Source organism: Watersipora subatra, chromosome 4 (assembly GCF_963576615.1).
Source record: "Watersipora subatra chromosome 4, tzWatSuba1.1, whole genome shotgun sequence".
NCBI classification, from domain to species: domain Eukaryota; kingdom Metazoa; phylum Bryozoa; class Gymnolaemata; order Cheilostomatida; family Watersiporidae; genus Watersipora; species Watersipora subatra.
Window position 1 is genome coordinate 23,008,601 of NC_088711.1, and position 108,240 is coordinate 23,116,840.

General features: G+C 36.5%; 3 protein-coding genes, 1 non-coding gene and 1 pseudogene across 5 annotated transcripts; 2 read left to right on the top strand and 3 right to left on the bottom strand.

Moving 5' to 3' along the window:
• Positions 1-2,020: 2,020 nt before the first annotated feature.
• Positions 2,021-2,101, bottom strand: Trnal-aag (transfer RNA leucine (anticodon AAG)). The gene has a single exon. It is a non-coding gene; the product is annotated as a tRNA-Leu (tRNA).
• A 19,367-nt stretch (positions 2,102-21,468) lies between these two features.
• LOC137394056 (E3 ubiquitin-protein ligase MIB1-like) lies at positions 21,469-41,072 on the bottom strand. The gene is made up of 15 exons (XM_068080774.1): positions 40,421-41,072; positions 40,160-40,287; positions 38,732-38,886; positions 38,457-38,632; positions 38,047-38,289; positions 37,707-37,879; positions 36,953-37,139; positions 36,454-36,651; positions 36,174-36,292; positions 30,001-30,110; positions 29,526-29,655; positions 27,206-27,384; positions 25,957-26,212; positions 22,435-22,626; positions 21,469-22,226 (listed from the first exon to the last, which is right to left on the bottom strand). The coding sequence occupies exons 1-15, from the start codon at positions 41,070-41,072 to the stop codon at positions 22,011-22,013; spliced, it is 3,114 nt and encodes a 1,037-aa protein (XP_067936875.1). The 3' UTR covers positions 21,469-22,010.
• LOC137392949 (uncharacterized) lies at positions 30,428-31,534 on the top strand (annotated as a pseudogene).
• Positions 41,073-47,503: 6,431 nt separating the features above from the next.
• LOC137393208 (vitamin K-dependent gamma-carboxylase-like) lies at positions 47,504-70,500 on the top strand. 2 transcript variants are annotated; one of them, XM_068079658.1, is made up of 15 exons: positions 47,504-47,736; positions 48,361-48,519; positions 50,173-50,338; positions 50,738-50,816; positions 56,120-56,226; positions 56,640-56,803; positions 57,053-57,203; positions 57,321-57,405; positions 59,918-60,049; positions 61,777-61,931; positions 65,215-65,408; positions 65,688-65,839; positions 66,725-66,848; positions 69,823-69,973; positions 70,140-70,500. In XM_068079658.1, exons 1-15 carry the CDS (start codon positions 47,517-47,519, stop codon positions 70,240-70,242), a joined length of 2,142 nt encoding a protein of 713 aa, XP_067935759.1. In that variant the 5' UTR covers positions 47,504-47,516; the 3' UTR covers positions 70,243-70,500. The 2 variants fall into 2 exon arrangements, with proteins under 2 accessions (XP_067935759.1, XP_067935757.1); XM_068079656.1 differs by having other exon boundaries at positions 57,053-57,189; positions 57,316-57,405.
• Positions 70,501-75,979: 5,479 nt separating this feature from the next.
• LOC137393040 (dihydropyrimidine dehydrogenase [NADP(+)]-like) lies at positions 75,980-102,992 on the bottom strand. The gene is made up of 23 exons (XM_068079426.1): positions 102,866-102,992; positions 102,211-102,286; positions 96,677-96,787; positions 95,654-95,736; positions 93,600-93,687; positions 93,250-93,411; positions 92,025-92,218; positions 91,760-91,841; positions 90,437-90,632; positions 88,262-88,434; positions 87,394-87,604; positions 85,923-86,107; positions 85,546-85,761; positions 85,017-85,181; positions 84,523-84,675; positions 83,592-83,712; positions 78,674-78,838; positions 78,357-78,454; positions 78,098-78,271; positions 77,536-77,676; positions 77,365-77,448; positions 76,891-77,002; positions 75,980-76,344 (listed from the first exon to the last, which is right to left on the bottom strand). The coding sequence occupies exons 2-23, from the start codon at positions 102,250-102,252 to the stop codon at positions 76,241-76,243; spliced, it is 3,060 nt and encodes a 1,019-aa protein (XP_067935527.1). The 5' UTR covers positions 102,253-102,286; positions 102,866-102,992; the 3' UTR covers positions 75,980-76,240.
• Positions 102,993-108,240: the final 5,248 nt, after the last annotated feature.

The window sequence follows — 108,240 nt, forward strand, 5'->3', positions numbered from 1 at the left end:
TCAGACGCGGTTGTACTAAAATGAAAAGCTTTGCCGCATGTGCTGAAATGTCAGAAATTGGCTTGCTGTGTTAATCATGTAATTTAGTGTTAAGTGTAACTGAGAAGATAACTCATAGCATGTCTGCAATTAGAAGTCAATTCATTTCTTTTATTCAATGTGCCTAATTGTGGTTTGCATATTATGAAGTATTTTTCTAGTAAACATACATGTAGTTTGCATCGTTTTATTTTGTTTGTATATGGTTGTGCTTGAGCTAATATTTTCCATGTTATGTTGTATGTTAAGTTGCTGTCTTTCAACTTCCAAATGTGCTTGCTCAATTCTGTGCGGTGTTGTTGTTTGTTTTTGTGGTTAAATGAAGCTTTATGGTTGCTGTATATAGTTTTAAATTTGGTTGAGCAAAGTCTTATGTAGGTCGCTACGTGTTTGTTTGTATGGTTGTTCACTGTTGCTTGATATATCACATTTTTGGCTCCGTATTTTCCTTCCAAAGGGCAGTTGTTCTTTTGTCTGCAGTTGCAACTTTTTTCGTTGTTTTCTCTTTGTGGTGTAATGGTTTTAGTAAGAGTTTTGTTGCTCGCATCAATGATTGTTTTCATGTTTGGCATTACTGAGTAGCTCAGTTTTAAGGTTTGTCTATTAAATATTGCTTGGAGTGGGTGTTTCTTTGGAAAGCATGTCGTAACTATGCTGAAGAATTTTTGTCCAATATTGGTTGCAACCTTGGCGCTGAATGGGGGGTTGTACCATGTGATTTTTCTTTGTCTGTTACGTCTTTTTGATTTTTTCATGTTAGTGTCATATTGTAGTTTGCTGTTGTATCCACTCTTGTGGAGTGCTTCTTGTTATGGTTGCACTGTGCTGTTAAATTGTTGTTCATTTGATGAAAGTGCGTTTAATCGTTTGTTTATGTTGTCTGGTAAGTTTTTCAATATGGAAGTTGGATGGTTGCTTTGTTTGTGCACATATAGTATAATTGTGTTACTTGGTTTTTGGAAAGGCTTGAAGCTGCCATCTTGTAAATTTAAAGTTACGTCAAGAAAGTTTACTGATCGTTTGTTTGCCTCAATAGTAATTTTCAAGTTGTTTTTATTAAATATGTCGCATATTAGTTTCTTTGTTCTCTCTATAGCTTGTGGGATACCCTTGCAAACCGCAAGTCCATTGTCTCTGTATAGTCCAATACTGCAAGTCAATTCTTTGGGTATTTGAGTCAGTAAGTCCCTACTAATTCACAAGTCTCCGCTCCGTCATAGCTACCCATAGTCACGTCAAACAATTTATTTATGACGGAGCGGAGACTTGTGAATTAGTAGGGAATTAGTATGCTACCCTTGGTTATGTCTGAAAAAGATGGATGCCGTAGTGGTGAAATTTCGAATGGCTCGGTAATTGAACATTTTCGTCAGATAAGAGTACAGCCTCATCAACCATTAATGCTTTTGCTGCGAGCTTTTTTGGATCCCGAAGTGCTATGCTACTCGTATATTTGATCAATGCTAATTTAACAGAGTCAGCATTACGCCGCCGATTAAAGAAGGCATGGCCTAAGCGTTATCCTTATCTAATTATCATGGCAAGGACTATCCCATCGAGATGGTGATGAAAAGAGTCAAAACATTCCGGCATTCGGTTAGTAAGAAGTTATCATTTACGATAATTGCTCTGCTGCGTATTATCTCTTGTCCTTTCTATAGTCAGCCATCTCAGGTGGTCTAGTGGTTAGGATCCAGCGCTCTCATTGATGTGGTCGTGGTTCGATTCCCCGTCTGGGAACTCTTAATTTTTGCTGTACAAAGTTTTATTGGATGATAACATTATTTCTGCAAGTTTCGAGTCAAATAAATTATAGTAATAGTTAAGCGCGATGAAAATTTTTTAATGCGTGGCAAAACGGGATGCGCGCAAGGAGTATTTCGGCGTCATCTTCATTTTTCATTCATCGTCTTGTCTAACTTTCTATCTCTCGCAATTTTTTTCGCTAAAAACTTTTTTAACATCGGGGAGTAAAAATAATTGGCAGCAGTGGGATTCGAACCCACACCCCAAAGATTCTGGTGCCTTAGACCAGCGCCTTAAACCGCTCGACCACACTACCTTATGCCATTACTTGATGCGGGCGTTCAGGCGTGAGTAGATGCGTGATATTAGTTTTAGCCTGCTCAGCACCCTGACAATTGATGCTTAGTTTTTGCGAAGTCTTTTCAGTATAATGGTAATCGCGAGGTCGCATCAGCTCTCCGTCCTCAACGATTCGCGTAATTGCCTTGCTGTGTTCGTACATTAACGCAGCGGTTGCAACGATATTTTTGTCCATGTTTCAATCAAATGGCATTCAACACCAGTACCTCAAGACGTACGTTCTCGCTATATTTCTAATCTTTATCGAGCGTCAGTGAACAGTGCCACTAAAAAGCGGATTCGGAAACAGCCTTTTGAGGCTGTAGGATGCGCTGCAAACGGTCAAGCTTCTACTTTCATAGCGTTTTGAAACCACATATTTTCCAATTATCGGTATACGACGGCGACCAAGATGCAAAACTTTCTCCAGCCCGCTTTTCATGTAACGGATTGGTTGAGCCGTTACGGAAACAGCGAGAAAAAATTCGGGTGTCCTGGTGACGAGCATGATCGCTATGGTACGCGTATGTAAGCATGGAACACGAATGCGCAACATTAAGTTTTCAAACAGGCAAGCTTTACATCAGAATATGGCTTCCACGGAGCTATGCCTTATGCGCTGGGCAGGTTGTCATCAGTTTTATCACCAGTGTCTATCCCAGGGGGTCTAGTGGCTAGGATCCTGTGTTTTCACTGCCGTGGCTGGTGTTCAATTCTCCGTCTGGAAATATGTGTTTGCTCAGGTGTCCTTTTCATTATCCATGCTATAGCGGTTTCCCACTAGCTTCAGTAGAATGCGAGTAGGATGGTTTTGATGCACGGACTTGAAATTAAGTTTATTAGCCATCAAACCAAACCGTAAAATCTACAAAGTATCAAAGGCAACAATAGCTTAAAATTAAAAAGAAATACACTAATTCACAAATACACATAATAATAATACACAAATTCCCAGAATGCATAAGAAATTATTGTAATAACAATGTATTAAAAAGGCAAGGAAATAATATTAACAAAAACATACCTTTTGCCATCTGCAAACTCGCAGTACTATTGCTCTTAGAAAAATGTGATAAAATGATTGCAATTCAGAGTTTACTAACGTTGCTCGCTGTAAAGTCAGACAGTCTTTTGCATTCTCCGCGCAATACCCACTACGCATTACCCGCTACAGGCTGTACAAGTTTTAAAAATATTCGCTTTGGCGAAACAACAAATTCACAGTTGGTGTAAAACTTCATGACGAGAGTCCGAAAAGGCAGTCATTTTTTAGCGAACTAAACTACACTAGGAAGCGCGACTTGGCACGCGCCAATGCTCGCTTTGTTGCTCCTCACGCTTAAGGTCTGTGGAACGATTCCGAAACTGCTTTGTTTGTGATTTCATCAACGAGTGTTCTTCGTAGTTTCGCGTCAAAAACTTCATTGCAATCTTCCGCGAGATGTCCTATTGTCAGATATCAGTTGTGGAAGAAAACCAGGAGAACCTATTTTGCCAAGGAAACCAGCAACTACTATGACCCATGAAGACAACAATACACGCAAAAAGGAAATTTAATTACCTATTCATCTTAGCACAACAAACAGACCACCCCAGGATGTCAGATGCTAGCTGGCCGGGAAAACCCCAAATTACTTTATCTCACCATAACATATACATTTATTTATATGCTTATTCAGATTCAACACAGCTCATCAAAATATTGCATAAACATCGGAAAGAGAGACGTGAGAGCTGAGCAGCCATCCAGTCCTATAGAGAGCCAGTACAAAGTAGAAGAGAGCCTCCATGCGTACATCCCCGAGCTACAACAAATGATTGAGTATCTTACATAAACAATAACTGCATGGCTTGAGCTTACACTTTAATCTTTGTATTTTATGCTTTGTTTTTTTTTAAACTTCATGTTTTATGCTAGTTTTTGTTTTATTATACACTAGCAATGTCAAAGCAGTCCTCAGAAACTATCAAACTCATGAAAAACAGTCCTTTCAACTATATCTCCATGGGATTCCATTTAATCATGGAATTTCCCAAGGAGCTGGCTTCTAGCAACAAGCAGAGCTTCTAAAAAAATAAGGTTTAAGAATTTTCACAGCTAAAATAAATTTTATAAAAATATGACATTTATAGTAATGGAAAGAATGGAGCGAAATACATACTCCAGAATTTTTCTAGATTTTTAAAGCTAAAAACAAAAGAGATAGAGACCTTTTTATAAATTCCACACTCAGAAAATTGGCTAAGTTTTTTAAACATCATGGGCTTCCCAGAAAGATGAGCTCACCCGCTCCACCACCGCTGATCTGTTGCGATATGCACAGTCAGCGATTGCACAAAGTTTGCAAAATGCTGACTAGAAGCCAATTAAAAGTTATTATTCTCAGACGGCTTGTATATAAAGAGCCTCTGAAAGTGATTAAGAGAGGACAGAGGCGAGACAGACATAAGACAGGCCAGAGAGAGGCCACGCCGGACAGGCCAGAGAGAGCGGGCCAGGGAGGCCAAGTGGGTAAAATTGTATACCCCTTTTACCACTATTTTACCTCGAGGAGATAAAGCCATTTGGCCGAATACTACGATAATATTTGTACGTTTCTGAGGACACATTTCTATCGCTCATTTTGACGAGATATACACTTATTATACTGCGAGTTATTTGAACGATTTTCTTTATTCGTTTTATGCCCAAGTGAGGCTTGTTATTGATAAATATACTTTATATCGAAGCCTGAGATAGGCCAATCTATTATTGATACGACAACGATATTTGAGTTTGCAACCAGCACTTGAAATTGATGCCCTAGAGAGGCTATATACTGATAAAACAACACTCATTCTACAGAGGAACATACATTGGTGCCCAAGCGAGGCAAGACAACTATTGAGCTGGCAGATAAGTATAAAATATTCAGGAGAAGACAACTTGTGTCAGAATTGCAAATACGGTAACAGATCATACACAAAATTCGCAGGATTGATTTGACAGTTGATTGATATAGAGAACATTTCTTTACCTGGCAGGAAGAGCCACTTTGCCAGTTCAAAAAATTTATTTGTTACGTGAGAAAATCAGTCAGGAGTGCTACCTTACACAACATTATATAGAACCACACAAAAACACAATTGCATTTATAAGTTGTATTTTATTAAATTTCGAAACTTTCATTTAGTTTAAATAATTATATACATATTTATACAATATTATTAAATTTTCTCCAGTGACAAAGCTGTAGCTTTGCATCACACTACGAATAATTTGGAAATACATTATATCAACAACAAAAATATATTTATACAAACAAAAAAATATTTATATAATTTAGATATATTATATTATTATTACATATTATTTATTTTATTATTTTAATTTTTCTCACGTGACACTATCGCCAGTCGCATTGCAGATTATCGCGAGTTTTAAATACGCACTTCTCGCAAAATTTTGCCCGCGTAGTTTGAGGCAAGAACTGACACCAAAAACGAGCGAGAACACTCTTCATTTCACCATAAACCATTTGGCAGCAGTGGGATTCGAACCCACGCCCTTCCGGACTGGTGCCTAAAACCAGCGCCTTAGACCATTCGCCCATGGTTGTAGGAAAAAGATGGGTGCCGTAGTGGTGAAATTTCGAATGGCTTGGTAATTGAGCATTTTAGTGAGATAAGAGTATAGCCTCATCAACCATTAATGCTTTTGCTGCGAGCTTTTTTGGACCCCGAAGAGCTATGCTATTCATATATTTGATCATTGCCAGTTTTACAGAGGCAGCAATACGCAGGCAGCCGCTGAAAGAAGATATTGCCTAAGCGTTATCTCCATCTAATTATCATGGCAAGGACTATCCCATCGAGATGGTGCGAAGAGTCAAAATATTCCGGCATTCGGTTAGTAAGAAGTTATCATTTACGATAATTGCTCTGTTGCGTATCATTTCTCGTCATTTCTATAGTCAGCCATCCTAGGTGGTCTAGTGGTTAGGATCCGGTGCTCTTATGACCATGGTCGGGGTTCGATTCCCCGTCTGGGAACTCTTAGTTTTTGCTGTACAAAGTTTTATCGGGTGATAGCGCTTTTTCTGCAAGTTTTGAGTCAAATAAAGTATAGTTATAGTTGAGCGTGATGAAAATGTTTTAATCCGTGGCAAAACGGGATGCACGCAAAGAGTATTTCAGCGTCATCTTTGTCTTTCATTCCTCGTCGTGTCTAATTTTATATCTCTCGCATATTTTCGCTAAAACTTTTTGTAACATCAGCGAGTAAAAATAATTGGCAGCGGTGTAATTCAAACCCACGCCCCCGAAGGGACTGGTGCCTTATACCAGCACCATAGACCGCTCGGTTACACTACCTCATCCCATCAGCTGATGAGATTGTTCCTGCTTGAGCAGATGCGTAATATTAGTTTTAGCCTGCTCAGCACCCTGACAATTGATGCTTATTTTTTGCAAAGTCTTTTCAGTATATTGGTAATCGCCAAATCGCTTCAGCTCTCCGTCCTTAACGATTCGCGTAATGGTCTTGCCGCGTTCGTACTATAACACATTGGCTGCAATGATATTTTCGTCCACGTTTCAATCGAATGGCATTCAACACCAGTACCTCAAGACGTACGTTCTCGCTATATTTCTAATCTTTATCGAGCGTCGGTGAACAGTGCCACTGAAAAGCGGATTCGGAAACAGCCTTTTGAGGCTGTAGAATACGCTGCAAACGGTCAAGCTTCTACTTTCATAGCGATTTGAAACTACATATTTTCCAATTATCGGTATATGACGGCGACCAAGATGCAAAACTTCCTCCAGCCCGAGTGCGAATGCGTGACATTAAGTTTTCAAACAGGTGAGCTTCACATCAAAACATGGCGGCTTCCACGGAGCTATGCCATATGCTCTGGGCGGGTCATCATCAGTTTTATCACCAGTGTCCATCCCAGGTGGTCTAGTGGCTAGAATCCTGTGTTTTCACTCTGTGGCCGGGGTTCGATTCTCTGTCTGGAAAGATGTGTTTGCTCAGGTGTCTTGTCTATTATTCGCCCAATACATTTAACCGCCACAGGCCTTATGAGTTTTAAAATATTTCGCTTCGGCGAAACAACAAATTTACAGTTGGTGTAACTTCATGATGAGAATCCGAAAAAGCAATCATTTTTTAGCAAACTAAACTACACTAGGAAGTGCAACTGGGCACACGCCAACGCTCGCTTTGTTGCTCCTCTAGCTTAAGGTCTATAGAACGATTTCGTTACTGCATTAACTGCACATACTCAAAAACTTCATTGCAACCTTCTGCGAGATCTCTTATCACCAGTCGCATTGCAGATTATCGCGAGTTTTAAATACGCTCTTCTCGCAACACTTCGCGCGCGTAGTTTGTGGGAAGAACTGATGCCAAAAACGAGCGAGAGTACTCCTCATTTCGCGATAAAACATTTGGCAGCAGCGGGATTCAAACCCACACCCTTTCGGACTGGTGCCTAAAGTCAGCACCATAGACCACTCGACCACACCATCTCATGTCATTACTTGATGCGAGCGTTCAGGCGTGAGCAGATGCGTAATATTAGCTTTAGCCTGCTCAGCACCCTGACAATTAATGCTTAATTTTTGCAGTCTTTTCAGTATAATGGTAATCGCCAAGTCGCATCAGCTCTCTGTCCTTAACGATTCGTGTAATGGCCTTGCCGTTTTCGTACTGCGACGCAGTGACCGCAACGATATCTTTGTCCACGGTTCAATCGAATGGCATTCAACACCAGTACCTCAAGACGTACGTTCTCGCTATATTTCTAATCTTTATCGAGCGTCGGTGAACAGTGCCACTGAAAAGCGGATTCGGAAACAGCCTTTTGAGGCTGTAGGATGCGCTGCAAACAGTCAAGCTTCTACTTTCATAGCGTTTTGAAACTACATATTTTCTAATTATCCGTATAGTACGACGGCAACCAAGATGCAAAACTTTCTCCAGCCCTCTTTTTATGTAACGGATCGGTTGAGCCATTACGGAAACAGCGAGAGAAAACTCGGGTGTCCTAGTGACGAGCATGATCGCTATGGTATGCGTATGTAAGCATGGAATGCAAATGCGTGACATTAAGTTTTCAACCAGGCGAGCTTCACATCAAAATATGCCCTATGCACTGGGCGAATCGTCATCAGTTTTATTACTGGCACCCATCCCAGGTGGTCTAGTGGCTAGGATCATGCGTTTTCACCGCCGTGGCTGGGGTTCGATTCCCCGTCTTGGAAGATGTGTTTGCTCAGGTGTCTTTTTCATTATCCGTGCTGTAAGAGAACCCTAGTAACATTTCCTGTCTATTACTAACTCACCAATTTTATTGTCCTTTGTTTATCAAAACATTGTTGTGTTCGGGTCAAAGGCGCCACAAGAGTTGTTTCGTTGTGTTGTGTCTTCGGCCAACTGTGCTGGTGGTTTGGCAGTGGAATCGAACTGTCGTCGGTGGCCGGCCCTGTGTCTCGAATCGTTTTTACTTCCCGTAATTATCCTCCATCCAAGCTTTGCATTATGATTTTTGAATTTCAACGAGTAGCACGCAACTGATGATTTAATAGTCGATTTTTCTGTTCAGAACATTTTGACATTTATTGGTAATTGGTTTCGTTGAACTACTTGGTTTAGCTCTGTGAGTGTTTTTAAAGACAGCAAAAGGTTTGTGTCGATAATTTTCTATCTTTTATAAGATTGTTGTTGTTTGTATTGCCGTGGAATAACTTGTAAACATGTTGTTCAATCGTAGATTTCACGGTTTCAGTGTTGATTCAATATAACAGCAAAGAGTTATCTCCAAATCTGTGATTCAATTCCAGCATTATACACTCACAAGCTACAAACTTAGCGTAAACCCCTATAATATAGTTTTATGTACTGTTTCTGTTTTAATTTAATGCATGACTACATGAAGCATGCAGTATATCATTAAGCTGTTGAACTATAGAACACATTAAATAAAACACAATGTAATCTTATGTTTACTCCAACATATAACAGTTCTGACATAAAAATAAAATTTCAGATTAGCTAATTTTTTTCTCCAAGAAAACATTGTGTAGCAATGAAAAAGTTACATGACAAAGGTTTTTGAAAATTCCTAATGTCAAAAGACATCTAGCCAAAACCTGGGGCCAATAGTTCTGTCTCAAGTCTCAAGTAAAGAATTTGGGCAACATCCATGTAGATCTATGCCAACGGAAGACAAAACTTTGACTCTTAAAATAGGGTCTAACCTGCCAAAGAGCTGAGCAAATTTATAGATGATGGTTATAGTTTTGCTTACATCATAAATTTAGTTAGTGAAATACACAGCTGTGAGAGTATATAATTATTCACTAGTCCAATAAAAGGAGCTTTATATACTAGACCTGCACAGAGGAAGCCATAGCAGACTTGGCAGTTAATTCTACAGATCTCTTGAGAGAGGCCATGAGAGTTGCCAACAACTGAAAGTTGATTGTAAAATCTGAAACACCGATACAGTCCATCTCTCAACTTTAAAATATTATTTTTTATTCCTGTCATAGGGTACACGACTCCTGTCATAGAGTACGTGATTCCTGTCATAGGGTACACGACTCCTGTCATAGGGTACATGACTCCTGTCATAGGGTACACGACTCCTGTCATAGGGTACACGACTCCTTTCATAGGGTACACGACTCCTGTCATAGGGTACACGACTCCTGTCATAGGGTACATGACTCCTGTCATAGGGTACACGACTCCTTTCATAGGGTACACGACTCCTGTCATAGGGTACACGATTCCTGTCATAGGGTACACGACTCCTGTCATAGGGTACGCGACTCCTGTCATAAGGTACATGACTCCTGTCATAGGGTACACGACTCCTGTCATAGGGTACACGACTCCTGTCATAGGGTACATGATTCCTGTCATAGGGTACATGATTCCTGTCATAGGGTACACGACTCCTGTCATAGGGTATACGACTCCTGTCATAGGGTACATGATTCCTGTCATAGGGTACATGATTCCTGTCATAGGGTACACGACTTTTGTCATAGGGTACACGACTCCTGTCATAGGGTACACGACTCCTGTCATAGAGTACGTGATTCCTGTCATAGGGTACACGACTCCTGTCATAGGGTACACGACTCCTTTCATAGGGTACACGACTCCTGTCATAGGGTACACGACTCCTGTCATAGGGTACATGACTCCTGTCATAGGGTACACGACTCCTTTCATAGGGTACACGACTCCTTTCATAGGGTACACGATTCCTGTCATAGGGTACACGACTCCTGTCATAGGGTACGCGACTCCTGTCATAAGGTACATGACTCCTGTCATAGGGTACACGACTCCTGTCATAGGGTACACGACTCCTGTCATAGGGTACATGATTCCTGTCATAGGGTACATGATTCCTGTCATAGGGTACACGACTCCTGTCATAGGGTATACGACTCCTGTCATAGGGTACATGATTCCTGTCATAGGGTACATGATTCCTGTCATAGGGTACACGACTTTTGTCATAGGGTACACGACTCCTGTCATAGGGTACACGACTCCTGTCATAGGGTACACGACTCCTGTCATAGGGTACACGACTCCTGTCATAGAGTACACGACTCCTGTCATAGGGTACACGGCTCCTGTCATAGGGTACACGACACCTGTCATAGGGTACATGATTCCTGTCATAGGGTACACGACTCCTGTCATAGGGTACACGATTCCTGTCACGGGGTACATGATTCCTGTCATAGGGTACATGATTCCTGTCATAGGGTACACGATTCCTGTCATAGGGTACACGACACCTGTCATAGGGTACATGACTCCTGTCATAGGGTACATGACTCCTGTCATAGGGTACACGACTCCTGTCATAGGGTACATGATTCCTGCCATAGGTTCATCAGTAATTATGCTCATTATTTGTTGATTCTGCCTTACGAATTATAGTTTTTTAAAACAACATTTGTAAGTTACAAACTTCCAATGCCAGCCTATTTGATAATCATATTTCTTCTACAATTTACGCCTACACTCCATATTTAACACTAATTTTTAAAAAAAACACCGTCATACTTATTCCATACTTCAAAAGTGTTGTAATTTTATGCTAATGTTTTGGCTAGACTTCTATGTCAATAAGGAATTTTAGTTTTTCTATATGAGAACAATGGACAAGCAAGGTGATCAAGGTTGACAACTCCAAAGTGACAAACAGGTTCTCGCAGTGAGTTCACATTGAAGGTTAATCTGATGAAAGGTTTTGTGCCAAGAAATCTTGACCAGAGTGATAATACTTTTTATAGTATAACTGTAGAGCTCCCAGGTTGACTCACTCAAATTCAAAGTTATATTCATTCGGTATCTTCTATCTGTAATGAACGAAAAATTAATTATCTCACACGGCGTCATCATATAGAGTATTTAAATTGTAAGTGCCCAAGTGCTGCCACCACCAGCTGCACCACCAATTCTATCATCCTTGACCTCTCACATCTGGTTACGTGAGCCTCTCAAGGATGCTTGTAGCAGCAGTAGGAGACACAAGCTATTATATAATTTTATATCGTGAATATTTTATGGCTAGCTTTACAAGACTTCTATAAGGAAATAGAGAAGCAATGAAGAAATGTAATGTAAAATTTTAAATGCATTGCACAGATTGTAATGATTTAAAACGTTAGAATTGCATATTTGCCTCACTTATAAAATATGACTTAAATTAGAAAATTTTCTAAAAAATGCATTCTCATTTATATAGCTAAAAGTGTATATAAACAGTCTATATATAAACAGGGTCCATAAACAGCGTAGCTAAATTGCATTATCTGATGTCATAATGAAATACTTCAAGCATGAAGGCTCTCACAATATACCTGACATATTTGAGAAACATGGTTATTTGTGTATTTATGTAAAATACAATTACTATCCCGATACTCCTTAAAATAATCAAATTTTTAAAGTTTCGACTATTATGCCTCACCTATGACTCACTATGAATGTCGAGCTCCTTAATAATCTATTTTATATGTACAGTAAGTAACAGTCACGCTATAGCTAGGGGAGGGACTTGGTCCTGTAATAATTGGTTATGAATGTTTGAGTGAAATTGCCGAGGCTCGTATAACGTATAACGTCTATTACGAAGCATCTGGCAGCAGATGGTCACAGCTGGCATTAAGAGGCCATCATTTTATATAAAACGTTGCGTCTTGCCTGAAAGGTACCAAAGTACCGGCTGCAGTATAAACATCAGTCTTGAGGAAGTAGCAGTCATGAGTAGGCAGCTGCTAATTTATCTTATCCTGATTTGTCTTGTTATGTTGGATCCTGCAATTGGGACAAAGAAGCAGAGGAAGAAAAAGCGCTGCACAGTTTGTCTTCTTGAAAAAGAGATAATGAGATTAAACAAGACGATTACAGAGAACTGTGGAAAGTCATATGTTGACACGCTTGCTGAGAAGATTGTTGATATGCACATGAAAGCGGAGGATTTCAAGGACAGAAATATGACTGTGACACTGCTACAGAACTCCAATGACACATCGTAAGCTATAAAGGTCATTGAGTATAGAGGTCATTGAGTATAGCTGCCAGCAATACATTGCTCTAATCACTAGAAAAATCTGCCTTATATATGATTTAAATCTGTATAACAGTTAGCTAGCTGTATATGTGTGTTTGGCTCCGCTAGCAGTCATAAATTTATTATCTGCTATTATTTTGAATCCATTTAACAATCTAATATCTTATATAGCACATTTCAATTAAAGGGTGGAATCAGGGGAAAAGTTTTTGGAGTTGACAGACATTATGGAGAAAGTGAAAGAAAAGAAAGGCAAGCTAACGTGAGTAACACCAAATTAATACTAAAAATACTATTACAAAATACAGAACAGATTGGAAAAAACAAACATCTGCTGTTCTATTTAGATGACTTGTTGAAAAAGTAATTACTATAATTTATTCCTTATAAATACAAAACATTTTGCTTTGCCTTCAACAGATCAATATCAACTGTTCTCTTACCGCAGTTACCAAGGCTATGACTGGTATAAATATCAACTGTTCTCTTACCGCAGTTACCAAGGCCATGATTGGTATAAATATCAACTGTTCTCTTACCGCAGTTACCAAGGCTATGACTGGTATAAATATCAACTGTTCTCTTACCGCAGTTACCAAGGCCATGATTGGTATAAATATCGACTGTTCTCTTACAGCAGTTACCAAGGCTATGATTGGTATAAATATCAACTGTTCTCTTACAGCAGTTACCAAGGCTATGATTGGTGTAAATATCAACTGTTCTCTTACCGCCGTTACCAAGGCTATGATTGGTGTAAATATCAACTGTTCTCTTACCGCCATTACCAAGGCTATGATTGTTGTAAATATCAACTGTTCTCTTACCGCCATTACCAAGGCTATGATTGTTGTAAATATCAACTGTTCTCTTACCGCAGTTACCAAGGCTATGACTGGTATAAATATCGACTGTTCTCTTACAGCAGTTACCAAGGCTATGATTGGTATAAATATCAACTGTTCTCTTACAGCAGTTACCAAGGCTATGATTGGTATAAATATCAACTGTTCTCTTACCGCAGTTACCAAGGCTATGATTGGTGTAAATATCAACTGTTCTCTTACCGCCATTACCAAGGCTATGATTGGTGTAAATATCAACTGTTCTCTTACCGCCATTACCAAGGCTATGATTGTTGTAAATATCAACTGTTCTCTTACCGCAGTTACCAAGGCTATGATTGGTGTAAATATCAACTGTTCTCTTACCGCCGTTACCAAGGCTATGATTGGTGTAAATATCAACTGTTCTCTTATCGCAGTTACCAAGGCTATGATTGGGGTAAATATCAACTGTTCTCTTACCGCAGTTGCCAAGGCTATGATCGGTGTAAATATTGAATGTTCTCTTACCGCAGTTACCAAGGCTATGATTGTTGTAAATATTAACTGTTCTCTTACCGCAGTTACCAAGGCTATGATCGGTGTAAATATGGAATGTTCTCTTACCGCAGTTACCAAGGCTATGATTGTTGTAAATATTAACTGTTCTCTTACCGCAGTTACTAAGGCTACGATTGGTATAAATATAAACTGTTCGCTTACTTCTCTTACCGCAGTTACTAAGGCTATGATTGGTAAACTGGTTTTAGAAGGAAACAAAAAGCAAGAGCAAAGGCAAAAATGGAGACCATGATGAAGAAAATAAAAAGTTTCCTGACCATGTATAAGAGTAAGTTGCTCATATATACATGTACCAGTACAATTAGTAAATAGCTGCTGCCTATTGCTGGCATTTGTAATGATCGGTACAGAAGGCTAGTCATTCTTCAAGGCTTATTTGGGATCAACAAGCTATTTAACTCTAATAATATTACTGCTTATCTTCAACATGGCCGCCGCAGTCATTGTAGTCGGAGACTCTAGAATGCAGCTTTCCCAGGTCATTGTCCAGAGGGAGCAGTTAGACTGCAAAATATAAAAATTAACATTTAGTCATTCTCTACACATGCCCTAGTTTAGCCATTTGGGTTTACATAAACTTGGAGTTATCTTCTATATGCCGACTTCAGCAATAGAATAAGTACAATATGGATGATCTGAGAACAAATGCGATAAAATATTTTTAGGGTGAGCCTAGCAGTTTATTATAAGTCAAGAATTTAGTTATCATGTAGATTGAAAACATTGAAGTATTTATGAAGAACTTGCACTGTGGCTTTTACTGATGCATGACCATGTATCCAATGATACGCTGTCAAGAAACCTTATGTAACTCAGCTATCCTGTACTGTTGTGTACGCCAATCAAAGCAAAAACTACCATAATTCGCAAAAGATTGTAAGGCCCACACGGAGTATACATTGCTACATTTTTAGGTGTATCCAGTCATGTACCCCCTATGTGTAGGGAATTTGAAGACACCTCAAGTGTCAGTGTTGCACACATACATCTTTCTACAGCCTTTCATTTTCATTGTCTGCTATCTCTAGAGCTAAAAAATCTAATAATTCCCATAGAATATTTTAATATTTTCTCATGCTTCTGGTATTTGGCTAATGGATCCGTAGATTCGGTTCGTTATGATACTACTATAGCCTGACAAACTGTCGTTTTTGTGGAGTTGTCCCTCGGCAAGCGCGGCGAGCAAAGCAACCGTTGTTTGCGAGTTGTTTTGCGTCGCCCGCTCAACGGGGACAACTCCGCAAAAACAACAGTTTGTCAAGACAGGCTAGATACTACCATTAATCACTCAGTTCAGTACATTAGTCTACTGCTGTAGCAACACCCTTCTTCTATTATAGTAGACATGCCAGCTGCTGAGTAGCCACACCCTTTTCCTATAGTAGACATGCCAGCTGCTGAGTAGCCACACCCTTTTCCTATAGTAGACATGCCAGCTGCTGAGTAGCGACACCCTTTTCCTATAGTAGACATGCCAGCACTTTTATTATTCTGCATGACACATATTTCGACTAAAGCTCTTTTTCTCATCCTTTTCTTTTGAATAATGGCTTTAACCAGATCAGGTTAAGTTCAAATTGAAGTTCTACAACTCCCATTTCCAAGTCTACTCAATTAGTATAGTAACTATGAAATCCAGTATTTTAGATAATTTCTACATTTCTAAAAATTGAAACCGATGATGAAATAATCAATTATTGAGGAAGTAGCACAATGTTGCACAATAATCGTCTGAGCTTTATATGAAAGCATTTTTTTTATAGAATGTATAAGAAATTTTTTTTTTTAATTTTACGGTTACTGCACATTTATGCATCTACAAAAAGCAAACAGCTATAATTTCCTTGCTCATAAGAGACTACAGTACTATCATAGAAAATACATATAGGTGACTACTATCATTGTAAATACATGTAGGTGACTACTATCATGGTAAATACATGTATAGGTGACTACTGTCATGGTAAATACATGTAGGTGACTACTATCATGGTAAATACATGTAGGTGACTACTATCATAGTAAATACATGTAGGTAACTACTATCATGGTAAATACATGTAGGTGACTACTATCATGGTAAATACATGTAGGTGACTACTATCATAGTAAATACATATAGGTGACTACTATAATGGTAAATACATGTAGGTGACTACTATCATGGTAAATACATGTAGGTGACTACTGTCATGGTAAATACATGTAGGTGACTACTATCATGGTAAATACATGTAGGTGACTACTAATATGGTAAATACATGTAGGTGACTACTATCATAGTAAATACATGAAGGTGACTACTATCATAGTAAATACATGTAGGTAACTACTATCATGGTAAATACATGTAGGTGACTACTATCATGGTAAATACATGTAGGTGACTACTATCATGGTAAATACATGTAGGTGACTACTATCATGGTAAATACATGTAGGTGACTACTATCATGGTAAATACATGTAGGTGACTACTATCATAGTAAATACATGTAGGTTACTACTATCATGGTAAATACATGTAGGTGACTACTATCATGGTAAATACATGTAGGAGACTACTGTCATGGTAAATACATGTAGGTGACTACTATCATGGTAAATACATGTAGGTGACTACTATCATGGTAAATACATGTAGGTGACTACTATCATGGTAAATACATGTCGGTGACTACTATCATGGTAAATACATGTAGGTGACTACTATCATGGTAAATACATGTAGGTGACTACTATCATAGTAAATACATGTAGGTGACTACTATCATAGTAAATACATGTAGGGGAACAAACTCTAATCAACATTTCTAATTGTATTAGCTTTCATTCTTATATTGTTGCAATATTTAACATCAGCTACATGTATTAACTACATGTATTTGTTCCATTTAAAAGCAAGGCTATACTAATAGTTACAAGTTTTTAAAAATAACCGCATGGAAATAATGTTTCTTTGCTCAGAGATACTGGACAATTGTTATAATGTAGAGTTTCCACCAGGTTATTTATTGTACGAATGTATTGATGGATACAACAAGGTAAGGCGACTGCCTAGCTCGGCTGTTTACTCCGTACTGATATCATAAAAACAACGCCTGGACTATCCATAACTTTGCCTCAAGGTCACACATACTTGGAGCACAAATATTAACAATATATTTAATACATTATTGAAATCAGAATTTTAAACAGTCAGGAGGCACAATTAATAATCATCTTCTCTAGTTCAATCATAGTTTGTCAAATAGTTTTTGTAGTTATTTTATATTTTATTTTATATATTATATTTGTATCACACGATTATTGATTAATTCCAATTATCTGCATTTAATCATATTTTTTTATTATTCACAAAATATGAAAGCAGCAAATCCGGCTCACTATTTATTGACATGCTCAGACATTGCACAAAGGTTTTCACGCAGTTGACAACAAAAATTGCAAACCAGTAATTTTTATACTGTGATGCAATAGGTAACTTAGTTATCAATGAAGAAAAACATTTATTTCAGGACAAAACTGCGTTTAAACCATTAGCATTAAAGAAATAAAATATAAATGCACACAGAAAGTATTTTGAAAAATTTCAAAAATACATATTTGATTTTTTTACTATAAAAAACCTTTTAAAATCACTTTAAAAATGTATTTACGCAAACTTTTAATAGCTTTTATATCCTAAAGATTTAAAGATGAACTTGCATAAATTTTACTAGATTTTACCAGAAAGTATCAGTACTTTTCTATTATTTGTGATTATTTTTTATGTTTGAAGTGGTCTGACTGCCAGGATGTTTCCAGATTAAATTCAATCAAACTTGATCGTGTTTAAAATGTAAAACATCAAAATACATGCAGAATGATGTCACTAGTTGTTATTGTAGTGATAGTTGATATCTCGGCTATTGCATTCAAGTTGCATTGTTACGCGTCTCTATTTGGTCGGTCTTTTTACAACTATAAAAGACATCATAATCCCACTTTTGCCTGATCTGAGCATTTTAACCGCCATCAAGTTTTGTCGACTTCAATCTTGAAACATCTTAGTCGTCAGACCACCACAAACATAAAAACAATAGCAAATGAAAGAAAAATGCCAGTATTTTTTAATAAAATCAACTAAGATTTTGTGTGTAAGTTTGCTTTAAGTGACAAGTAAAACTATCTAGCTTTTATTTGAACCTTAAATCAAATCTTGCTGAACAGGCATTTCTGTAAAATACAGAAATGCCTGTTCAGCAAGTGATTTTCAGCTCTGAAAATCAGAGAAATACATGGAAACCATGTTTAATTTAACCTTTATAGTCATTCAAGTGCACTGTATCTGCATCATAATGTTGCAAAAACGTTACATAAAATCTTTGTAGCAGTCTGAGGACGTATCACTAGCATTTTATGCTTGCATATTGTCTCCATATCGAAGTGCCAGCTAACAATAACTATTATTTGTGTAGATTGTACTATGACAACGACTGCTCCAGAGACTACAACAACAGCCTGATTTATATGCAAAAGGATGTGACCTTAAGGAGCTTTGACAGCAACTCAAGGAGTCTATTCATAAGAAACCAGAACGATATCGTGTTACAATAGATATAACTATTTCATGATAATATATCTATGTATTAAATATGATGATGTTATTACTCTTTATTGATTGAGCCTAAGTACCAATTAGCTATTATAATGAAATATAAAAGTTTTCCCCCAATTTCACATCTTATGTTGTAGTAACTCAAAAATACTGGATTTTGATAACAATGCCTGTTAGACGCAACGCTACAAGTTTGTTGTAAATTATTGGGTGGTGTTAACCACAACTCCTTAGTTTTTGTTACCTGTGTTTATCACCGAAAACAGAATGCCAGTTTCTTTTTGTTCAACCTGTTCATGCACGGCAAGAGTGTCTCAAAGGTTTGTAAAACTCCAGCCTTGATATTTGTAGATATATGTAACCAACCGAGTAGAAAATATTGTCAGCTTGCATAAGTGAAGTAGGACTATTGAAATCCTGTTTGGAGATGAAGGAAACCTTCAATTACTCTTTCAGTATTGCATCAGTCTAGTCTTAAAAACATCCAATAAGGCATTTAGTGTATGTTATTCCATAATACATGTATCTGCGCCATCCTGTAACCTATCTTTTCTCAGCCTATCTTCAGCTTTTTCATTTTAATCTTATGAAAAACTATTAAATAACCTAAATGTTGATCATGAATATCTGGATCATATACACAGTATGAATGTTGTAACGCATTTAATCCGATACATACAAGCTTTAACACAAACCTTTGTACATACCCGGTTATGAAGTGTGAACCCATGAAGCTATCCCCTAGTAAGAATACCAGATTTAGCCTTCAGCGTGCAACACATAATAGCCTGCACATTGTTACAGAGTATTTCACATCAGATGGAAAATATAGTATGTAGTAAGACTTCATGCTATAAGGCATGCATTCTGTTATTAGTACAACCGTCAGAAAGTGTGTTGACACTACCAACCCTTGCTGCTTGCATCAAAGGAAAAACAAATATTCACACTGTCCAACCTGCACTTGCAGTAGCCATCCCTACAGCTCATACCAACACAATACGAGTGGTTGCTACTCCCGTAGGTAATGTATTACCTGAGGATCTTCAACCATGAGGACTGTCTAATGACTAAACTACATGTATGCAAAATATTAGTAAAAAACTTACTGTTTTAAGCCATTTTGGGTACTTGGTAATTTGTATATAAATCCCCAAACTGAACACTGAGTGTCCTAACTTAGAATTTTTATTAAATATCAGAGTTTCGGGTTCCAATAGCAAATGTGCAGCTAGTTGTAATAATAAATTATCAAGTTAAATTATAGATAGTAGAATATCAAGCGTATAGAAAATAACTACTTATAAAAACTGTTCATTTACTAGCGACATCATTGCATTTATTCAAATTATCTTTCATGTCAAAAGGTCTTCCATGTTATTTTCCCACACCCATACACCGTATATGCCTTGTATACTTCACCTTGCTTACACTCTGTGAGTTCCTAATGTCATAGAAAATGATTCTGACACCGAGACATGCAGCACTGACTCTTGTGAAGCTGATAAGGCATTTGTTGATGAGAAGTCTAAACATAGTTCCTGGTGTACATATCTGTGCTATTTGGTGTCCTTTCTCCTATGTCTCAGTAAGTGTTACTAGTGTTTATAGATTCCTCAGTCTTAACTTATCACGATAACATTAAGCGATTATTACCAATCCCTAAAAATGTTGTCTCAACCAACCACAAACAATTGCCTAAATAAGGTTTCATTATATTTCCATCAAAAAAGTTATTATTGAACAAATGATAGAGTATTTTATAATCATAATAATAGATCATTTATAGCAATGATGCCAACTGTCATACAAACCTAACATGGTAAACTGCTTATGAAGTGGGGGTGGGTACAGCACTGAGTTGATAAACTAATTGTCATCATGGGTTAATTAATAGTATGTCTGAAATTTCACATGGCAAGTGCACCTTGCTGTTACTTTGCATTGTTTAGGCTGAATATGTTGAAGGATTCCTATCCTCACCATGAGAACTCAAGATAACATGATAGTTTGTGGACTTGGTAGCAACCCTGATCAGTAGAGCAGTACTATGTTGTAGCTGGGCTTTAATAAATAAACCTGAGTTACCTACCTATAGCCTAATTATCAGCTTTCCTCATGGAATAACTATTACATAGTGCGTTGCTCCCCTTTACCATAGACCAGACCTAATACTTTTAACATTACCTTTACATAAGTGAAGTGAACACCTCAAGGGAATTTCCTTCTCATAACAAAAGAAGACAGACTACCTTAGAGGGCTTAAGAAAATTATTCTTGTCATATTTATTATAGTCAGTATTGGATTCTACCATGGCTACCACATCCTTGCAAAGGGCCTCTATGTGACACGATCAGAGAATATAGGCTCTCATAGATGGAACTACTGACTGACCGCACTAACCAACTGTGATGCCATAGAATCAAGTTGCTATGACAAATGACAACATCTAGTAGCCATCAAATAAAGAGATGAATGTGCAACAATGCTACAATACCCAAAAAGAACTCCATAAAAAGTTACAAAGTTATAAACAGTCTTCGCCATAATGAAAGTTTAGATATTTCTTGTCAGGGATATTTTCTCGTCAGATATTTCTATCAACACCGCTGGTGGAAGAAGAACCTTAGAAACACATCTGTGTTCTATAATTATGTCTAACACTAAATTTCTCTAGTTAATTGGAGAAAATAGAGCACATTAATTTTTCCAATTAATCAATAACTTTATGACTTTGGATGGACAAATAATTATATTTAAACAACATAAAAATAAATAGAGAAATACAGACTGCACGCCAATAATCAACTAACTTTTGAAGATGCATATATTTGGCTTATATATTAATATCAGCAAGCAAAATAATGAGCTTATACAAAATGACATAAGCATAATCTTTGGACTCATGGAACTAGGGATACAAAAGAAATCTAAAGCATTACCTTATCCTACTTATCGTAACAAGAGCGGCGTGAAAACCACGCAGATAAAACATTTTACATGTAAAAGAAAATAGTTGATATAGTATTAGCGACTTCGATTTGAACAGAGCAACTAAGCTGGCGAATGCAACTGGCAAAAGAATGAATATAATCTGTAAAAAGAGTATATGTACCACGTATGCTATGCTGGGCAACATGACTTGATGGCTATTCACTGGCCGTTCAAGGAATCGGTTGTAATGAGACAAATCAAACCGATAATAAGTCTTGGAAGATGATGAGCACCTAACTGCTACTCAGAGCATGGCTCATTTTCCACAGCACCCTAGCATATCTGTATATCTAGTAGAGTAAAACTCGCTTTTCCACACTCTTTCTACAGATCGGGCACTCAGTCATTCTGTCTCCGCACAGCTGGCAAGTAGCATGGCCACACAGAAATACCATGTTCTTGAGGCGATCCATGCACACTGGACAACTCGTGTGCTCCTTAATGTCATTGAGCTGCTGCGTGAGTTTGACTATGTCATGAGTGACTGCCACCTCATTGTTGGTCATCTACATGCAGAAGGCACACGACATGTTACACTCAATGAGAATTACAACTTACCCAAAGAAACAGCAAGCGTGCATTGATAGGCAGAGTATACTTAAAGAAATATTGCATAAGAGAGTACCTAATGGTCTGGCCTTCTCTGAGTGGGTAAAACATCTGTTTCTCACTCACACACAATATTAAACTTTCATTTCCATAGAGTTACCTTACCTTGTTAGTATCCTTCAGTCCGTTATTCATAACTCTAGACTCAGAGGTAGCATTGTTGATCTGTGCGGGGGTCTGTGGAGAGCCTCCGCAACAAATGGTGAAAGGTACAGTCTCTGTGATAGCCTCTCGACATTGTACACATTTCTTCATCAAACCAGCGCAGCCTTCGCAAGCACACATGTGACCGCATGGCTAAAATGTACCAATGAATGTGTAACGATGAAAGGACTGCCTTTGAAGTTCTGCATGTTATGATATGTGAGTAGAAGTATGGAAGCGATTATGTGCAAATAGAGCGATAAAGTTCATAGCCTGATGACATGACAGTGCAACCTGCGATTCCCATACGATACAAAATGTGAGCCGTGTATGTCAATGGAGTTTAATCTCAATAGAAATGACTGAAATCGTATTAACATGTTCCACATTAGAAACACCTTTATCACTATGAATTATGAAAATTAAATAATAATTGAATAACTCTAATTGAATAAATTGAATAATAAATACATATATATAATTATTAATTCACCAAAAGGGGTGAAAATGTATAAACATGTATATATAAAACGTGTATAAAAGACAAATATATACATGTATCTATCTATATGTATATTTCTCAAAGTATGACATCTGTTTTCGGTGCGTCCAGCTACAGCTATTCAAATTTTGGGATTAAAATTCCACATTGTGCTGGACTTGAACTCACAAAGATTGCGAATGCACTCTGATAATCCAGCGTTATAACCACGGAAGCTCTTACAATGGCTCACTTTTACTACATAACGTATACACCCTTTTCCGTTTTCACACCAAAATGACGTATTAGTTTAAACTCTATGAACTCTTTTAGCTCTATGAAACGCGATGCTTTTTCGTCCTCATTGTATTACGGCCAATTTGTTTTCGACAAAATGATATCAACATTAGATTCTCTCGAAATTAAAATTTGGCAATTAAATTCTATTAACTCTATGAAACACGATGCTTTTTTGCGTTTTCGTAAACTTCTATTTCTGGCTTTTCGTAAGGTGCAATTGCTAAATCGCGGTGAAGGTCAATACTTTTCACGCGGACAATTGTATTATCTCGAATAGGAATGGCCTCTACATTCTCTCACCATTCGGTCAGACGGCATAATTTCTAATTATAAGTAATCCTTTCTCACTGGCTAGACTTGAGAAAGTATTCATTCATTATTAGAGACGATGATTGGATTAGTATATTTCACATGGTTTTTATATTTCATCAGTAAAGAGATCATTATATCACTTGATAAAAGCAATTGAAAATGAAACTCACTAATTCATTGTTGTGCTAGGATTTCATGTAGTTTCAACTTGAGCTCTGCCATCACTTTACTACTAAGTTCTAAATGAACTTCCACAGCTGATGATTACATAGAATTGCATTTCTACCACACAGGAACCACTAGGAGCTTAAAATATTATGTTTTCACAAAAAAATAATGAAAAGAACCGGTTTTTTCGGCTGGTTTAAAGCGGGTTTAAACCGCTCGGTTTAAACCGAGCAACCCTGACAATTACCCACATGTTTCCTCTGTTATAATATTTTGTTTCAAGTGTTTTTGTTTGTGTTTTTCAGAGTATGGAAACCAATCAATATATATTTAATTGTTCTATATATAAATAAATTGCACCAACATGCGAGTAAATTGACATACGAGCTCAGTCCCAGAACACATTAAGCTCGTAAGTTGAAGTATGACTGTATATCTATATATATATATATATATATATATATATATATATATATATATATATATATATATATATATATATATATATATATATATATATATATCCATGTATGTATATAGTGAAATTGTTGTGTGCATTCTCTACTGAAAAGTGCTCAATGCTAGGCAGAGCCTATGTAAAATGTATTAAACCGTAGAACTAAAAAGTTGGCAACATTTTACTACTATTTAGTTTCGTACAGTTAAAACGACTGCACTCATCGGATAAAATTTTCCTAATAGAATATACTCTATGATACCTACATGATACATAATCAGATGGTTAAAATGATTCAAAGGGATTACTAGGAACTACAGATGTAACTTGTGAAAATTTTTGTCAAGCACAATCTAAATCGAGTTATTAAGAGTTACAGATGTAGCTTGTAAGATCATGATGTTGAAGCTATATAATTAGGAAATGTTGTTAAGTGACACAATAGCTTAATAAAAACTTTGTGGCATGCCTACACTTAGAAAGCATTGTAGTTCTTTTGTTAAAAGTTGATTTGCAACAAAATTTACATTACAGTTACTGGTATCAAAAGATTCACATTGTCTTACTCTGCTGTGTGGTAAGTGCAAAGTATGTGAAAATTTGATTACAAGCTCTTAAGCGCTCAAAAACGAACAGTTAATCGCCGCCATCACGAGACCGCCATAGATTAGAATCTCTTTCCAAAACGGCTCAAATGGGATGTAGTTGTTACAAGATGGCTTCTGTTTACACTTTCACGCAACCTCATTCGTCGAAATATTTTCACAAATATACTTCACGCGCTCAATAAAACCATGTCTATTGTTCTTACGCGTCTATTTCATCATCATTGTAATGCTGTCATTTTGAGCACTGATATCTCAGAACCCATTGTAAAAATTCATTTAATTTTTTAACTTTAGCTCGAAGGAGTGCATATCATCCTCTGATTAACATGACGAGCCTGTTGATCACTGGGATGGTCGAAAAATGTCGCAGAAATTGTTCGCGACTGTTTGGCAGGAAGTATGGGTCACATGATCACATTACGACTAGATTATTAGACCAAGCCGAAACAAAACTGTAAAGTAGCGAACATCTATATTTGGAAAGGGCTCTTCGGTAAAACCCGAAGTGTTTGTCATAAACTAGTGGTACGAGAAGTTTTATATTGAGTCTGTTATTGGCCTTTCAATTTACGTGAGAACATCACGTGACAAAACAATAATCAAATGTAATGACTACGTCAGAGAAATAAACTGATTTCAATCTACGGCGGTTTCATGATGGCGGGGATTAACTGTTCGTTTTTGAGCTTTTAAGAGCTTGTAATCACATTTCCACATATTTTGCACCAACAACACAGCAGAATAAGACATGGTGAATCTTTTAATACCAAATAACTGTAATGTAAATTTTGTTGCAAGTCAACCTTTAAGAGATGCTAAATGTAGCATGTAAACTATAAAAAAACTTTTCCCAAAGGCAAAGCTCACACCTCCCGGGAAATGTTGTCCTAACAGTTTTATATAGTAAAATGTCTAATAAGCAAAAACTATTTTATGAAACCACTGTAACCACCCATACGCTTCAATTAAACTTCGTAAATTAAAAGGTTACGACAATGCTGCTTCTCTATAGGGCAAAAGTCTTGCCTCTCCCACTACAAAGGAGTTAACGCTAAGCATAGGTGAGTCATAATTGTGAAGAAAATAATAGTCATAAAAGTTCAAAATGATGAAAGAAGAGGAATAGTATAAAAATGCTGAGCCAGACTGTCACCTACCTTGAAGAGGCAGTTGGCAGACTTCTCTGAGCAGACGATACACTCTTCTATAGGAGTGCGTGACTCGACAGTCTGCTTGCATAGGAGGCAGCGTTTCACACGTGACGAGCACTGACTACAAGTTGTCACGTGACCGCATGGAGAGAAGAGTATATCTCTCTTAGCATCTGAGCAGACCATGCACTCGTCGAGGGACTCGCTATCTGATGAGGTAGAGGAGAAGTTGGCGAGGGTGTTGGAGACGGTCATGGCAGGACTGTAATAGGATGGAGTTCGAAGTTCTAACTTACACATACATACGTATATAATGGAGAGATAATTATCATTAAGGTTGCAGTGCCAATCAAATAGTAGATGAAAAAGCAAATTGACCTGACTTCAAAAACTTCAGACTAAGGTGGCATGCGTTAACCCTTTTGCTGCCAAGGACGAATTTTTATGCGTTTTCTGGGGTTGAGTGCCACAGACGCATAATTGCGACTTTCCCAACAATTGCGTAGTAACTTCATTTTATTATTCGTCGACAACATAACCCATGGTCTTTAGGACTTTCAAGATATTGACAACGTTGTCCGAAAATATCTTTATAAAATTAGCCTAAAATAACGAAGCAATTTTAAACTTTTGTTTGAGAACTACTAACTTAAAAACGACCAATTTTTGTGTGAGTTCATTAACTACCGCGCGCGAGTCAGAAAACAGGTAATTACTTATGTTGATGACGTTATAGTCAATTCAGATTTAGATTTTCATGGTTATACAAATAATTGAAGTAGCAGCAGTGACTGATAGTGGTGAAAGTAAGTTTTCTAAGAGTAAGGAACAATGTGGAGGATCGTCTTAGCTTTGTAGCGATCGCTTCACATAGCTTTATCATCGCACAAAGTATAGATACATTGAATTTTTTGCATAGCAATATGTTAGCAAAATAAAATATGTTACAAAAATGTTCTAGATAGAGTTTGAAATTGAAAAAATATTGTAGCTATATATATCATGAAGCAATATCGGCAATTTTTGGTAAAATGGCTGGCACTAGGCCGATAGCTAATTTCGTACATGGTAGGCAGCGAAAAAGTTAAGACATCATAAAGGGTTCATAAGGGTAAACTAGAAGGGGTAATGTAACAGCTCACATTATAGGTATGCAAGTATACACGCTATCAGCATAACAACATTATAATTTATATAACAGGCATTGCATTGCCAGCGAATATATATGCACTCCCAAAGAAGCAGATAAACATACCTCTTCTTGTCTGAAAAACTTTTTGCAAGAGCTTTGCAGAGGTTAGGGTCGGGACAAAGGTCAAGAGGCGTTTGCCCTTTCTTGTTTTTGAGATTTAGATCTGCCCCATTGGCAGCCAGAAAGCAGGCTATAGAAGCGCTTGATGACTTCTTTTCAGATCCTTGTAAACTCAGCCCGAGCTGCAAACAATAAGGCTTTTCAATTATATAAGATTAAATGTTGTTGATTAAACCATAACTGCCACGAATAACTTTTATCGTATTTACTAGGTAAATCAGACACGCTGATTCCGATTTTGTAATCAAAATAAAGATTAGGCCACTAACTTTCAGAGTAATGAAGGATTTTTTATAGCGTTTTAATATCGGTCTCGAAAACAACACGATCGTCATAACAAGCTCCGCCCATAAATACTTGACGTAACCTAGCTTTTTAGGAACAGAAGTTACGTAGGGATGTTTAGACCGATTTAGAATAATAGAGATGGGCGTTTTAAAATCCATTAATATCTAAATTCAGCCTTAAAAATAATATCAGTCTTTTCTGAAAGGTAGATGAGCTATTTAGCATTGCATATTTAAAAAGCGCGATAACAACGCTAGCTCGTGATAAAACCGCGCTTTTTGAGCTAATTTTTCTCGGCGTCCAGCCCATTTAAACGTCATGTAACAAGCTGTGAGCAATTTTAAATAGTTTATATCTCTTTCATAAAAAAACTGAAACTATTTTACAGGCTGGATTTAGATAATAATGGGTTTTAAGACACCAATCTCTATTATTCTAAATCGGACTAAACATTCCTAACTTCCGTTTCTGAAAAAGCTAGGTTTCGTCACATATTTATGGGCGGAGCTTGCAATGCCGATTGTGTTGTTTTCGAAACGGATATTGAAACGCTTTAAAAAAGCCTAAATGACTTTGAAGGTTAGTGGACTAATCTTTATTTTGAGTACAAAATCGGAATCAGCGTGTCTGATTTACCTAGTAAATACGATAAAAGTTGTTCGTGACAGTTATGGTTTAAAGTTGACATCCGCACTGCAAAAGTTCGGTGCAGCCAAGTTCAGAATCTAAAGATGTGGTTGCATCAAAAAGGTCGATTTAATGAAATTACAACCAATAGAAGGCTAAAACATCAGCTATAATTTGATGTCATTTTTGCCTTTGCAGACCAATCCTGTCCAGAGATATATGCATTTGAATGAGGCCATCTTTTAAAAAGCTCAGATTCCAGCGGGTGCTTAATTCGTGACGTAACTGGTGATACATCTGAAAAGAGTCCACAAGTGATAAATATAAGATCACTTTATTAGCCAATCATGGAACTATGTGAGTGGCCACGACTTGGATGGATATTTTTAATAAAAGCTTTATGCCAAGATGAAAATTTTTTGGCTTGTAAAAATTATATAATAAAATAATATTGTTGAAGATAATGCAAAACATGATTTCCAAAACATTAAATACATCATAGCCCCGTTGACACCTGTGCTGAAATTTTGTCTGATAGATGGATTTATGAAGTGTAATCAGAGCTGTATGGACAGGTACTTTTGCATAGCTCGACCATTTGTTTAGTACTTGAATCAACTAATCAAATGTCACCAGTGAATTTTTTTCTACAAATTGATACCAATAATGACTCAACAACATTGAAAGTTGACTATACAATGTACATGACTTTTAGGGATGTAGTTGGTTTCGCCACATATTCTTTTCATAGACGCAGCTTGCTTATTTTACTTAGTAAGAAACTAGTTTTCGGTGTGGGTAGCGACAGAACTGTGTCGATGCAAAGACCTTATTCTACAGTTTGCTTGACATAATTACCGTAGACTGGTAGAAATGGTAGTCGGTACAAAGATGCTTACACAGCATTTAGAGGAAGCTAATATGACAAGATTTTAATTTCCCTTGTTTGAGGCGTTTGAGACATTGATAATAATGTATCTGCAGCTAGATTTAAAATTTTATTCTAGCCAACATGAGCAAATACAAGATAAAATATATGCCAATAGAGCCACGTAGGACTAGACTTTTACCGCAATAGCCGATGCGAATACAAGAGATAGAGACAGGTTGTATCACGTGTTACATCATTTTGGGCAAGTCGGCAAGTTTTTTTGGCCTGAGCGGCGATCAATATTTTTTGATTTTAATCTTCAAATATTTTGACAATGAGATCGCCTAATACAACACACAACATATCAACTGATAGACAAAGAAAAATACTTTCTTTTAAAATCAACTCAAATTTGATGCAACCACATCTTTAACGCCACTTTGAAAAGATGGTGTAGAAGGGCGGTGGCAAACCTACCCGTCCGATATCTTGCAGGTCCTGGAGTTGACGAAGCTGAGAAAGTGTGTGGTTTCGCAATGCTTCATGCAGTGGCGTGTCACCATCCTTGTCTACTATGTTTAGGCTCGCTTTCTTCTTCACCAGTAGTCTTCAATAGAATCACTGATAAGATAAACCAAACAAATAGAAAAAAAATTTGGAGAAGGGCAGCAGCCTTAAAGCTACTATATAAATGCAATTATGTCTAACATCAATTTACATGCAATCCGGGAGAACATGACACCAATAGTAAGATTAGTCATACACATCTGAGAGAACATAAACTCTACGGTAATATTAACGACACCAGCTCTAAATACTCTGCAGCAAAACCCAAAATATAGGCAACAGGTTAATGAGAAAATGTAAACTAGAGAGAACTACCCTTAAAAAACAGAAAAAGGAGATTGCGACATGAAGAGAAAAAAGAATTTCCATGAATATATACTATTACCTGACTATCTGTGTGTGCTGGCGCTCTACAGCAAGGTGCAGTGGAGTCTGCAGATTTATGTTCTGTACATTTACATTCGCACTCCCGACCTTAACCAATAAATCCGCAACCTATTAAAGATGTAGCTGAATATTAATCATATCTCTCTTAACTCTCTTCCTACGCTAGTATGTGATAAGCTATAAAATTAACTTTTCAACTTCTGATTTGTACATAATGCTTTAAAAATAACTACAAATCTAAAATACTCAAAAAATCAAGGTAAGATATAGTCAAACATCGACATAGGAAATGAATTCATTTCAAAAATTGCCTCTAATGCTGAAATGTTTACATAAGAATACACGGGATGTCATTTGATTTGGTCCATAACTCAAGATCTATAACGATGAATAATTTAAGTAAAATATAAGCATTACATTAAACTATGCAAGAACTACATGTAATTATATGTGAATTATGAATAATGTATAAAAAACAATTTATAAAGTCATGGCCAATAAAAAAATATAATTTTACTTTACGTCTGAGGCATGTGAACAGAAGTATAGACCTGGCCATGCTTAGACTTAATAGCAGAGGTAGTAATATAAATACTCGGTGTAACTTAAAAACTAAAAACAGATCGTACTAGGAGATATCATTATTGAAATTATAAAATCTACTCAGGTGAGTAGATTGTATAATAACATTTTAGCGCATTCCAACTATCTCCATACTGTCACTATTCCTACTAGCATAAAAGCCTGTCTTGACCACATTATCATAAACTTTGACAATTTTTCCATACAGAGTAGTGCCATTCATACTGACATAAGCGACCATTTGCCAACTTTTATTGCTCTGCACCCCCACCAACTTCAGACCACATTTCTCAGACAGTCATTTGTGTCGTCGCTCTTTCAAAACCTATGACAAACAAGCTTTTACTTCTGATCCTTTTAACACCAACTGGCACTCAATATATGAAACAAACTCTACTGAAACAAAGTATAACACTTTCTTAGACATCTTTGAAACAACTTGCAACAAGCATTTTATCAATACCCCTTCATCACCCAATCACGCAACCAACCGAAAACCTTGGATTTCAGCTCGTATATATAAGTCTATTTTAAAGCGAGACTACCTCTACTCTCAAACACTCAACTCTCCACTTAACTCAAAGTTGAAAATTCGATATAAAAAACTAAGGAATCAAATAACCATGAAGCTCCGCAATGCCAAATCAACCTACTTTGAATCCCTAATAAAAGGTGCTTCAGGGCCTAAACACCTCTGGCAAATCTTAAATAATGGGATTGGCAAAACTAATTTATCATCATCAGCCCCAAAATCTATAATACACAATGAATAAGGACTGACTACAGAGATTGATATAACCAACACCTTTAACAGCTATTTTACTTCTATTGGTCCATCCCTGGCACAAAATTTGAAAAAGTTTAATCATAATTCAGTAGAGCTAACACAAAGGATATCAACTAAAAGATATCAACTTTCAAATTATCGCAAGTCGGCGTCAATGATGTAACCAAGCTTCTAAAAAAGGTTAACCCAGCCAAAGCAACCGGATTTGACAACATTCCATCAAAATTAGTTAATGATGCGGCAGAAGCTATTGCTCCTGTAATAAATGACATTTTGAACTCCAGCTTAACAACTTCTCAAATACCAAGTAAAATGAAAATAGCTAAAGTAAAACCCTTGTTTAAAAAAGGCTCAAATAAAATTTGCTTTAATTACAGACCCATTAGTTTGCTACCAGTGCTAAGATAATTGAAAAAGCTGTAAATAAACAGATTATGGAATACTGTTTATTTACTGGAATAATTTACTGCTTAACGATGGGCAATATGGTTTTAGGAGAAAGCGCAGCACCAAGGATGCACTAATTAAATTGACTAAAAATGTTTTAAAATCCTTAAACGATGGTAAATGTGTTCTTGGCATCTTTCTAGATTTTAGTAAAGCCTTTGACCACATAGATTATAACATATTGTACTCAAAACTCCACAATCTTAATTTTGACATCACCAAAATTAACTGGATCAAAAGCTATCCAACCAAACGTAAACAACACAATATTATTGGTAACACTTTATCTTCCGTACTAGATTTAACATGTGGTGTACCTCAAGGTTCCATCCTTGGTCCAACTCATTTTTTAATTTACATAAATGATTTAACACATGTCACCAACCTTTTCACACCTTTGCTCTATGCAGATGACACTAATCTCTTTTTCGAATCCTCTAACATCAACGATCACATAGATTGTTTAAATAATGGGTGTCCTACCACACAAAGCTGTCGTCAGAATAGTCACTTTTAAAATCACTGTCGTCACTTTTAAAATCACTGTCGTCACTTTTAAAATCACTGTCACCTTTTTCAAATTGGTAACCAAAACAACCTCTTTCTTCGCATTCGTTATTTTAATACAAATATCTATACTGGTGGCACTGGGTTGCGTTAAAAAATCTGAAACTCGCTAGGTTTGAACTTCTGCTAACCAAAAGCATGGCTCAACCAGCGACCTTCACAAACATATTAGTGATGTTTGGGAGCGTTGCTGATTACTTCGCGAAGAGTGACAGCCGTCTTAGGTTTTTAGAGCTATATTTCTTGTACGGAAAATAGACCGAGATTGCCTTTAATAATCAATGTCAGTCACAGACTTGGAAACGGATTTGCTGTCAATGTCGTGACATTTCATTGCTTTAATTATTTGGCAGTCTATAAATGCTGGGCCAGCTGCTCCAAACCAAAACTAGTGAAGTTTCGGTTGACCGTGGTGATTTATGAACAAATAATAAGTTAGTAACGCTACGGCAACACGTAACAAAATTTCCGTTGGTTCTAACCAAAATCACGAAATGATTGAAACACACAGAATTATTCTGCGCTGCTAGAATCGTGCTAACGAGCACGATCTCAGCAGCTTTTGGAATTAGTATAGTCAAAGAGACGTATAATGACACACAATAGTAAAAGTATAAGTGCAAATCAACATAGTATACACGATGCAATTGCTTAAATTGCGTTATTGAATGTATTTATTGTTTGGACGCTATAGCTACAATTTGTTTATTTTTTAATTATATTTCCTTTCTAGCAGCAAAAGTTTTGTGGTAGAGAATGTCGACATCTCTAGCGCAAACAAGTCAGTTGCATCGTATTTACTATCATAACTTTCTGTGATAATTTTCTTGTGTGTCGCATATGTTTTCGGACTACGTATATCTTAAAATTTGCTTATGTCGTGTTTGTTAACTAATAATAGCGCGACTTAGACAGTTACATCGTGTGTTCTATGTTGAAATGCTTCCGTATTTTTATTGTGTGTCACGGTACATGTCTTGGACTATACTAATTGCTAAAGCTGCTAGAATCGTGCTCGCTAATAATTTGTTTAATCTGTTAAAAGCGTTTCGTCGACGAACTCGGTGGGCAAGCACAGCTCAAATAATTCTGTGAATTTTGACCGATTAATGCTGCGTTTTTCGTGATTTCGGCCAGAACTCCGAACCAACGAAAAATTCGTTACGTGCAGCCGTACCTTTAGTAATCCTATTTACGCAATCCTCGTCACCTACATTGGTAAATGGTCGTCTCGTCTGTCACTTTTTAAATATCCCTGTCGTCGGGTCGTCAGAATCGTCACAAAACATGGGAGGACCCCCAATAATGAACTTCTTGCTATTCAAAACTGGTGCACTTCTAACAAACTCACCTTAAATGTTGATAATTTCATGTTACTAAAAAACCCCTAAAATAAATTTCATCTAGCTAACACTCATCCCTTTTTCATTGTCAACAAACCAATTTGTCAGACAGATCACAATAAAATTCTTAGGTATTTTCATTGATTCTAATCTCACTTGGAAAAATCACATCAAATATTTACTAAAACAACTGAGACCCTTATTAGGCTTACTCTAGCGCACATCAGAATATTTACCCCACAAACCTCTGCTTTTATTATACAATTCCATGGTTAATTCAAAACTTTCATATTGCATTGAGGCATGGGGCAATACGCCTCCCACCCATCTTACAAATTTAATAACACTTCAAAAGCGCATGATAAGGACCATTCACACAAAAACCTGCCTCACCCACATCAAACCTCTTTTCGAATCATCATCCATACTACCTATCAGTTCACTATATTCATATCACATTATACTTTTAGCCTATCAAGAATTTGATTGTAATTACATCCCTCGCACAATATATCAAACTCGATTCTCAAATTTCTGTCTAAATCTCCCACAATCTTCTTCCTGTGCAGGCCATCACGGGATGGATTACCAACAGGCTATTTTTTGGAACCAACTCTCTAATACTATTAAAGGCCTAGAGATGGTGGCAAGTTTCAAGAAAAAAACTTAAGTTACTTCTTTTAACAAGTGAATAAAACCTAATTACCCATAAAAATTGACGTTGATTATACGATGACGATAAGCCCAAAGCCGCGACTAGCTATGCTATTGCGTATTATGAACTTCATCACTCTTCCAGCTTTTTTAGCTGAAAAGCTATTCTAACATCATCCATTTTATAAGACTTCCTAAATATGGTCTTCTTGAAACAACCAAAGTATGTAAACAAATGAGTTTCATGTTTGAAACATCAGTTTTCTTTTAATATGATTGTAAATGAGCTCATCGTTCCTCGGTTTATTAAGAACGAAAAACTGTTTGCATGATATATTTTTCCATAGAATGACCGTCTGAAAATTTCATTGAGTTTTATTTATGTTAAAGTCATTAGAGAAAGTTCAATTTTACTAGAAGGAGTTTAAAAAAGATGTGACACCTGCTAAGCCAATACCCTTGTTGCAATAATTCCTTTATTTAAATCAGAACTAACTTCCAAGTTAAAATATTTATAATCATCTGTCATGCTCGTGTGCAAGCAGGGTAGTGCAGGTCTATAAGAAGCGCAAAGTACTGTCATGTAGCCGATCTATTCAGCTAACTAAAATAAATGCTGCGTGTAATGATATGATAATAAATGCTGCGTGTAATGATATGATAATAAATGCGTAAAGGTGAAAACACACTAGGCGATATTTAGAGCGATATCGCGCTGCGTGGCGCTAATCTGCGCTAGAACTAGCTCAGCGAGCTCATGCAGAGCGCTAACGCTAGACTTTCTCTGCACACTTTATCGCTAGCGAGATGCATTTCAATTGGTTTGTTTTTACCAGAATGCAACTTTATGGCGGGTAATTATTTCTTATCGATGTTCACTAATGTACAGCAGCGACAATTCTGTACCTATTTTGTTACGATTAAAACATTTTCAGAACGAACACGGAATTGTTCATAAATTTAATAAAAGCTCTCCCAGTTCTGTACACCATAACTGAGTTGATAATAATAAAAGCCATAATAAAAATCTGAGTTAAAAACCAACATTTGGAGTCAATCGTTGCACAGGTTGACCATCTTAAGAATAGTAAATATTTAATATTTTAAATATAAAAACTCCTACAAAATAAATATATATATAAATCGTAAAATATTACAGTTACAAATACAATAATCATTTTTTCTTGTAGTGTAAGCAGTGTACAATCCGTAAAAGTGAGATAGGTTTAATAACAAAAGCGGAAGTTGTTTAAGTTGTTGCCGAGACGGCGCCATATTGACTTACCTAAACTTATTAACAACTCCGAAGAAACTAATGATACAGATATTTATTGGCAGTTTGTGAACATGCCCATTATATCGTTTGTAAGTGAATCGCTCAAGTGTGTTTATTCACACGCCAGTAATATCTCCGCCCTTCTTATGACACTCACAATAAAATCGCCTAGCGTGTTTGGGCCTTAAAACTTATTACAAAATCACATTTTACGACCGATATAATAATTAGTGTGTGGTCATCGCATCTAATTTACAAGGTAATTCTACTAAAGATAATTTTATATATGTTAAGACGCTTCAAGGTAGATTTTAAGTGGCTGACTGACATTAATTTGTTTGCTATTGACCTTGACACTGTGCTCTTAGAGTAATAAGGACTAAAATCCCTGTGATGCGTAGCAAAACTTCTGATTTATCCTCGGCTAGCTAAAGTTAAAAAGGTAACAGAGAGCAACTATCATGCAAATGAATATTCACGCGCTCAACCATTTTCTTTCGCAACGTGTGGCCTACCTCCACGTGGTTGTTGAGGGAAGCGAGGTGGAGGGCAGTGTAGCCATCATCTTTCTTCTCATCTACCACCCAATTCTTTGAACTTTTATTCAATATGATCTTCATAGCCGATGGGTTTCCTGTATCAGTGAGGCAAACAAATGCGACACAAACAAATCACAGGATACTCCAATGTTGCACCCAGTGAGTCATGAAATAGTGTGATGGTTACACATGCAGCGCACAGCTTGTGCTGCCTGTCAGGCTCCAACGTTTGCTCGCATAAAAATAATACACCTACCTCGAAGTGCAGCATGATGTATGGCATTGAAGCCATTATTGTTCGAGATGGTAACATCAGCATTGTAATCTAACAGGAGAGACAGCATGTCATCCCTCTTCTTACTGATTGTATCATGCAGGGGTGTGTCACCCTCACCATCCTGCAGGCTGGCATGGCAGCCCAATTCGAGAAGAGTTTTTACAACTGTGATATGACCTGTTGAACAAACACAGAATTTCCCGTGATTATGAATACAGTGTTGGCAAAGCAGGCATCTCTACCATGAAAAGCCATAGTCCGCATCAAAACAACAAACACATGACAGAGCGTAGCAGTATTGTCAGGCGAGTATAATAAATGTTTTATGGCAACAACATTGCTGGACAAAGTTGATAAAGTTGTGCTCTTGAAATCAAATTAATGTGTATCAATACTAGCAACACTTAAAAAATTATTAGACAACTAGTAACTACGATAAGCTTATAGCCGATGGTATTACACCCGCACCAAAACTCACCCTTGTTCACACCAATATGTAAAGGAGTTTGTCGCCTTTTATTGCGAGCATTTAGATCAGCTCCGCCGGCATGCAACTGCTCTATCACGCTTGACTCATCACCAAAGGCTGCGTGGTGTATCGCCCTATCACCATCTTTATCCTCTATCTCCAGGTCGCAGCCATTGCGCACCAGCACCCTCACCACCTGCAGCGCCATCATCACTCTACTTCAGCAATTGCAAGCTCAATTTGGTTGACCTTTTTTTGGCAAACCTTTTTAACATCATCGTGCAATCTACGACTCAACAAAGCTTAATATAAATGAATTTCGATAAAACTTATTCTGAAATTATTGTTACTGAAAAATCCGGAAAAACTTAATATAGTTAATAATGTATGTAATAATATATGTTAATAACTTAACAAAATAGATCAAATATAATATCTAACACAACTTTCTTCTGACTTGTACATTTCTTTTGTTACCTAACATTGTACCTCAAAAATACAGGCTTTTTGTAATTCTGAGATGCATTCCACAACAATAACATATTTGACAGCAGAATAGTTTTTACTTCTGATAGGTGATCGAGGGCTAGAAGATGAAATGTGTCCCGGCAGCTCTTAGTAAAGAAATGAATTAGTGCAAACAATAGGCGTGGTACGCTGGGATATTCCAAACCAGACGCGCCTGGTAGCTAAAGGGTTAAAGATGCAGTCTCGCAATGTGTTACGCCAGTTCTTGGTAATGAAGACCACAAGTGTAACTTACATCTGCATGACCGTTCTGGGCTGCCGCCTGCAATGCAGTATGTCCGACAAAAACTCCATTCGGGTCAGCGTCTTGAGTTTGTATAAGCTCCTCTACTTTACTGATGTCTCCATTAGCTGCTGCTTTCACAAGTTCCTCATTGATATCCCCTGCCGCATTGACAACACCAATACCTATGGCATGTCAGGGGTAAACATAGCGAGCAGGCCTATGTCTGCATGGTGATATACACTGATAGTAGGCACACGAAATGGTGGGCCATGGCACCATTACGTGTATATATTTATGCTAACAGATCTACCTTCTAACATGAAGCAAATAAAAAATAAAATATCTTCACCTGATACGTTGGTCTCAAAAAGCTTCTTTAGTAGTGCATTCAGCTTTTCTCCATCACTGGGGGCGGTGGAGGCAGCTGAGAAGGCTCCTTCATTAACTGAAGGCATTTTGAGAACAGCCTGAGGATTATATGTCCATGAGGTACCGCAAACATCTATTTTCAAGTCATTATCATGGTAGATCTGCTTGATGCATCCGACTTTGCCAAGAGTGGGTGACATAGCTTCAGCCCATTCTCCATGCCCTACGCGCAGATACATTAATAGAAAACCAAGAGTTGTAGATGAAAACTGTTTTGTTCCCTTACTGTTACTTAAAATATGACAGCGAGTCTGTCTGCCACAAGCGTTAACCATACACTACAATCTACTGCTAGAGCTGTGATAGTCAAGAAGTTTAGAAAAAACTTACCTCTTTGCAACACTTTCACTCTCTCAACATCATTGAGAATCTGTACAAGGTCACCAACCGCAAAACTAGTGGAGTTATCCGCCCCATACGATGAGCCTGAAGAAGCGCCACTGATACTATGGTGGGTAGAGTTGGCACCATGCACCTTAGTTAATACTCCTGGGTTAAACGTCCACCTAGCATTACAAAGAACAGAAAATTTACCTTCTGTGACTTACACAAGACCCGCTTCACAAAATGGACTATAATCTAATAACAATGCATAAGTGACTTACCTGTTACCACTTGGATAAGAGACTACAATATCATGATCTTCATCTATTCCAACCACCGAGCCATTTGTACTCATGCACTCATACATGCCATCTGCCCAGCCTCCATGACCATGCTGTAAGGACTGCACTATCTCCAGATCTAGGTCTATGCACACCTTTAATAAACAGCCCAATTCACAGAAACTCAATTTACCATAAAACCTGTATTTGAAAGCCACATTTAATTGCATACTGCTTCTATTTGACATTCTTGATTTTTACGACCCCATAATAGCAGGTGATCAGTAGAAAAGTGTACACAAAACCGTACTAATGACTCGATTACACCGATAACAATTAATTCGTTCATTATTTCAGCTCGTATCGAAGTCTATTTTCCAACTCCAAATCTTTACAATTTCTTCGTTAAGCCTTTGAATGCAACACCATAGAAATAATTATTAACTGTATTAAGCTAATAGTAGTTTCTTGTTTAACGTGGTCTTGATACTTGGATGTATGTAAAAAAAGTTTTCCCACTTACGATCGAGTCTGTGCCACTACATTTTTTGAGACTATTTAGATGACGCGCGGTTTCTTTTTATTTGCGCGAGAAGTGTATATTTCAAGTATCACTTTGCGAAAAATTGTTGGATGCTAATATCAATTAGCTCAGATGTACAGAAGAGGAGTGAGATCAGAAGACACTGTGGAAAGTATCCAACAGCCAGAAAAATGTGAAATGGTTCTAAAGGAAAGCAGCAATCCAAACGCAATTGGCCGAGCAAACTATGCTAGTATTTTTGTTTTGAAAATGTCAACTTTTGTTTCTAAATGTATTATAAATACAGCTTGTTATAAATGTCACTTGTTCTTGATTACATATTGGTAGCATTTGATAGATTGTTATTATATAACTTATAAATTTGCAGATTTATAGCATATGATTTATTTCATTTATTTATTATTTATGTATTATTAATCTGAACTCAGCTTACAATGGATCCATGCTCGTAACTCCTGTTCTATTGCACATAAAAATCCAGTTTTGGCTGCCAGTATCAGCTTCCCATGCATATTTATTTAGAGATCTATGACAAGTTGGAAGCAAGTTGGTAAATTTCTTGCATCCAAAAGGGTTAATGTCGCTCTGCCCAAAGAAAAGTGCAAAATATAGGCGACGGTCGATTCGCCCATGAAAGAGTTAAATTATTTTCTCAATATTTTGATGAGGTGTTTGAAAAATACAATGCCACCCTTTATTTGACAGTTACCTTTAAAAAGGCATCACTCTAAAGGAAGGGTTGAAGAATAGAGCATCATAGCGTTCAAAGAAAGGTTTTATGATAAATACAAAATCAACAAAAAAATGCTAAAAATATTAAAAGAGGATCTTTCAGGGATTTACTTTGACAGGCTTCAAGTTAATGAACGCACGACTAGGCCTACCTGGTCAGAAACTTGATAGCCAATATTTCCTGCCTTCAACTCAGGATTATTCAACCCAAGCAATGGAAGATGATCTCTATAGACATAACCTCCTTTTGCATCGGTGGCAACTTTCAAATCCATCATACCTAATATACCACATAACATATACATAACATATACAACGTAACAACACAAATAACCTTGATAAACAATACATTTTTTGAAATTTACCAAAACAGTAAAGGTAACAAACCACATGTATATAGGAAGTTGAATTACCATCAAATCCAATTCGATAGAGATTCTTGGCTCCATTATCCCAGAGTACATAAGCCGCACTTTTAAGACTTGCAGCACTCCAGTCTTGCACCTCTGTCACTTTTCCACGCCTACCATTTCCACCGTCTTGATCATCCCATTGCCAGTCGACGCCTCGTACAACTCTTGCACCCGGAAAGATCCCACGCAAGGATATCTTTTTTGTTTTTCTTCTTGAATCTAGGAGAATTTTTTCCTGCCCTGGCGCACTTAATCTAAAAAACCTATGCCTTAAGTTGTGTTTGTCTGAGTGATAGCACGTAGAGCAAAGGTCATAGTTTGAGCACTCAGCACATTTCCATCGAATTCCGAATATTGGCTGGGCTCGACATGTATCACACAGGGTTCCATCATGTTTGAGACCAGTTGATGATGTATCAACAATTCGTAAATCATACTGATCTGAGCAACGATAATTTGCTGCAGTGCCATTATCCCATACTACAACAACTTCTTCTGGTGACTCAAAATTCCTTATGGTCCCAATGTGACCTTCGCCTCCATCTTGTTTGCCCCATTTCCAATCTGGTCCACGGATAACACGGCTGCCGATACCTTCAATAATGTTAACTCTCGCAACTCTATTTTGAGAATTTAGGTTGCTGTCCGCCATAACTGGAATAAAAAAATGTAAACGTAAGGCAATCTCTAGAAATTAATCAATGCCTACAAATTATCACGTCGTAAGAATACAGCAAAGTTAAAAACATATTTACAAAAAAGGACTGTTAAGAACTTAATGACAGTTTTTGAGTGTAAACAAAAACACAGCCAAAATTTAAAAATAGTTTTAGCTGACAGAACAACTAGCAGTCTATGTATTGGAAGAGTATACAAATATTAACGGTATAACAAGTCGAAAATTACGATGTGTCTTGTAAGTCTATGCATAATAAGAACGACTGTGCAACAAAAAGCTTATGCATTGTTGTGTAAAAGACTTACTTTTAAAATATTATATTGTTAGGGTTTCGTGCTGCACGGCTCCGGATATTCATTAGCTTGGAGATTTTATTTAGGCAATTCCAAACTACATCCTGTTATTTTACGCAAGCGCGGACAAAAAATAGCTATTCAGCTAGTGGCCTTTTTCAAAACACGATTCGTGCTGTGCTGTCCAATAGTTCGCATTAACCGCCTTCTAGACACGCCTTCGCGTTAATCTGTTGCATTTATTTATACCTATTTACTCGTGTACAATCGAATATCTAGTACATACTTAAATCAGCAGTAGTTTAACACTTTGTAAAGTAAGAACAACGTCACATCACAATGTTTTTAAACTAACTTCGCAATTTTTTTTTAGCTGATCGTTTAGTAAACATGAACATCTTCTTAATATTTTCATGGTAATCAATTTTAGCTGCGTCATTACATTCATTTAATCATATATGTTTGACAAAGACGAATGTTCCTTGTGCCGACTGTTGAAACGTAAACTTTGTTACAAATAACCAGTGTGATCAATCATCACTTTTATTTTGTGAGGTGAGGACAATACCAAGATTAGAAAAATCATAATTTTTCTGAAAAAGCAATCGACAAAACCTTATTTTTTGATATCAATAGACTTTTATTATTTTTTAATATGTTCGTTTTATTGGTTTATTTCACTTCTTTTTGCTAATAATTGTCCGGTTATTGCATTACACATCAGAAATCTAGGGCGCCCATTTTTCAATGTTAGTGACTTACACGCCTTAGTTTGAGAACTTCTTATATTTCTTGCATTCAGCAGCCATTTAAAATCATAATTTGCACACTACAATCAGCTTAGCAGAGTAGATCTACTCGCAGTTTCGCATACAAAATGATATTGTTTACAGGCCTGCCAACCCAAGAGTGGGGCAATGCGTGAGATTTGGTTTTGGGGCAATTGATGTATCAATGATAGTATATATAAAATTGTGGAAATTGGGGCAAAAATCTCACGCATTTTCATTTTTTCTTTGGGGTGATTGCGTGAGTCTCACGCCCGATGCGTGAGAGTTGGCAGGTATGATTGTTTACGTTCGATGTATGAAATATTAAAATTAATTGAGTTGCAAAAGAGTGAAATAGTCAGACATCAGTATATTACTTACCGTAACCCAAGTAATACGCTTTTAAGCACGAATGAGCACAAAATGATAAGGGTATCAAACGATAACCATGGAACGAAGTTATGGATACACCAAAATAATAATTCGCAAGAAACCTGAGGTGAACCCACATATTATTTGAATAAAATTAGTGTTGTAAGGATAAATCAAGTCCTGAACATCTTCTTTAAAAATGAAACAATTATGTGTATATTAATAATTGAACTGTTGCAAGTTGACTAGTTTTCGACATAAGCCTACTACATGTATGTCCCATTGTTTGCACTGATCTATCTTCTCATGTCATAGTCATTGTACTTCACTGGCATACAGGTGTTGCGCTTTTATCTGTGACCTGGAGTGTTGGCGGTACCAGCTACAGATGTGGTTGCCTCAGTAGTTGGGATACTGGTATGATGAAAAGTCCTTGGTGTTGTAGCTTCATCTGTTGTCTCATAAACTACAACAGGAACTGTGATTTTTGCGCATCTGGTCTGGGGGCTCGACATCATGTTGTTTAATGTTCAGAGGCTCATCGAGGAGTTTTGAAGCTTTTCTGATGTGTACTTGGTTTCGTCAGCAAATTTTGCCACTGTCTTCATTGAGCAGTGCATATAATCTGTCAGACACAAACATTGCTTTCACCAACTTCTTGTTACACCACTCATCTTTAATACTCTGGAGGCTCCCCATTGTATCAGTTTTTTGTTGTTGTGTTAGTAACTTTTTTGTGCTTTTTTGGAGTATTTCCTCCTTGTTCTGGGTATCTAGGGAGATGCTAGCAGGAAGTGTTGAACTAGTGAATCTACCAATCATCATTTTGATTGGAGATGTGGACATGCCTGCAGTGGATGTGTTCCTGTATTCCAGTAGTGCCAGGAATGTTCTTCTGCTCGTTTTTAAATACTTTGGATACCTTTACTGTTACTTCATTTTTTGCGTTTGAGCTGGTTTCTCTGTTGAACTCGATGTATCTTCGAATCCTTAACTGTCACTGAGGTTTGTGAAGTTTGGTCCATAATCAGATTAAACAATCTTAGTAATGCTGTAGCTGGTAAACATTTTCTTGCACGCTTTTATGATTGTATTTGTCCTAATATTTTGGAAAGAATCATTCTAAAAAAATCTGCCTGTTGCCATGCACAACCGGTATACGCATGGCCTGGCTCTCCTGAGAGCAGCGGGTGCACCCTGATGGCTAGTGTGCAGTTTCTGCAGACTTTTAAGTCTATGATTTCGTGATTAGTATTTGAAGCCTTTTGTAGATTATTCCGTCTAAAACAACTAGCTGGTTCCTAAGGTGAAAGTAGTGTTTACCAGTTGCAGAAATCTGATCTTGCTTGTGCCATCCACCAATTATTAGTTATGCAACTTCTTTGAGATCTGGATCTGTTTATAAGTTTTGACGCTGACCGGTATGTTTTGCTGTTGATTAGCTATATCTAGATCGGAAAGGAGAGTCTGTGTTTAGAAAATTTGTCCAGCTAACATATTATTAGTGGTTAGGGTATCTGTTGGACATCTGGATAGCTTGTCAGAATTAATCCGGTGGCTACCACAGCGGTTTATCAGCTTAGCATTGCTCATCTTTGCATTGCTAATACTATGGCTTGTAATCTCTTAGGAGCTTTGAGATTTGTTCCAGTTAGGTATGAATGGTTCATGATCAGCGTATATGTGAATATCTGGGTTGTCAAAGACATATTGCTTAAAGGGCTGCATTGCAAACACTATCGCCAGTAACATCAACTCAAATAAGCATAGTTTTTCTCACTCTCTGTCAGACTGTGGAATGCATATGTTGTCAGTTTGTTGTACTGAATTGGCACAAGTAGCTCCGAATACTTGAGTACTAGCATCACACTGTACGGTCACCGGATGATTTACTTATAAGTACTAGAGGGTGGTATACGTAATAGCAAGCTGTCTTAGGGTACGGAATGCTTTCTTTCAATTTTCTTTGGAGAGCTTTGATCTTTAAGTTGCCTTCTCAGAATTTAGTTTTGACTGAACAGTTGGGTATTTTGAGAGATAGCTTGTGTCTTGATATTCGCCAAACGACATCACTACTATTGGGTGTCTCCATATTATGTATTGCTCTTGTTTTGTTTGGATCTTTGCTGACACTATCTTTGGAAATTATACAGCCGATGTATGTGAGCTGAATGAGATGTACTTGGCATTTGTTTTTGTTCAATTTGAGGTTAACCTTTTTGTCTTTTCTTGTAATTGGGTTAGATTGTGATTGGCAGTAGTATCTTTAGTAGCATTTCTTTCCCCATATGTTAGAATGTTATCAGCTACAGCCATAACACCCTTAAGGCCAACCAGGGCATCCATGAATGCGTAGGAACTTTTCAGCACTGGATGACCGGAAAACTGTATGAGTTCTACGTGCTACCTCACAATGCATTCTGCTTCGTGGTTTACTAAATAATCTCACAGGTCCTAACTTGAAAATTTTTTTGTAGTTCTGTACTACACATGCAATCAATTTTTCCATCACACTTGCTACTCATGACTGAGGAATATTTACAAATTTGTTTTACGCACATCAAAACAAGATTGTTGGTCAAGAAACACTGCTTTTTGCAAAATTACTAAAAAGTCATCAAAATCACTGACTTTTTTCACACACAAAATCACGATTTACATCAATCATTTAAATTAGAAAGTTAATTCATTTAAACCTATGATTTAATTTATTGCATTTATTCGTGCCAACTCTTGACAAAACAATTAACAGTTTTATTAAACAGTTTTACTATCGGCCTCATTGTGGTGTACTGAATTGTATTGTTATATGCAACTGTCTTGTTTTTAGGCGGGTTTTTCTGGTTGTGCTAAACTTTCTTTATTTCTGTAAAATATTATGTAAAATTACGTAACCATAAGATTACTACTTCATAATGATTAGTAGGTATCTACTTATTCACCACTCTGATAATCACGTCACATCTGGTCTTGCAGAATCTAGGCGCAGCTTCGCAACAGACACTCAGTATTTGGTCAACTAAAAACGCATAATAATATAATACTAATCATAATAATTTATGATGATGATTACCAAAGGGCTGCATAGGCTTTGTTGCGTATCAGCCAAAATTAGAATTAACTGCAACACGCAGCTGTTGGGTTTCTTATAAAGTAGCTTTTTATGCAAACGAAGATCAACTTCAGCTCTGCTACTACTTTGGTGTAGCTAGAGCTGGAATGATCACTTGTTTGGATAGTTGTACAGTGCAGGTAGGATTGGACTGAGAAGGCATGGTTTTAAAAGGGAAGCTCTCATGCTCTCATTCTCCCATTTATGGTGTGATAGTTGGATAGTTGTAACATAGTAGACTGCAACAGCCATCAGACAGTTTTACGGCTACTGTTGTGGAACAAAAGAAAATACCCTAAAAATATTTTATCTGGAGTGACATAGGATGTTTGAACTGTAGTGTTCCTCAATACTTGAAGCAGAAAACGCGGCCTATTGGAAATTTTTCAACTAATACCTTGTGCTGTCATTTGCATTCTAGTTGATTTTAATGGGTGCAGTTTTGCGCCATTAAAATCATCGCATTTCGTTCAACTAATGGCATCCTGCAGAATCATATTGTTACAGCCAGTTTGAATGCAAACCTCTATAGCTCGTATACATGTATAGTTATATACAGTCATAGTTATAGCGCAGACTTCCAAATAACACAGAACTGAATAATTTTGTATGCAGAGTTATTGTTATACTGAATTCAGGAGACTTATTGGGTCGCAGAGCTTTAAAAATGGAGTTAATAATTAATAGCTAAATCACAAGTTAGGGTTTATTGTGTGAGTTGAAAAAAAACATCTTTTTCGGTTTAATATTTTAAAATCTGCTAATGTGTCACGGAATCTTATCCCTTCTTAAGGTGGAACTGAATGTTGCTAGTTTTTTTTCATTCACTCAAAGATACCTTAATTTTGTAAAACAAGCATTTCACTCATAGATGTGTAGGACAATAGATTGGCTTTACCGCTCTGTTATGTGGCTGCACTAACTGTAGATGAAGTTGTAAATCTTCCCAATAACGTCTAATTTTAACAGCAGTGACTATCATAATCGAGCCTAAAAATTTATAAAAAATATCTGAATGGTTATGTTGGAAGCATTGCGCTTGACTTATATTAGCTGTTAGCAGTTTGCATACCTCGCCTGGAATAGTAAATATTTGGTATGAATATGTTACCAAAATAGTGACTACCTTTAACGTTAGCTTTTATTTTGCCACTGCCTGTGCCGAAGAAAGTTCTTTACACATAAGCAATGATGTCATGTATGGCTTGTGAAAAATGAGGTTTTGCTTTGTTATTCAGGAGAACGGCTCTGAAATTTGGCTGATATGAACTAGGCTATTTATCATGCTTTCAAATTGATGATTAGTATAACAGTAGATACGGAGTTCAAATATAAAGAGCTCATAGTTTGTGGATTGTAGATTCAAATAAATGCTAGCGTTGTTGCTCTGTTGTTACTTTTATACTCTAAATTACTCATCAGTAACTTCCATAGCAGACCTTTACTGGTGGAATTTAAGCTAAATTTGTGAGCCCCTTCAAAAGTTTAAACCATATAAGTTTAACTTACGCTTGGGAAGCTAAGAAAATTAGAATCGTTATTGCAATTGTATACATCGCTATTTTTTCATCATGTTCCTAATACGGTTGCAGGCATTAAAACTTCTAATTCTCAAGGCTTGGTTTCCATTTTTTTAATTGTTACAGTTGTGTTTGTTTTTTGTATAGTATTGTAAAAAATCTAAGGGAATAACAATTTTTACTCCATTTATTTTGTTTTCAACTATATAAAAAGTGAATTTTTTACTGAACCTTACAAAGCCATAGTTCATGTAGAGACTATGTGTTGCCAAAGATGTAAACACATTTCCCTTTCGTAATGGCACTTTGAGATAGCAGTGCATATAATTTTAGTGGAAAAGGCTGTCAGCATGCCAGTCAGGCAGAGAAAACCAGCTGATAGTTCATCCAGTAACTCAAAGAGAAAAGCTGAGACCATCCAGGACAAAAAGCTGAACACTCCGCATGACAGCTCTATGAAACGTCTCATTGGGTTTGAACTGGCAGACCTCCGATCATATAATAGATTTGTTCGCCTTTGTAGCGCACCTGCTGATCCCTCATCATTGGCCATCTTTCGTATTGTATTTGGTAAGCAGCAAAATATGATTGTTTGTTAGTATCCTATAAAGTGTTTGTGATGTAGAACTCTGTCAGCATCATATCTTGTATAATAAATCCCTGTTTGTTATCGTGTGTGCTTGTCTGTTAGTCATCATAAACGCGATGCGTTTCCACATTTTCGAACCGATTTCATCCAAACTTTACACGTATATGCCTGTGTCTTTCGAAAGATCGCTAAAATATTAGCTTTAAAACCTCCGTCTGGCTTCAGAGAACCAGCCTCTTAAGCACCCAAATGCCGGCTATCTGAGTGATAATAGAAGCAATGCTTGACATTGTCAAGGTTGCCGCTAGTCCTGTAAATGTCAGAGAGTTTCATCTTTTTGCCAAGTCGGATTTGTCTCCTTATGTCAGAGTAAAATTTTATGACTGTGGAAACTTCCTGAAATTCCTGCAATTGTTAAATAGATTTGAATACATATTATAGTAAATTGTCATTCATCATAGCAGAAAGTTCATAGCTTAGTAATCTTGACCTAAGGTTTCTCGTAAAAAACATGGGTTAATGCTAACACACAATTTTCCTGGTTGAGTATTTTCAGCTTTATGGTTTCGATTATCCAGATAATATAACATATGTCTGTTTTTTAGGTTTGCTCATGGTGTTTGACTGTTTGCATGAGAGAAGAGTTGGAGTGGTCGTGTCCAGGTGGAGTGATGCGTATCAGGTCTGCCGATTTCCTCTTATCAACTCTCTGCATCCCCTACCTGTTGCATGGATGACCATACTGTACCTCTGCATGATTATCGGTAATGCAGAACATATTTTTTGATTTAACAACTATTTAAAAGTCGCCATTAGTTAATCGAGTGTGCATATTCTTGGGCTACACAGGTAGCTTGCCATCTTCACAGCTTAACAGTGATTTGTAGTACAGTCATACTCTACATACGAGTGCCCCAACATGTGAGAAACTCAAGATACGAGCTGACTTTGTAGCTAGTCTTTTCCTTGAAATACGTGTAATCTTTGAGATTCGAGTCTACCAGCCGGTTCCTAATGGCCACTATATGGTCAAGTATGCCGCGTTCGAGAATGGCATCGCTCAGTCTTTAGCATCGATTCGGTTTGAAAAAAGTTGTTAACAGGCTGGCTAAAAGCCATCATGAACACGAGCCAAAAAATGATGACTGGAAACAGATACTAAAAAAATATGACAAAATTAAAGTAAGTTTAGTATAAGATTAAAACTTAGCTTCAAGTGTGTGTTTAGTAGGCTAAATTCATTTAAGTTAAATTCAAAGGTTTTGTTACATAGGGTCACGAAAGTTTAGAGCGCCGAACGGGTTACTGTCAAGTCTCTCAAATCGCCGTTATTCACAATGTTTCTCTTGAAGGTACAAATTCCATACAGTAGTATACATACGTAGTGATTTTACATTTTATTGCAGATCATAACAGTTAAATGGGTATTTGTTACTTGTTTAGTGTAGGAACTGAATTATAACAATTAAAAACACTTTTTCCACCGTAATATCTTCTTTAGGTGGTTTTTCATAATATGGTAACGGATTATTTTGTTATTAGTTATTTTATATAAAAAATAGTGCCTTGAGACATGAGTAAATTGACATACAAGCTCAATCCTAGAACGCATTAAGCTCGTATGTCGAGGTATGACTTTAGTTAGTATAAAAGGCGTTTTAGCAAGATATCGATGTCTGGGGACTTCTTTATGAAGTCATATTTTAATAAGCTCTTTTCAACTTTGCACAAATCTAACCAAATCATAAAACACAACAATCGTCTGTTTAAGGAAGCCATTGCACCTTCTTTGATAAGTAGTAAAGTGCTGCCATTCGTCTCTTGTCGCTCAATAGAAAATACTCTCACTTTGAATATGAATATGACTTCCCTTCCCGTACATCTCACGTTTTTTGGTACAGTTGTTCTCTATACTGTTATATGTATTTAGGTATATCGAGTTTTACCATTTCACCTGCTTTTGCAATTTTGTTTTAGTATTTATGGACAAACAGATCTCTAGTCCAGCATCTGCACAAATTCTTTGTTTAAATTCCCCAAATATATTCCAACATGAGCTATATATAGCTATATACACTCCCCTGAGCTGTGCTACATCCCTCTGTTATATAATATTTTGCTGAAGCTCATTGTTGGCTTCTCTCAAACTATTTCAGACAGAAAAAATATTGGAAAGGTTAAACAGCTCTTATCTATTTGTCTTTGCAGTGACCTGATTGTACTAGCTTTCAGAGCTTCTTTTCCTGTTACTCGCCTCAGTGATGGAAGTCTCATGACTGTCGGACAAACACATTGTCTTTATTTTCTGACGGCCTCTTATTGAAAATGCAGTTTGCTTGCATCTATTACTGAGACAGACACTTATTTAGCCTTATTAGAAACTATATCTAAAAAGTATTTGCTACTGCTGTTGACAGGTGCTGTCGGTATCGCCATAGGCCTCTTCTTCAGACTCTCCTGTCTCATGTATGTTCTGCCATACTGGTATATATTCCTTCTGGATAAAACCGTCTGGAACAACCATTCCTATCTATTCGGTCTCATAGCCAGCCTGCTTGTGCTCTCCGATGCCAACAGACAGTGGTTAGTGGCCAGCTGCTCCTTATTCTTAGTCTGTGCTTCAGGTTGAACAAAGTGTTAATGGCCCATTGAGTATATAGACAATGCCGTAACCTTTTATAGTTTGATTGGCCTGAAACCCAAGCTAAAGCAGTGAATGACCTATGTACTGTTTTCCTACTGTCAGCTATGTGATGTCATCTGACGTAGTGTACAGATGGCTGATGTTTACACATCATCTTAGAGTGCGCCCGTTAGACGCCATATCAAGTTTTAATTGATTCAATATGTTATATCCCTTGTTTCTGTTTGTGGGGCTCTAGCATCTTGCATTAATAACATGCAGCCTAAGCAGAATTGATTTACACGTATATTTCTAATCTCTAATTGTAGATCACTCATTTACTGGCTTTGTTTATCCAGGTCTCTCGATGCATGGAGACGGGCTGGCAAAGCTAATGCCCATATTCCTGTTTGGCAATATGGTCTCTTCAGATTCCAGGTACAAAGTCTAGCAGCTGTTAGTTTCCTATTGCATATTCTGTTCCGCTTGAGGGATCAGAGCTGGCTTATTAGGTTACCCGAGTCATGAAGTCAGCTCAATTGTATTCAGCGGTTTCAACAACTTTAAATCTTTATATTATAGAAAATGTTTATGTTTTGACCAGGAAAGTGCATGATGGTAAAAACAGTCTAATAAACAACAGTAAAAATAATATGTAGTCTGTTGAGAGTAAGGAAGTTTCGACAGGTAAACTGTTATTTGTATATATAGGCCTACATATGAGCCATTAACAATATTCACTAAGTTTCTATGATGAGGTTAATCCGCGAGATGGAAACGGCAAAAACTCGCAAATCAAGTGAGTTTTATTACTCGCCAATTTTTACCGATAATCTCATGCTTGTGAGAGATGGAATTCGTATTTGCGATTTATTCGCAAATACGATTTTACACAAGCTATTCTATTTGAAACATTTTTCACAGTTCAGTCTTTCCTTCGATTTGAAAAGTTTCAAGTACTTAGAAGCATAGAGGCATACATAGAGGCATACATAGAGGCATACATAGAGGCATAAAAATCTTTATCTATTTTAACAAAGCGCCAACAAATCCGCAACACGTGAATGTCTGTGGAAACACTTTTCGCATGGTAACTCAATGTGTGCACAACTCCAAATCTGCATCATCCACGCATCGGAAACATAGTAATTTGTTATTTGTGATTTATTTTCATATTAAAAGGAAACTGATGTATCAAACATGAAACTGATTTGTTTACATACTTTGGTTGTTTCAAGAAGAGCATATTTAGGAGGTCTTATAAAATGGATAATGTTGGAATAGCTCTTCAACAGCTTTTTCAATCGCGCCTCAACTTACAACATATGAGGCAGTCGCGCCTCAACTTACAACATCTGAGGTAAAATTTGGCTAAATGTTTAAAGTTGTACCCGAAGTATTCTAACAGAGCGGTCAATTCTTCTGAAGACATCAAAGTTTTACGAACGGGTGAAAATTCAAAATGAAATGTAATAAAGAAATTATACATATAAAATAGGTTAATTTAAATTTAAGAGTAAATTTTTTGTGTGATTTTTTTCATCAACAAAATTAGGTAAACAGAAGAAAAAAGCAGGAACAGTGATGAAGTTCATAATACGCAATGGCATAGCTAGTCGTGGCGTTGGGCTTATCGTCATTGTGTAATTAACGTCAATCTTTATGGGTAATTAGGTTTTATTCACATGTTAAAAGATACAACTTAAGTTCTCTCTTGAAACTGGCCACCTTCTCTATGCTTTTAATAGTCTAAGTGAGATTAGAATCAATAAAAATACCTAAGAATTTAGTGTGATCTGTCTGACAAATTTGTTTGTTGAAAATAAAAAAGGGATGAGTGTTAGCTAGATGAAATTTATTTTGGGGGTTTTTTAGTAAAATGAAATTAGTCTTATCAATATTTAGGATGAGTTTATTAGAAGTGCACCAGTTTTGAATAGCAAGAAGTTCGTTATTTAAACAATCTATTTGCTCGTTGATGTTAGAGGATTCGAAAAAGAGATTAGTGTCATCTGCATAGAGCAAAGGTGTGAAAAGGTTGTTCATAAGTGTTAAATCGTTTATGTAAATTAAAAAGAGTTGGACCAAGGATGGAACCTTGCAGTACACCACATGTTAAATCTAGTATGGAAGATAAAGTGTTACCAATAATAGTGTGTTGTTTACGTTTGGTTGGATAGCTTTTGATCCAGTTAATTTTGGTGATGTCAAAATTAAGATTGTGGAGTTTTGAGTACAATATGTTATAATCTATTGTGTCAAAGGCTTTACTAAAATCTAGAAAGATGCCAAGAACACATTTACCATCATTTAAGGATTTTAAAACATTTTTAGTCAATTTAATTAGTGCATCCTTGGTGCTGCGCTTTCTCCTAAAACTGTATTGCCCATCGTTAAGCAATAAATTACTCTCAAGCAGGGTTGGTTTGACATACATGTATATCGCTTGATATATATCATCAATATATATCGATGATAGATATAATATTTTTGGGTCAAAAAACTCGATATTTGTGCAAAATATCCATTTTATCATTTCGTCTTCACCTTACAACTATTGCTAACAGTCTAAAAATGCTAACTAACACCTAAAATCATCAAATACTTGCATAGGGGCCTATTAGGCTTATCCAACACAGACAAACAAAGACAGCCATACCAAGGAGGTGACCAATTAATTAGTGTTTGAGTTGAGAAGAGGTTTTTAGATCTAAATTTTATTCCTCCATCCCAGTACTATCTCCCTAACCTGCTTATCTCAACTCATGTTAAATTTTTATATTTTATTGCCTTATTGGAAGACCAGCCTACCTTACCTTACCAGAGACAGAATTGTAAGCACATTACACTGACTTACTGAGATGACAGAGTAACTCATCTCATCATTTTCTGTAAAAATCTTGTAATGAATAGCTTCAGAGGATTCTGGCTCCGTATGAAATCTATAAATATGATGATATAACTTTGACTGCTAGTGTTGAAATTGTGTTTTCATCATGTGGACTCATAGATATAGTAAACACTACTTCAGTATATCTTTATCTATCTATGTACTTTACTATATCTATGGGTTTACCTACTTAACTATACCTATGTGTGGACTGGTTCACAGCAAGTTGAGAAATCGTCTCGGTGTGGTGAAGGCTGGCAAGCTGGTGTTTGTTTACAAATACCTAAACTAGACAAGAGTAGGACATTAGAACATGTTTGTACTATCATGTGTATTTACCATTTGCACTATTTTGTTTGCACTTTGCATTCATGTCATGATTTCCAATCCAATGTTTGACGAACATTTTCATATTTATCGGTATTATTATTATACTAGCCCTGCAATAAATCAAGTGTTTGGTATTAAACATTGCTGACTGGTCCCATACGACCTATAAAATACATCAATCACATTGTAAACACCATGCAAGTTCAACCTAGCTTCAAAGTTTTTTTCAAAAATGTCATTTGTTTCAAAAATATCATAAATATCAATAAATACCATGATATATATCAGTGATATGATATTTTTGCCAACCCTTCTCTCAAGGTATTCCATAATCTGTTTATTTACAGCTTTTTCAATTATCTTAAACCATAACTGTCACGAACAACTTTTATCGTTGTTCCTAAGTAAATCAGACACGCTAATTCCGATTTTGTACTCAAAATAAAGATTAGTCCACTAACCTTCAAAGTCATTTAGGCTTTTTTAAAGCGTTTCAATATCCATTTCGAAAACAACACAATCTGCATTACAAGCTCCGCCCATAAATATGTGACGAAACCTAGCTTTTTCAGGAACAGAAGTTAGGAATGTTTAGTCTGATTTAGAATAATAGAGATGGGTGTCTTAAAACCCATTATTATCTAAATCCAGCCTGTAAAATAATTTCAGATTTTTATGAAAGGTATATAAACTATTTAAAATTGCTCGTAGCTTGTTACATGACGTTTAAATGGGCTGGATGCCAAGGAAAATGAGCTCAAAAAGCGCGGTTTTATCACAAGCTAGCGTTGTTATCGCGCTTTTTTAAATATGCAATGTTAAATAGCTCATCTACCTTTCAGAAAAGACGGATATTATTTTTAAGGCTGAATTTAGATATTAATGGATTCTAAAACACCCATATCTATTATTCTAAATCGGTCTAAACATCCCTACGTAACTTCTGTTACTAAAAAAGCTAGGTTACGTCACGTATTTATGGGCGGAGCTTGTTATGCCGATCGTGTTGTTTTCAAGACCGATATTAAAACGCTGTAAAAAAGCCTTCATTACTCTGAAAGTTAGTGGACTAATCTTTATTTTGAGTACAAAATCGGAATCAGCATGTCTGATTCACCTAGTAAATACGATAAAAGTTGTTCGTGACAGTTATGGTTTAATCAGCACTGGTAGCAAACTAATGGGTCTGTAATTAGAGCAAATTTTAGTAACATAGTAACATACGAAGTTAATACGTCATGAGATCTACTTCTTGTTATAGAGCCGATCTATAGATTTTCAACGTTTGTGTGTATGTGTGCATACATGTCAAGCTATAGCTATTAAATTCTTAGAATGAAGAATCCATATCGCGGAAGATTTGATCTCGGACCCTTTTGTTCACCAGTCCGATACCTTACTAATTTTGCCACACAAGCTTGATAGCTTCCTAGGCAACATAGAAAATAGGCAACGGCTTTTCATTACCACACAGGGTGATGGCATGACATCACGAGAAGCTGGTAGCTCTTATTAGTATGCCTACTCAAATTATCCATTGGCAATGCGCCAGGCTAATAGCAAGTGGCAGGCAACTCATTACCTCTCATTGTTTATAAGCTGACTTTCAATATCCGAGTAATGCCGGGTAGCACAGCTAGTATTACTATAAGAATAGACTGTAGCTTGTTCCACAGCCCGAAAACCTTTACAAATAACAAAATTAATGAAATAATAATCAATAAAAAGAGGTCGTACTTGTTCAGAAACTCGAGAGACACGCGAATAAAATTTTAGGATTAGTTAAACTCATATTTGGGATTAGTGGTGATAGAAGTTATGTGGCGCATCTTTGACAATGTGAAACTCATACAAACTCGACTTACGTATCTTTTTACTTTTATATTTTTAGTTCCATTACTAATTTTTTCTAGCCTCTTCCCTCCTCGTTTACAAACTGCTTTGTGTTGAGAAATTTGGAATGTCGTACATTAAAAATTGTTTCGGTTAAAGAAATCACATATTTTTTCAAGTTCTATATTGCATATCGAAAATTTTGTAGGTAAAGGTTTAACTATAATTTTGTGATTGGTTAACTTTCTCTTATAAATCTTTTAATTGATCAATTTTTATTTGGAAGTTATGGGCACTTAATGTTGATAGCCAATGCAAGGCAAATTAAGCAAGAGGTGCCTAACTTCTTCAAAAGGACAGGGTAATGCTCATAACAAACAATCAGTGTTACTGTTGCTTACTTTGTGGAGCACTAAATTTGTCTGTTGATATTTCATTGCAGAATTTATCTCCTCCATGGAGGAGTATTATAATAGGGGCAGGTGAGCTTATACGGCCTGTCTATACAGCCATCCATGCGTTATCTGTGTGTTTACTAGGAAACGTCTGCTAGTTTTGTGTGCATCTTTCTCCCAACTTTGCTCTCTTTCGAGTGCTGTCATAGCTTTTCATGTACAATTAGATGAAAATATTGAAATTGACATCTAACTCATTAACTTTCTGTTTGACTAATTTTTTTGCTTTGAAGGTAATTATTGTGTACTTCATTGCCGGCCTTAAAAAGCTCGACGGTGACTGGGTACAAGGTTACTCCATGTCGTCTCTTTCACATGCTCCCATATTCGATCCCTTCAGGTTGGTAACTACTCCAGTACTAACTAGGGTTATCTTCAGGTTGGTGACTACGGTAGTACTAACTAGGGTTATCTTCAGGTTGATGACTACTCTAGTACTAGCTAGGGTTATCTTCAGGTTAGTGACCACTCCAGTACTAACTAGGGTTATCTTCAGGTTGGTGACTACTCTAGTACTAACTAGGGTTATCTTCAGGTTGGTGACTACTCCAGTACTAACTAGGGTCATCTTCAGGTTGGTGACTACTCCAGTACTAACTAGGGTTATCTTCAGGTTGGTGACTACTCTAGTACAAGTAGGGGCTGTCTTCAGAGCGTTAGGTAACTCGGTTGATAGGCTAATGGTGACCATGTTGTTTATCGTTAGATATACGCATACATTTAAGTTCTAGAGACTTTCTGGTCTATCTACAGATACGTCCTGACCGATGAAAAGATAGACCGGTATATTGTGCACTTGGGAGGTCTCATTATTGACCTGACATCTGGGTTCCTCCTTTACCTCGACAGCACTCGATGGCTTGGCACTGCCATGGTTACCAGCTTCCATGCGATGAATGCCACCATGTTCGAAATTGGTGAGCAATAAATAAATAGTCCTTTTGTATTATAGCACATTGTAAGGAGAATAAAACATGTGTTACTCTACCTAGGCGTGTAGGAATTGATTAGTCCTGCATATTTTGCATCTTTGTCATAGTACAGTTTATTTAGTTGCGCAATAGTGAAGCCAGTTATAATTTGACTTCCATGCGTTTTACCACATCAGTTTGTGTGCTTGCATTACCCATGATAGTTATACTCAACCTTGAAAGTTGGCTTGACAGGTCAGTTTCCTTATGTGATGCTCTGCACTACAGCCATATTCTATGCTTATGACTGGCCTAAAAAAGTGTATCCTTCCTTAGCTGTCACCCACCAACCATGTCACACTTCCAAACATTGTTTATACCAAGGAGAAAAAGTAAGTAAATATTTGTGAGGTATTCTGGTTTTTTGTGGCGTTATTTTCCTGTTTGTTTGAGTTGTCATCAACAGAGAACTGTTGTTTAACGAACCTCCTAGAAATTTATGGTCTTCTCTGTTGTAGCCAAGAATTTATCATCATGTGTCAACCTTCTTTACCGTAGTATATATGCTGTGGCAGTGTTTCCTACCATACTCTCACTCTCTGACTCCGGTAGGTACAACTCTCTCATCGTGGATAACTTCAGTATTGGACATATTGGTCATTTTTAAAGTATGCACGGCTAACATAGGGCAATTCTAATTTTTCATCGGTCTTCCATTAGCTAATGCTATATTTTTCTGCCCTATTGGATGTCCTTTTGTCATTCTTTTCTGGATCGGCTGCCCTCATTTTAATTTAATTGATGTCAGGTGACCGCAAGAATAATATAAATTCCTAATTTGTATGTACCTTTCTACCATTATCATATTTCATACACTTAGTATGGCTCTGCAGCCACCGAGATATAACTTCTTGTTGCAAATTTATCTTTTGCTCATCCCTGTTATGCTAAGGACTCACAAGCGTAGACCTGTCATCTCTGGAGGAACGAAATCAGTGTGCATTTAGAATTGTTTCAAACCAGCAAAACCAGCAGTGAAACTCAGTGTGTTTTTACCTTTCACACTTTTAAGTCATGTTATAGGCAATACAATCTATAGAGTATCAGCTAGTCATTTTATATGTAATACAGTATATAGAGTATCAGCTAGTCATGTTATATGTAATACAATCTATAGAGTATCAGCTAGTCATTTTATATGTAATACAGTATATAGAGTATCAGCTAGTCATGTTATATGTAATACAGTATATAGAGTATCAGCTAGTCATGTTATAGGTAATACAATATATAGAGTATCAGCTAGTCATGTTATAGGTAATACAATATATAGAGTATCAGCTAGTCATGTTATAGGTAATACAATATATAGAGTATCAGCTAGTCATGTTATTTGTAATGCAATATAGAGAGTATCAGCTAGTCATGTTATATGTAATACAATATATAGAGTATCAGCTAGTCATGTTATATGTAATACAATATTTAGAGTATCAGCTAGTCATTTTATATGTAATACAGTATATAGAGTATCAGCTAGTCATGTTATTTGTAATACAATCTATAGAGTATCAAGCTAGTCATGTTATATGTAATACAATATATAGAGTATCGGCTAGTCATGTTATATGTAATACAATATATAGAGTATCAGCAAGTCATGTTATATGTAATACAATATATAGAGTATCAGCTAGTCATGTTATTTGTAATGCAATATATAGAGTATCAGCTAGTCATGTTATATGTAATACAGTATATAGAGTATCAGCTAGTCATGTTATATGTAATACAATATATAGAGTATCAGCTAGTCATGTTATATGTAATACAGTATATAGAGTATCAACTAGTCATGTTATAGGTAATACAATATATAGAGTATCAGCTAGTCATGTTATATGTAATACAATATATAGAGTATCAGCTAGTCATGTTATATGTAATACAGTATATAGAGTATCAGCTAGTCATGTTATATGTAATACAGTATATAGAGTATCAGCTAGTCATGTTATATGTAATACAGTATATAGAGTATCAACTAGTCATGTTATAGGTAATACAATATATAGAGTATCAGCTAGTCATGTTATATGTAATACAATATATAGAGTATCAGCTAGTCATGTTATATGTAATACAATATATAGAATATCAGCTAGTCATTTTATATGTAATACAGTATATAGAGTATCAGCTAGTCATGTTATTTGTAATACAATCTATAGAGTATTAAGCTAGTCATGTTATATGTAATACAATATATAGAGTATCAGCAAGTCATGTTATATACAATACAATATTTAGAGTATCAGCTAGTCATGTTATATGTAATATAATATATAGAGTATCAGCTAGTCATGTTATTTGTAATACGATATATAGAGTATCAGCTAGTCATGTTATATGTAATACAATATATAGAGTATCAGCAAGTCATGTTATATGTAATATAATATATAGAGTATCAGCTAGTCATGTTATATGTAATACAATATATAGAGTATCAGCAAGTCATGTTATATGTAATATAATATATAGAGTATCAGCTAGTCATTTTATATGTAATACAGTATATAGAGTATCAGCTAGTCATTTTATATGTAATATAATATATAGAGTATCAGCTAGTCATGTTATTTGTAATACGATATATAGAGTATCAGCTAGTCATGTTATATGTAATACAATATATAGAGTATCAGCATGTTATATGTAATATAATATATAGAGTATCAGCTAGTCATGTTATATGTAATACAATATATAGAGTATCAGCAAGTCATGTTATATGTAATACAATATATAGAGTATCAGCAAGTCATGTTATATGTGATATAATACATAGAGTATCAACTAGTCATGTTATATGTAATACAATATATAGAGTATCAGCAAGTCATGTTGTATGTAATACAATATATAGAGTATCAGCTAGTCATGTTATACATGTGAGTGAAACAGTATTTTTATGTCTGATTATAAAACTTCCTAGGACACTCCAATGTAAGAATTATTTGTTTAATTGTATCTTAAATAATGTGGACAAATACATATAATAATCATGGATTGCTGGGGTAATGCAGTCTTTGGATATCTTCTAGGTGTTTATTTTAGGGTTACAAAAACTGGTCAGGAAGTCTCTATGGCTACTCATGGGATATGATGGTACACAATTGGGAGACGCAGCACATAAAGGTGAAGTACATGAGCAGAGTGACTGGCCAGGAGGGCTACCTCGAACCATCTGTATGTATCTGTTGTTTTTTATATTGCTATCGTAAATAACACTTCTAGTCTATGATTAACATAATACCCTTGAGAAACAAAAAAAGCAAATGTCTTTATATTCAATATACATATGTCTGTGTATATACATACATTAATGTGTATATGTTTATACACATAGATGTATGTATATATATATATATAGTTGTAACAAAGTCAAAAAATTATTGAAAAACATAAGTAAACATTTCGTATTATTGCTCCAAAACATTCCAAATTGTCTTGCAGCTTTTGTGAGGAAGAAAGTGAAAGTGATGCTGAAAAGAAAGTTTAAAATGGTTGAGAGTGAAAAGTTAGAGGAAATAATTTTAAATACGTAAATATTCCATATCAATTATATGTATGCTAATTTATAACTTATGTCAAAGTTAAACAATCTTCATATCTCTATCGCTAATTCTTCTACTCACCATCCCTCTCCTGTATTGCCTAAGTTTCACCCCAGTTTGCCCATTTTAACGTAAAAGCTAAGTGACAATTGAAACCTTTTCTCTTTGAATATTATTTTAGTCATTTTATTTTTATATAGAGTTAATTTATTTGGAGTTAAGTATTTACTTATTTTATGAAATGGGTTTGTTTTGATGCGATACGTAATTACATGAAGTATTTACTCTTAGGTTTTTTTATGTTGAGAGCAAATTTAAGAAAATATGATGTACAGACGGTTCCCAACCTACGAACGGGTTACGTTCCAAACGATTGTTCGTAAGGTGAATTTGTTCGTAAGTTGCTTCAGTGCTATATTTTGTATTATAATTTATGTTTAAGGCCTATATAAGTAAATTGAAGGTTTATATAAGTATGTTTAAGGCTTGTATAAGTAATCTGTATTGGTTTGTACTGAAAAAAAAAATTTAATAAAACGGAGATAATACTTTGGTGGACGCCGGGCCATGACACTGCATTTCTTATTTATTGTATGTCTTGTCCTTTTTATTATATTGTTGTTTTAATCGTTATGCTATCACTTATCATTGTTGTCTTATTTTTTGTATGTGTTGTCCGTTTATTATATCGTTGTTTCACTCGTTATGCTATTGTTATATCCGATATACCGTCATAACACTATCACTTATCGTCACTTAGATTGCTGTCATACCAAAGCGCTAGCGGTCCTATTTATTCACCTTGTTAGCCGGTGTTCTTACCGTTTGCCATTAGCCGGAACGGTTGATATTATTGTATATAAATGAGTGCGCTCATTTAGTTGAGCAGAGCAGATAGCCGTACGCTCCTCGGCTAGTGAAATTTCCTTCGCTAATTAAAAACTGAATGAAACTACACGTACTCTCTTCTCTTTATTTATTAGTAGAGATCGTGCCAAGTACAGGCCGGAAAATCCCTTTACAATACGTATGTAAAGTTCAAACAAATAACTCGAAAGTTATTCGAGTTACGAACAACAGTACATACGTTCGTATGTACCAATGTTCGTAACTCAAATGTTCGTAAGTAGGGAACCATCTGTATTTAAAAAACAGAGTGACCTCATGTGCCAAGGTTTGGCTGTTTTAACAGTAAATTATAAATTTAGAAAATTTATGAAGCTGGTAGTATGACAATTCTTTTTTCACATTATTTTTCTTTCGTGACAACTCCTACTAAGTTGAATGGGCTCCCTGATTTAGTGATCGTTTGCCCAAACTGCGGTGTTTGTCCTTCGTTATCTAAAAGTCTTTTTTCAGGCATTTGTATCGACTACCAGATGGTCGAATTATCCTGATATGGTGAAGCAGCATGCATCATGCATAGCCGAAATGCTTGCGGAGGAATATGACATACATGATGTAGAGATATATATGGATATATGGCATTCGATGAACCACCGTTTTCAGCAAAGGTAAGTATTAATTCACGCACATGTGCTGCCCTTCTACCTTTCTATGTCTTGAGAGGGTATAACTTTGAATCTCCAAAAGAAGAAAGACAATACGAAAGAAAATCTTGCGGAAAACTTGTCTCGTGTAAAGGCGAGCAAATAAGAGCATATGGCAAAGATCTGCCATTTTTATGAATATTCTTTGCTACTGATTGTAAAGTTGGGCGTTTATACCATGACATAGATCAGCTGTTCCAAGAAAGAATGTAAATTGTCTGGAGACAATGAGTGCAGATTAGCGGTTATTATTAGGAGTTGTGTTCCTTCTCAGAGTATTGCAATTTAATGTATGATAACTACTTGTGTATGACGGTCAAGTACACAAACCTCGCGCTTCTATTTGTTACACAAGTGTAATTCCCTTTTTATTCTTAATTATTCTTTTCTTAAAGATGGTAGGAGAACTGTGGGTTTTTATTAAGACTAGTCTTAGTACCCTGTCAGTCTAGTTGGATTTGAGTGATTGTCAGGTTTGCAGGTAAAACACAGAGATTAACTATCTGCTAAATTATTTGAAAGTGCTAGAAGGTAGTTGATTGGCGCCGGTGTTATAGTTGTGAGTTCAAATCTTGCATGAAACAATATTTTTTATCTCAGCCTCGAACCGTGACTTTGGGCAAACACAGTTTATATAATAATAATGATTACATGGAATCTGGATTTAAAAGCTTTAATTCATTAGATGAGTAGGGGGTTCAATAAGCTACAAAGTTGTTAGTAGCGGCGCTGTGGAACTGATAAAAGTGGTATACCGCTACATTTGCATAACTAGTATGTCTTGTATGGTATTTGACTAGTGATGATACTAAGGTGTCTTGATATCAAGAAGTGCTTATTGTGTGTAAAATGATTGTAGAATTCTGTTCACTTGTAAATATACCGCACCACTTGCTATAACAAAAACAACTGCTGCTTGTAAAGTGGTTCTTCCCGTTTGTCTAACATTCACGTTTTATCCAAGCTCAACAATCTTGTCAGTATTGTAACAATTTGAGGTTAGCCTGTGGACTCCCATCACGTTAGCCTGTGGATTCTCATCACATTAGTCTGTGGGTTCCCATCACATTCAGGAATATTGAGCGTTGCTTGGCTTTTATTCGTGGTTCATTTTCATCTTTAGACTTGGCCAATTAACTGCCCTATTTCTAAAATCACAATCGTTTGCTACTTAACTTTTTTTCTATTTTTTGTTTAGTCAACAATATCTATGATAGTCTATGATAGTCTATGATAGTATATGATAGTCTATGGTAGTCCATGCAGTATTCAGTAAGTCTGTTCTACATTCTACAACAATATCTATGATAGTCTATGCAGTATTCAGTAAGTCTGTTCTACATTCTACAATAATATCTATGATAGTCTATGCAGTATTCAGTAAGTCTGTTCTACATTCTACAACAATATCTATGATAGTCTATGCAGTATTCAGTAAGTCTGTTCTACATTCTACGACAATATCTATGATAGTCTATGCAGTATTCAGTAAGTCTGTTGTACATAGAGGTGAAACGAGACACGAGACATCTCGAGTATCGACCTGTCTCGTATCGGTCTCGTCTCGACTTAACTATTGCCAAACTCGAGACAGGAAATAGAACTAAAGCGCCTGCGCACGGCTGTTAAAACATGGCTTCTTACGGTAGCGACAACTCCATATATTGTAATGGATTGCGGGCAACTGCCTTTAAAGTTATACCCGGTCCGTTACTACCTGTTGCTATTGATTATGTTGGCCACTGAGTCTAATCATGTAGTCCGGACAACGGCCCTGTTATATTTTAGTTCGGTTCTGTGTCCTTAAAACAGATACCGGGTCGTATCTAATTACTCTTCGGATAATCCAATTTAATAAATAAGACTTTTGCGGGTAAAATGTCTGTATTTTATCGTATCGTGTCTAAACACCAACTGCCCTTCATAAAATTCGGGCCTCTTTTACGTATATACTACCAATCGCGGGTAAAACTTGCGCGGACGCGGAGAAACGAACAAAAGGCCGTGTCGACCATAGTCTGTGTTCGGTTAACAATGACGTTTTGTTAGCTCAATATAAGAATATACATGTGCATGTATACAGTAATTAATATAATTTCATGAGTACAATTTAAATATAATTCACATACTACAGTTAATACACAAACAACACTTAACATTAATGAAACGATAAGAATGAAAGTATTATCGTGTGTTCTTTTAGTTGCGGTATTTCTTTGTAGAGCGACGGCTATCAGTTTCATTACATTAAAAAGTAAGAACTATTCAATAGATGGTAAAAATATACATGTACAAAGCAATATGTTTATAATAATTATGATCAATCAAGCTCAAAATTCTTAGAATATATAACTTCGGTATTTTAGAGGTGTTTGTGTCACTTTTGTTTACAAAAACTACATGCATATCACTATTAAAATGTTGTATTTAAATCGTTTACACCAGGCGAAAATTCAATTTAAAAATAGTTTTATTAATTTTATATATACCAAGTAGCTAGTACTTGCGTAGTGAAATCATCACCAAATGCTCATTATTTTACTGTCTCGTGTCTCGAGTCTCGAATTTTTACAAGACAGTGTCTCGAGTCTCGTCTCGAACTTAAAAAACCTGTCTCGTTCCACCTCTAGTTCTACATTCTACAATAATATCTATGATAGTCTATGCAGTATTCAATAAGTCTGTTCTACATTCTACAACAATATCTATGATAGTCTATGCAGTATTCAGTAAGTCTTTTCTACATTCTACAACAATATGATAGTCCGTGCAGTATTCAGTAAGTCTGTTCTACATTCTGCAACAATATCTATGATAGTCTATGCAGTATTCAGTAAGTCTGTTCTACATTCTACAATAATATCTATGATAGTCTATGATAGTATATGGTAGTCTATGGTAGTCCATGCAGTATTCAGTAAGTCTGTTCTACATTCTACAACAATATCTATGATAGTCTATGCAGTATTCAGTAAGTCTGTTCTACATTCTACAACAATATCTATGATAGTCTATGCAGTATTCAGTAAGTCTGTTCTACGTTCTGATATTTAAGATTCAAGTGCTTCATGGAGTTAACGAAATTTCAATTATTGCGCTCTATGTATGCGTATCTATGGTTGTACATATATGAGAAGTAAGATCCCAGTTTAGCTTTCATATCTTTCACAAGTCTTCACATTGTCTCACGATGGTTTTAGTCTTTAGATTTTTCATGGGATGTTGTTTCTATTGGCTATATTTTTAGGTTTATAGACCCATCAATAGATTTGGTACGAGCACCCTGGAGTCCCTTTCAACCAGCTAGTTTTGTACTGCCTCTCCTTAATGACCTAAATGATTGGAGGGACAAGCTGAAGGACTTGCATAATCAGGCTTTGGAGAAAGATGCCGATTGGTTTATTCATAACCCAGGCGTTACCTTTGTGGCAGATTTTCCAGGTCTGATCTCGGATATCTCTAGAAGCCTACATACCTGCGTTTTGTGATTAGCTCATGCTTGAAACCATACTGCAGGTGCTTGCAACTTCTCCAGTTTATGATCTATACCGAACCAATAATAAAATATGAATTTTGTGCAATGTTAATAGAATAATTATAAACACACCTACTAGTTACTATTATATGCTACTTTTTGTATGTGGTTGTTCTGAAAGCATCCAGAACGTTAAGCAAAGAGCTTATATTTCTCACTCTCAGCTTTCCTTTCTTCTGCTTTAGGAATGGTGCTCGAGAATTTTATTCACGAAGATTTGAGTGACACCAACATCACCTTGTTAGCTGGTTCAGCTGTGCTCTACAATGCAAAGACTCGACAAAATATAACGCTGGAAGCGAACCAAGCATTGGCAGTAGGCTCGGGTACACACAAGGTGCTGCTCTGTTGTCCAAGTCTGTGCTCTCTGATTTGCAACTTTAACATTTTCTCTCCTAGCATTTCTCATTCTTATCATGTTTCTGTATTTATACTGATTACACCTGCTTCATGCTAGCACTAGCATACTCAGCGAGCATACGGTACCCATCGAGTTCACATGAGTACATATCAGTCAAGCCAACTGATCAAACCATCAACATATTGCAGTGCTGCTGGAGGTTTGAGTCTGTGTTTGGCAAATTTTTAGTGAGTTTCTCATAAAAGTGCTGATGGACCCTGAATTGAAGTCAAGAGTCAACTAGATGATCTAGAAACCACAACAGCTCTTTCAATCAATTGATGGCAGATGACATTTGTCACTCTTTTGTCCTGCTAGCTCGCTCCCTTGAGACCTCTTCGTTAATTTTGCATGAACGCTGCTCATTGGCTTTTGTTAGTGGGTTTGTTAGTTGGCCTTATTTTGGTTACTGTGTGAAGTTGTTTTGTAGTCTGGGTATTGCCAAGCAGGTTGTGACTGTGATGAAGCTTCTGTGCTGCATGCGTAATCTTATTTGAATTGGTATATTGTAGGACTGGTTCATTTCATTTGAGGTTTAGCGGTTTTAGTTCTGTTTCTCAAACATTACTCTGTGTAAATTAGCAGAGGCTGCCCTGATTTGGTAACAAGACATACTCTTGTTTTGTTGCCTTGAGAAAGGTGTTATTCACTGAATCGATTAACCTACATCCCTATGGCCTGTATGACAATGTTTTGTAATATATCCTATGATGTAAGCGTGTAAAAATATCTCATTTTTCACTTTGTGGTATTATTTGCTCGCTAAAGAATTATATTGGACACACCATGATATTAGCTTTACGTTGTAGCGTTGTGTTACAGGTGTATGTTACGTCTGAGCAAGCCGCCTGCTACATGTACATGTACACAAATGTGACTGCTGACAATTTGGAGTCGCAACTCCTTCAGTTGGACCAAGAGATAATTAGCCAAGGGCTGGACATAGGTAGGTCACCAACTGCCATCTGCCAACTTACCAGTGCAATTAAAGCTAGACTTACGATCATCTCCACACATGAAATTTTTGAGACATGGCATGAAATTTGAATGAATGTTTATCTCGAAGTTACAGTCAACATCTCAACATACGAGGTTAATGTGCTCTGGGACTAAGCTCGTATGTCAATTTACTCGTGTCTCAAGGTACTATTATCTATATAAAATAACTAAATACAAAGTAATCCGTTACCATAATACGGGAAAAACCACAAATCAGGATATTACCATGGAAAAACAGGTTATTAATTCTTGTAATTCAGTACCTAGGCTAACAAAGTAACAAATACCTATTTAGTTATTAAAATCTGCTATAAAATGTAACATTACTATGTACACAACTGTAAGTTTTTACCTTCGAGAAAGACTTCGTGGCTAACAGCTGTCTGAGAGAGACTTGACAGTAACGCGTTCGGCTCTCTAAACTTTCGTGACCCTATGTAACAAAAACTTTGAATTTAACTTAAATGATTTCAGCTTACTAAACATGCATTTAAAGCTAAGTTTTAATCTTTTACTAAACTTACTTTAATTTTTCCATCTTAACTTTTTATTATTCGTTTCTGGTTTGGTGATTTTTGCTTTGCGTATGCTATAACTTTTAGCCAACCTTTTAAAAACTTTTTTCAAACTGATTCGACAAGAAAGATCGAGCGATACTGTTCTTAAAAGCGTCTTTTAAGAACAGTTTCGCTCTTAAAAAGTATCCTCCCGCATCTTTGGCCAGATAGTGTTCATCAAGAATCGGCTCGTATGCTCTTATCTCAAAAATTACTCGTATCTCAAGGAAGAAAATTGCTCGAAATTCTGCTCATATCGATTTTCTCGTATGTTGGGGCACTCGTATGTTGGGGCACTCATATGTTGAGGTGTGACTATATTTCTAACATGCATTTCCTAAACATTGTAGTACATAATAGTAAACATAGTTGCAAGTGAGTTAAACTAGATCTCGTATAAGTAGTAGTAAGTTACTCCTGTATTTCTATCACTGAACCTATGCCACGTATTGCACCTGAGTTCATGTGTCTCGGAGGTGAACTAGCAATTATAAAAGTTCTTTCTACTTCTTATTTATTAATTTGATTTTTACACATTTAATTTTTTTTAGTTTATCATTTGTTACATTGTTTTATATAACCCACTCAACTTCATGTTACATGTGATTACATGTTTTATATAACCTACTCAACTTCATGTAGCATGTGATTACATGTTTTATATAACCCACTCAACTTCATATTACATGTGATTACATGTTTTATATAACCCACTCAACTTCATGTTTCATGTGATTACATGTTTTATATAACCCACTCAACTTCATGTTACATGTGATTACATGTTTTATATAACCTACTCAACTTCATGTAGCATGTGATTACATGTTTTATATAACCCACTCAACTTCATATTACATGTGATTACATGTTTTATATAACCCACTCAACTTCATGTTACATGTGATTACATGTTTTATATAACCCACTCAACTTCATGTTACATGTGATTACATGTTTTATATAACCCACTCAACTTCATGTAGCATGTGATTACATGTTTTATATAACCCACTCAACTTCATGTTACATGTGATTACATGAAGTAATTATTGTTTTTTTGGCTTTGGGATGAATTAAATAAAATATGGTATATAAACCTATTAGCTCAAACGTATAATAGTTTCGACAATATTCAATATCGTGTTTAAAATACCTTCCTTTGTAGCATTAGTGGTGTACAATAGCATTAGTGGTGTACAATAGCATTAGTGGTGTACATTAGCATTAGTGGTGTGCAATAGCATTAGTGGTGTACAATAGCATTAGTGGTGTACAATAGCATTAGTGGTGTACAATAGCATTAGTGGTGTACAATAGCATTAGTGGTGTACGATAGCATTAGTGGTGTACAATAGCATTAGTGGTGTACAATAGCATTAGTGGTGTACAATAGCAGCAATTTATTGATGTCTTCTACAACAGACTTGTTATACTGTAACAAGCATCTCCTAACTTCTATTTGTCAACATGTAATTTCTTCATTAGATTGTGGTCTAGAAGCAGCAGCACTGCTGTCAGGTTAATCATAGAATGATGAGCATTATGGGAGGGGGTAGATTATGAGCATTATGGGAGGGGTGAATTATGAGCCTTATGGGAGGGGATGAATTATGAGCCTTATGGGAGGGGATGAATTATGAGCCTTATGAGAGGGGATGAGTTATGAGCATTATGGGAGGAGATGAATTATGAGCATTGAGGGAGGGGGTAAATTATGAGCATTATGGGAGGGGTGAATTATGAGCATTGTGGGAGGGGATGAATTATGAACATTGTGGGATGGGGTGAATTATGAGCATTATGAGAGGGGATGAATTATGAGCATTATGAGAGGGGATGAATTATGAGCCTTTTGAGAGGGGATGAATTATGAACATTCTGGGAGGGGGTGAATTATGAGCCTTATGGGAGGGGATGAATTATGAACATTCTGGGAGGGGGTGAATTATGAACATTCTGGGAGGGGATGAATTATGAGCATTATGGGAGGGGATGAATTATGAACATTCTGGGAGGGGGTGAATTATGAGCCTTATGGGAGGGGATGAATTATGAGCATTATGGGAGGGGATGAATTATGAACATTCTGGGAGGGGATGAATTATGTTTTAATGTGTGATGGGATTGCGACGTAGATTGTAGTTTAAACTACTTGGTATCCATTTATAGCTCAACAAAAATTATAAAAATATAATGTCGGCACATTTATAATGTGTGGCCATTCCAAACCGTTGTACTATTTGCGTTGTATTAGTTTGATTGGTTCGCGTGTCATACATTCACCCGGTAAAGAAGTTGCTAGCACTTTCATTGTCACGCCACATGTTTCAACGCTAAATAGACATTGATTAACGGTTGCAGGAGACCTTGAGGTGAAAGCTCAACAGAATGAAACGTTGCAAAAGCTATTGGATATGAAGAAGGAAAAAGAGATCAAGGTGCCTGGTGGGGAAAATCTTTGGACTAGCTGTCTAAGGCGAATTCATTTATTTTATGTGACGGCAAAGGCAAGGTAAGCCTGATTTCTCTATCAACCTGTCACCGTAGTATTCCTTAATAATTCTCATCTTATAACTCTTCCTTTTGTCATTACATTCTGCATTCACTTGCATGCATCTTTACCTCTTGCCAAATGTTTGTCATTACTTGCTTTGCTTCCATGCTTCTTTCCTTTTTAGTGTGCGAAATGTCTACGTAGCAGTTGAGTGTATAATTAGTGGGGAGCCAATGGAAGATGTCCTGCAGACCAGGTATGGAATTGACCCAAGCCCATCACACTAACTTGTGGATGCTGTAGTTTTTTGTGACGGTAGATTCTAGCCCGCTAGACTCAGGCCTATCTAACTCCAAGCAAGTCATTCCTGTAGGAGGGCTAGCAATTAAATGCTATTTACTGTTCTAGGCTGATATATTATCGTAAATCTAGTCATTTTACTGTAGTTTTGTAAAGTTCTTTATTTTGTTATTTTAGTGACAGCTTTTATTATATACTTTTATTATTCTCTTTGCGTAATAATATAGAATATTTAATTGGTAGCACATTTTTGCATTATTCAATTCCCCGGAGTCATGCAACGATGGCACTTACCTGATGTTTTTGTCATTATACATGCATATCATAGTCAACAAATCTACAGTGGGTCAACGAAATTTTGAACAAACTTTGTGCTGCGTTTTTCCAGCTGTTTAATTTGGTTATGAAAATTGGTTAGTCCCGCTATATTGATTTATTTGCTTGTGATGATCATTAGCATATTATTTTGGTACCAGTATGTTACATAGTAACTATATATGTGTATAAATAAATAAATGACCTCATCTATAAGTTATTGCGCTAGAATGTTTGAGAGCAACTCATAGCTGATGGAAATGCAGCGCATCAATACCGGTGTTTCAATATTTATGACAGCAATTGTTGCTCATGTGGTTTCTCTCCGTCGCCTTGTATTGAATGAATCCAATTTCATCAAGTTGATTTGTCTTGGGATTTAACGACTGGGTGAGTTGCGTGTGTCTCTGGTCATGAGTGTACCGGCTTATATCTAGACCTGTGCTTCTCATCCTCTTCATGGAACATTGTGGGTGGCTCCAGGGCTTCCCGCTTGGTGTTCGTAGCTGGCTTTGGTTTATCTGTCTTCGAAGCCATCAATCGCTTATTGGTCTTGGGAGAGAAGATATTGTCTCTCATCATGCCAATGTGTTTGCCAATTGTTGAGAAATCAAGAACAAGGATGCAGAAAAGCATGGCTCCGATGAAGATGTATCCTAGTGCTCCCAGAATCTTCAATAAAAGTAAATGCAGGTGACAACTGCATGGCTGCTATCATATGATGTCTGTCTCTAACTTAACGTTTCTCTTAAAAAGGTGTCCGTTCTCCATAAAGGTTTTAGTGCACATTTTATGAGGGTTTGAAATAGATTTTGTAAATTTTTAAAGTCGAATTAGAGACTTTAGGCGAGGTGCCATTTTGGTCTTTTTATTCTAATAGTGAACAAGCTGGGCTAATCACACACCTGTGATATGTTCAGTACATAACAGGCTGAGCAAGAGTGAAATCTTGTAATTCTGGCTGATAAGCCCGTTAATCTATTTACACCAACAACAAGAAATTACTAGGGCAGTAAAACCCATAGGTCAATCATAGCCTCGGGACACTAGCGAAGAGGATACTCATTTCTCACCCCTGCATTCTTAACATCTTTTGGTTCTATGTCCTCATGCTTTGTATTCACTACTATTGGTTCTCCGGTGCATTCTCCAATGTTTGAGGGCACCCAGTCTCCCTCTGAGCCACACCTATCAATATTTTCCAATGATGAGATAAAAAGGCTACTGGTGCACATGCAAACACCTTTTGGTCCATCATCAACATGCTTTAAAACTATGAGGTGAGGCTTCTTACAAGTAACAGTTAGCTAACATGTTAGGCCATATGATGTACTTACATGTAAGTAGTTGTATATATCTGTGCGTAATAATGTATATCTTTGCGTAATAATGTATATCTGCGGGTAAATATATACAGTATACATGTGCGTATAAATATATGTGCGTACATATATATATATGCCTAAATATATATGTGTGTGTGTAAATATATGTATGTCCGTAAATATATGTAGGTCTATGTGTGTGTAAATATAATGGTTAAGTAGTCAGGCCTACTGCTAGCAGCACTCTACACTCTGAAAATTCTGGAGTGTTATAAATAACTAGTGTTGGAATAGGTTCATAGAACTTATATTTTCTTGGCTTGATGTCACTTCTTGCCGGAGTCACTATAGTTTTTTCAAGCTTCTGCACTGGTCAGGTGATTGGTAGTAATGCACCAGTCACCTGAAGAGTACAGAAGCACAAAATAATCAAAAATATCTACATGTATGTTTGTTATAAACACTAGTTTCGTGAAGAATAACAAAGAGAGAGCACTCAATACACCGTGTGTAGAGAGCACTCAATACACCGTGTGTAGAGAACACTCAATACACCATGTGTAGAGAGCACTCAATACACCGCGTGTAGAGAGCACTCAATACGCCGCGTGTAGAGAGCACTCAATACACCGCGTGTAGAGAGCACTCAATACACCGTGTGTAGAGAACACTCAATACACCGTGTGTAGAGAACACTCAATACACCGCGTGTAGAGAGCACTCAATACGCCGCGTGTAGAGAGCACTCAATACACCGCGTGTAGAGAGCACTCAATACACCGTGTGTAGAAAGCACTCAATACACCGTGTGTAGAGAGCACTCGATACAGCGTGTGTAGAGAGCACTCAATACACTGCGTGTAGAGAGCACTCGATACACCGTGTGTAGAGAGCACTCGATACACCGTGTGTAGAGAGCACTCGATACACCATGTGTAGAGAGCACTCAATACACCGCGTGTAGAGAGAATTATAATATGATAATATAAAATTCAAAAAGCTCTTAGCTGTTAGTAAATCAATCACAAATTAATTTCAAGTAGGGATAGGCCTGCTCTCATTATAATAAATTCACCTGATGGGAGCAGATCTATATCTGCTTGAAAGTAATACGTGATTGACTAGCAGCTAAATCTGGAGTGTTTGAATAAGTTAACTGTACTTAAGTTTTTTCAGCTTGATGTTATTCCCAAGAATCACTACAGTTCTTTTTCCCGCTTCCGTACTTTCCAGGTGACTGGTGCATTACCACCAATCACCTGAAGAGTACCAAGCACAAAATGATTTTCCACTTAAACTATTCATTCAGTAGGGCTTCCTAATGGCTAATTCCTCCTAAAGCCTCCTTATGCTAGGTTAATGTACATTTTAGTACTAACATGACTTCTCTGGTTGGCAGTGGATCCTTAGAAGGAAAGGTCCATCCTGGGTAAGCACAGGTGTATGTAAGGCGATCGGAATAGAAGTATTTGTGAGAGGCATTCCAGTTGCTTGTAATGCTGTCCGTGTTGTTCGGAGGTTGTCCAGTACATCGTCTATCTATGCGATAAAAAGCTCACAAAATTTCATGTATTTAACTGTGATGCTGTACACTGGTGTCTAGTTGTGTACTTTTAATAAATCATCAATTTTTATAGCAAAATCTATTTGACGTCTTTTGTAAAGTTGTTTACACTTAGAGAAGCCTGGGCTCGAGATAATTAGGGGAGTTGTTTTCCCACCTGATGTTACGCTCGAGTAAACTCGGTTTTGTAATTTTGCTTTTTTTATACTCGTGGCTTATGTAAGATTATGTGTGGTATACGTTGTCAGTATAATTCCGAAGCTTTAAGTCAATTGGCCTACTAGTTACTGATATATTGCCGAAATACTGAGGATACTTCTAACCGACCGAGAACTGAAAAATGGCTGACGACAGAACATTAGCTTTTAATTTAACTCACTGAAATTTCTAGTAATGAAAATCAAAAATAGACAAAACTTGAAGTTATCTTCTCCTCAGCAACAAACATTTCATACTAAAACTATTTGTTTTTCTATTCATGAAAAATATACGCATTCTATTAGGCTCGGCGTACATCAACCATTATGTTTTTATTTACCCCTAAAACATCACATACTTGAAAAAGTGTGAAAAAAACTATTCAATATATTTGATTTTGTCATAGAATTTTACAAACTTTTACATAGCTTCAAAATTATATTCAGTTAAAAAAGACCTATGCAACGCTAAGTACATTCACAGTCGATTGAATATTGTTAATATGGTCTAGGATAGAGGGACTCACTTGTGTCTACACCGTCAGGCTTCAGAGTCTTGGATCAATTCATTTGCAGCTGCATGATTCTTCGATTAAAACATTTTTAAATGATGGTTTTTGTACTGTTTATGAATGCTAGTTTTGTGAAACAAATAATGTTACAGTCAAGTATTTCAACTGTTGCAACGAATAGCAGCTTATCTACTGCTAGGAAGTATTTCACATCTACACCAGTACCTTAGGGTTTGTTGCATAAATTCTGTTTAAAATTGTCCTTTTAAATACTGAACTCGACAGAACTTGTTTAATTTTAATTTATATACTGAAAAACACTTTGCATGAGTAATTTTAAGCCCATCCTTGACAACTTACTTTTACAACCGACTTTAATTGGATAGTCCCACTTTTGTGTTTCGAGGCATCGCATTGCTTTTTTGGTAGATGTGTCTGGATACTGCATGCCCTTTTTGCATGTCCATATAACGCGTGTATTGTACAATAGAGAGTCTGTAGAGCTTATTGCGTTCTCAACCGAGAACTCTGGGCAAGATAGACCGATACAGAGTTCAGGCAGAGGCTGCCAAGTTTGCCGACTACATGTGAAGGTTTTAGTGGAATTACCATCAGCAAATTGATAGCCCAAATTACAGCGGTATGTGGCGACAGTGCCCAATTTATTGAGAGAGGTGTTGGCGACAGCGTTAGGTGTAACTGGGCGAATGCAGTACTTGAGAGAACAGTGGCTGACATCTCCTTCCCACTGCTTGTCACTCTGGCATGTCAGGTATTTGTATTGCAATGATGCTTCATAGGCGCTGAACCAGTAACCATCATGGCAGGTGTATGAAATAACTGTTCCAATTGTGTAATATTCATCACCTGTTGTGTTGGAAGAGGTAAAATCATAGATCGGAGGAGGAATGCACTTGGTTGGCTTGCAGTCATTTTCTTCGTTTCGTTCTGTTCTCCATACACCTCCTAGCTCACAAGTGGATATCTTATTTAAACTTCCATCAGGATATTCATAGCCTGCAGTGCACATATAAATAGCCTCAGTCTTGTCTGGATAATAAGGGTCATTGTTTGAAAGCTCAAAGTCTGAATGGCGGAACTCGATGACAGTATTTTCTCTTTTTGGTGGATAGCTACACTGAGCATACTTTTTACATATATATGGAAGATGCGCACTGCATGGCATATCTCTCCATGCACCATTATTGTGCGGCGTAAGACGAGTGCACTCTCCTTCTCCATCAGGCTCTCCTATGTCCCATCTATAGAAAGAACCTGCAAGGCCTGTCGCCTTCCAACGCCAAATGCCCTGTATCACCAATTCGTAGCCGATCCAGTAAGACTTCTCATCGAGTTGAGCTGTATTTGAAAACAAAAAGTCATTTTCAACAAAGTTCCCAACGTCCGTTAGTTGTGAGCGAAGATTTGTGCAGTTGTCCACAGCTTCTTCAAATGTGGCGTCAGTCTTGCCTAAGTAGTAGCAGTAGAGGTCATTGGCTAGCCAGCCGTCACTACACGCAGATGCCACAACTCGTAAACTTATTGCCAGCCAAAAGCATTTGAGAAACCAGTTTTTCATGGTTGCAATTAGGTATTGTGCTGTCCAGATGTGCTGGCGAAGTGTCAGGCCACAAATTTATGAGTTAAGGTGTATGCTAACCAATCCATCAATTATTAACGTGTCTAGGCATCAGGGACATGATATGTGTTTTGTTATGATCAATAATTGAGTAGACACTACATCTCCATTCCACTTTGTCATTTTTGTGGGCGTATGTGCTAGGATTGCAATTTTCATTTAAACAATGCTCTTATTTAAAACAATTTTCATAGCATTTTAATTAAATATAATTAAAAATCAAAGGATCATTGAACTGATTAAACATATCAGCCTTGGTGACATCATTCCAAACAGATTGTTAGCATAGCAAAATAGTGCAACAGTAACAGTAATAGTTTGTGTCAACAAATATTGTCAGCATTCATCATATCGATTGGACAAACATCCTATCGTACATGGCATGATATTTGATGAATATTGGTGTGACGGCATGTAAGATTATGGATGGAAGCTAGTTGGCCAGAGGTATTCCTCGTTTTATGATATGTTCCCTTTCCTTCTTCACCATGGTAATACAGTCAATAATGGGACACACAGACAAACAGAGAGTGCAGCCTACAATAAATGGTTATGCAGTTAGCCTATACCTTCCAAAAGTGTGCCAATAAAACCAGTATATAGCTTGCAAATGGTCAGCTCTAGAGTTCACTTAAAGTAATAGAGAATGGCAAGGCTTTGAATTAAAATGGTACAACTGACAAGATCCAAGGTACAACTGACAAGACCCAAGGTGCAACTGATGAGACCCAAGGTGCAACTGACAAGATCCAAGGTGCAACTGACAAGACCCAAGGTGCAACTGACAAGACCCAAGGTGCAACTGACAAGACCCAAGGTGCAACTGACAAGATCCAAGGTGCAACTGACAAGATCCAAGGTGCAACTGACAAGATCCAAGGTGCAACTGACAAGACCCAAGGTGCAACTGACAAGACCCAAGGTGCAACTGACAAGACCCAAGGTGCAACTGACAAGATCCAAGGTGCAACTGACAAGATCCAAGGTGCAACTGACAAGACCCAAGGTGCAACTGACAAGACCCAAGGTGCAACTGATGAGACTCCAGTAAAATAACAACGAGAAGGGAGGCTACATTCATACCTGTGCAATCATCAGTGACAACCGGAAGGTGAGTGTCAGGGTCAAATTTGATAGCCTGGTATCCAGAGTCATTGCAAGTCATGTAGCACTTGCCACAGTTGATACACATATCCTGAAAAGCATTAGCGGAGTTAAAGAACATATCTGAGCACGAGCGTGAACACTCAAGTGTGGCGGCAGTCCCTGGTAATCACAATAAAATTATAAACATGAAAATTTAATTAAAAAAGGAGTTGAATGAGCAAGCAGATGTAGATAAGTTGCTTGGCTAAAGATGAACTCATACATGTACTACTCACAACACAAGACGCCAGTCATCTGAAGAAAAGTACTAATTGCTACAACAATCCGTAGATCTTGCCAATCTATTCAATATCCAAAAGATTTGACACCAATAATAGACAACTCCTATACATATTCGTTAGTATGATACCAATAATAGACAACTCCTATACATATTCGTTAGTATGATACCTGATCAATGAGTGCCACGACCTGCGCTGTGTTATCTAGCTCTGAGTATGAGGTTATCCTGTCCAATGCACTGCCCACCATGTCCTGCCGTATGAAATAGATGGAGTTTAACATAATTTAAGTATTATAATACGCCAAGTGATTATTGCTGCTGCCAGTTTATGGACTTACACGAATCTTTGGTGTAGCAATAAGAGGGGTGAATAGTGGTCTCTTAGGAGCCTTAGAGGAGTCCAGAAGATCTATCTTTTCTTTCATCTGTGCCTTTAGTGCCTCTTTCTTCCGACGGAAGTCACCAAAGTTGGGAAGTGTCTACAGGAACATACACCCATGATATCTCACTTGTGCTATATCAGAAATATTTTAGGTCAGACCGAGTACTCACTTCCTCATACGCTACAATTATCACCTAGCCCATTTACGCACCACTCATCATTCTTCATTTTATGGCTGACAAAAGTAAAATGTCTTGAGTATAATTGCTTTCACAGTATTTCTTAATCATGCTGACGACTCTCATTTTTTCACCTGCTTATCTACCGCTGACCATCTGTTTATATTAATCCTATTGATGATATATATATATATACATGTATATATATATATATATATATATATATATATATATTTGCAGGCAGCACCTGTACTTGTATATACAAATGGATATGTATATAAATTTGTCTACCAAAGATTATAAGTTATACTAGCCCTGATCTGACACGATGCTACTCACAGACTCAGTGGGAAGCTGAGTGACCGCCTTGCCAAGCTGATGTTTTGGAGTTGGCTCACTCTGTCCATTCCATTCCTCCAGCTCTTTTACAGACCTCATATACAGAAGACACTTTAGTCCTGTGATGTAGTCCTCAACTAATGTATAGTCCTGGTTATGCACCGCACTACACACCTAGAAACAGAGCTGACAGTGTCGCTTCCAGCTATTTTTGAATAATGAAGCAATTGTAGGTAAAAGAGCAAAGCTGTGAACAAACCTGAAGAAGTGAAGCTCCACCCATAAGAAACTGTAAACCTGAGATAGCAGAATCAATACCACCAGTAGCAAGGATAGGAAAACCAGGTAACACTCCACCTACAAGTGTATGTTACTGTAGAGGTCAACATAATAGCTCTAATTGAATATCATGTCAATGGCTGTCTAATTTACATGTAACAGATACATGTACAGATAACCAACGCAAAACCTTTGATGTCTCCTATGCCATACAAGTAGTAACTTTCAACATAACCTAACTTTTACGGCATGCACACTTTGTAATAATATAACACAAAACAAAAAATAAAAGCTTGCCTATTGCTGTGACAGCTCGCAATGCCATCGGTCGAACAGCATTTCCTGAAATTCCACCGTAAGTAGTTTGCTTCTTGGGTCCAATATTTGGCCATGCAGCACCATCTACATTTATGCTCATGAGCCCGGAGACAGTATTTACAGCGGTCACACCGTCAGCGCCTCCTGCAGTCAGTGCATATAACCATAACTGCATTCCAACTGCTTCTTCAAACTAGCTTTTTAACTTTAGACTGTAGCCAGACAACTATTGCTCACACAAGTGCAGTAGTTCTCCAAGGTATGGAGTACAAAGAGCGACTAAAGTTAACCTCTGCACTGGTCTTAGCTATGTAATGCATCAGGTGGTAGTCCACCGAGTGCTACTACATGGACTATTTTGATATCATAGATTTGTTGTAAGAAAATACCATATACATGTATATCTATCTATATATACATACAAATGTATATCTATATGCATATTTCTCAATTTGTTGTCGTTGTATATGTCCAGCTATAGCTATTAATTAATATCTTGGAATAAAAAATCCATTAAGCAGAAGATTTCATCTCGATTCTTCCCATTCGCCAGTCTTACTAACTAAGCCACAGAGTTTGATACATTTGCTAGGCGATATACGATATATGTCGCTATATGGGAGCAAATAGGCTACCGCTTTCAGTCACGACGCAAAGTCATGGCGTAACGACACGGAGAGGGGTAGCTCTTATTAGTAAGCTTACTCAAATTATCCATTGGCAATGTGCCAGGCTAATAGCAAGTGGCTGGCGACTTTTATTACCTCCCAGTTTATAAGCTGATTTTTAATACCCGGGCAAAGCCGGTTAGTACAGCTAGTTCTATCTATGCATTACTATTGTTAAAGCACATCAATTACATAAGTACTGTTTGAGCTTATTCAGGTTCTTCAATATCTTGGCTTTCAAGCGAGCCATTGTTTGACATGATGAGACAGACATTGGTCGGTGTTTATAGGATTCCCCCAGAGCTCTACCCAGAAATGTTCGATGGTATAGGCGTGGAAATTATGATGTCACAATTTTCATATTCGGTGTTGTGTGCTCTTACCGCTTATTTTTATCACTTACCGCTTATATTTATCAACTACAATAATGACCAAAGTGGCAGGCGAAGGTAGGACAACTCCAGAGAACCAATGAAGATGACAAAGGAATCGGTGTCATTAGCTCTCCATGTACAGATTACTTTTTATGATGAATAACTCAGATTCCAAGCACCATACTACATTTTCCCAATGATATTATGCACTAGCCCTCTCTTTTTATTGTGATGTTGAGGGGCACGACTGATGCTAATTAATTTCAAGCATTGCGTGATCTCGCAAGGGTGCAATTTACATATAGTCCTAGGGCCACGCCACTGCAGGTCACAATTTAATTGATGTGATTTCATTACCTTTACCACCATGGGTGGTTTACAACTAGGTATGTTGTTAGTAGTCATTTCTGTTTTTGTTTAATTTTGTTGTAGAAGTCAATTGAATTATATCAATTGTTTGGGTTGACTCACTGCACTCCGGGATTGTTCAAAATAGAGAAGCCTACTGTAAATAACTTAATCTGCCTAGAAGCTAGATTCATACACAAAACAATTAATTTAATTGTTCAATACACCTTTTTTCTATGTTCCATATAATTTATTCGGATATAATATAATATAAGTATTTTAATTTTTATATTTTTGATATTTAATTACTAAATAGTTATTAATCATTGCTGTATGGAACAAACAACGCCATCATATAAAACGATGTGATAATAATTACTATAAATGTTTAAAATAAACGAAAGGATGAAAAAAGCAGACTCCAACAATCACCCGAAATCTATTAACCCAGAACACTGGTTTGCATTGGTCGGGCGTTAGCACGATCACTGGGCATTGTTGATTATTTAGAATGCTAGTTTATTATTACCGCTCTCTGGGTTTAAGAGCACCGATTGTCACAGAAAAGCGCAGCCTCAATGGCAGCGAAAGGGATCGACGACCTAAGGCTAAATGATAATTATGACATCACATTGTGGGAACCACAACCAAGTGTTTTTTTATTGCAGGACATACTTTTGACACCCTGTTTTTCATAGTTCTATTATTCTTTGTGTATTGAACATAGGCTCATTCGAAAGCCAAAACTCTGATGTACTGAAATATATAATAAAGGTATTTATGTAATTGATGTGCTTTAAGGGATTTAGAAAGCCATATCACATCATCATGACATATGTCTGAATATTACTTAAAAACATTATTTAGCAACAAAACCTATCTATATATATATAAATCCGAGTGTTTGTGTGTTTTCTGTGATCCGGTCTGTCCAGCTATTGAAATCTTGAAATTAAAAACTTACATCGAGCTTGATTTGAATTCATGAAGATTGCGACCGCAAGTTTGTAAACCAATCATTTAACCACAACTCTACTAAAGTTTTTACGATTCCCAGGGTCTTACTATACGCTGTATACCTTTTTCCTGATTTTACACGCTAAATGACGTATTAATTGATACATTGTGCCTACGGGTTATGATGCCTGTTAAAAAAATATTTTTAGCCCAACTCTATAAAACATTATGCTTTTTTTATTAGGGTAAATTTGTTTTCCGCCGTACAATATCAACAAAAATTTCTTTCGAAATTACATTTGGGCAGTCGCTGTACTGATTATTGACAAAATTGCTGACATGCTACTAGCCGAAATCTCTCCCACAACGCATGAAAGAAATATTCAGCATTAAGTCGTGTAAGTTATAGTGAAAACGAATACTAAACGTATACATGATAAAGTTTTAGCCGATGAGAAATCTAAAGTTTAATTTCATAAAATAAATACTTCCACAATCATTAAATACGAACAAAATCTGCTTCTTTTTTTATTTACAGCTTTTACGTTATTTCTTTCAATTAAAATTAAATCCGCAATCAGATCTATTTAATACATGTTTGTTTGTGTGATTATTGCCTATTTTTAATCTAATGTTTATTTTAACTTGGATATAGGCCTACTGTAGTATATTAACATATGTAATTTCCTCAACAGACTAATATTGATTTCGTTACGCTTGTGTTTCACAAATGTTCATCACAGTGCTCGCTTGGTATATTAGCTTACACGCCTTTCCTTTGAATCCAATGACTTTCTGATTCGTGATTGGTTTCACATTTTAGAACAAACACGGTTACAATACTATTTTACTGTATTATTGTGTAAGGTTATAATTATCAGTTATTCCTCACTGTTATATTTGATAAACAATAATTGAATTTATAAAGTTTGTATTAATTTATAAGTATAGATAGTTACATTAAATTACATTTATAAAGTTTGTTTTAACTTATAAGTTATAATAGCTTTGTGTAATAATAGCTCACACATTTTTCCTTCCAACCCAACAAATTAGTAATTCGTCATTGATTTCACATTTTAGAACAAACGTAGTTACAGCACTAGCTTACTGGACTATCGTGTAATACTATAAGTATCAGCTCTTCCTCACTCTCTTATATTTAATAAACAATTATCACATTTATAAAGTTTTTATAATATCAGAAGTTTATAATATGAGTTCATAAAGTTTATTTTATTATTATTTCAGAGTTGCATTTTTTTAAACATGATTTGTATACAGTAATTTAAATTTAAACATTGTTAATTTTCCTATCACTGTTATTCTCACTTAGTTAGTTTCCAATCTTTTTTTATTATTAAAATTAATTTATTATCTAATCATTTTTTTCAGACATTGTTCTACTGAAATTTCAATTACAAAATACTCCCATACTCCGTTATACATAGTTTGTATGTTAAATTAATCTGTTAAATACATGTATTCTGAAAAATTGCAGATAATCTATGCCTCCAAAGAAAACAACCTGCAATCATTCACCTCTTGGGTGGCTACAAATATTCAAATATAAATATAAACAATTTCATATAAAGGTTAAAATACTTAATATTGTATGTATTAAATGAAATTAATTTTCTGTGTAAAAACCTTTTAATTACCCGAGTAACGCCGGGTATTCATCTAGTCTTTAATAAAAAGAAAGTGAATGAATAATAATACTGAAAGCATTTACAATGTCCATCATGTGACTTCTTAATTCAACTGACCACAACAACACCTTCATAAATCAATTTTAGATTGGACTCGGCTGACCACAAAAATCCCTTTCACAAAACATGTGAAGTGAATCTCTAAATCTGAGAAATTAAATACAGCCATAAATATTTTATTTTATGGCAGTATTTAATTATTTTATTATTCATGATTTATAGTGACCATCAGATAGCCAAGGTCTTAGCTGCTGAGTGTAAAAATATAGTGCATAAAATATAGAAGTATAAAAATATTTCAGTTTAGGCTTCTCAAAGCAGTTTGGGTAAACCAACAAATCATTATCCTTAAATCATGGCATCTGCTGCTTTTTAAATACTTGTTAATTAGCAAACATTATTTATTTGGCTTGTTATGTTTATAGTACTGTCTTGAGTGCTAGGAGATGTTTTAAACAATATTCATTAACTATTAAATCAGGCTTTTGACTAAATTTAGATATGTACTTCATTTCCAAGTCAACAAAGATTTACATGCTTTCCATTGCCATGTAACATGACTTACAGTAATTAATATATCACGAGTGTTGTCAGACACTGGCACTAAAAAGGTTAAAAAAACTATTAAAAGTATAAGCCAGACTTACTATGTAAGTTAAGCAAAAACATATTTTTAAAAGAAATCTGAGAATTAAGTAAAATAACAAATAACACATAAAAATCTCTTTTAATAACTTTTGACAGTCTATCTCTTATGTTGCAATGTAAAAAACACCAGAGTAGTTGGCAAGAAGTTTGATATTTCCCCCATTTAAAGTGACAGTTGTACATTGTGTACCTTCTTTTGCTGCTTGAGCTATCTTCCTGACATCCTTAACATTAGGAGTCAGCTTGGCAAACACGGGTATGTTCACAGCAGCTTTCACCCAGGAGCAGATATCCCTCACCATGTGCGCTTTCTAGCAAACACAGTATGACAAATGCCAACAAGGTCTAGTCTATCAAAGCAGTCTCTAAACCCTATATGACTGTACAATATACAACTCTAGTCTCTAAACCCTATATGACTATAAGATACATAACTCTAGTCTCTAAACCCTATATGACTATACAATATACAACTCTAGTCTCTAAACCCTATATGTCTATACAATATACAACTCTAGTCTCTAAACCCTATATGATTGTACAATACACAGCTCTAGTCTCTAAACCCTATATGACTGTACAATATACAACTCTAGTCTCTAAACCCTATATGACTATAAGATACATAACTCTAGTCTCTAAACCCTATATGACTATAAGATACATAACTCTAGTCTCTAAACCCTCTATGACTGTATAATACACAACTAAAGTACCTGAGCACTACATGACTATACAGTACACTACTCAGGACTCTGTCTAGCAAACCTCACTCATATAGGCTATCTTGCTATTGCAAATATGCATATAAAACATACTGATTTAATAACCAGTTGGCGAGAAATACAAAGTGACTTTAGATGAGCTCGAATACTACTTCCTGTGTACAGATAGTTTTTCAATATTATTTTAGTGAGAATTAAATCCAACCTTAGCCATAGGTATGCTCTTATTGATATTGACAATCAAAGCACTTAGGAAATCAATAAGAAACAAATTTGTGGTAGAGTAAATATGTTCTGATAATAACAGAGCAGAGAGAAAAATAATGTATCACGGATTAACTTAGATTAGTGCAAGGCCAAAAGGTAAAATGTGGTAAAGAAGGAATCTTTGCTGACCTGGCCACAAGCTAGTCCCATGCCTCTCTCTCCCATTCCATGAGGACAGGACAGGTTTAGCTCCAGAGCATCAGATCCTGCATCTTCAGCCATTTTAGCTAGCTTCATCCAATCTGCTTCATCGTAAGCGCACATAATCGATGCTATCACTACCTGTTTAACAAGAGTTTAATTACAACATGTAGTTATATCAGGTGTGTGACACGATTTATCAGTAAATCCTAAGCAATTACACTGCTACTACTACTACTGTAAGTCTTGTTATCAATACTACAACTAGTACTGTTTGTACTACTACCAACACTCTCAGTAATACTACTACTGCTGCTTGCACTGCTGCTATCTCTGTTGCTACTGCTACTAGTATTCATGTTTTAGTGAATACAAAAGATACCTCTGCTGCATTTTAATATCTGAACTATAACACACCCTCTAACCATATTATTGTTGACAACAATCCATAAGTTGTAAGTATGCAAGTAAAAACTAAATACTTTTGTAGGGAAATCTTTCTTTAGCTCTTGGATGCTTTTCAGCCAGTAAGCAGCTGTTTTCTCACTAATCAACTCCACGTTGAGGTATGACTGCTGGTGTGGTCCATAGCTTGGACCATGAGTGCTGCCTCTTACAATTCTTGGTGAAACGTTGGTAACTAGATCCTAAAATAGTATTAATGATTACTAATGATATATATTAATGATTACTAATGATATATATTAATCATTATGTACTAGTGACAACAGCCCCGCTATGTTATGACATAACTAGGGTCATAGTCGGCATTTTCTGTACTTGTAGACACTGATGAGAGGACTAAAGAGAGTGCCTCTATGGTGGCAGGAAACGTGGGAGGCTGCCTATAACACAGCTGGCAATTGATTCAAGTAAATTGACTCTCAATTTTTTTAAGTAAGTGACCTTCACCTTTTTTACAATCAAGCGACCTTAGTCTTGTTACAATCAAACAGCTTTCAGCACGTTACAATAATGTGACTCAACATATTAGAGTTTAGTTACCCTCACCTTGTCCAGTCCGAATGTTTTGGTTAAAGAGAACCCCCAGCCAGCTTCAAAGGCTCGTCGAATCATGGCACTGCTTGTGGTAGGGGTTGCACTGGCCAAACCAAACGGATTCTCAAATTTTAGTCCACACACTTCTACACCGATGTCTATCTTGTCCACTTCTGTGAAGAACTTTGGAAGTCGAGGTTCCCCGGTGACTTCGAAGCCATGCTTTAACTAAATGTAAGCTAAGAAGCTAAATGCGGATGGCAGTCCGATCTGCTTCAAATATTTAAAATGGGAGTTTTCTTCACTTCACACAAAATTTAATATAAACATGAGCTCAATATGATTCAATATTTTTATACCTTGAGTTGCAACAGCTGCTAAGTCCTTACCTGGAGGTATTTGTGGATATTCCAACTAGCTTGCTTTCCATCATTTACTGATTCAACAGTAGTTTGGGCGACTCCAGCCAAATCCCCACCACAAAACACATCACTTTCTGAGGTTTGCATGGTGACATCATTCACTTCTGGCAAACCCCAGCGGTTGAGCTTGACAGGCTTCATCGCTTCTTTCACTATAAGTGAGTTTTCAATGCAGTTTCCATAGAATATGGTTATATCGCTTGGACACAGAACATCTCATCATAGTGATATGAAATCACATATTTTTAGACTTTGTTCCTCTCTGACACTAGACTTACTAAGAACTGACATAATGGTCACTGTCTAGAGATGCTCTGATTTTAATTTCACCAGCCGATTCAGATACCGATCCGATATACCGATTCTTATTGAAAAATAATCCGATTCAGATCTTTTGTGTTGCATAGATAATTGTTAGTTTTATTATGCAAATATAAATATAATATAAAGAAAATATAAATATTGGTGTATTTATTTGTTTGTATTTATGGAAAAAAGATATATAGGCCTAATGTATATATATTCACATACTGACATACCGTGCATCTAGTAACAAAACAGTCCATGTTTCTTGTAATTTGTTACTAATAATGATAATTACTGTTAGTGGTACAGCTTTCTTTCTGATAATGAAGTCTCTCTTTTATTGCTGAACGAACCGCTGCGCCTGTACAAATTTAGAGCAAATAAATTTGTCTTTTAATCACCGTTAATGATTCAATTCTCTCAGTGAGACATCTCTATCTTCTATCACCATCGATGTAGCCAGTCGTACTGAAGAGGCACTCACTTGCCACAGATGATGGAGGACAGGCTAAATACCGATAAGCCACTGAGGTTATTTTATGCAATACAAATGACACAATATATCGTTAGGATCAAGAGAGAGATAGATAACTTTACGCATCGACTGCTCAAATCACTTTCGTAATGCTAGTAAATAAAAATATTACACCGCATTCTTGTTTCACATCATTGTTCTCTTATTCGTGATTGGCTGCAATAAATCATATTGCTGTAATTGGGAAATACCGCACTTTGTGATTATGTCCTGACTAAAGCCTAAAGATTCCTCAGTTGTGTGGACGTTTATCAGACTATAGCCATGAAATAGATTGTGTGACAGGCCGGGAACTCATTAAGTAAACATAAGGAACTTGCAGCTAATGAGTTTTTCATTAGTGTAGCAGGCTGAAATACAGTTTTTTTGCTAAATAGTTGATCTGTAAAAAGTATCTGAAGTTCCCGATTTTTTAAGAAAAGATCGACCGATACCGATTCAGATACTTTACACTTATTTCGGCACTGATACCGATTCCGATATTAAAATCGGGGCAACTTTATTGCTGTCACAACAAGAGCCTTAAATTCATGGCTGCTCTACAAAAATCACTGAACCTGCTATATCGATATTGAACATTATAGGCGTTGCCCCAACCTGATTCATCAGTTAATCCTGAACCAAAGGCAGAGATGACTGTATCAGCCTTTATAGTAACTGGTTGCTCTTCATCCTCCACCCAATTGCCGTCATCATCCTGTTCCGTCCGCAGGAAGGTGATAGATCTGATTGATTCATCCTTGACATTGATAGCTTTAGGTGAATGGAATGGCAGAAATTCACACTTTTCCTCTTTAGCCAACTCCATCTATAAATCATACTACAATTTACTATTACAAGCTATTCTATTGAAGATACAAGGTGTTGGAAAGTTTCATAGGAATTGTATAACCTTATAAACTACAAACAGATAATCTATAATGAAGGTGCAGTTACAAGAAGTTATCATACAATTTTTATGAGTTTTAGAAATCCTCTTCACCTTGACATCAAACAATAAAAGTTAACAATGAGGTTTTAAGTAATTTTACAGATAATTGTTAATTGTTTATTAATTGTCTTTCAACACAACTTGCTCTCAAAATTTTGTAAATCATTCAGTGTTAAATAATAAAAAAAAATTGTGTGAATATAATGTTGTGAAAAATGATAATTAATAATCAATCGATGATACTGCCAAAACATTCCATCAATATTAATCATAATTAAAACCCAGCAAAGTATACATAAAATATTGCTAACGAAAATATATTTTTAATTATTTGCAAAACAAAACAATAAATATTTTATTGATTCAGTTTTGGGAGATATGCTTACAAAAGACATCCCTCAGATACATGTAAATAAGCCATTTTAAAATCATTTTTGTTGGAGCCATTCCTATGTAATGTGCATGTTTGTTTAATAGTAGTTTTTATACCTTTTATAAAAAATTCAAACAGTCTAAAGCTAGCAGGGCACTAACCTCTTCAGGCACAGCTCTGATGTTGGTAAATCCTTTTCGAAACACAACATATACCCGTTTGGCTCCGCATCTGAGAGCAGAAGTAGCGCAGTCAAAAGCGGTGTCACCGGCTCCTAGTACCACCACCCGACACCCAGTTAAGTCAGGTAAAGTAGATTTGCATGAACACATACCTAGATGAACAGCAGCAGACCATCAATTTTCATCATGCTGTATAATATTTACAACATATTTCTATCACACGGTGAATAAAGCACTGACAGTAAATCAGACAGTTACATTGACTTCTACTATCCTAAGCTGTCTTCATGGCCAGTATTATAGGCATATGCAACAGTCTTATGGCATAAAATACTCTCTCAAAGTAACAGACCAGAACTAACAGTAACCCAAGAGGCTATGAGGCAAACTTGGCTGTTTCTATAGAACTGTGTTGGCAGATGTTATCTTCCCATGATTGAAATGACCAACTAGTGTGTTCTATCCAACCAGTATCTGCTATCGTACATTCACCATGAAAACGTGAAAATTATCGCTTAGCAATTTTCCTTCAAGCAAATTAGATGTGGGCGTTCTTTCATACAAAAAAACAAATAGAATCAGATTAGAGATGTGGGCAATCATAAAAACAGCTGAAAATGTAGTTGTTTGTTAATACATGTTATCTAAACCTGCTCATCTATATATATAAGTCTCAAAGTCTGTAGTTCAGTTTGTTCAGCTATAGCTATCAAAATCTTGGAATTAAAAGCCGCTGCATGCTTTTCGTTTGCTGCTGCTGCTGTTCGCTGCTGCATTCCCACTTTTCGTAAGGTTCGATTGCTAAATCAGTAAAGGCTAATACTTTTCACGCAGACAATTGTATTATCTCGAGTAGGAATAGCCTCTACATTCTCTCTCTGTTCGTTCAGACAAAGTACCAGACAAAGAAAGTCTGATATCTCATTTTATGTTTGTACTAGTAGCGAGTGGTACCAGTAACCGTCGTATTCAAAGTTTTGATGGATAGCTTCTGGCAGAATAGTAACCTTTTTTATACACACACACTTCTATGCAAGAATTGGTATTATTAATTCAACATATTCAGAATTGTTATTTTGTTTTTTCAGTTCATGTAATTTGTATCAATATCAAATCATCTTTTATTGTAATCGTAGCAAAACAGACTGACACTGTAATTTAGCTATTTCTTGCTAATCAATTCACATTTACATTCAATCAGTAACAACCAGTAACATTCAAAGTTTTGATGGATAGCTTCTGCTGCACCAGTAACTTTTTATACACACGTCTATGAACTAACTGTTATTATTAATTCAACATATTCAGGTTTTTTATTTTGTTTTCTCAGCTCGTATTAATTGTATCATTACCAATTATCTTTTATTGTTATCACTGCAAAACAGACACAATTTAGCAATTACTTGCTAATTATTTCACATTTACATCTAAACCCTTTTATAGTCATTTTATTTTGTCTTTTATTTTATTTGACCACAAAACATTTTTATCATGATATGAAATTCGAAAGTTAAAATGGTAGCTGCTGTTATATGTTAAATAAAAATAAAATTTCTTTGCAAAGATTTTTATTACCCGAGCACCGCCCGGTGTTCACCGAGTATATACATATGACAGCTATTTATGTTTTATTTTATTACTATTCAGCTCCGGATATTTAATTGTTAAAAAAACTCAATTTTTATACGACTAATTTTTCAGTCCTTAGCTATTTACTTACAATGTTTTTAACTTCAATCATCATGAGAATTTAATTTAAAACTATCTGATTTGGTCAACTTTCTTTATGCTTAAAGGTAGTGTATCTTGTAAAAAGCTGAGATATATGGAGAACCTACATGTATGATGTAATTATGTAAATAAAAGTATAAGAAGCTTTTATGGGAGCATGAAATAAACATAGAGTCCACATGAAACAAATGCATTACCCAGAGTATACAAAATTTTCGATGTTCACTGGCAACAGTGATCACATCATAATGGTAAGATCTCCGTGCAAGACAAACAAATGCTATCATGAAGCACTTCAAAAAGTTAGCGCATAACTGTATTTTTTGTAAAACAACAGCAGGACAACTGAAGTCAGATGGCACAACATAGTGACACTGAATGCAGGTTATTGTTAGCAGTTTGTAATAATAATATTTATCCAACCTGGTTTGCTAGCGGCTGCTACTAGTGGCAAGAAACTTTTAGAAGTCCAGAAACCCATAGCCTCTGTCAATCCTTTAAATATTGGAATAACATTAGGGTTGGGTAAACCGAGTCCCAAGAAAATCGCGCCATATCCTTCATCTCTGAGGCTCGGCACAGTGAGTTTGCCAACACCAAATGGTTTGTTACACACAACCTGTAAAGATTCATTTACTATATGGAATGATGTTGACTTGCGTAGCAGATAATCTCCTTACTGCGCTAGAATGACACTGACTACCTGTAGAAGGATGCCAGCGGAGTAGACTCACAAGTTACGTAGGCTCAAGTGTAATCCTATCAGTAATGAGTTTTCACCTAATAAGAATGCAGAGAGCTCAAATTACAGTATGTTTATGTGACAGAGCCAACGTTCTGTACAGTAGTAAGTTGTTGGGGTTGTAGTCGGCAGATCAGCAGTACCTATCTCAAGAGATATAGCTTGCCAAGGTTATAAACACACAGTCACGCTTCAATAGCTAATCATCATTGTCATCTGTCAAGAGATAACACAACGTAAAGTGTAGATTCTTAGATATGAAACTAGCCTGTCTTGACAAGCTGTTGCTTTTGCGAAGTTGTCCCCCGTTGAGCCGGGCGAGCAAAACAACAGCTTGTCACAAGACACACTGCACCTGATGCATCAGCTGCACTGAAAGGGAGTTGTTTTTTTTCGTCCATACGGCTTGGCTGCAATGTTATGTCGGCCACTCCATTCGTAATCATAACGGTTTTCGCGCAACAATTTATGTAGGAAAAAATAGGATAAAAACATTTAACCAGAGGCCAGTCTCTGCAGTAAACTTAAATATAACTTAAGAACTTAGGCAACAACAGCAACTAAACATGTTGTTATTTGTGCGATCAGTAAGTTTTATTTCTATTTTTGTATCAGTCAGTTTTATTTGTTCTTATTGATTTTAATTTATTTTATTTTTAAGTTCTACTAAAGTTTACCGCAGAGACTGGTCTCTGGTTAAACGTTTTTATCTTATTTTTTCCTACATAAATTTTTGCGCGAAAACCGTTATGATTACAAATGGGGCAACCGACATAACATCACAGCCAAGCAGCGTGGACGGAAAAGAACAACTCCCTTTCAGTGCAGCTGATGCATCAGGTGCAGTGTGTCTTGTGACAAGCTGTTGTTTTGCTAGCCGTGCTTGCCGAGAGACAACTCCACAAAAACAACAGCTTGTCAAGACAGGCTAGTATGAAACAAAACGAGGGAGGTTTGTCACTCTTAGCATTAAGTAACAAAACTAACTACTAGCTGTCAGCTACCTTCACACCAAGGTCCTTCATAAGTTCCACCTCATAGCTGACGACATCATACGGCACTCTGTACTGCGGTATTTCTGATGTGCTGCAAAAACAAATGAAAATTGAAAACACCTGTTAATGTTGTCACAGCCATGCGGATGACAATCTTTTATTCAAGGATTATTTACATCTAACCCTATGAACTGCAATATCTATTTAACATAATGTTAGCTTCTTATCAATATTATATACTGGATTTTTGTCAATTAAAGCGTAATTCATGTACCTCAGTCCACCAACATGCTCTTCCTTCTCAAATACTGTAATATCAGAGTAGCCAAGTCGAGCGAGAAAGGTGGCGCAGCTAATGCTAGCTGGCCCGCAGCCAATAAGAGCGATACTAGACTGATAGCTAGTAGGTAAAGAGCTCAGGTCTAAGGAAGGATCGTGGATCTGCTTTAGGCCCATCTTCTTAAATGTCTGCATTAGTAAATAGTATGTCATTAGATGTGATAGCAAGAAATAATATACAGCTATTTACTAGTGTTGGGCCGGTAAGGAGTTATCCGCTCTTACCGACACCGAGGAATTCCCGTTATCCGGGAAAACCAATCTTTTTCGGTGACAGCTAGTTATCCGCGGCCAGTTTGATATAATCGGTACTTATCCGTAAAAGCCTATCGGTAAATGGTTATCCGGATAGAGTTTTGTTTATGACAGGCTACAGAATTACCAGCGACGTGATGCACGAGAAACCTCCCGCGCAATGAGCTGCTTATGAAAGAGCTCATTTGATGTCTCGTGCACAATCGCCATGTAACGGAATGAGATTAGAATCGCACATTTCTATCGAGTGCTTGCCATCTCATAACTGTGGTAATGGTCTCTCAACCCTTATATGGGCAAAATAGTGATATAACCTCAGTTTAGTCCCCCACCCGCGTTATATAAAAATAGGCAGCAAGTAAGCTGAAGTTAAACACCCACTGAAAACCATATACCGAACTACAATACCGACAATACCGAATTTTCTTAGTTGGCAAAAGATACCGAAGATGGTAAATACCTATGATACCGACACCGGGAAAACCGATAAAAGATGCAAGGATATCCTTTCCGGCACTAAATTACGTACCGGCCCAACACTACTACTTACTGTAGTTTCAATCAGGGCACATTGAAATGTTTGAGTAATTAACAAGGCATTTTGTGCTTTAGTTTTCTACCAAATTGGGATAATTTCTGTAAGAAATGTCATATGATTAGAAAGACATTTAGTTTTTATAGGTTTTGTGAGAAAGAACTAGCAGCTTAGTGTTTATTGATGATCACAAATAGCTGAAGACCACCCACCATGTCATATAAGCAGTAACTTCAGTAGAGAACTGTTGAAGACCACCATGTCATGTAAGCAATAACCACAGTATAGATCTTTTGAAGACTACCATGTCGTGTAAGCACTAACCTCAGAAGAGATCTGTTGAAGACTACCATATTATATAAGAACTAACCTCAGTGGAGAACTGCTGAAGACCACCTATGTTGATTGGGCCTTCCTCAGAGGCATACAAGTTGCATCCTCCTACACACAAGTCACTGGTGGGACATACCATTCCACAGGTCAGGCCAAGCGGGTTGTCAGAGAATATTGCTTTCGCTGAGCCATAGTAGTTCTGCAAAGAAATGGAAGACAATGCGTACCTTTAGTTTTCACATTGGACCATCTTTAGTGTTCACATGGTAGTTATCAAAGTTCCTCATCTTTGATAAGCTTTAACTAAATGCACAGTCTGTATTTTATTCTGCGTGCAACACTGTCAATCACCATGAATCTATACGGGTTAAACATCTGATTTCTCACCTGATTGGCTATGCTAGATATAAATGATTTAATATCTAACTGGGTTGGACAACTTTTTTGGCAAGGGGCATCAGCGCATTTCAAACACCTGCAAAAGTCAGCAGTTAACATAGGCATGTACATGTTTATAAGAAGAGGTCAAGTTTGACCGTAAATATAAGACAGCATTTATCGACTTTCTTAGACACATTATGTATGTCTATATAACCTTTATATCAAACATTTACCACAATGAATCTTGCTCCATCCTATGCATACATATGATCGCTAAAGCCTGGTTCCCATATACACCGCAAGCAGGCGCAAGCGGTGAAATGTGACCTAGCGCCAGCCGAGTACCGCTGTTGCGGTACCCGGCTGCCGCTAACCGAGTACCGCTGTTGCGGTACTCGGTACTACGTTGCTGGCGGTCAACGCAAGAGTTACGCGTTGTTTAACATTTGCGAACAGCCGCAGGCAAAACCTCCCCAAAATGCACAGTACCGGTGAAGGTCAGCACTTTCGAGACGGTATGGCTATCGACCATTTTTATGCGATCAACAGCGACGCAGCTTTATGTGAACATTAGTCGCCGAGCCTAGCGCCACAAGTGTTTTGCTGCGCGAGATTACCGCCGGGGTCTTGCATTCGATACGGGAACCAGACTTTAGTCATGGAAGCTCATTAATAGAGCAAAACATGATATGAGTAAAATGTTTGGCTTAGCCAGACATTTCTGTCTACAATAAAAGACATTTACTTTACGCATGAGCGGTGACCAATGTAAACCAGGTTTTGACTAAAAGAATTTCAGCTATAAAAACTGATATAATGCACTGACTTGTATCATTATACCAGAGGCAAAGAGAGCAGATTGAGAGTTCATATGGGTCATGATCTCAGAACCTGGGATTAAGTTAGAAACTATCAAAATTTAGATAGTTGCTCAGCTTAATAGAGGAAAATTTACAAATGTCCCTGTAGAAAAAATTTTGTTTCTCCGTTGGTCAGAACTGATTTTATAATCAAAAGTCTACATGTCTCTTTTTAAAACGATTGAAACATGAATCCGAGAAAATCGCGTTTAATGTTTCGAGTCACATAACTATTTGTTTAAAATTAGAATCACCTTAGCAACCACTGTTAAATTTAGCTATAATTCCACAAATACACAGGTTCTAGGACAGAACTACGGTATATGCTGAATCTGAATATTTAAATTAGAGTCCTAATTATTTTATGTTTATAGATATTAGCTACAAATTGATAACCAAATTTTATTGATTGCAAAAATTTGATTTGTTACTGCACAAGAATATAGTAACATGTAACATAAAAATACCTTTCACCTTACAGACAATACAATGAAACTTAATTGTATATCCAAATGGTTAAATTAAAATCTCTCCATTAATAGCGTTCCATATTAGTCCATATCTAACGGCTTCTTGCTTTTCTTACAGTGCAATTATTTCTTCATAATCATATTCGGCACTTGTGAACATGAAAAATCATCTACATCAAAACCTTCCTCTTTATCAGATAATTTTGCATCAGTTAAATTGCCGAAGTATTCTTCAAAAGTATCATTTATATCTTGATAACCAATCATGTCAATTACGAATTAATTACCAATTAATTACTTAATTACCAATCGTGTCAATGAAAAAAAATGATTGTTTGACTTATGCAACGCCATGTTTTATTATTTCCGGCTTGCATAGCAACAGCTTCGTGAGGCAAATTTATGCTGTTTTAAGCTTCTATTGGTTAAACAGAGTCGAGATTTTGAAAGAGCATATTTGATTGGCCTAAATAAAGGTAACTTTTAAAATACAACAAATACGCGTGGCATTGAGTTTACTAACTTGCTATCGCTATTGCGCAAATTTAATACATGCGACTTAACCTCACTTACCGAGATTGCGTCCCACATGTGAACTTACTGATGCAATTTCTATACATGTTCAAAAAGCAATGCAACATTCATACCCTGTTCCACTAATCACGTTCATTTTGTCTACAATTTTCAACGAGCAAAAGTAAAACTGCCAGGGATAGGGAGTTGTGCATACCTCATAGCTTCGGCAAGTGCTCCTCGCTCGCTTAGAGTTGTGTGCTTTATGTCATCAAAGTCATTCTTCTTTGGTGAGCAAGTCTACAGGAAGAAAAGTAATATGAGACGTCATTATGTTAATCTGTGCAAACTGTAAAGAGGCGGTAGCTGGTACAGGCAGGTAAGGAAGTTATATGGTATAGGTAGTTATAGCAACTGAACATATTTTCATGAAGATTTTTATTGCCCTTATTACTAGTTAAGGCAATATCATCACTGTATAATAACCAGTGCAATAAAATGTAATACAAAAGGAAATTATTGTATGAGATCAAATGAACTTATTCATTCGTATTTTAGACTAGATATTTATACTCCTGTGACATAGCAATGCTTGAGTCTTTAGTCCTCATCTACAGTGTATTCCTCAGCACTAATCATTTTAACCCTGATGTATATTATTGTGGTCTTGTAATGCTAAACAAGAAAATCAAATTTCTCAAGACATTTCCTAAAAATCAATAGAACCCTAAAAAGGCGTATTGTATATGCAGTAATGCGTGCGTCTTACCGTTTAGCTCTATTAAATCCACAAACTTGTCATTTAAAACTGAAAGTATCAGACAAATAATCTGGAGATGCCCATCTCCAAGTAATTATAAGTATTTTGCTAAACCATCATATAGAACCCTGACACATATCAAAGCTATCAATAGCACCTTAGTGAGTAAGTTAATGGATCAACTTATTTATGATCTACAGCAAATTTATATTTGTAATCATTGTAAAAAGCTAATTATTACCTAACATTTAAACACCTAACAGAACAAACCCAAGAATTATGTCATATAATTATCTACAAGAAGTTCACATCTAAGTTGGTGGAGCCATCTATCCTCAGCTCCGTAAACCTGAACTCACTTCAGGGTTTTTTTAAATTTGAGGTTGGAGGTTTTGAAAAGTCTGACAACTTTAGCTGCATCTGTTAGTATATTATCTTGTGCTGACAAAAAATACTTTTTAAAACTACATAGTGACTTACGCTGCATGACTTATCTTGGTTTCTTTTCCAGTACTTGCGAGAAATCTTGGTGGCAGAAGTGGGCTTAAGAGTGGCATGACTCAAGACCTTAGGGTTGAGAGCTAATAAGTTCTGCAAGGAATAACATACCAGGTATAATTGACTACAGACTGAAACGCTGATGGTAATATCTTACAGAAATACCAACTCTGATACAACGAGGAACTGCAGATACACTTAGAAAATAGAAACAACTGTTATGTACAGCAAACCAGAACAAACATGTAGTTTGCAAGTAAATAGATGATGAAAGACAATGAAACAAGTCGATTCTGCTAGTAGAGATGGAACGAGACAGGTTTTTTAAGTTCGAGACGAGACTCGAGACACTGTCTTGTAAAAATTCGAGACTCGAGACACGAGACAGTAAAATATCGAGCATTTGGTGATGATTTCACTACACAAGTACTAGCTACTTGGCATATATAAAATTAATAAAACTCTTTTTAATTTGAATTTTCACCTGGTTTAAACAATTTAAATACAACATTTTAATAGTGATATGCATGTAGTTTTTGTAAACAAAAGTGACACAAACAGCTCTAAAATACCGAAGTTATATATCCTAAGAATTTTGAGCTGGATTGATTATAATTATTATAAACATATTGCTTTGTACATGTATATTTTTACCATCTATCGAATAGGTATTACTTTTTAATGTATTGTGGAATGAAACCGATAGCCGTCGCTCTACAAAGAAATACCGCAACTAAAAGAACACACGATAACACTTTCATTCTTATCGTTTCATTAATGTTAAGTTTTGTTTGTGTATTAACTGTTGTATGTGAATTATATTTAAATTGTACTCATGAAATTATATTAATTACTGTATACATGTATATTCTTATATTGAACTAACAATAACGTCATTGTTAACCGAACACGGACTATGGTCGACACAGCCTTTCGTTCGTTTTTCCGTGTTCGGGCAAGTTTTACCCGCGATTGGTAGTATATAAAAGAGGCCTGAATTTTATGAAGGGCAGTTGGTGTTTAGACACGATACGATAAAATACAGACATTTTACCCGCAAAAGTATTATTTATTAAATTGTCCGAAGGGTAATTAGATACGACCCGGTATTTGTTTTAAGGACACAGAACCGAACTACAATAGGCCCATATTAACAGGGCCGTTGTCCGGACTACATGATTAGACTCAGTGGCCAACAAAATCAATAGCAACAGGGAGTAATAGGTAGTAATAGGTAGGCAATAGTTAAGTCGAGACGAGACCGATACGAGACGAGACAGGTCGATACTCGAGACGTCTCGTGTCTCGTTCCACCTCTATCTGCTAGTAATATCACCATGAAATATTCTAAGAGGTGTGAAATGAGAATCTCACAAGCCGATTAGTTCATGTTTCTATTTAGGTTAAAACCAACTTCTCATTTTCCTTACTTGGTTTGTGTATTATGCAATGTTACCATCTACACATGTTCACTCTCTATCCACTTCTTCCTATCTGTATGCATATTGAAATTGACTGACAATTAGAATTGACTGTTTTCATCTTTCTAGAGCAGATAAATTTGGAATATTTTGTATTTCAGTGGGTTTTGTATTATTATAACCAGTTTGATAAAACAAAACAGAATAAAAAGAAAGCATATATAAAAGAATTTTAAACCTAGCAGACTCTGAGTCTATGGCGATGCTGCCCACATTAATAAACAGTAAAAAATACTTAATTCCTTTAGTAATATATTATCAAAAACATTTACTAGCATAAAAATGCACCCATAAACATTTGTGGACACGCGGTGAGTTTTTTTGTGACAAATATTTGGTTATCCTGAACAATGTTCATCGGACATAGAATATGATATGGTAATAGCGCATTGCGCATAGCATACATTTTTAACTAGCTTAGCACATAATAGCTATAATGACAGAAATTAGCTATTGTCCTTCACTCGCTGCACTACTGCGCATATGCTCTCATGATGGATGATTATAGATTGCTCTGTTGAAGAAATTACTCACGCGATAGTTTTTTGTTGAGTAATGAGATTGAGAGTTTAGTGCGTCTCCCTTAAAGACTCACTTAAATTCAAGGTTTGATATCATGTTGGTATTAGTTTTATCAGTAAGCATATGATGATATGCTGTGCAACAGCTGCAGCAGCACCCGCAATACTAAGTGCCGAGTGATAACTATGTTTAAACAGTTACCTAGACTATCTACCATTAGTTGAGCATTATATGAGCCCATGCGAAGCTGACTGCTATGGCTGTTGCTGAGACCATACCTAGGGGAATCCAGTCCAGATAATTCTTAGCCAGTTTTAGATGAAGTCATCAAGGCATTTCTTATCTATTTGCTTACTATTACGTCTTATGGATGGGAACATAGTGCAGCTGTCAAGTCAGCTAAACTAGAACAGATTTTGAGTACTGACAGAAACATCGCCATGTAACATCGTCCATGCTACATGGAGCGCCCAGGGCTGTCCTAAACAGACCTCAGGCGCTTCACGGAATGAGAAAATTCTTATATGGAAGGCCTCACATGACTGGTAGGTGGCCATACAATTAGTAATGAAGCCATTCATACTATAATTATCGCAGATTGCGGGTCGGTACACTTTACACCCTATATCTGTACACAAACTGAGGGTCAGGTGACGTTGCTATTTCTACTGTTTGTCACATACTGCATAACCATGAACTTTTCAAAGTTGATAAAAGCTTTTAACATTTGGCAGTAAAAGCTATGACCAAGTGTTGTATGAGTATTCAGAGACAATTTTTTTAATCATATTTGTAGACTTGTGCTGAATTATTCACTTTTCTGCACGAACAGTTCTGTAAAGGATGTTGATGAAGTGGCACTTAATCAATAATGATGCTATGGTTTTAAGTTATGCTCTATGAGCCACTGAATGTTTTTTCTGTACAGGTCATTCAAAGTTCAAAAGGTCAAAATTGCGAAAGAGATTTGATGACACCCTAAAGTCCTAAACCATCAACAGATGGTATGATGCCCTCAAACTTACGGTGTACTTTCAAACAATACCATTAGTGCCTTTGTCGTACGTCATGGCTGCATGTAGAGTCACATTTGTTTACTTTAATTTTAGCCTACTGAATTAATTGGAACAATGTGTTTGTCTTCAACGGTGTTACTTATTTAGCTCCTCACAATCTCCCTTTTCAAGTTTTCAATTACTGTAATAGTTCTATTCTTGCTAATCACACATCAAAACCTGTCACTAGTGCTCTGTCATTAACACCTTCAATATGTTCCTTAACCTCTTCACCTGGCAACATTTGCATTAAATATTTTGTCAGATACTCACCTTTATCAAACAGATTATGCAGTTAAAACGGCTACTGTTAGGGGAGTACATTCAGTGATTTGACAAATAAAACCAGTGTGTTCAGAGTTCAGTCACTGGCTGATGTCTGTCAAACCTGCTCAACACACTAACTCACGCAAGAGTTTTAAAATTCCTAAACTCTTTTATTATTGGCACCTCGAGTGGTATTACTAGTGAGTACTGAAAGTTGTGTAAAGAAGGAAAAATAATATTTTAGGGCTGTGCATTGATTGACTTGTACATGAGTTTGCGTCACTCCAATCAGGAGCTCTTAGGACTCCAATCAGGACCAGTACTAGGACTCCAATCAGGACCAGTACTAGGACTCCTATCAGGACCAGTACTAGGACTCCTCTCAGGACCAGCACTAAGACTCCTATCAGGACCAGTACTAAGACTCCAATCAGGACCAGTACTAGGTTCTTATCGAGTCTCAGCGATATCAGGCAATATCTAACATCTCATAATTAGCCTATAGCCGACCAATTTTACAGTTTTTAAAAAGTAGCTGAAATTGTAGATGCAAAGAGCTGAAATGCAAAGAAAATCTTAGAGCGGGGCTATTGCTGGGAGAAAGGAATGTGGCATAAGTTCACAGGCTTTTCGAGTGGCTCACAAAAACTTATTCATCGGGTGCATTAACAGCATTGCTACAGCAGCCATACAGCAATAGACAAATGCATGGGTGCAGCGGTTGACCGCCCAGACATTTAGTTGACAGAACAGATACTGTAATCGACAGCAAGAATTACAATCGCATTACTTCTACTGCTAATAGCAACAATTACAAGTATTGCTATTAGCAGCAGAAGTAATGCTGATTAAACACAAACAGCTGTAGACAAAAAGCACTTTCAATGATTTCAGTCATTTCTTTTGATCAACTGTTTTTGGTTACCGGTCTTTGAAAGTAGACGGATTAAAATCACTATATTAGATCTTTTATTTTGGTTGACGTTCTCTTCTGATATTCGAACAAATGGCGATAAAAATTATTCATTGACACATTGTTTTTAGCAATTACTTTTAGTCAAATGCAGCATAATATAGAATAATAGGACAGAAAACTAAAATGCAATGCAAATAAATTAAAAATAATGCTTGTGTAACTTAACCAGTGCTGACAGTCATCTGTTCCTCATAAAATCACTATATATTGTATAAGTCAACTCCAGTAGCTGATTGTGAAGTGACTACTTATTGTAAAATCTTTTTTCATTGCATTGTAGTAGGCTTCACGCAAGATTGGATGTCTTTTGTTATGATTGCTCCCTATGGCACATTACAATACATGAACATTCTTAAAACCAGAGCGAAGTCAGTTAAACATCCTCAACAAAATAGCCATTCTTGAAAAGGGAACACAAAATTTTTTTCAACCTACTCAACTAAACAATTACACAACAATTCCAAAGGATCGGAACTGATTGACTGGCACCTCACTCACATTGAGTAGACCACACCAAAATAAGACAAGCTATGACCTTTTTATCATTGTCTGATGTGCACACTCTATCAGTTTCTATAGAATGAGCATTGTAGTATTTTGTGACCTGATGACTATCCTAATAGGTGATGATGTTGTGCAGAAGCCCTGAGGTTGTAATAACCTAAACAAATAACAGTTTGTCTGATATGCTACTATTCAGTAGAACAGGGCAGTTCATAACATCAGATCAGCTGGTACACACACACACAAAGCAGGCACGGTGCAATAGCGTTATAAACTTATCAATTCCATAGGAGCCTGGAGGCTATGCATGACTGCGTGAGGCTGTACAATGTCAACCTCATTGAGAGAATTTGGGCTAAGCAACTGCCCTGCACGCATCACAGAGACGTGTGCGGGGCAGTTACTGAGACTGAAGGCAGCTAAGCAGCTCTCGAAGCCATCTCCTCGGCACCAATCTAGTGACTTTTTGCCTTTCAGTCTGCCACACAGGAAATTCCCCTAATGCTATTGATCCTATTTGTACAATGACACAATGCTACTTGTGTACAAAGGTTTGTACTACCATGTTTTAGTTCATTTCTTTCTAATTAATCACTTGTCATTGTTCAACAATTAGAGCCTAGAGAAAAGTGCCAAGCTTCGTATCCACTCAACCGTTCTTGCACTACAGCACTGCTAGCATGTAGAGCTAGCAAGGAACCTATAACTCACCTCGATGTCCTCCACATCTTTGCTTACATAGTCAGAAGGCATGTCTGCTTCACTGGGTAGAGAAACAGCTCATTGGCTCTGCAATACAAAACTGAGCTGTTAGGAACATACATGTAGGTGGGTGTAAAGCTGTAGTACAGTTGCGGGCAAATCTACTTGTTATCGACTTTCACGCAACCACCGCTACCTGTCACTGCGTGTTTACCTGTCGCTACGTGTCTACCTGTCACTACATGTCAATCAATACATTTACTCTACTTCTACACTCTACTGACATAACTACATAGGACTACATATTGGGCATGTTAAGCTGTTAAGCCCTGTGTTTCTATGTTAATCACTCCATTGGTCAAAACACATCATTCGCACTAACAGAGGCACACAAGACTATGAAGCTAAATTCTGGTGGTCACTGCTCCACATAAGTTGGAGTTACCAAACTATTCTGTTATCAAATCCATTGCTTCACATCCAAAGATTTTATAACATAAGCGTAATCCAAAGTAAGCCCAATTTTCGCTAGAACTTTTTTGAAAATAAGTTAGACGCCATAAAAATCAAATGTTTACATTAACGTCATTTGACAATATTCAAAGCCCTGTAGTGCTCTCTATGAACAAGCAAACCACTCAAGTACATGTTCTACTCTAATTACCTCTCTATATATATATGCCTGTGTTAGAAATGATTGATGGGTCGTGTGTTATGATTATATGAATGTAGCAAACCAAACGAAGGTAAAGAATCTTTAAGGTGCTACTTGAAGACGTGAGATGGGAACTTACCTACTACACATTACTTGTGAGACGCAACTTTGACTGCTTATGAGGGGCGGAGTTTAATTGCTATGTTATTATCCGTCAAAACCACCCGTTTAGTGTATGTTTGTCCAATCATATAAGAGCATGTACTGAAAAAGAAGACAATTCTAACTTTCCAAAGTCAAAGGTTGTATGAAAATGTCTACAAAACACCAGTGTTTATATGGTGCATGTGAATACCTCATAATCACTAGATAGATAAATATTGCCACCAATCTCTGAGCTTAGCATTTCTGTAATAGAATCCAATCAAATGACGAAAGTAGCTCTATCTGCTCAAATATACATACTTTGGTAGCTTGGTGATAAAATTATTTGTTACCAATATGTACATGTAGGCCTACACAGGCTTGGGGCCACTACCAGTGCAGTGCGCACTGCACTGGTGCACCTCACTAGTGCAGTACATAGTGCAGTGCAATTTAAAAATAGAAATGTCTAGCGCAATGCTAGTGCAAATTTGACATGAGTCCCTGGGTGCACTAGTGCAAGTGCAGTGCTTAGTGTGACATGGTATGTACTAGTGCAGTGCCTAGTGCGGATTAGAAAATTCCCATAAACGCACTAGTGCAAGTGCAGTGCACAGTGCAACATAAAATGCTCTAGTACAATGCCTAGTGCGGATTGGAAACTTTTTCATTAATGCACTAGTGCAAGTGCAGTGCCTAGTGCGACATAGTATGCACTAGTGCAGTGCCAAGTGCAGATTGAATATTATTATTTTCCTTTGATGGAGATGATGGAGATGGCATTACATTTTACTTTAATATTCGTATTGAATATGGAACTTTGATATTTCTTTGCAATGTTGTTAACTACTCAAATGAGCATGTGTTTGGAGTTTCCATGAATCCCTAGAACTATAATCAAGCCAACTTTATTTATTTACCATTTGTCTATTGTCTTGTCTATTTGTCTCCATGTCAGTATTTGTGGATGTACATGTATATGTAGGATTTCAGTTTAAATCTATCTTTGATAGAGTGGAAGTAACTTATTGACTAAATTTCAACTTTCAATAAGTTTCTTGTAAACTTATGTTTTTTAAATACATGTATTTAAGTACCAATTACATATGCTTATGTACATATTCACAAGCAAAATGAGACCAATCCAGAGATGGTATGATTATATAATAAATGTAGGCATCTTTGAAGTAAGATGAAACTTGATCTATGAGTGATATGTTTATACCAGCGTGAGGGTGACACATCTCAGACCCAGACTTTCTTGAACATGACTAGAGGAATTTTGCCAGTACTACTGGCAAAATATAGCAATAGCTATAGCTGCTATAGCAAAAAAAGCTCATTGGTCTAGTGCCTAGTGAAGTTTAATAGTGAAGTGCCTAGTGCATTTATGATTTTACACTGCACTAGTGCTAGTGCAATGTCTAGCGCACAAGAATTTTTGCTATTGCAGTGCCTAGTGCATTTTTGACTTCACTTTTCGATGCACTAGAGCTAGTGCAGTGCCTAGTGCACAAGAATTTCTGCTAGTGCAGTGCCTAGTGCATTTTATATTATTACTATGCCATGCACTAGTGCTAGTGCAGTGCCTAGTGCACAAGAATTTCTGCTAGTGCAGTGCCTAGTGCATTTTATATTATTACTATGCCATGCACTAGTGCTAGTGCAGTGCCTAGTGCACCTTACTGTCGTCTAGCCAGCAAATAGTGCAATGCGCTCAATACTCACTAGTGGCCCCAAGCCTGCTGATGTACATTTGCTATGCAAATCATTTGTGTAATAGCAACATTTATAAATGCATTGAAGCTATAACACTCTTGCCATAATTGATAGAGTACTGTCCAATAGCCAACAAAGTACCAACATAGAATGATATTTAAGTTCTGTAATGTTCAGGGTATGGCTCTACCTAAATAATTGTTGTTGAATAATTTTTAAGATACTTTCCGGTGCCAATTAGCTGCGAGTATCAGACCAAATCAATGATCTTAAATCGGAAAACTTTGAAAAAACAAGTCGGCGTCATTAACGAATGCAGTAACAAAAGGCTGAACTGATAGCACTTCCATCTTGGATTTTCATAACCAGGCCTGAGAACCGTAGCTTACAATGTTTGGACAAGATCAAGCTATTGATGCGCAGCATTTCACATATGGTATGCTATAGACTGCAGTGTAGAATATAGAGCAGTCCAAAGTCAACCAGTTCTATCAGGATATGCTGCATGGTGTTGTCTGTACTAATAAAGTACTGTCTAGACTCTAGATTAAAGGTGTGAACTGAAAAAGATATAAAAGATCACAAGTGCGAAGAACTGTGAAAGAAAAACACATCCAAAAAATTGAAAACATTAAAATATGGCGAGAGATCATTGTTATACCTGTACAATTGTGAGTATCAACTAGCAATTGAGTTAAGACACCAAAACCGAAAACCAGAGTCCTTGCAGATCGAGTACCATTCACCTAAGTTAATATTTATTTTCCTACAAGCTGACATTTATAACTATTAGCTATAGCTTCTCATGTAAAATTAAGTTACTTGTAAATTTTTTATCAGTTGTTTGCTTTGCTTACTGATAGGCCTTGCTTATAATAGTGGTCAAATATATATATATATATATTTATATATATATATACATATATATATATAGATATATATATATACTGCTGAAGTAAATAACTATTTAAAGGATTATTATTTACAAGCGAAACTAATAAAGTGTGCTCAACACAAGGTATGGAATTAAATCTAAAAATAGCTGGAAGAATTATAGTTTATACATAGCTTTAAACTACTGTCAGTTTTAATGGTGTAGTTGGTTTTCTCATCAGGCTATACTCCAAGAGTACTTGGAGTATAGGAAACACTATAACATTTGTAACGCACAGAGAAGACTAATATCCAAAGAAATTAAGTTTATTAATTTCTGGACCTCGTAACTGCACAATAACATACCCAAGTACCAAATTATGCATCGCATCAAATGATAATTCGACTGCAGGCAGCACTCACCAACAAGCCTCAAACATCCTGAGATTAAACTTCCATAATGCTTGCGCATGTACAATGATTACACGTCTAAAGGATTTTCATGTTAAGCTGATTTTGGTGATTATAAGAAATATCATATGCGCGTTTAAAAATGAGATGGTTAATCAAACTCCAACAGAATAATGTACGATTTATCAACAAGAGACAACCTTGGCAATTATAAAACTTTGACTGCTAGAGAAAATCAATTATCTCTTGTTGCAGTCTTTGGTGGTGATAATTTAATGAACCTTGATTGGTACTTTACAAGCTATGGGTGATATGTATATTAATTGATCAGTAAAACACTGTCTTGTGTAAAGTGTTAAGTTTTTGAGGTCTCTGACTTATATTTGAACATTTGTAAAATGAATTACCAGAGCTGTGCCTAAATCAGAGACAGATATCAGCATTCAAATATTTAAAAAATTTGCGTACTTTTTTATGAGTGATTTAAGTTAATTTTTAGTAGATTTTGATTTCAACAAATACATGAGCTACTATAGGCTCAATTTAGAATACAATAACAATTTGAGTTGCAAATCAAACTATTGTGATGGATTTACTAAGCTGAGCTTCTCTAATTTCCATATTTGTTCAGTTATTCTCAGATTAGCCCGTAATTCAAAAGCCAGCTTGTGTGGAAAGATGCTGGACTAACACCAAGCGCGCGCTATATAAGCAAGTGCTCCAGTGTTAAGGTAGAGAACAAAGACCACACAGCAAGGAATACGAACTACCAGCTACAAAGCCAGGAACTACACGACTGAGAATTACATTCCTAATCACCATTAAGAACAGCAACATTAATTTACCTCTGTGCTGCTTTGTTTATACATATATATTATCTTGACATTGTTGTACTTATAAGTGTAACTGTTAGAGTATTTATTATTTGTAAACTCATTTCGGCATTATGCTTGATTGTGTTGAATTGTTCTGTCTTTTTATGCTTATAGAATTTGTGTAATAAAGAGGCATACTCATTCGCCAGTCGCCTCGCTTGCAACAATTACAGTTGTGCATGAGAGCTATTACTCATTCACCATGCACCAACTTGTACACAGAACCTACTTGCAAGTGGCTAGTCAGCCCTGACTTTCACAACACTATTATGAAATACATTCCCAGAACTAAGTTTTCATTGACCATTTATCCTTCTTAAACTCTGATAGCTTTCAGCATATCTATTAGACCTACATCTATAGCAATTATGGATGTTATCGATAACAAGTATGTCTGATGCACTTTCGAGTGCGGTAAACAAGCGTATCTGATGAAATTGTCACCATAAATACAGTATCGAGTGCTTCAGTGCAATATAAAGAGAGGTCTCATGAATTGTTATATTTACAGTATACATGTATTAAATTTATTTAGTCATGCGGTAGAAATTACAACTCCGGATGGGTAAAAGCAAAAGGACATGTCTCTGAAACTGCAGTTAATGTCTATAATAGTTTGTTAACTGTGAAATAGTGTTGTAGAAGGTTATGCAATGCGCCTTCTTTTCTGCATATAAAATACCTACTTACATGGGTGTTAATTGAACATCGGTGCCCACCAAAGCTTGAGTAGCGTTGTGCATTAGCGGAGCCGTATAGCTTCATAGAGTCCCGCGACCAAATCCGGAAACAAAAGCGCTTGTTTCCAAAAAAACCCGATCGACATACCCCTATTGGAATATTCATACCTCGCTCTTAATACCTCTCTTTTTTGCATATACTTTACGTTGTAGCAAAAACGTTATTAGTAGTTTTTTGTAGAAAATTTTGTCTTCTTTCAAACGGTGTATAATACAACAATTTATTTCAGAGCGACCGCCAATAAGAGTAACTTTTGTTGGTTAGTGTTGCAGCCTCTCCATTACAACTTAATAAATATAGTGGGTGTGGTCTGTTTGTTTGGAAATTAGCGAGCTCCCATATACGTTTCCATTGGACTCTGTGAAGCTATATGGCTCTGTGAATTAGCAGTTCCAGTTCTTGGGCTAAGAAGAAGATTAAGAAAAGGTTGACGTGATTGGATCAGTATGGTGTTGACACATGACTCTTAAATATCGAAAATGTGCTCCAGCGATCAAACTCAATGGAGCCTGTGCAATACATGCGTACGCAGCGCGCTTGGTCATAGGAACCCAGGCCACAACAGCAAGAACGGCATTGAGAAGTCACACCTAAAGCACGTTGACCTATAGGAGCTTGGTG

What these genes read in the sequence shown, in the direction of transcription:
- LOC137394056 (XM_068080774.1), bottom strand. Translation starts at nt 41,072, where the DNA reads ATGGCGGACAGCAACCTAAATTCTCAAAATAGAGTTGCGAGAGTTAAC. An exon ending in CTATCGAATTGGATTTGATG is followed by an intron (nt 40,288 to 40,420) that starts GTAATTCAACTT and finishes GTGGTATATTAG; the next exon opens with GTATGATGGATTTGAAAGTT. An exon ending in ACATCATGCTGCACTTCGAG is followed by an intron (nt 36,293 to 36,453) that starts GTAGGTGTATTA and finishes TCACTGATACAG; the next exon opens with GAAACCCATCGGCTATGAAG.
- LOC137393208 (XM_068079658.1), top strand. Translation starts at nt 47,517, where the DNA reads ATGCCAGTCAGGCAGAGAAAACCAGCTGATAGTTCATCCAGTAACTCA. An exon ending in GAAAAAGTAAGTAAATATTT is followed by an intron (nt 57,204 to 57,320) that starts GTGAGGTATTCT and finishes GTTGTAGCCAAG; the next exon opens with AATTTATCATCATGTGTCAA. An exon ending in TATGTGACGGCAAAGGCAAG is followed by an intron (nt 69,974 to 70,139) that starts GTAAGCCTGATT and finishes TTTCCTTTTTAG; the next exon opens with TGTGCGAAATGTCTACGTAG.
- LOC137393040 (XM_068079426.1), bottom strand. Translation starts at nt 102,252, where the DNA reads ATGCCTTCTGACTATGTAAGCAAAGATGTGGAGGACATCGAG. An exon ending in GCACTTGCCGAAGCTATGAG is followed by an intron (nt 93,688 to 95,653) that starts GTATGCACAACT and finishes TGACTTTTGCAG; the next exon opens with GTGTTTGAAATGCGCTGATG. An exon ending in TTCAGCAGTTCTCCACTGAG is followed by an intron (nt 92,219 to 93,249) that starts GTTAGTTCTTAT and finishes TTACTAATGCAG; the next exon opens with ACATTTAAGAAGATGGGCCT.